Source organism: Maylandia zebra, linkage group LG5, assembly GCF_041146795.1.
Source record: "Maylandia zebra isolate NMK-2024a linkage group LG5, Mzebra_GT3a, whole genome shotgun sequence".
NCBI classification, from domain to species: Eukaryota; Metazoa; Chordata; class Actinopteri; order Cichliformes; family Cichlidae; genus Maylandia; species Maylandia zebra.
Window position 1 is genome coordinate 742,903 of NC_135171.1, and position 144,179 is coordinate 887,081.

The following is a 144,179-nucleotide window of genomic DNA, read 5'->3' on the forward strand; positions in this document are numbered from 1 at the left end:
GGGTAACTTCTAAGGACCTCAACGTCTCTCTCACATTGTGTTTTTTAAACATGCTTCCATTTGTCACTTCAGTCTTTACTCTGAAATACAGGAAGAGAAATCATGGCTGAAACAATTTCTCATGAAACCAGGGGTGTGGTCCAACAGTCAGTTTGGTGAGGAAGGTTCCTAACTGAGAGAAGTGACCCAGAAGTATCTGTGTAGCAGCCACAATGAATCCAGATCATGAGCTTTATTAACTGATCAAAGTCTCTTCTTTCATCTTCTGTATCATTCAGTTTGCATTGGTAATGCCCATTATTGTAATGCTTTTTTAAGACGAGCAAAACTTTATTTCACTTTGGGTTAGCTGGGATAAGTGATGGATGGAGGGAATTTTACTTCAGCCACAGAAATCCTAAACAGGAAGGAGGAGCAGAGTTACAGTGGATCACTATCCAGCAGGGAAACAAGGTTTATTTCAATTTCTTGGCCATGAGTGAGAGTTACTGAGTGGGCAAATTAGGGAGACGACACCATCAGATCCCGAGCCCTCCATGTGTTAATCAAGAGACGGCTGCTGTGCTACATCCATAAATAATGAATAAATTAGGAGCTAAAGCTGAAAGGACAGTTTATTTGTACCATCTTCACGTGAACACATTCAAGAACATCACAGATGAAGAAACATTAAAAACTTCCACACTACATAAAGCAAGAAAAATAGTTTTTCTTTCAGGTGGTTTCAGAAAAACAGAAACATCAAACATCTCCAAGACTCTCTTTGAAAGAACTAAAAACCTTTGTTCTCATGGTCCAATCATGAGTGAACTCCCCGATGAAGCCTTGTGTGCTAAAACATGTCAGAGTTTTAAAGGTTAAACATGAGTTTCCAAAACGTTTTGCTGGAGAACAATGAACTATTTGACTGAGTTTCAATCATTTACAGACGAGCAAAACCAGGACAGAGAAAAAAGGACAAAACTGACTCAGTAAAAAACAGAAAAGAAGATCCCATGTAGATCTGTATTATGTAGAAGTTCAGCCCAGCAACCAGTTCAGTTCAACACAAGTTTAAATGATTCTATCTGAACTCTGTGGAGCCTGATCTCAAGCTTTTTGAGTCCGACACAGAAACCAGAGGATCTTTCTGTGTCTTCAGATTCACTGTGATCCAGTGATGGGAGTGATTTCAGCCCTGAGTGATCACGCTGATGTTTGCACAGAGCAGACAATGAGGTGAATGTTTGGGCACATTGGTAACAGTGAAACAGTTTATTAGTAACGTGGGATCGTTTGTGTGCAGAGTATGAACTGAGATTCCTGAAGCTCTTGTCACACTGGTCACAGCTGTAGTTTCCTTCCATGTGTCCACGTTCATGAATGTTACGATTACCTGACTGTGAGAAGCTTCTCTCACAGTGTCTGCACTTGTGTGGTTTCTCTCCTGTGTGGACTCCTTTGTGTGTTTTAAGCTGACCTGCAGTGGTGAAGGATGACCCACACTGATCACAGAGGTGCTTTTTAACCCCACTGTGAATCAGTTCATGTTGTTTTAAGTGATGTGATGTAGTGAAGCTTCTCCCACATTCTTTGCAGTATTTCAGTTTGTCTCCAGTGTGTCTACGTTGATGTAGTTTTAGGGTCTTTTGCCGACTGAAAGTTTTTCCACAGAGGTCACAATGAAAGTCTTTCCCACCACCACAGTGATGACAGGGTTGAGAACTGGATCCATCTGTGTCGCTCTGCTTCTAAACAAAGACACAAAGACAGTGTAAGTCAGTCCTTCAACATTTGTATCCTGAACGTCGCCTGAAATAAAGAGCATCTCTGCAGACGTCCAACTACATTTGACTGTTTCAGTTAACACACTCAGTTTACTGGGCTGCAATAACTACAATACTACCACCATAATACTACAGTAATACTAAAATCATAACTGAAAGGAAAATCTGAATAATCACTCAGAGCTGCTTTTCCATGCAGTAGAATTGCTAACATGCTAACACAGTTTAATGAGCAGAGTTGTTCCAAACATCCATCCATCCATCCATCTTCATCCGCTTTATCCAGAGCCGGGTCGCGGGGGCAGCAGCCTAAGCAAAGAGGCCCAGACCTCCCTCTCCCCAGCCACCTCCTCCAGCTTATCCGGGGGAACACCAAGGCGTTCCCAGGCCAGCCGAGAGATATAATCTCTCCAGCGTGTCCTGGGTCTGCCCCGGGGCCTCCTCCCGGTGGGACATGCCTGGAACACCTCACCCAGGAGGCGCCCAGGGGGCATCCTTGTCAGATGCCCGAACCACCTCAGCTGGCTCCTTTCGATGTGGAGCAGTAGCTGCTCTACTCTGAGCCCCTCCCGGATGGCCGAACTTCTCACCCTATCTCTAAGGGAGAGGCCAGCCACCCTTCGGAGGAAGCTCATTTCTGCCGCTTGTATCCGCGACCTTGTTCTTTCGGTCACTACCCACAGCTCGTGGCCATAGGTGAGGGTAGGGACGTAGATCGACCGGTAAATTGAGAGCTTCGCTTTTACACTCAGCTCCCTCTTCACCACGACGGACCGGTGCAGCGTCCGCATTACTGCAGCCGCAGCCCCAATCCGTCTGTCGATCTCCGGCTCCCTTCTCCCATCACTCGCGAACAAGACCCCGAGATACTTGAACTCCTCCACTTGGGGCAGGAACTCATCCCCGACCCGGAGTGGGCACTCCACCCTTTTCCGGCTGAGAACCATGGCCTCAGATTTGGAGGTGCTGATCCTCATTCCCGCTGCTTCACACTCGGCTGCGAACCGTTCCAGTGCGAGCTGGAGGCCCTCACCCGATGAAGCCAACAGAACCACATCATCTGCAAAAATCAGAGATGAGATTCTGAGGCCACCAAAGCGAAAGCCCTCCGCCACTTGGCTGCGCCTAGAAATCCTGTCCATAAAAATTATGAACACAACCGGAGACAAAGGGCAGCCCTGGCGGAGCCCATCACCCACCGGGAACGAGTCCGACTTATTGCCGGCAATGCGAACCAAGCTCTTGCAACGGTTGTATAGGGATCGAATGGCCCGTAGCAATGGGCCAGACACCCCATACTCCCGCAACACCTCCCACAGGACACCCCGAGGGACACGGTCGAATGCCTTCTCCAAGTCCACAAAACACATGTAGACTGGTTGGGCAAACTCCCATGCACCCTCAAGTATCCTGGAGAGGATAAAGAGCTGGTCCAGTGTTCCGCGACCAGGACGAAAACCGCATTGTTCCTCCTGTATCCGAGGTTCGACTAGCGGACGAACTCTCCTTTCCAGCACCCTGGCATAGACTTTCCCAGGGAGGCTGAGGAGTGTGATCCCCCTGTAGTTGGAACACACCCTCCGGTCCCCCTTCTTAAAGATGGGGACCACCACCCCGGTCTGCCAGTCCACAGGTACTGCCCCTGATCTCCACGCAACATTGCAGAGGCGTGTCAACCAGGACAGCCCTACAACGTCCAGAGCCTTCAGGAACTCGGGGCGGACCTCATCAACACCAGGGGCTCTGCCACCAAGGAGTTGTTTAACTGCCTCAGTGACCTCGCCCCCGGAAATTGGCGGGTCATTCCCCTCATCCCCAGACTCTGCTTCCTCCTCGGAAGACGTGTCAGTGGGATTAAGGAGGTCCTCGAAGTATTCCTTCCACCGCCTGACAATTTTCTCAGTCGACGTCAGCAGCACTCCGCCAGCACTATACACAGTGCAGGTAGAGCACCGCTTTCCCCTCCTGAGACGCCTGACGGTTTGCCAGAATCTCTTCGAGGCAGTCCGAAAGTCTTTTTCCATGGCCTCTCCGAACTCCTCCCACACCCGAGTTTTTGCTTCAGCCACTGCCCGAGCCGCATTCCGCTTGGCCTGTCGATACCTGTCGGCTGCCTCCGGAGTCCCACAGGCCAACCAAGCCCGATAGGACTCCTTCTTCAGCCTGGTGGCTCCCTTCACCTCTGGTGTCCACCATTTGGTTCGGGGATTACCACCGCGGCAGGCACCAACCACCTTGCGGCCGCAGCTCAATGCAGCAGCTTCGGCAATGGAGACGCTGAACATGGTCCATTCGGACTCAATGTCCCCAGTCTCCCTCGGAATGCTGTTGAAGCTCTGCCGGAGGTGTGCGTTGAAGATCTCGCGGACTGGGGCCTCTGCTAGACGTTCCCAGCACACCCTCACTACGCGTTTAGGTGCACCAGGTCTGTCCAGCGTCCTCCCCCGCCACCTGATCCAACTCACCACCAGGTGGTGATCAGTTGACAGCTCAGCCCCTCTCTTTACCCGAGTGTCCAGAACATATGGTCGCAGGTCTGCTGATACGATTACAAAATCGATCATCGACCTACGGCCTAGAGCGTCCTGGTGCCACGTGCACTTATGGACACTCTTATGTTTGAACAGGGTGTTCGTTATGGCCAAACTGTGATTAGCACAGAAGTCCAATAACAAAGCACCGCTCGGGTTCAGATCAGGGAGGCCGTTCCTCCCAATCACGCCCCTCCAGGTCTCGCTGTCGTTACCCACGTGAGCATTGAAGTCTCCCAGCAGGACAACAGAGTCTCCAGGTTGAGCACCCTCCAGCACCCCCCCCCCCCCCCCCCAGGGACTCTAAGAAGGCTGGGTACTCTGAACTGCCACTCGGCGCATAAGCGCAGATGACAGTCAGGACCCGTTCCCCGACCCTAAGGCGCAGGGAACAAACCCTCTCGTCCACCGGGAAAAACCCCAACGTACCGGCAGCAAGCCGAGGGGATATTAGAATACCCACCCCAGCCCGCCGCCTCTCACCAGGGGCAACTCCAGACTGAGACAGAGTCCAGCCCCTCTCCAGGAGACTGGTTCCAGAGCCCAAGCCATGTGTAGAGGTGAGCCCGACTATATCTAGCCGGTACCTCTCAACCTCACGCACTAACTCAGGCTCCTTCCCCACCAGAGAGGTGACATTCCATGTCCCTATTGCCAGTCTTGGCAGCCGGGGGTCAGCCGCCAAGGCCTCCGCTCCTGGCCGCCACCCGGCACACAATGCACCCGACCCCTATGGCGCCTCCTGTGGGTGGTGGGCCTGCGGGAGGATGGGCCCATGTCTCCTCTTCGGGCTGTGCCCGGCCGGGCCCCATGGACTAAGGCCCGGCCACCAGACGCTCGCCCTCGGGCACCCTCCCCGGGCCTGGCTCCAGGGCGGGGCCCCGGTAACCCTATCCCGGGCAGGGTAAACTGTTCCCTCGGTGTCCTTTTCATAAGGGTCTTTTGTTTGTTCCAAACAGTCAGGCTAAAATGACAAGATAACAATATAAATACATACCTCACAGTAGCTGCACTTGTAGAGTCTCTTTCTGGTGTGGATCTGTTGGTGTTGTCTCAGGTCATGTGGAGATTTAAAAGTCTTCTCACACAGGTCACATTGATAAGGTCTCTCCTCAGTGTGGGTAAACATGTGTCGTTGTAAGTGTGCGTCTGTTGTAAACTGTTTGCTACACTGTTCACAGCAGTACACATCATGTCTGATGTGAATGCGTAGGTGTTTATTTCGGGGCCCTCTCTGGCTGAAAGTTTTTCCACAGATGTCACAGCTGTATGGCTTAATTCCAGAGTGGGTAACTAGATGACTCTGTAAGTGGCTACTGTGAGTAAAAGCTCTGCCACACTGATCACAGCTGTATGCCTTAATTCCAGAGTGGGTAACTAGATGACTCTGTAAGTGGCTACTGCGAGTAAAAGCTCTGCCACACTGATCACAGCTGTACGCTTTAACTCCACTGTGGATGAGTTGGTGTTTTCTTAGGGAAGGCTTGAAGGAAAAAGACTTTCCACACAAGTCACAGCTGAACGGTCTCTCTCCAGTGTGGATGACCTGATGCTGTTTTAGTGAAGCCCTCACAGTAAAACCCTTCCCACACTCGTCACAGGTGTGTTTTTTCTCTCCCTTTCTTCTGTGAGGTTTGTCGGCCTCCTGAGAGCGCTGACTTCTGGCTCCATGTTGGTCCTGCAGTGACAGAGATACAAACAGAGGCAGTGAGTGAAATGCAGTCGTGGAACAAACTCAACCTTCAAACTCCATTAACACTAGTTTTAAACCTGAAGGTGGAGCATGGCACCAAACACCTTAAAGGTCTCTTATCCCCACCTGCTGGTAGTTCTAACACATTACATCCAACCTGCTGTTAAAGATAATTCATGACTGTTCAAACACTAAAATCATGCACACACACACACACACACACACACACACACACACACACTGTTAAGGTTCAAAAATTGAGGAAGGAGAGTACAAACCACCATGGTCCAGAAGCTCTTGGTCAAACAATGATTTTAATGACTACACACGTGTGGGAAGAACACTCTGTACGCAGACAGCAAGTGATCTCCGACTTAATCAAAGCATAAACAGATATTTTATACCGTCAGGGTTTGATTTACTGACGCCCCTTCATGCGTCACAGACAGGATATATACACATACGTCAATATCAAAACCACAACGACTTTTGACACAATTTAAAAGAACAATTGTCTTCTATCTTCATAACAGGTGCTTCCTGTCACTGCCGGATGCTCGCTTGTCATCTTGGCACCTCAGCAGCAGTTCTGCGACAAACTGCTCTTTTTGCAACCCCAAGCAAAACATGATTAAACTTTTACCTATAAATGATTCTCTCTAACTGAGTGTGTGTGTGTCTGTGTGCTAACCACAATTGCACCCTGTTTCACCTCGCCGACTAGCTCCTGACCTCTAACCAGACAGAGAGACAGAAGCCACCCTCAGATATGTAATAACCGAACTGAAACTATGTATGTGTCATCTACTAAATAAATGTTTTAATCAAGAACCCCTACTAAAAGCTTAATACAAGAATATGAACATATAAAAGATATTAAAATGAACTGTTGTGTAAGCATGTATTGCAATTCCTTCTATGTTCTAGTTTTCCCTCAGCATGGATCATCTAGACACTCTCACTAGTGAAGCTTTAGACCATTAATGAACCTGAACATCAACTCAAATAAGCACAGATATGCAATATGTATAAAATAGTTCTAACTGCACCTGGAATACAAAGTTAATTTAATACCTGTATGCATAAAACCTTAAAGCCTTCTTAAAGCTATCTGTTACATTGTTAAAGCAATGATCAATTTGAATAACCTAGTAATTCAAATGGCCTCGTCTGGCCTGCTGCTCAAAATAACCTAAGACTGGTTTCACTTCTGCAAACTCTCTGCAAGCCTGTTTCCTGTCAGCCTGTGACTTTTAGTCTTTTCTGAAAGACACACTGTTCAACCTCTGAATGCAATATAAACTACAGATTATATTATTAATGCAATGGTAATAATGATGATTATTTAACAATAGCAGTAAAATAATTTCCCTGCTCCACAACACACACACACACACACACACACACACACACACACACACACACACACACACACATTATTTTATAATTTAGATTATTTTGTTGTTTCCTATTACATATTTCTATAATTTGTGTAGATTTATACAGAATTATTCAGTGATAATAAATCCTATGTTTGTTTATTCTAAAGGAACCCCGTTAGCTTCCACAACAGATGTTGCTCGTCTTCCGTCAAATACTCACACAAAATATTACACAATAAAGTCGATTCAAGATATCCACATAATTTCACTCTTACATCCACAGTGAGGTTTCACAATTGTTCAAATATAAGCAATCAATAATAATAATATCAATAACATTGAGGCACATTACACAAATTTCAAAAACAAATCATGTCTTACAATATTTACAACAACTAAAAGCTCTGTAAATCGGCTTTTAAGTGTTCATTGAAGTTTTGAATAATTCTCTAATTTTTTAAGGCAACTTATTCCACTTAAAAGTTGCTCTAAATGTAACAGTTTTATAAAACGTTACTTTTAACTCGAGCATTTACTAAATTGCAGTTTGTTGAAAACTGTGTAATATGATGATGTATTTCATCTGGATACTGCAGCTGAGCAGAATAAATGTGGTGTGTTTAACAGAATTGCTTTCTTTAGAACTACAAGTAAGCCATAGAATATTTTAGCCTGTACAGGAAGCCAAGAAAGGTTATTATGCATTTTATCAATATTAGTATAGTATGAACATCTTCACACTAATCTGGACGCCTTATTCTGGACTAACTGAAGTCTGTTAAGATCTGTCTCATTAGCTGCTGACCAAATGATTGAACAATACTCCAGATGAGACATTACTAGTGCATTAATGACATCTTTCATAATGAAGAAGTGATACACAAAGAGCATTTCATAGCCATAGCTATGCCTTGTCGGCAGAGTTATGTGACATTAGTGATGTTTGTACTTTCAGCGTTAACTTGGTTTTAAAGCCTTTTAAATATACGCCGTTCAATAGTCGACCTTAATCTGACAGAGAATGTGATGATTTTGTGGATAATTAAAGTCAGTCATATATCCACAAACACAACAAGCTGAAAGTCAGTGATGCTGCTCGGTTTGCAGTCCTGAACATCACGGCACAAGCAGGATTCACTGCACTGTTAATGTGAGCTGTGTTATATTGCTGCCTCTGTTCGGTGGTGTCGAGCCAAACGGACTTTAACGTGTGTGTGAACGAGCTGACGGTTCACTTGTTAAGCTGAAAGAAAGATGCTTTAATCACAGCAGTCACACATGTGTCCACTGCACCATCTGGAACTCTTCTTGTTTACACTCGTAATAACACAAACACTAAATCCTGCTTCTCTGTGCTGTTGTGTAGCAGTGTGTACACCTGAGACTGTCACCTGTCTGTCTGTCCTGCACTCTCTCTCTGTTTCTTTCTCTCTGATTGTGGAATAAAAGTATGAACGTGTGTTTATAAGTTACACTTGTGTTTGAATCCTGCAGCTTATCACACATTTGATTTCCATGTGTGACGACTGCAAGTGTCCAGAGTGAGGACAGACTGAGGGACCCACTGCTGCACATCATCTGTGAGGCTTTGCAGCCCTGATGATCCACCAGGACAAACTCAGCAGTGTGTGAGGAAGAGGAGGAGGAAGAGCCAGCAGCAGCTGACAGATGGAGAGAATAGACAGACTGTTCCCTGTTTGTGAAGGACTGCTAGGAAAGTTTAACATAACTGTCTGTGCTGAATCAGTCTTATTAGGTAATGTTCAAATAATGTTATCATCCCAGTGTTTCCAGTGTGGGAGAAAGTACTCAGGGCCTTCAAGTTACACACTATGAAAGGCAGCAACAAGTTTAATGTTCAGAAACCTAAAGTATGTATCAGCAGCAGGATTAGGGATGGGTATCGAAACCCGGTTCTTGTTGAGAACCGGTTCCCACTGTTTCAATTCCTTGGAATCGTTTGCCATTTTTTCAAACGATTCCCTTATCGATTTCAGTCGCCCCGAATGACGTCACCACGTTGCGGAGCGTCATTTACCTGGCAGGAAACACGGCGCCTAAGCGGCTCAAATGCTCAAAAGTTTGATTATACTTGATGAGAACCGATGACAACAGGGCAACTTGCAAAGTAGATATTTCATTTAAGGGAGGAAACACTACGAATATGCAAAAGCATTTGCTCACAAAACACGCGATGACACGTGTTTTTAATACCGCTCCGGACTCATGACTCTCAACCCAGCAGCAGCGCTAACGTTTGCACGTCCTCTCCCGTTAATGCGGCAGGTAAATAATCACCTAACAGTGCATATTATGTTAGCGCGATCTGCCTTATTCCAAAACCTGCCATTACTGTACATGTAGGTGACCATGATGAGAGAGACAGACAGAGTCTGGCTGGCGCTCGCTGGCAGTTCTCGCTGCAGTCTACCGGTAGCGTCTCCTTTCAGGCCAGGATAGACTAATGTCACCGAGCAGTGGCTTGCACCCATTTGCCACAGCAGATGCCCCGATTTTTGGTAAGTGAATGTGTTTAATTGTAGGCAGGGACATTACAGGATATTCTTGTGTAATTGCCACAGAACAATTTATATTATACTTTGTTATTGCTACAGAAGAATATTTATTTTATTATTTTACATTTACAATTTTTTTTCCTGGGGACCCTGTGACACCCCATTGAAGAGCCGTAGGCTGGATCTCTTAAGATCTCACTGTTGGGTTTGTAAGGCCATGTTACTCCTAAATTTCTATCTTCTTCAAAGAGAAGATATAAAACAAAGTTCTAAGCTAATCGACCTTAGTGTTCTCTTTAAAAAAAAAAAAAAAAAAAAAATCGATAAGAGAATCGCTAAAGAATTGAATCGTTAAACAGAATCGAAAATGGAATCGGAATCGTTAAAATCTTATCAATACCCATCCCTAAGCAGGATGGAGCTAAAAATAAATGTTGGTTTCAGTTCTATGAAGCTTTGAGTATTTTGGATCAGTAGCTGCTGTGTTTGTTGCATCATATTACTGTAACTGTTTATATGCTTTATATATTCTGAGCTAAGTTGATCTATAGTGTTACATCATATTCTATAAGGATGTTATGTGTTTGTAGACTTTCTGCCCAGTTTGACCCATTTAGCAGACGTCAGCCTGTTTAAGGCTCTGATATCTATTCTGTGTGACTTACAGCAGTTATGACATGGTCTGATTTTCTCACCCAATAAAGGAATATTTCATATATCAGTCGACTCTTCATTCTATCAGACACAGTTATCACAGCTCCTACATTTGCTTTTTACACATATATGTAAGCACTGAGCCACATTTAGTACCAACATATTAAATGAACAATATTTGTCTCTTATATATGATACATCTATATAAACACTGTCACAGATACTTGTCTGTGAGTGAAGTGATTAATATAATAACTATAATATTGGCCATATTATATTTACATTACCACAGTGAGATGACTTTAGTCTCATGAACAACATCAGCTAATTGTTATTTACAGCTAATCTTAAACGACTGTTCAGCACAGAAATGAAGCCCAACAATCATGTTTCACAGTCCTGTGGTCTCAGCCTCAGATACTCATCAAATCACACAGAGCTCATGTAGAAACAAATGAACTAAATATGTTCTCCTTCATTTCTGTCAAACAAAGCTGTATGAAACGTTTCCAGCTGTTAGTATCATGGTTGCTAGGCAACCTGGGCAGCGCGACGGAGGATAGACGTCCCATTTCACGAGCCTACGAGCCTCGCACTTCGGCCTTAGCGGTCTTTGAGTACGCGGCCCTTGAGGACTTTAAAGCTGCAGAACCTGAATCGGGATACAGCCATGATGATCTCCAGCCTCGTGCTCGCCAACATTCTCACCTGAGTTAAGAAGACGATCACTGAAATGGTCTCAGCAGGTCCTTTGATGACAGCAATGAAATGCAGTGGTAAGGCTTTTTGGGGATTAAGTTCGTTTTCATGGCAAAGAAGGACGATGCAGTTCATCTGATCACTCCTCATAACATTCTGGAGTGCAGGCAAAATGCTATTATAAAAACTTAAGCAGCAACTTCTCCAGGTTCCAATATTTATGCAATTCTCAAACCTTTTGGCCACGACTGTATAACCTCTTCTGAAGTTTAGTGGATATTATACATGGTTATGCTCAGGATGTGTCGGCCAGTTTCCACTGGAAACGCCTTTTGGTTAAACTGTCAGCGAGGAATTTGCATTTGCACTGTTACATTTTTATATAACTTTAATGCACATAAACAACAGTTGCTTGTTTCAGTGAAAATACATTGATGGCTTTTTAATAAAGTTGTGCAGCTGTAAAGTATTTTGTCTGGTGTCAATTATATCGTCAGCTACATCGTTATGGCAAATGTTCAGATGTATATGGTGATAAATATCTTTGGTCATATGGTCCTGCTCTGTCTGTCACCTTCTGTGTTGAGCTCATTGTTTCCTCTGTAGTGGCTGAGCTGAGTCCAAGTAGCTGAAAATGTTCCTCTGCTGCTCCGTCAGACTCTCCTCCTCCTGCTGATCAGCTGGGACACAAAACAGATCTTTGTTAGGCTCCACACTGCACTGAAGAGTCAAAGTGTCTCATATGTTCATCTGACAAGTAAAAGAACACATTTTTGTTTCCCGAGGTGGGCAACTTGTTGGAAACAAACACAAAAGGTTTGAGCACTGATACCTGCCATTGCTAGCATTGAAAGATGCAACGCCAGCAATGTGGATTGTCAAGACTCAAACCAATCATCAAGCAAAGACAACAGGGATCATTTGTTTCTGTTTATTTAGCATTCACAGCATTTGTAGTTGCCTTCTGTGCAGGGGAAGTCCACGCACACTGTGTGGTACCGCCATCTGCAGAAGGTGCATTCAACCTCTGTAAGAGAAACGAGGTTGTCTGAGACTGAAATGATATTCACTAAAGAAGTGGTGATTTGTAAAACTTCACATTTTGATCCGGGACGTACTCTGCATGAAAACAAGCGCTCACTCTTCCTGCTCAACAAATGACAAGGGCGGAGCCTTATACCACGTGATACAGAAGCTGTGCCGTGTGATGCTAAAATTAGCAGGGAAAAAACAACGGAGAGCACGTCAGGGATGACGAGAAAGTGACAGGAGAAAATCCGTCCCGGTCAACCACCCAAACATCAATAACGGGAACCTTATACAGCGCTTCCCTATACACGTCGAACTCCCGCAGGCACAAAGACATTACGGAGGCTATCACTTATCACCTGACCAAAGATATGGCTCCATCAACACTGTGCAAAACGAGGGATTTAGGAAAACGATCAACACCCTAGACAAACGCTACACAGTGCCGTCCCGCAACTATTTTTCTATTGTTGCACTACCTGCTCTGTACACGCAGCGTCGAGCAACGGTGGAGACGGAATTTCAAGCAGGACAACATTTTGCTGCAACAACAAAACGTGAGACATTTGTTGTTTTATGTTTATTTATTGTTATGAGAGAATCATGATCTCAATTCTAAGCCAAAAAATCGTGATTCTCATTTTATGCAAAATCGTGCAGCCCTAACATTAACACAAAACTATTGTTTCACCAGAGAAACGCACATGAAGAGAGAGAGAGAGACAATAACAGCTACCAAACAGTCGTCATAATTCGTCACACAATGAGAAAAGGACAAATCAACAAGTAACAATGACTAATTACTATTAAAATCTGTAACATAATGTATTGTTTGGAGTTTAGTCTGATTGGTTCAGGATGAGCTGCCATTATCCAATCACACGTCTGCTTACCTGCATCTTTTCTCTTTTTTCTAACCTGAGCACCTGATGGCTTTGAACTTTTGTTGTCCATCTTCCATTGGTTTGAATTTTGCGCTCCAGTACAAACACAAATCCCCCAACCCGAGGATCAGCACAATTAACCTAACAGACCTACACCTTAGTTCACAGATTCACTTTGTCTAAGGTTGATTTCTGGGATTTCACACAACCCAGGATTCAGATCGTGAATCCATGATGGGCTTGGATTTACATCATTATAAATGAAATGTGCTCTACTTGGAAGCAGCCGGCCCCGCCCCTTTTGACGGGTTGTGTGAGACTTTAAATCATCAAACTGTAAATTATAAATTAAATTGTTATTGATCCTTTACCCCGAGTCTTAAAGTGTAGATTTATTTTCTTACTCTTCTTATATATATTGTTTGTTTACTTGCACCGCTGTAACTGCAGCCTCGTCGTCTCGTCTCTCTATATGCTGGACTGTCTGTAGCGGAGATGACAAAGTTTACTTTGACTTCAGCAGCGCGCAGGCGCACCGAGGGCTCTCGCGCTCACGTTATAGAATTTAGAAAAAACATCGGTGCAGATTATAAGCCTGTATCATAATATCTGTTTGTTGTTTTTATTTTGTTTTGCGAGTTGGTTATTAGATGCCGCTCCAGCCAGCCAGAGACTCCCCGCCGCCCCGCCCTCTCCTCCCTGCGCCGCCAGCAGCAGGCGCACCTCGCAAACAGAGGGCGCCCTTACTCCCAGCAAATGGCTGATAGAAAACCGATCGGTGCCTACGAATTTCCCAATATGCGCTGGCATGACGTCGGGGAAGCATGGGTACGACCGATTATTTTATTTTTTTCTTGCCCGTGATGCCCCCCCCCGCCACGATGCATTCTATTGGTTTGCACACTTACACACACCCAGCTGTGGTTTCCTGTTTTGCTGGACTCTGGAGAGCCCCGCCTTTAACGCTCTTCTCTCACAGAGAGCAACAGAAAACTTGGAAAAACTCCAGATTGACTGAACTCAGTTCACAGTTACCTTGACACCTTTAGATGTGAGACGTAGTGATGGTCCGCTTGAAGCTGACGCTCCGGTGCGTGTGTCAGAAAGATCAACGCGCTGCTTCAGAAGCACCGTGTCGAGGCTTGATTCGTTTGGCCAGAGTCACGTGATCAGTGACGTCTGAAGCTTCGTTTAGAACGTACCTTTTTTAAAATCAAACTTTACTGAAACACAATGAGTATACAACATACAAACAGATGAAGTTTACAAAAGAACAGAACATGAACATACAGAACCAGGAGTAAAAAAATGATGATATGAGTAGGCGAATAAAATCAACATATTGTAACGTGCAGTGGAGATGAAGCCAGCCGCGGAGGTGTGCAGGTGGATAGCGAATGAGCAACAGCTTCTGACTTTCCAAAAAGTACTCATTTATTTACAATATCAAAAATAAAAGTGCTACCTCTACCACACATTACTAAAGAGCACACTAGTCCGCGTACACACGGGAGCATACATTACAGGAGGAGTGCGAATAATGAACAAAAAGGGGGTGACACCAGTCGTGAGACAGGAGGCGCTGCCATGTGGTGATACACTGCATTACAATAGCAACTGTTACAATATAAATATTGTTCTGAGAGGCTTTTTGTTGGTTGAGTCTGAAATTGATTGTATGTACAATTCATATCCTTATAAAAAGGCAGAAATATGGTGTTTTATTAATAAACTTACATTTATGGATATAAAATAGCTAAAAGTATTAACAAATATTTTATAAAAAACATTTATCATTCTTCCTGGGGAACTTAAAGAAAAAGAATAAAACATTTTCCATCGTAAAGAAAACTCCCTTAAAATATGGACAATAACAAAACTGCTAAATTCTTCCAGAATCTCTGTGTAGAGGAACCAAAAGAGATGTGCCACAGTTTCTGGATGATCCCCACAGAAAGTTCAATTAGTATTTATGTCTCTTTTAAATGTTACCATATAGTGACTGGCTGGGTAACATTTATGAAGAATTTTATATGAGATTTCCTTCACCTTGTTCACAATTAGATATTTATGGGATCATCCAGACTGTCTTCCAGGTGATATCTGGAACATGTCGGTTCCAGTAAGATATTCTATATATGGGAGAGACATGATATCTTCTTGGAATAAACTACGTATTCTCTTATTGCTGTTACCAAGTTCCTGTGAAAAGCAGATTTTTCCCACTGCTGACTCAGCTGGATCAGGGAGAGTGACTGAGGCAGATATTGAGCTGTCAGTGTTTTTATATAACATTAAAGTCCCTGAGGGTATGGCACCAAGCACCATTGAGAATTCCCCAACAGTGTTTGACAAGTTTGACGAGCATCTTGACTTTTGGTCTTTGGATGTTAACAGTCCTGGATATGTGACTTCTTGTTTAACAGAAATGTTACAGAGAGCATTTGCAGTGCAGCCTTTAATTGCTAGTAATTCACATTTTTTTAGATTTCGACATAAAGCAGATGCCTCAGAGAAATCACTAATAACACTAAGGGCTGGACGGATTTGATTTGCATTCTTCAAGAAGAGTGTGGTGTCATCAGCTAGCTGGCTGATGATGAGCTCCTTATCAGCTGTGCTGATTCCATGTATAACAGGTCAAATCTCGGGGTGGAGTCTTAATCATTTTAATTGAGCTATTGCCATTCGTGTACAAGGTTTTGATAGCTTTACAGAAAAATGCCAAATTTTTCCAAAGAGTGGAAAATAAATTGATGTTCAATTGTATCAAAAGCCTTTTAAAAATCCAGGAAGAGAATGAAGCTATAGTCAGATACCAAATCAGAGTAATCAAGTAGATCTAAAACCAGTCTCATGTTCTTAGAAAGGTGTCTGTTTCTCATAAAGCCTGATTGTGTCTCATCGATAATTGTGTCCAAGAACTCTTTCATTCTGTTAGCAAGTACTAAAGCCATAATCTCATAGTCATCATTGAGCAGACAGATGGGTCTCCAATTATCAATAAGAAGTAAGTCTTTGTTTGGTTTTGGAATAAGTGTTATGAGACCCTGAGTAAGAGTAGGAGGGAGGATGTTATTCTCTACACTTCCTATGAAAAGCTGCAGTAAGAACGGAGCCAGGAGATTAGAAAATGATTCTTAAAACTCTGCAGTTAAACCATCTGTGCCGGGAGATTTGTTGGCCTTAAGTGCAGAAATAGGATTACAAACATCCTCCACAGTCAGAGGGCTGTCACAGTGACTTCTATCTTCCACAACAATAGTTTTTAGGTTTTTAATATTATTGAGAAACAGCGTTGAGTAGGGCTGGGCCATATTATACCGTTCACGGTAATACTGGTATAATGTTAGGCAACGATAGGAAAATGAAATATCGCGATAGAATGGGAGTAAAACGCGCATGCGCAGTGCCTTTGTTTTCATACGCACATGGCCGATTGTTGAGTGAAACAGATGAACCAGAATTGGTTTGTAAAAATGGTGCAACTTCAGTGATGTGGAACTGGTTTGGTGTTTGTCCGTCAGATACACAACAAAGCACATTTTTTTGCAGAACATACAAGCGGCCGTCGTTATTGTCATATTTGTCGGACTAAGATGCTCTTAAATCTGGGAGTAATCTGGGTCCTAAACTCCGTATGCTTCAGGTCAAACAACACTGCAGCATCACTTAGAGTTAAAAACTGTCTAAATTCTTTCATCTTTAATAAAACGATCAGCATTGCTGCTTTACCAGGTGTAACTATAAAGTTTAACTTCCAGGCATCCATGAAAACAAAAGTTATTACATTTAACGGAGTTAGAAGTTAGCAGGAAGCTAGCGGAAGTTAGCTTGCTAGTTTCGCTAGTTACCTAAGCATGATATTGCATGTTCTGACTGAGAGATTTCTGAAAAAAATCAAACGTACAGCTCTGCTATCACTTCCAACATAAATGAAGACAGGAAACTAAACAGCAGTGACGTTTGTAGGGTTACTGAAGTTGGGCTAGCTGGTATATAATGATGTGCTACGTGATCGCTAGCGACACAGCTATGTTAGCATAACATAAACAGTGAAGCTGGAGGACCAACACTAACACTTTTCCACTTATAAAAGTTAACGTGAAGGTTCTTCATGGTTAGAGACAAATGCAATCGCATGGCAGGATACTGTAAACGGACCAAACTTCAGTCAGGAGAACAACTGAGATAATCCATCCACAATACGAGGTTAGTCATTAATACACTGCAACAACATGGGAATAGAGCAGCTGCCAGAGAATTCAACATTAATGAATCAATGGTACAGAAGTGGAGGAAGCAAGAAGAATGAGTTTAATAAAGTTTGATTTATCTGACTGCTTTGTTTCGCTTAATGTGCCTTATAATCCCGTGCACCTTATGGTCCGAAAAATGCGTACTGCACACTGCAGTTTAATGTTGCAAAGCACCTCTTTTTAACTTCAGTGGATATTATACATGGTTATGCTCAGGATATGTCAGCCCATTTCTACTGGAAATGCCTTTTGGTTAAACTTTCAGCAAGGAATTTGCATTTGCACTGTTACATTTTTATAAAGCTTTAATGTACATAAAAACCAGCTTCTTGTTTAAGTGAAATAAATGGAAGGTTGTCTTTTTGCGCTAGTAATGTTGTGGAGTTGTATTTTGTCTCGCATCAATTATATCGTCGGTTATATCGTTATCGCAAATTTTCAAATATATATCGTGATAAATATTTTTGGCCATATCGCCCTGCTCTAGCGTTGAGACATATATATATATATTCTACTTTTCTAAATGATTGACTATTTCAATGGAGAACCTAAATGACACGGACCCGTGTTTGTTATTACATATCTCTATTTTGAATGTGACAAGTCTATCATTGCCTGTTATTCATAGGTATTAACAGAGTTTTTGGCCTTTTTTTCCTCTATAACAGTTAATTGACTCTTTACAGTGGCCTGCTATGGTTAATAATAACATGTTCAGTCATGAGTGAAATCAAAGCTTTTCTTCACTTTAGCATTTAACATTCCCAACAATATAATGTGATACCTTAATTAAAACACAGCTAATAAAACACAATTTTCTTAATGCAAACATCAGTGACTCAACATTAGCAACCAAAGGGTTCAGTCTGCAGCTCACACTCATGTGAAGCTACAGCCTCCCCCTTTAGTCTCTGTCATCCTTCTGCTCCTGCAACAACAAAACAAAGCAAGACAAAACCTCCACCCTTCTTCTACAGGCTGGGTGAATTGTTGTGGACATTCACTAATCCTAAAGTCGGCACCGTTTTTGTCTCAGTATCAAGTCAGTTAAACTTTTAGTCGTCAGTCCATCACAGTCCAGTCACATGCATACATCCACACACATTCATACCAGATATTGCTGATAATGGAGTCTCACGCGCAGCCTATTTGAGCCTCCATCACCAGCAAGATGACGTCATAATTTTAAAGGAAAACAGCTCTTTGTTTTTGGACTGGATTGACTCGCTGCAATCCTTTTAGGCTCAGGACTTCTCATGTGATCAATGTCCCATATAAGTGAATTTCTCCCAAGCCCATTATAATCATGGAGAAAAACACTTTGCCACTGTTTCCAGTAAGAATATTTTATAGCGCTTTAAAGTTCAATCTCTCAGGTCTGGATTAAAGAGCTGATTTGTTAAATCAGGAACTCACAAAATACCAAAATATCACCACCGGTGGATCACACCTCTCAGATGTTCTTATCTCAGTGCACTGTAACAAAAGCACAAACAAACGTAATCGAGAGCCTTTATAATTAAGTGCTTAAGCTACAGAGATCGAGAAGGCATTATGAAAGCCGCTAGGACAATAAAGGAATTGTCGTATAAGGACAACAAGATAGCCTTCCTGCCGGACCTACCTGCAGAGACATATAGACAACAGCGCCAGTATGAAGGTATGATTCATAAATCTATACCTTTTCAAGTTGAGCACGTGCTTAAGGATAGTAATGGACGTTTTCTAATAATACAAGGAAATCTACTCTCCACTAGACTAAATTTAATTAATATTTATGGCCCAAATGAAGATAATCCAAACTTTTATAGCAATTTATTTCTTAAAATCTCAGACTTGCAAGGTAAATGTATAATTGCTGGGGACTTAAATTGTGCTCTGAATCCACAGAAGGATAAATCCTCAGGCATGGATAATACTCACAATAGAACACGAAAGGTGATCAAACAATTCATGAAGGAGTTAAATTTAAGTGATATATGGCAAGATCAAAAATCCAACCAAGTTACAATATTCTTGCTGGTCAGGTACACATAAAGCGTACTCTAGAATAGATTACTTCTTGGTATCAAATGAGTTGGTTCATTTTATAAAAGATTGCCAGTATAAGGAAATAGTAATTTCGGACCATGCAGTCGTTACTTTGACTCTCATAGAACCAAAACTGATCAAGACTCGATTTGAATGGAGGTTTCAACTGAAGTGGATGCAGGATAAACAGTTTCTTGAGTTTTTAGGCAAGCAAATTAATGAATACTTTGAACATAACTCAGATCAAACATCGGCAAGTGTAAGATGGGAAGCCTTTAAAGCATACTTAAGAGGGCAAATTATAAGCTATACTAGTAATAAAACAAGAGAAAGAAATCAAAGGATAAAATATCTGGAAGTAAGAATAAAAAAGTTAGAAGAGATTAGCTTTCAATCAGGTCAAAACAATGAGTATATTGTAAAAGAATTATTACTATTGAGAACGCAATATAATGAAATGACAAGTGAAAAAGCAGCTGTTAATTTATTGAGATTAAAGCAACAATTCTATGACCAAGGTGAAAAACCCAGCAAACTCCTGGCATGGCGTATAAAAAAGATGGAATCTGAAAAGGCAATTACAAAATTAGAAAATTCAAATGGTAATACTATAGTAGACCCATTAGAGATAAATAATGCATTTAAAAGATTTTATGAAACGCTATATAACTCTGAACTCAATAATGTAACTAGAATGCAATCTTTATTTCTAGATAAACTTGAAATACCAAAAATTTCAGAAAAAGACAAAGTAAATGTTGATAGGCAAATTAGTATACATGAAATTATAGATGCAATAAACTCCTTAAATGCTGGCAAAACAGCTGGTCCAGATGGATTGCCAATTGACCTTTACAAATATTTTAAAGATAAATTAGCACAGCCCCTCTTAGATATGTATATAGAATGTTTTAATAATGGCAATCTTACTGACTCATTAAGGAAGTCCCTGATAATACTGCTTCCTAAACCTGGAAAACTAAATAATAAGTGTGAAAATATGCGTCCTATAAGCTTAATCAATACAGACACTAAAATTATTTGTAAAATTTTTGCTAAAAGATTAGAAAGTATTCTTCCAGTTATTATAGGGGATGATCAAAATGGATTTGTTAAACATAGACAGGGTTTTCATAATGTAAGACGAGTTTTAAACATTCTTCATAATCAAAGTGAGCAGGACGATACAGCCATTCTTTCGCTTGACGCGGAGAAGGCTTTTGATAGAATTGAGCGGTCATATCTTTTTGATGTCATTGTTAGATTTGGGTTTGGAAAGGTATTTCTGCATTGGATCAAGCTATTACATTGTCACTCTGTGGCTCAGGTTAAGACAAATGAGATAATCTCTGAACAATTTGATATTAAAAGAGGGTGCCCGCAGGGTTCACCCTTATCTCCACTTTTATTCCTTTTAGCTATTGAACCTCTGGCAATAGCTGTTAGAAACAGCGGACAGATACAAGGTGTTAGGATTGGTAGAAAGGAACATAGAATTGCTTTATTTGCTGATGATATCATAATATTTTTAAAGCAATTAAAAAATTCTGTGCCCGCTGTAAAGGATTTATTAGATCAGTTTGGGGTTTTCTCAGGGTATAAAGTTAATGCAACAAAATCATCATTAATGTTACTTAATCAAGGGTACAATCAAAACGTAAATCAGAATGTATCTGGCTTTACTGTTAACTCTGAATTCATCTATCTAGGTATTAAAATAGTTCCTTCATTAAAAGATGTGGTGGTACTTAACTATAATATAATACTACAGAAAATTTCCAAAGATTTGGAGCGTTGGATAAGTCTACCACTATCTATTAAATTCAAATTCAAATTTTATTTGTCACGTACACAGTCATACACAGTACGATATGTAGTGAAATGCTTGGACAACTGCTCGTGACCTAAAGAAAACAAAAAAGGAAAAGGCTATGAATAAGATAGGAAATAAATATGAAAAATTAAAAAGGGTAAATTTAACTAGGAAGGAATAAAATATAAATTAAGGTTAAAAATGAAATAACTGTACAACACAAAGGATTGGAAGGATAAGTGTTCTTAAAATGAATGTATTACCTAGACTGTTGTATATGTTTCAAAATGTCCCACTGGCTCCTCCTGCTGGATTATTTACTAAATTAACATCACTAATCAGAGAGTTTATCTGGAACAAGAAGCAGCCTCGTATTCGTTTGTCTTTGTTGTACCTTCCCTTTGATACAGGGGGGTTGAAATGCCCCAACTTTTACTGGTACTATTTGGCTATTCAATTAAGGACAATAAGATTTTATTTTTCATCCCAAAATACCCCGTCATGGGTGGGGATGGAAGCAAATGCTCTTAAAATGCCATTAAATTTGTACTTATATTCTGCAAAATCCAAACAGTTAAAGAAAGAAACAAATAATCCTATAGTTCAAAACATGATTGAAGTCTGGTTTACAATAAAAGAAATGATGAATATTAAGAACAATCTCTCTCAGTTTAGCCCCATCTGGGGAAATGCCTTATTTGTACCAGGAAAGTTGGATGCAGGGTTTCAGGATTGGGCAGTAAAAGGTGTTAAGAAAGTGGGTGATCTGTTTTGTGATGGAGTAATGGTCTCATTTGAGGATTTAGTCTCAAAATTTCAAATCCCCCAAAAACACTTTTTTAAGTATTTACAAATTAGAAGCTTTATTTCATCTATGCAAAATAAATCCCTTAATTTTCCCCAGTTAAGTAAGCTAGAGGAGTTTATGGTGAAAAAAGGTGGTAATAAAGGCTTAATTTCAACATTTTATAATTGGATTGTTTCTGCCTCTTCAGAAACATCAGTTTCTAAGTTGGAAGCTTGGAGAAAGGACCTAAATATTAATATTTCTGAGGAGACATGGAAGTTAATTTGCTTAAAAGCTCAAAAACAATCGATTAACAGTAACTTAAAATTACTACAATACAATTGGATCATGCAAACATATGTAACACCGGTGAAACTGAATAAATATAATAATAGAATACCAGATACATGTTTTAAATGTGGAGAAGCCCGTGGAACATTTTTTCATTGTATATGGGAATGTAGAATTGTTTGTGCCTTTTGGCAGGAGGTGATGAACAAAATAAACCAAATTTTAAATAAAAAGATCACTTTGGATGTAGAAATGATGCTACTACAAGTGTATCCTAAAAATATTAAATTAACAACCTATCAAATTAAGTTTATGGATTATTGTACATTACAGGCAAAACGTATGATTGCAATAAATTGGAAAACATCAATTCCTCCTGCTATTGGCGCTTGGATAAACTCCTTGACACAGTGTATGGAAATGGAAAGGATTACGTACTTTCTGAAAAATAAGTTAATATATTTTGATGAAATTTGGAAGCCATTTAAAAAAATTTTAAAAGTAGTAAATATAGAACAACTTATGTAGGAGAGTGGAGTAGGAGGAAATTGTTTAGCATGTGCATGCTATTTTTTATTGTTTATTCCTATTGATTATATTTTCTTATTTCTTTTTTTTTTTTGTTTGTTTTTTCTTGAATTATGTATAAATGCCACATATGGTACAATTGTATATATATTTCATGTGAGCTTGTTCTTTTTTTTCTTTGTTCGGAAGAGAGCAGAGTGGGAGGTGAGGGTGGGGGAAAAGGGTTTCTATTACAACAGCATATTATTGGAAACTACCTTTGTATGTTGTTGGAAAAGTAATAAAAATATTTAAAAAAAAACCCCCAAAACAAACGTAATCAATAAAATACTAATAAAGTAACAGATACTGGGGCCCATTGCAAACATGTCCAAGCATAAAACCATCTTTCTCTCTCTTAGAGAAAGAAAACAATCCAAACCTCACTGATAAAATCAACCTAGTGTCAAGCAAAACACAAAAATCAACCAAAACTTCACCAGAAAGTTTTCCTCCCTCCCGGGACAATATTGTGCAGGAATACAGGCACCGTAACTCCTTCTTGCACTGACAAAAACATGTTGGATTTACTTGATTCAATAGTGGACACTGGTTGCACACAAAGGTTTTGCTTTGGCAGAAACTTAAACAACTGAGTTAAATCAACACAACCTTTTCATATTCAGTAAAGCTGCATGTTATGTTCATAAAACACGATTGAAACATGTTCAGATGGAGTAAGTTGAGCTCCTGGAACATTTTAATCCTTCAATTGAAACTGAATGGGTCTACAACAACTACCATCCTCCTATCTCTATCCTGGTTGCAGCAGGGCTGGGAAATAACCCTGAAGTGATAGGTTACCAGGCAGGGTACACCCTGGACAGCTCACCAGTCTATCAGATAGAAACACACAGCCGTTTACATTCATGGATAATTTAGCCCAGGACCTTCTTACTGTGGAGCAACAGCACTAACCAGCATGCCAACAATGGAGGAAATACAGGAAAGCTATGATTTCCTGTATTTGAGGCAGAATTCTTTTGTTCTTGCCCTTGACAGGTTAATCCACAATAAATAGCAACAGCATGCATGTGGTGTGTGTGTCGTTGTCTGCCTCTTATAACTCCAGTGATTTTCCTGTAGTTTGAAATCTTATGCGGTGTTGACACAATAATTTGTTGTAAACCAGGAAATTCCCAACTGTGGTAGAAAGCACAGCTTAGCCTTAGCAAATGTTCAAAGAAAAGTCGTCACTTCCTGATTTCTGCTTCACTGATAAATATTGTCACACTGGGGTTTTTGCAAATGATATCAGTGAGCACTGTGTGGCAGCTGGAGTCAGACAACTGAAGCTCCCACAATCAAGACCACAAACAGCTTTCAAAGGAGATTTGAAGCTTTTCTGGCAGCAAGCTTCATGATTTATGGGACTGTAACTGGAACAGAAACTACCTGATCACCAATGGTGAGCTGCCATGGAATTATTTTTATGACATTTTATCAAAGTTATAAATAAGCATGCCCATTAACACATAGTGAGTGAGCATGTTGTCTTCCCACGCAGTGAACAGCGGATGCTAATGTTTTTGTCACTTTTATAGAGTCAAACTCAAAGTAAGGTCAGTGCTTCCACGCTTTAAACGCTGCACGCTCACACTCTCTCCACACTCGATAGATTATCCATTGTTCATCTGCACACAGCTGCGGTTTTAGTAACGCAGTAACGCAGCGTGCTTACGGGAAAGTAACAGTAATCTAATTACCTTTTTTGCAATAGTAATCCCTCACTTTACTCGTTTCTTGAAAAAAGTAATCGGATTACTTCCCATCTCTGGTTGGAGCTGTGCACTTGTGGGTTCCACCTTGTGTACACGTTTATCTTTGCTGTGTGTACTTGTACCTCTGAGTGGAAGCTGAACTCTTGAGTTCGAGTATCGAAGCATCAGCTGTGACGTTAAAGTCCAAACAGCTCGTTCATTTGACGTGCAAATGCACGAAGGTAACGCCGTTTTCATGTGGATGTGTCACTGAGACACTTTCCACATCCACAGCTCACAAAATGGGAAAACTATAGAAGTATAACAATGAAGAAGTTACTATGTTACGGGTCCCAAGGATGAAGACCTCGATGACAAATATGTTACCTGTAAAAGCAGGTGAAGAGCAGAGTAAGGAAGACACGATGCGTCTCTGCTTTCCTCCAGAACGTGTCTGAGTCTGATTTATTTCACACAAATAAATGCTATAAAACACTAAACATGAGCTTTCAATATACTGTTCAGCTGGTTCCTCATTCACATCAATTACATTTACTTATTTCACAACATCAGTGAAATATACTCTTTTTAACTGGTTCAGTTTCTCAAGTTCACACTTCTTTCCATAACAGCTACATCCTTTTATCATATCAATAAACACATCACATTGTCTTCTGCAGTGTCTTACTGGCTAAACAGTTCTATTCAATAACAGCATTGGTAAATACATTACATTTGTTCCCTCCAGTAATTTACTGGCAAAATCACTATTTAGTGCATCATGAAACACAGCTTGTTGAATCAACCCATGAATGCCTCTGTTAGCTACACAGAGTTGCTCAGAGTGCTTGTGTTACACTAGCTAATCTACTCAGTCACTTTAACAGAACTATTAACATTCACATCTCACAGAACTGATTTGATTGGAGCATTACAACACGTTTGCACAGAGCATAGGAGCGCACTGACTCTGCTTCACGAGCGCTCCACCTAACGAGCGGGCTCGCGGTGCGGTCGCGCGGGACACTCCTCTGGTTTTCTCCCGTGTTTACATATAAATAACTTTGGCGGACCGCCTTAACTCTCCCATTCACATTAACGTGGGTAACCATGGTGACAATAAACAACATTTTCGGTGCGAGCACCGTGTACCGACCTGTAAAAGCAGGTGAAGAGCAGAGTAAGGAAGACACGATGCGTCTCTGCTTTCCTGCAGAACGTGTCTGAGGAAGCAGCGGAAGGTGGGCTCCACTTACTGCTCCCCGAAACCCCGGAGCAAGCACCAAAGTTCCGCCCTCACTGCTTTCTAACATAAAATGAATCCCTGTTACATGGATTTTCTATCCTCTTAAAGAAACTGAAAATAAATACATATAGCAATGAAAAATGTCCCGTTACATGAGTGTTTTACACAAAATAATATTAATGTGGTCATTCCCTCACAGGGGTGCCACAACTACACTGCTGTTTTGACAGAGACACAGTGTGTTTATCTAACTTGGCTGAAGCCAAAGTTCTCCAGACAAATTCAGTCTGTTTCTGCCAAGTGTGAACTCACTGGATGAGCGCCAGATACACAGAATCAAAAAGGGATAAATTAGTTTTCTTATGTCATGTTCCCGTCACAAACTGGCTCAAGGAGAGGGGAAGCAGGAGTCCACAGATGAAATGTTCCTATAAATAAAGTGGAATTTATTCAAACTTTACCAAAACTTCAACACATCAAATACAAGCAGTTCAGCAGGGAGTGGATGTGTGTTGCATGTGCCAGGTGGATGCAGAGAGAGGCCAGGGCCACGTTCAAACCTGAACACGCTGCACAGTGTTTTGTTCCATTTGTTAGGGATGAATGAAATGCTTCCTTGAAAGGATGTGTGCAGTCACCAGTGGGCGTGGAAGCATGTGCGCCCTCATTTGGTGGGTGTGCAAGAAAAGTCATCCTGTCACACAGCAATGCCTACATAAATCACACCACTCTGCTTAAAATAATAATGTTTAGTGAAGCAGGTGAAGCAAAGGGCTGCTTTTAATAGGCTGGCAGACCCAGGTGTGCTGCTTTAGCTGCTGAGCCTCTTATGACAGAACAGCGGAGAGTGGTAAGAAGGGAGGAGGGGGTCTGGCTGTGTTTGTGAACGATAGATGGTGTAACTCTGGGCATTTCTCTATCAAAGAGACGCTATGCTGTAAGGACATTGAGCTGCTAGCGGTTAGCATGAGACCGTACTATCTACCACGAGAGTTTACACACGTGATTATGATAGCTGTGTATGTCCCGCCCTCTGCTAACGCTGCAGCAGCCTGTGAGGTCCTGCACACTGTAACCAGCAGACTCCAAACACAGCACCCTCAGGCCCTTTTCCTGATCTCTGGGGACTTTAAAGATGATGTAACCATTTAATTATGGTTACATAATTAATTATGTAATTAATTATGCAAAATGCAAAACGCTCAGCTGTGTCTCCAATCAAAGCTCTGTAACTTCAGAGGTGATGTTCATATGTTGACTAATGGTTTTCTTTCATTTTTGATGTACTGCAGAATATTTGTATAAAATCCAGGCCAGGAAAATCTCCTTCATGTGTTTCTGTGTTTTGTCTTCAGCTACGTTGACACAAAGGCCTCTGCTGTGACGCTCACACCTTTGATAAAGTCTGGAGAGTGTCAGCTTCCTGTTTATAGATACAAAAATATGTAATGTTGTGAACTCTGGCCGCAGCGGCGCAAGAAAAAGGAGAATTACGGGAAGCACTCACAACAGGTAAAATCAAAATAACAAAGTAAAGTAGGATAAAATAAAAACCAACAAAAGAACAACACAATATACTTCCCCGTACTGTTACTGCTAACCTCTGTTAACCTAGTAACTCTTACCTTCTAACTGACAGCTGGTCAATAAACGAGCTCCATAAACGCTCCATATTCACCTTTACATGGAATATAAAGGGAAAAGAAGAAACACAGTGCTGTGTCAGCGTTAGACATATAGATATATCCTTGCTTTTAATACATTTGAAGGTGGGTGGGAGAGGTGCTTCTCTGCGTAGTCTACGGTCTCTTTGGGATCGGTAAAGCTTTTCCTCACATCACCATGGGTCACTAACAGCTTTGCAGGGTATAGCAGTCTGTACCTGACGCCGGTCATCCCACGTAGTCTTCCTCTCATATTTGCAAATGCGGCTCTGCGTTTCCAACAGAGGGAGGGAAATCTGGGAGGATGTTTATTTTAAAAACCCTTATACATCAGGTTCTTGTTCTCTGCAGCTTTCAGCAGTATCTCCTCACCAATGTGGTAGTAGTGCAATCTCAAGATGATGGGCCGAGGAAGATGACTTTGTTTGGGACGCTGGCGATTCACTCTATGTGCTCGATCGATGAGTGGCTTCTCCTCGAGAGATAGGGCCTCCGCCAACAGGTGTGAACCAACTCAGTCATCTTGGGTCCCTCTGTGCCTTCTGGTATTCCTGCAGTTCTTAAATTATTCCTCCTGGAGTGCCTCAAGAGCTCCACATCTCTCATCTAACTTCTTTACCTCCGCAGACAAACGCTCCACAGTGGCCTGGAGAGTGGCGATGGTGTCAGAGTGGTTCGAGGCACAGTCCTGCAGTTCAGTCAAAGTGTTATCATGCCTGGCCACGTCGCTTTTTATGTCCGAAATTGAGGGCTGGATGCTCTGGTTCAAGGATGATATCTCGCCTCCTATGGTGGTAGAAATCTCTAATATGCAAGTGTCCAGTGCTAGTTAGTTAGTTCTAGTTCTAGTGGTTAGTGGGGCTTTATTTGATGATTCTAGTGTGTGTTACATTGTTGTCATATTGTTGAGTCGCAGAGCTGTACAGTGTTACAGTTTCTGTAGAGTCTGGTATAAGGAACTCAGATCCCTCTGTGAATAATGTTCACTGAAACTGATCTGTAGTTAATGAACTAGTCAGGATTTACACTAGAGAATGTTTCTGCCATTACATGGCCTGTATTTGTAGAGCGCTTTACTCGTCCCTAAGGACCCCAAAGTGCTTTACACATCCAGTCATCCACCCATTCACACACTGGTGATGGCAAGCTTGTAGCCACAGCCACCCTGGGGCGCACCGACAGAGGCGAGGCTGCCGGACACTGGCGCCACCGGGCCCTCTGACCACCACCAGTAGGCAACGGGTGAAGTGTCTCGCCCAAGGACACAACGACCGAGACTGTCCAAGCCGGGGCTCGAACCGGCAACCTTCCGATTACAAGACGAGCTGCCAACTCTTGAGCCACGATCGCCCCACATATTGTTGTCTTTTGTTGCAGACACCAAGTGTTGAGATCCTGTCTCAACCTCCTACATTCTTCCAGCAGGTTACACATTATTTTTTGTATTTGGAATCAAATATATGTGTCAGTTGGGCCTAGTGCAGGGGTCAGCAACCTTTAACACCCAAAGAGCCTTTTGGACCCGGTTTCCACGCAAAGGGTCAGGGTTCGGGAAAACACTGGGAGCCGCAAATACTTTGTGACATCTAAAATGAAGATAACACTGTGTATATTGTTTTTACCTTTATGCTTTGTGTGAACAACTACAGTGTGTTGCTTATGAAATCCATCAAGTGCTACAGAGAAAATTACATTTGATTTATGTAATGAACACATTTTGAGCTCTTAAAGAAATATAACAAAGGAAAGCTGAACTACAATGATCCATGTAGCAAACACAAACTGTTATATCGCCTTTGGGCTTTTGGAGCCTTGACCTGACTTTTAAAAAAAGCGCGTTCATGCAAACATCGTCGGGTCTGCCGTGATATCTTTACAACGGGACTTCTGCTCCTGAACCTCTGCGCACAGCGTCTGCAGGTAAGGTAACTTTATTTATACCCAAAGGCAAGGTAAATTTGCTTTACAGGAAAATGACAGCATTTGACATCCCTTTAAAAACACACATACCTAGTAAATATATAAAGCTCACTGTGACACATACTTTAATATTTCGAATCAAAAACAGTTCTTATTTAATTCAGTGACAGCAACGGGGACAAAGCTATTTTTATAACGCTTTGTCCTGCATCTCGGAAATAGAAACCTCCGTCCCGAGGGAAGAAGCTGAAATTCACCCCTTAGAGGATGGGAACCATTTTTAAGGATTGATAAAGCCATCCTCTGTACCTGCTCAGAGTACAGGGAGGCTAAACAAGACTGTGGCTCACCTATCAGACGACTGGACCATCTCACTATCTGATTCAGAGAGTTTTTCTCTGTGACAGAGGTCTGACCGAACCATGCCACCAAACAAAAGGATAAAACAGACTCAATAAAAGAACGATAAAACAAAGTTAAAATGTTTTGGTCAATGTGGAAATGAACAAATTTCCTAAGGCAATAAAGGTGCTGGTGACACTTTTTACAAACTGATTTGCAATTTTGATCAAAGTTCAGTTTTTCATTGATTATGGTCCCAAGATATTTATATGATTGTACTTGCTCTATTTTCTGACCTTTAATTAAAGTGACTCCGTGCCCATTTTGTTGTTTCCTAAAATCAACAACCATGTCTTTTGTTTTAGATATGTTCAGCTGGAGATAAGACTCCTCCCACCACTGAACAAAGTCATCAATGACTGGACCGTGGTTAGTTTCACCCTCTTTCAGTAAGCTGACAATAACAGAGTCATCTGCATATTTAATAATGACCCTGTTTTCATGTCTGCCCTGACACATGTTTGTATAGAGAGTGAATAATAAGGGCGATAGGACGCAGCCTTGAGGAGAACCTGTGGAGGAGAACACTGGGTCAGACAGAACCCCATTTATTCTCACTCTTTGTGACCTGTCAGTTAGAAAATCTAAAATCCAGCCCACCAGGTTTTTCCTGATTTCAAACTGTTCTAAAAGTCTCTTAATTAAAATATGGGGCTGTGTTGTATTAAAAGCCGAAGAAAAATCAATGAAAAGAAGTCTTGCAAAAGTCCCTTTACTCTCTACATGTTTAAGAATCAGATTTAGTAAAGTCAAAAGTGCGTCCTCCACTCCTCTGTTGGGCCTGTATGCAAACTGCATTGGATCCAGCTGACCTTCAGTCTCTTCATAATCACATTTCTGATGATTTTTTCAAAGACTTTCATGACAACTGAAGTGAGGCAACAGGCCTGAAGTCGTTTAGATTTAGGGACAGGAACCACGACTGCTTCTTTCCAAAGAGAGGGCACATGTTGTGTTTGCAAGGATTTGTTAAAAATAACCTGAAATATAGGACTGAGTTCATCAGCACAAGATTTAATTAGGCGGCCACTAATATTATCAGGACCTGGCTCTTGTTCACATTGACTGTATGAAAGGCCTTTTTAACATCGCTGAGTTCAATGATAAAGTGCTGAGTATCTCTCAGTTTCTGTTTCAGTTCCCAAATATCCTCGCTGAAATCAGAAGAACTAAAACGAGCATAAAACATGTTTAAAGCGTTTGCAAATCTCTGTCTGAATTAAAACCATCTAAAATGACCTGACTGCTGCTCTGGGGATTTTGAAACCCTGCTATGGTTTTCATACAAGTCCAGGCAGACCCAAAAGTTTTTGCAGCAAATTTGCTTTCAAGAAGGTTTTTGTAGCTCTGTTTTGCTTTCAAGATCTCGATTTTCATTTCCTTGGTAGCTGTCTGAAAATCGGTAACAGCCCCTCTTTAAAGGCCTGTCTCTTTTTCCTTAAACAGGATTTGACACTTTTAGTGACCCATGGCTTATTGTTAGTGTAAATTTTAACACGCTTACGGGGTGTAATCATGTCTTTACAAAATACTGCATAGGAGCTAGTAACATCCACCAAAGCGTCGAGATCATCTCCACAAGACTGAAGACGGGGCTGTACGAAGTCACTTTATCTCTACAGGACTGTAAGCTGTCGTCTGTGAGGCGTGAGCGTGTTTGTTTGAACACAGTTCACGGTGGAGAACAGCTGCTGACATAATGTGGATCCGAAGATCCATAACTGGCCTACCTGGGGCTGAAAGTCTCCATAAATGCAGGCGTTTCGGCGGCTACACTTCCACGAGTGTGACGCTTATTTTGAGAAAATAATAGAATATAAATGTATTTTTATATTTCAATATCACAATAATCTTCCAATGTAGAACTACAAGTTAAAAAAGAACTAACATAAATCAAATCCACTTCAGCTAAATACTTCTCATTTATTTCCATCTTACATGCTGTGACTGCAGCCATTCCCACATCTCTGTGAATGGGACTCATGGACATGGATCAGTGGTTGTTGATCAATGGTCCTGAGAATCTGCATAATTAAGATGAAGGAACGGAGCTCCCAGCCCATCGTTCCTGCAGCTGCTTTCAGTCTTTATGCAAATGTCCTGTTTGTAAGACTGAAACCTGCAGCTGAGACTGAAGACGTCACCTGATGATGACGACACGTTTCTCCCACAAAACGCTGCGTCCAGATGAACAGAAGCAACAGACTCACTTTCCTGGATGATTGAGATGCATCAAGACTTCATTGTGTGTTACTTCTCATTCAGCACAGACACATTATTCCTGTTAGGTCATGTCAGCTGTCACTCAGTACAAGCACAACTGTGAACAACACAAACTTCTCTTCAATGTGTCACAGAAACACTAAGTGTGAGAGCCTGTATGACACACAGGACAGACTGTAAGCTCTGCTGGCTGCACAGCACTTTGTAGCAGTTTTCCAACATGTCCTCCACCCGTGATGTCAGTGGTGGGACCCCAGTCACAGCACTCAGCACCACCTCCTTTAAATGGATTTTATAGCAGTTCCTCCCGTTACTCGGTGCAACGCTTCTTAAATGTGTTTTTGCAGGATAAAACACAGCAGGTGGTGTAGAGAGGACGTCAGCTGACGGAGCAGAGGGAGGCAGACTGTGGATAAATGACAGAGTGAGAGGAGAGCAACCATGACAGAAGCACAGGTGTGGCAGATAGAAGTGGCTTTATAGACACTTATTGTCAGTCCTCGTGCATGCTGTGGAAATAAGTGTCTGTGTCATGAGGTGACATGTGAGCTTATCTTTGGTCAATAAAGCTGAACGACCAGTTTTCACTTTGCTTGTTACGCTTGTTTAGTGACGTCTGGGTTTCTGTGGAGCCCGAATTTTGATGAGTTCTGGTGAAATCATCTGAGATCATCTGAGCATCGGTGAAGAGTCAGCAGAGAAAGTGTGGGACAGAAGTTTGCTTTGGACACATGGACTGAAATCAAAAAGGAACAAACAGGATTTCCAATGGACAGTATGGAGAAGTGAAAGTACACAAAGGCTGTGCTGGAACACGTGTGTTACACTTTTTGACAGCTGAGAACAAAACACAATATTTTGCATCATCTCTGCAGTGTCTCTTCTTTCCTCTGCTGTTGTGCTTTTAGCTCCAAACTGTTTCAAATGGTTTGTCAGCAAGCTGACCTCTGACCTCTGCAGTACTAACTCCTGACCCGTACAAAGAGCGGGCGTTTCTGACCTTTGACCTGCAGCTGTATGTCTCTCAGTCTCAGTTCTTCTCTCCGTCACTGATGGAGCAGGTGTAGTTGCTGCTGACAGTCAGTCGTTTGTTTTCTCAGAGTGAGGCTGAAGTCTGAACTGTTTAGAGCATCAGGTCTCATCAACGTGCGCTGCTGTAACGCCGCTTTGTCCTCTGAGATCACCAGGTATGAAACCTGAGTGCTGACAGAGCAGCATGTTCCCCCTCATTCACCTCCACCACCACAGCCAAGGCATGCTGGGAAACTGAGGACACACAGACGGAGAACTGAAGTGTCTGCTGTGTGTTCATCTCAGAGTCCTCACAGGTGACACATTAGCTCCAGAACACCAAGCCAGGTGTTTGAAGCCTGACAGGGATTCTTCCCATCCAGAGGGAGGATTTAGCTGCACAACAATGAACATTAGTGTGTAGTTTAGAAACACAGACTGTGCCTGCACTGCATCTAGTGAAGAAAAGTGTTACTGCCAGAGAACGAGGCTCCTTTAAAGCAGCTGATATTAAGGTTGAAAAATCAACAATAAGCTGATGTAATCAACGTTTCACAAAATGGTCAGCAGCTAAAATCTGGAGCCGTTCTTTGGTGGTAATTAACAGTTTGTTCTTGTTAGCTAATTATGTCATTAAAGGTAGCAGCAGAAGCCTTGTGTTGAAAGCCCATTCACTCACACATTCACACAGTATGTGTGTGTCTGTGTTACACTGTGGACATCCCTTCTGTTGGAGCGCCATCTTGTGGCAGGTTTAAGAAATGTTCTTCTTGTAAATCCAAACTGATGCACCTCCATAGCAGACTGTGGAGGCTTTCAGTGACATGAAGACTTGATTTATACTGTCATATTCTCCTGTTACACAAACCACAGCACGCTGAACATGGATGAACTGAAACTCCCAGCATCTGACTGAGGAAAAGCACAAATCATTCTCACACTGACTCCTGCTTGATTTTAGATTTGCTTTCAAATCCTCACACTTTCATATGAAGCACTAAATGGGCTCCAGACTGTTTATCTCAGCTTCCTGTCAAACACACTGCTGCTCACACCAAGGCTCAGTTTACTCCTCCAGCCTGGCTTAACCTGCTGTCTGTTAAAAACAGTCCCACACTCCTCTGTTTAATCCTTCTGATCAGACTCTTTGATTTTGTATTGTTTTTACCTGAAGTTGTGTTTTTGACATGGTTCTGTCTGTGAAATAAAGCTCACACACACACTGCTACAGTCCTTCATACACTTACGGTGTGTTCACACCGAACGCGATGGACGCGAATAAAACGCCCCAAACGCCCCTAATTTGACGCGTGTACATTCGCGTCTCAACGCGTGTCCAAGAAAAATCCATCGCGCGTCAAAATATCATATTTTGACGCGTCAAAATATCATATTTTGACGCGCGTGAACCGGAAATGTGGGAGGAATGTGGGAGGGAGTTGTGCCAGACCGGTATCTTTGCAAGATGGCAGCTATCGAGCTAGCGCTTGAAGAGAGAGTCTCCCTTCTCTATGTACTGTGGAGAGCAGAGCAGCAGCGTAAAAGACATCCTTGCCGTACCTGGGTCCATCAGGTCCTCCAGAGGTGTGAGCAGTTTGGTGAGTTTCACCACTTGCTCCAGGAGCTGCGCCTGGATGACGGCCGATTCCAGCGCTATCACCGTCGGCCAGTTTGAGGACCTGCTTTCCCTCGTCGGTCCCAGCATTGCCCGCCTAGACACCAACTACAGACGCTCAATCCCACCTGCAGAGCGCCTGTCCGTCTGCCTGAGGTTAGTAAAAGTGTTTAATACGGTAGTCCTTTATTGATATCTGTGCTAATATGCTAATCCATCCAGTTATACACTGCTAACATGGATGTGCTATGCTAACAGTGAATGCTGTCGGTGTTTACTGAAAGCAAACTGTGGTACAGAGACAACTATTTATAATATTTCTAGTGATACTCAGAAGCTCTCATCAAGCCCCGATTTAATTCGATTTATGCTGTTATCAGTGTTTGCATGATAGCATGGCTGTGGTGTCACATCAATGTATGCGCTCGGTGTTTGCTGATATCAAACTGTAGCATTAGGACCACTGAGTTAACCTTGTAGTGATACTCACTCCTTTTTATTTAGACCTGGTTTAATTCTGGGATAGTTGAATATTTGTATATAATCCCTGCAGCTGTCAGACTCTATAGCAGGGGTCACAGCCTTTATTAAAACAGTTAGATAAAACTGTGAACAGTTTGGTTCATCTCTAGTTACATGGTTCTATCTTGATAAGCTGTCTTATCACAGATTAATTTTTCAAAAATATTAATGATTTAAGCAAGGAAAGGGCTACATGTCAACACACAACTCTTTATTTCTATTAATGTCTCACTTCATTCCTACCTGATTGACATGTTTAGGAATTATGAGTGATTGGCTCACTGTAGTTGTGAAAGTTGCTACCAATCAAATTATGATATGTTAAAGTTAAAACAAAACACAACTGTTTTAGATATTATCTAATATACATTTTGTAATTATCCTTATAATTACAAAAGGTTTTATGTAAGATTCATGTTTTGTGATTTAAATCTGACATCACAAAAGTATTTTGGAATTTGAATAATGTATTTTGTAACTGCAGTACACATAATACTGATTTTGAACAATTTTGTCCAGGTTCCTTGTCACCGGGGACTCCTTCAGGACCATCGCGTTCAGTTTCAGAGTCGGTGTGTCCACGGTGAGCCAGATCACCCCCCAGGCAGCGACGTCCATCTGGGACTGTCTAGTGGACGACTTCATGGCTGTGCCTTCACCTGGAGACTGGCGCTCCATCACAGAGGGATTCCAGGAGCGCTGGAACTTTCCTCTGTGCTGTGCAGCTCTGGATGGGAAGCACGTCCTGACAAAGGCACCCCATATATCATATAGGAGACACACACATTGATATACACTAAATATTTATTTCATTTATTTTTTGTGGTGCCCAAATTGATGCACCTGCTTGATTTTGTTTAAACAATTATTGCACACTTTCTGTAAATCCAGTAAACTTCTTTTCACTTCTCAAATATCACTGTGTGTGTCTCCTGTATGATATTTAACTGACATTTTTTATTGTAACAACCAACAATTTATACAGGAAAATAATGTCTATTAACAAGGTTGCCCAAACTTCTGCATCCCACTGTATTAGTATATTTTGTCATTAGTATAATATGAAATAAATTCTACATGTGTCAAGTTGTGTGCCAACATTTGCTGTGTAGTAGAACTGAGACATTAGTCATTATAAACATTTATTTGAAATAATATTAAAAGTCTCAAACAGAAAAACATTAAACATAAATATACAAAATATAAGAATTTACAGAGAGACAGGAATAAAAAGGACCAGCTGCTCTCCAGAGCAGGAACAAGGCTGAGGAGGAAATGCTCCATTGGAGACTGGTGTGGCCTCTTCAGGGACTCCAGGATGGCCAGCTCCACCGCCGATGGACCGTCCTGGGACCCGTCCCTCATCTGCCTCGGAGCCGTCCTCCTCTGTGGGCCTGTAAAACAGCACAAAACACAAAGAAATGAGAAGGCTGCTACTAGATTTTAATTTCAACATTGGAAAAAAAAAAAACAATAACAGGATATAATCAGATTGGTTGTAGATATTTAGTAAAGGTGATCACAAGGGAATCCCACCGACTAAAAAGGTATCAGTGCTTGCTGTACATATCTGTGGGTGCAGCAGCAGGAGCTCAGGGACTGGGGATGCTCTGCTGCAGAATCAGTTGGTTCTATCAATACAGTATTAAATGTTAACAGGTTGGATATAATAATCGTAGAGTAGACAGTGGTCCCTCATTTATTGCAGGGGTTCTCAGAATAACTAGCCCCTGGTCACAGTTCTCACAATTGATTCTCAAAGTGCAAACCTTTGTAGATTGCAAAACGTAAAAGTATTATTATGCCGCATTTTGTCTTCATCTGCCCGCCACTTTCGTGCGCCTTTTTCCCTCGCGGTGCAGGTGTCTATTTCCGAATGAGGCTCATAGTTATGGGTGTTTTTGTGCTGTTTTTTCTATTGGACGCGATGGTTATCAAAACCAAACGTGATAAATTTGGCAAGCGCAGGAGATTTGTCAATCAGGCTGCAGAATGCAATGCTGTACTGTGCAATAAAAAATCAGCGAAAAAGCAAAGCAGTGACGGATGAACAGCGGGACCACTGTGTGCTGTTTATTAATAAACAATAAAATATATTCCTAAATGATAACATGCATAAAAGCAGAACGGTATTTGTACGTCAGTGGGAAAATAGCGGTGGCTTGCTAGCTTTTGTGCGGCTTCCCTGGGTCAGTGAAAACTTTCAAAAGAGAAATGAATGAACTTACCAGGTTGCCCGATCTCTTCACATATCTTCCTCCAAGCTCGGTCCTTTTTATTCCTGTCTCGGTACTGAAAGCAGCTGGTGTTGTACAGCTCCGAGTTGTTTGCTACCGCATTGATTAGCCTTCCCCTCCATTGAAGTATGAAAGGCTTTGGCTGGATCTGCCCCCTTGACCTAGGTAACAGCCACGTCACCAGGCTCCTGATTGGTTGTCGCGGCGCGATTTGACGCTGGAGTTCAGATTTTTCCAACTCGAGCGGTAGACGCGAAACGCGCGTATGCACAAAGTGCAACACAAAAACTCACGCGCGTGGTTTTATTCGCGCGTCAAACGCGCCAGACGCGCTACACTGACGCGCGTTTCACGCGTTTTGGCGTTTTCGCGACGCAAATCTGCTTCCGAATTTTTGCGGGACCCGCAATCGCGCGTCATCGCGCCTTTCCATTGACTTTACATGTAAACCTGACGCTCTATTCGCGTCCATCGCGTTCGGTGTGAACACACCGTTAGAAACGAAGCTGCTCCTTTCCTCAGTGCTGACACATAAAGAAGAGTTGGTTTTATATCCAACACGTCTCTGTTCCAGAAAACAGCTTCAGCAGCCTCTGAGTCTGAACTTGGAGTTGGTTATAAGCCACAGGCCTGTGTGCACAGCAATGAGGAAATATAATGCAGTAAGTGAAACATGGATGTGTGGAACAGATTATCCCAAAGGTTGATTCTGTTCATCTGGACGTTCTCAGTGAAACATTTCGTCTCTCGGTCAGGTGACTCCTTTAGTCTCAGCTGACTGCAGGTTTCCAAACCTTTGTCACTGGATCACTCACTTCATCTCCAACGTGTCCCTGACACAGACAGCTGGAGCCGTTACAGCAAAATCATTGATCATCGTTTTTAGAACATTAGCTGGTGTTGGTGGGCAGGCTAGCAGTGCTAATTGTTAGCACTAGTTCTGCTGCTCTCCCTTTGTCTCTGTTATTGTTGGTCTTTAGTGAACAATATAAAGTGTCTTCATGAGACTGTTGCCTAATGTTCAAATGTAGATAACACCACCTGCACCAACCTGTTACACAGCACAACCCTCTGGTGTAGCTTTGGCTGGAGCACATATTGGCAGCTCCAGTGACATCACCACTCCATGGTGACATCATCTCTACAGACTGTGGCTGTTACATATCCTCACCTGGTAATAATAAGACTGTCCTCAGCTGCACACAGCTCCAAGATGAACAAACTGAAGTAAATACAAATTAGAGTTACGATAGATTGAAATCTTGTAATCAGAGCTAATTCTTAGTGAAACTCTCACAACATCATATCATGATCCTGGGTTAGTGTCTCGGTCTCAGATCACAACATCAGCACAGGCTTGGCTTGGGTGAGGTATTGGGTGGTTCTTGTCCATGACAGCTGCAGGTACAGTGCCATCAGCCATGCTGCACCACATGTCTGCCCAGGAACATTAGTGTGGCTGAGTCTCATGTAAACATTGTGCTAAAGTGGTGGGAAAGTGGCTGCAAGCTGGCTGCACTGTGTCCAATACTCTCAGTATGATATCCACAAACCTCTGAGTGTCACAGAGTGGGCCTGTGCTCAGCTCACTGTGCCCCATTCAATTCTACTTGCATAGTTTTACAAGTAAAATTAAATATACAAGTTGCTCAATGATAAGTTATTGTAGTAACAACTAAGTCCATGGTCATTATTTGTTAATAGTAGCTTAAAGCTTCTGCACCAATCATGGAGCACCAGGTTTAGAGCATGTGGATCTACAAAAGTAAGTCCCAGTAAGATGGGCTGAGCCTTACATACTAGAAGAAACATGTCATTCCCAGCAGATGAAGCGCCCTTTAAAGCAGGATCTCACTTTAAACCTAAAGAACTTGCTATGAGCATGCAGTGCATTCATGGTTATTATTCATACGATTGTGGGTAGCTAATAAAGTGCAACTATCACATTACATTTTATTATTAAATTGTTGTTAACAATCCCTTCACTTCTGCTTATCTAATTCATGGTTGCAGGATGGCTGACAGCTTCCATTAGGCAGGAGGTAATGTCCATTCTGGCCACAGTGCAACCCACAATGTGTAACTGACACTATTATATTGCATTATGTCACATTGTTACATCTTTTTAATAAATGATGACAGTCAGCTGAATTTGCTGCCCCCTTGGTGGAGGACATCAGGATCAGCAGCTGCTGCTCCATCACAAACACCACAGAAGAAGAACAACACTGGATCAGATTATCTGGACGTGTTTGACAGGGACAGTGTTCATGTTCATGGACATCAGGACAAAAACAGACGATGGAAACCTGCCAGATTTGAGCTAAACTGCTCGTTTCCATGTGTAGTCCCTGGGAGGTCACATGACCAACAAAGACACACAAGCTGTGTCCCAAAACGTCGGCTGCATCCTCCGGAGGCCGCATTTGAAGGCCGATGACGTCACAGCCAGGCGACGAAGGCTGTCCCGATTCCTCGACTCCTTCAAATGCGTCCTTCATTTCCCCGAGTTTGAAGGATGGGTCGGGTGTGTCCTTCGTGGCCCACCATATCCCAGAATTCATAGCACGGCCCAGCCAAATTTCAGCTGCCAACAATGGCGGCACTACTAAGTTTCAAAATTAGTCTTTTTAATCTTTCTGGGCCACAAAATAAACTTTTAACATATATTAAGGGGAGAAAGTAGCTGTGTAAACTTCAAATATCTGTTGGGTTTATCAAGACATCGCATATTTGCAAAAGTGCGCCGACGTTCTCGGAGACGTCTGTTACCCACCCGCTCGATAGCAAGCCGGGGGGTTCAATGGTCACTCCAGCCGGCGAGAGCAGCGGACTCCCGGCTTCATCGTTTTCAGACCCCGCTCTTTGGCTACTCTGGTTAAACATGATATATAAGTCAGAGGGTGGCGCCAGTGTCCGGCAGCCTCTGTCAGTGCGCCCCAGGGCGGCTGTGGCTACACTGTAGCTGCCATCACCATTGTGTGGATGTGTGTGTGGATGGGTGGATGACTGGATGTGTGAAGCACTTTGGGGTCCTTAGGACCAAGTGAAGTGCTGTACAGGCCATTTACCATAAGTCACTCGGATAACTTAAAAATGTAATTGTTTGCCTTTTTTCTGTGTTTTATTTGTTCCGGAGTAAATCGGTTTGGCTGATGTGATCAGGAGATATTTTATTTTGTATTCTCATAATCAGTTATCATTGATTAATCATTTACCATTGTTGAATCTGTTGACAGAATAATCTTTTAATTACATCTGTGTTACTCTGAGCAAATATTAATGCACACTGACTGTTTATTGAGGTTCTGTATCATTCTTGTTATCTGCTTAAGTTGTTGCACTTTAGTGCAGTCACACCGTTCAGACCCACCAGTCCTGTTGGGCACGTACGGCCTGTAACCACATGCACGCACTTATGTAACACACGCACGTCCACCTACACACTTAGTAATAATAGGAGGGTCGTCTGAGGACAGTTTCTCTGATAGATACACTTTCACAAAATGCACAATGTAATACACACTTGTTTTTCTCTTAAGAGTAGCAGTTGATGTCTATATAAGGGAAAACTCTTTGATAGGCGGGGAATTGTTATCATTTGTGATCATTTCCAGTAAAGATCCAACTGTGATGTCATAATGGCAATATAAGGAGACGGGATGGTCCAGTTGACGAAGGATTGGATTGCAAATTGTCTTTCCCACACTGACTGCGCAAAGTGTGTAATAAAGGTCACTATTTTTTGACACCTACTTCGGCCTGGGCTTGCTTTCTTCTCTTCCCTAAATCGAATGAACCATAACAATTCCTGGTGCCGAAAACCCGGTTGGGGAGGAGTGGGACCCGCAGCTCGTCGTTGAGGTGACAAAGGGGCGAAGGCCAGCAGCTTATCTGAGTGACGCCAGGCGGAATAAGAAAGGTGAGTAGTGCCACCTGTTGATGTTTATCCAAAGGCGCTATATTGGAAGTTAAAACTAAATTGAATTAAATAATATTCACTCAGTATAGGCTTCTGGCGTTGGTCCATAGTGATCTTGAGTAATTAGTTTTAAAATAGGGCATATTAGTCTGACTAAATTCATTGCTGTTTATTTTGGGGGTGAATTTTGAGTTAAGAAGTTATGTGTTTAAGTCAAGGTGTGACAGTGTGTGAAAACTGATGTGGGGTGGTTGGATGCCAGCCGATCACCTGGTAGTGTAGGGATAATTTGGTTTTAATTGGGTAGCAAAAACGCGGTTTTGGGCTTCAGATAATTAAACTGGGGGGGCAAAGTGCCCACAGTGAAGCTTTTAAAACAATTAAAGGGTGTTAGGACGGGGGACGCGGTCCCTTAAGAGCGCAGCTGCTCAGCGCCGTGGCGGCGACTCCTAATCGCAGACGCGTGGCTAGGCTTTTTGCTCGGTTGGTTGCCGGGGAAGTTCGAGCATCCCAAACAGACCAGAGTGGTCGACAAAAGACCACTCTCTTACTGCACTTCATTGGTCGACAGAGTTAGACTCGGCCGGGACCACACAACGTCGTTGGCCTGAGAGTTTTAAGTAAAGCTGAAGGCGTGCGTTTGATACTAGCGCCAGAGGTGGAGCTCCTTTCCAGCTGCGGGAAACGGTTATAAATTAATTAGAATTTAGTAATCTGACCGTTTTCAAGGCGGCGTACTTGAAACGTTAATTGACCAGCAAGGGCGCGGCCCTGGGCTATAGATGCTTTTAAATCAGTCTAAAGTATAGGAACACCGCTAGAGAAATAAACGAGATAAGTGGTTCTGGCATGCGGTGTGTTTATGTTTATACGGGCCCGTGTGTATATTGAATATAAATTACCCGTGTGTGTGTGTGAATTTAAAAGTGTAAATTGCATAAACTGTCTTGTGTTGTTGAATTTCTTCTGTGTGGATCCAGAGTGTGAAAAAACGAAAACGCCTTTCTCTTCTCTCGCTGTTAGAGAAGAGGAGAGTGTGTGTGTGTATTTCTCCTTAGGAGAAAGGAGGGGTTGTGTGGTGCTGCGCGGTAGCGGGCACACGCGCGCGAGTACGAGCGGAGTGTGTGTGTGTACAGCTGCGGCCCTTGGTTTCATCTCCCTATTTCTCCATTTCTGTCCTTCTGAGCTTCTCTTTGTTAGGTGAAAGGGGGTCTCAGAAGTATGGTTAAAAGATTTCAGTATATTAAATAAACTAAACCTTGTAGTCTTGTGTTTGTGTTTTCCTAATGTGACTATGGTTTAATAGAATTCCATGAGTAATGATCCCTTGTGTAAAACTCCCGTAAGGTAGGAGTGCGGGGATAAATATCTTGACAAAATTTGAGAACTTTGTGTGATTGCTGGGAGATTTTTAGTTGGGTCGTATTTCCTTCTCTACCTGGAAAAGGCAGAGATCTGTGCTTTATTTGATGTTGTGTAAATAAAGCTTTTAAAAGTTGGTTGAGTCTCTCGTATAAGGAGGGAAGACGGTGCATGGTAGATTGTCTGGATTATTTTTGTATGTGAAAACTTTGTAGTTGTTAGGGAAGTGAATGTGAGAGTGAATTTTCGCTGGCTTTGCGTGCTTAAAACTGTTGTATTAGACGTTTGTCAAGCTTTTAGCTTGAAAGGAGGATTAGAGAGTGTGTGTGTGAGTGTATGTGTGTCTGTGGGCGGTCTCTCTCTCTCAGGCTGGAGCCTAGCGGAAGTTCGGCTTGACCAGCTTGTGAGATTCTGACTGCCGAAAGGAAAATACAACGAGGCAACCCCTAAGGGAGGAGCCTAAGACCGGCCATTTTGGTAAGGTAAGTGAGGTCAAAAAGCAAAATGGCTGAAGAGGAAAAGGCGACCCCTGGTGGGGGAAAGAGATACAAGCCACTGAAGGAGCAAATACAGGAATTGAAGAAAGCCATTAAAATGACTGAAGGGACTTCTTCAAAAGAGATTGCTCGTCAGTGTCAGGATTTAGAAAAAGAAGTGAAGGAATTATGTGAAAATCAACAGAAGACATTGGAGGACAGAATCCCTCTGCATTCCATCTTTCAACTGGAAGGGGAGAAATGTGAAAAGAGGATCAAGGAGCTTGAAGAGGAACCCTTAGGACGCTTTCAGGGGAGGAAAATAAAGGCTGAAAAGAAACTTATGATGGAAAAACAAAGTAAGTATTGTAAGCTTATGATTATCTCCCAAGGTGTTTCCCACTGGATGCAAGAGGAAGTGAACGACATCAAGCCAGCCTTAAAAAAGGAAGCTGAGGCTGAGGGAAAGCTATATCCCAGCCTGAAGGACTTCCTGAGTGCCCCACCCCCTCCTTATATTTGTCCAGTGGTGACTTTGGAGGGTGGCACTATGTGGGGGCCGGAAGGAAAAACAGGAAACGTGACAGGTGGAATTGTCAATTTGCAGGAGAATCCTACACCATCGACATCTGCTCCAGCCACAGTGGAGGCAGACACAGGAGTAGTGCAGTCTCAATCAGGGGTACCTGCACAGAAAGCGATGCAGCCTCAATCAGCGGCAGCTGCATCAGAGGTAAGTCAGCCTCACCCAGTTGCTGGGACATCACAAGGAATCACTACACGGGGGTTGATCTTGATTCCTCCCTCTCTTTTTAGCCCAGATAGAGCTACAGAAGAAGCTCAACCTGTGGCGTCTACAAGTACCGGTCAGGTGACATCGCAACAGCCCAGCCAGGAAAATCCATCCCAGGAGGTCTGGACTTCAGAGGAAGACTCACCTTCAATGCAGTATCAGAGGGCGCCATCAAAGGCGACCCATAAAACCAATCAGAGGTCAACGGTTGATAATTCTGAGAAAGAACAGTGGCAAGGCCACGTTTTTGGAAAAGAATCTGACAATCGGGAGGCCGTGATACAGCTGGAACGCCTCTTGAGAAAATTGGAGGAGGAAGGCGTAGCAACACCACGTAGCGAAGCACAAACACTTTATGCCTTGGAAAAGGACTTGGCGGCCTCAGTAAAAAGCAACACACGAAAATCCAGAGAAGTGTCAAACCTGCAAAGGGGAGGATTTGCCCCAAATTTTCAGGCTCCCACAGGAATGACGACCCTTCGCTCTGGGAGGGTTCTGGAGGAACCAAGAGATAAAAGACCGTCCATCTTTGAGAAGAACCAGAGGAAGACTGTTGCATTGCCAACTGGAGAAGGGCAGTGTGACGCAGAGGAGGAATTACCCCTCACAATGCCTTTATTGACGGGTGTAAGGGGTGAACCAGTTTACCACGCCTACAATATCAGAGATCTTGAGGCTCTGGTGAAGCAGCTGCCCCCAATCACGGAGGGAGGAGCCGCTTGGTTGAGGAGACTAGGAAGTCTTACAGAAGGAGAGGAATTGGCCCTGGGAGATTTCCGAGCTATCGGTGGGAGGACCTTCAGAGGAGGAGGCCTCGCAGATGTAGAAGAGATAGCAAGAACTGTATGCCAACCGAACGACGTCCCCTATGCAAGGGTGCGAAATGCTCTCTCTGACGCAGTGCGTGAGAAGTATCCGACCCATAACATTGGTACTACACCTAGGATTGTTTGGAGCCCAGAACATTCCCCTAGAGAGTTTATGGAGCATGCAAAAGAACAGTGGATTCTTCAAACTGGTGAACATCCTGGGCGGGAAGGAGAACCAAGGGCGTGGTTCCGATCTGCAGTGTTAGCAGGTCTCCCAGAACGAGTAAGAACAGATTTACAAAAGAATCCTGACTTTGCGGTGGCGGATTCAGCAAAATGGGAGAGGCACATTATACATCGACTTGAGCTGGAGAAAGACGAGGTGAACAAGAAGAAACAGGAGCTGGAGGAGGCGCAAGGGCAGTTAGTGAAATTGAAATTGGCAGAGGCGAGAGAAAAACTAAACGAAAAGAAAAAGGAAAACAAAGATGGACCTAAGAAGATGCTGGTGGCGCAGCCACGGGGCGATCCGGGGCCTGATTGGCCAGATTTGAATCCGGTTCTGTACCCTGATGACCGATGGCCCGCCAATGAATTCCCAAGGCAAGGAAGACCCGCGGGGAATTGGGGGACTACTAGGTCGTTGAGGGGACGTGGTGGATCCCAAAGGGGAGGTGGACCAAGGGGCCGTGGTCTGGGGGGACCTATGCTGGACCCGAATGTATGCCGAAGGTGTGGAGGACGAGGACATTGGGTTCGTAATTGTCCTACGCCATGGCCACCAGAAACAGGTTATCCATCATCACCCCAGGCACAGGGAACTTTTCGAGGCAGAGTGGGCCAGACAAGGGGACATCAAGCTCCGAACCCAGGCATGGCGCCAGCGGCTCAGTATCCCCTGGGCTATTGGGGCGGAGAGGAGGAGCTGTACTGACGGGACCCACAGAGACCAGACAACATGGGAGTGGCAGATCCTATGTTGTCAATGAGTGTGGAAGGAGATGAAATGACCTTCCTTGTGGACACTGGGGCTACCTATTCAACACTGAAACAAAAACCAAACAGTGCCACACTTTCCAACCATGTGGTCAGTGTTGTGGGGTTCTCTGGGGTACCAATGACGCTGCCGACAACCAATCCAGCCCTGACGGTGCTGGGAAAACAGACATTGAAGCACAGCTATGTGGTGTCTCCCCATGTGCCTGTGAACTTGATGGGCAGGGATCTGCTCATTAAACTGGGGGCCACCATCATGTGTTCAGCTGATGGACTAACAGTTACACTTCCAGGAGGAAAAGAGTTTCCGTGCCTGGGGACATTTTCAAAGAACCAGTACTTGCTGAAAGACTGTGAACAAACGACCGCTGACATCTATTGGGGTCGTATGGTGGAAGAAGGCATACTAAGACAATATCAGTTGTGGAAACCTTGGATTATGGCCTTGGCAGTCTTCTCTCTCCCCAGGGATCCGTTCCATGTCACCCTCTATTATGATAGAAATGATGATGAAATTTACAGGGACCTGTTCCAGTCTGACCTTGAAGGCCAGACTTGGAATGTGTGTTCTCAAAACATCTATGTCGGTCCGGAGGGCGTCGCGGCAGCAGTAAAATTAACCGACGAACAACGGCCTTGGTTCAAAATGGGACCTGATTCAGTGCCCCATATAACATTGGCGGTCCATGAGAGTCATCAGGCGAAGGAGCTGGGAACGATGGTCAAGAGAGCCCTCGAGGAACCTGGCTGGCAAGCTACTCAGATTCCAGACGTTTGGTACTCGCCAAAATGCAAAATTTATCGTATCACTTGTCAATCAGAGGACACAGTGATGTTGGAGCATGAACAAATCTCAAGAATCCATGGGAGAGAAAGAACAGACCATGCGGATGCAGTTGCCGCACTTGCGACTCTTCCTGACACCTTGTGGTCAGCAGGGCCTACTGATGTGGGCCAGGCAACGTGTTCACCCGTTTTATTCCAGCTGAAGTCTGAAACTCCAATTTGGAAACCACAGTATAGGCAAAAGAGAGAAGCTGAGGAGGGAATTGCAGAAACCATTGAGGGGCTATTGAAAGTAGGGGTGCTTGAGTCCTCTCAATCCTACTGGAATACTCCTATTTTGCCAGTAGAGAAGCATGGGACAGGAAAGTACAGAATGGCACATGACTTAAGAGCCATCAATGCCATTTTACGTACTGACACGGTGCCAGTCCCAAATCCATACACAGCATTGACGGCATTAACACCAGACCAGAAGTGGTTTACATGTATTGATCTAGCGAATGCATTTTTCTGTCTCCCATTGCATGAGTCTCTGAGGGACATTTTTTCATTCACATATGGGGGACAACAGTACAGATACACAAGGTTGCCACAAGGGTTTGCACTTTCCCCTGGCATTTTCAACCAAGTGTTGAAAGAAGCTTTATCGCCATGCCATCTCCCAGAGGGGTGTTCACTAGTGCAATATGTTGATGATTTGCTCATTGCAGCTCCGTCTGCTTCGGCATGCACGGCAGCTTCACTTACCATACTGAAGAGACTCGCTGAGTGCGGTTTCAAGGTCAGTAAAGAAAAGTTGCAGTTGGTCCGACCAGAAGTAACATTTCTGGGCCGTGTCATTGCTCACAAATCAGTGGGTCTGCTAAATACTCATCGTGATCAGATTTTGACACATCCAAGACCGCGTACGGTTAAGGAGTTGCTCTCATTCTTGGGGTTAACAGGATACAGCCGGCACTTCATTCCAAATTATGCAGGCAAAACAGCCCTGTTGAGGGATTTGGTAAAAACGGCAGGTGTCAGAAATCTTAAGGCTGAACTGCCATGGACATCGGCCACTGAGTCGGCGTTTATTGCATTAAAACAGGACTTATCCAGATCGGCTGATCTTGCTATCCCTAATTATGAACAACCCTTCTATCTTGATGTTTCTGAAACACACGGGATAGCTAATGGGGTGTTGTTTCAGAAAAAAGGGGGAGGAAGAGATGTACTTATGTACGTCAGCATCAGGCTGAATCCATTAGAGACAAGGCACCCAAGATGCACTCAGCATGCCATTGGGGTGTCAAAAATTATACAAAAGACAGCACATATAGTGAGGGACCATCCGTTGAAGGTGCTGACCACCCACAGTGTGGTGGCATATGTTAACTCACAAGCCTTCACCATGACACCTCTTACACAACAGAGAGTGTGTAAAGTTTTAGACGCTCCTAACTTGACCTTCACACATGAAGGAATTAACATGGCAGATTTAATGGAGTCAGGAGGAGAACCTCATGACTGCGCAAAGAGAGCTGAAGTGGACGAGAAGATAAGAGAAGACTTGAAAGCAGAACCTCTGACAGGAGCTGAAGATTGGTTCACGGATGGATGCTGCTACAGGGATGACGAAGGATTAAAAGCAGGCTACGCGGTAGTTTGCAGAAAAGGGGCTGCATTTGAAGTGAAGGAGGCTGGAAGACTTGAAGGGCAGCAGTCAGCCCAAAGAGCAGAAGTAATTGCTCTAAGTCGAGCTTTGAGACTTGCAAAAGGAAAAAGAGTCAACATTTACACGGACTCAGCTTATGCCTTTGGAGCGGCTCATGTGGAGCTGGCCCAATGGAGAAGAGCAGGATTCAGGACAGCAGATAACGCACCAATCTGCCACAAAAAGGAAATGGAGGAACTTGAGCAGGCCTTGGGAGATCCAGAGGAGGTGAGCATCATAAAATGCAAAGGCCACTCCTCAGGGACCGGCCTGATGGCCAGAGGAAATCAGGAAGCCGATCGAGCTGCAAAAGAGGCAGCGGGTTATAAAGCATCACGACAGATGGTACAAATAACGGTGGAAGAAGAATTAGGAGTTAACATGCTAGAGGAAGCCAGGAAGGCCCAAGGGGAGGCCGCTCCAGAAGAGAAGGGGATCTGGAAGAGTCGAGGAGCCTGGGAAGAAGGAGGTCTCTGGCGAGGACCTGACGGTCGACCAGTGTTGACAGCCAACTTGGCAAAACAGAAGATTGCCGAAGCGCACGGCCTTGGACATGTAGGTGTCGCCCACATGGGGAGACATCTGTGCCATTGGTGGCATCCCTTTTTGAAGGATATGATCAAGGAGAAGGCTAGGACGTGTCTGATCTGTGGGAGGCACAATCCGAAGCCAGTGATTAAACCAGAGGCAGGTAAGTTCCCCATTCCAGAAAGACCAGGTGAAGAGATTGTCATTGACTTCACTGACATGATTGATCCAGGCCCAGGAGGAGTTCGATATCTACTGGTAAGCGTAGATGGTTTGATGGGCTGGCCTGAGGCATGGCCTACCAAGAGGGAGGATGCAAAAAGTGTGATTAAGTGTTTAATCAATCATTACATCCCCCGGCATGGTTTCCCTAAGCGGATTAGGTCCGACAATGGGACTCATTTCAAAAACAAAGATTTGGCAGAGGTAGAACAGAAGCTGGGGTTGCAACATAGATTTGGCACGGTATATCACCCCCAGTCGCAGGAAAAGGTAGAAAGAATGAATCTAAACCTGAAGAATAAAATTGCTAAGATTTCTGCTCACACGGGGCTAAATTGGGTAGCGGCCCTGCCAATTGCATTGATGATAATAAGATGTTGTGTTAATCAATCCACAGGTTTCACACCATATGAGCTGTTGACAGGACGACAGTTTCCAGGTCCTTGGACAACAGTTCCGGCGGAAGAAAGTGTAAAAAGTAACAGAAAACATATTGAATGTTGGAAAGAATTAAAAGCTCTTGTGTCTAGTTTCACACAACAGGTTGGAGAAGGGGTGAAAGCGGAGGACAGGTCCATCCCCGATGCCAAGGCGGTGTGGCTGAAGGTCATTAAGCGAAAGTGGAGAGACCCGAGGTGGACCGGACCCTTCGAAGTAACTGCCCGAACCACCAGTGCTGTCCGTCTGAAGGGGAAAGGGGAGACCTGGTTCCATTGGTCTCAGTGTGCAGTCGCGGATGAGAGCTTGCTGGAGCTAGCCTCCACCCCATCGACGCAGGGGGGAACATAGAGGCAGAATAATCCTCTCTCCCCCTGTGCCACGGTCCTCCTCAGTAGTCTAACCTGAGTGAGGCGAAGAAAGAAGAGGAGCGTCACGCGCCAAGGAGGAATCCATTCCAGGCTCTTAAATAGGCTAGGGCTCTAGTCTAAAGTATTTGATAGTTTAAAGGAATCGTAATAGTTTTGTATGTTACTCGCATATTTTTATACTCATAACTTTATACTCTTCTTTTTGTAACTTTATCTTTTTAGTATAGAGTAAAAGTAAACGAGCCTGGGAACAGTCATCATGAAATTGTGGGAAAATTGGAGAATAACGGGGGAGTTGGGGTTAATAAGTGTTATAACGTGTTTCTTTGTTTTTTGGCAGACAGGTGAATTGCCCAGACACAGAGGTCTATCCGCTCCAGAGCCCGAACCGATCAAATCGTCGAAAAAAGTCAAGCGTGCGGTTGGTTCAGGTGGGGATGATGGGTGTCTCAAAGCCAGTGGCGGAGTCGAGTTTGGGTATGTTAATGGATCCACGACAGCGTTCACATTCACTAGGGACGCGGTGGAAGGTCTTGCAGAACAATTAGGTCCGACGTCGTTAATGGGAATCCAAAATCGAATGGCGCTGGACATGTTATTGGCTGAGAAGGGAGGCGTCTGTGCGATGTTTGGGGATTTATGTTGCACCTTTATTCCCAACAATACAGCTCCGGACGGAACGGTCACGCGGGCGCTGGAGAATTTGAAAGCGTTATCTAGAACCATGCATGAGCAATCAGGCGTGAACTCGAGGCTGGGAGACTGGTTCACATCTGTTTTTGGGCAATATAAGGGATTGTTTATGTCTGCCATGTTTTCTCTTTTAGTTTTTCTAGGTTTATTGCTGATCGGGTGTTGTCTCATTCCTCTGGTGAGGCAGGTGTTGGGTAATCTGGTGAGCAGGGCCATAGCTTCTGGTTCAGCTGGGTCAGCTGGTCCGGAACATATGATGCCGTTGCGAGAAGCCGCTTGGACGGAGGAGTGACACAATATCTCTAAATGTTGGCCTTTTTTCTAAAGGCCAAAGAGGAGGAGTGTGATCAGGAGATATTTTATTTTGTATTCTCATAATCAGTTATCATTGATTAATCATTTACCATTGTTGAATCTGTTGACAGAATAATCTTTTAATTACATCTGTGTTACTCTGAGCAAATATTAATGCACACTGACTGTTTATTGAGGTTCTGTATCATTCTTGTTATCTGCTTAAGTTGTTGCACTTTAGTGCAGTCACACCGTTCAGACCCACCAGTCCTGTTGGGCCCAGGCCCGCCTGCGTTTAGTTCTGCACGTACGCCGGCCTGTAACCACATGCACGCACTTATGTAACACACGCACGTCCACCTACACACTTAGTAATAATAGGAGGGTCGTCTGAGGACAGTTTCTCTGATAGATACACTTTCACAAAATGCACAATGTAATACACACTTGTTTTTCTCTTAAGAGTAGCAGTTGATGTCTATATAAGGGAAAACTCTTTGATAGGCGGGGAATTGTTATCATTTGTGATCATTTCCAGTAAAGATCCAACTGTGATGTCATAATGGCAATATAAGGAGACGGGATGGTCCAGTTGACGAAGGATTGGATTGCAAATTGTCTTTCCCACACTGACTGTGCAAAGTGTGTAATAAAGGTCACTATTTTTTGACACCTACTTCGGCCTGGGCTTGCTTTCTTCTCTTCCCTAAATCGAACGAACCATAACACTGAGATCAAAGTTATTAGATTATTAGATTAAATACAACTTTATTAATCCATCGGTGGGTTCCTGCGGGATTTTCACACAGCTGAATAAACATCAAACAGAAAACTGATTAAACAGAAGTGTGAGACGGTCGAGAGTTTGCTCCAGTGTCCTGTAATATTTTAGATAGCAAGGAGCAGACGGCGAGTTTATTAAACTCCACCCACACAGCGGTGACACAGATCTGAAGGCTGGACCGTCCCATTTCACAGCCTCACACTTCTGGCCTTCTCGGTCTTTGCAGGACCCGGCCCACGTAGGCCAGGAAGGCCGGGTCCTCCGAAGGATGCGGCCGACGTTTTGGGACACAGCTACAGACACACAAGAAAAGCCAGAGAAACAAAGACAAATCCAAAGAATCCATCATACTGAGTCAAAGTGATCACAGGTCTGCTTTGTTGGAGCCTTCAAAGTGGAACATGTGGACTGTTCCTTTATTACTACCACTGAAGGCCACGCCCCTCTGCTCATGTGATCACGTGGTTTGTAGGAACGCTCCTCTTCCTCAGAGGATCCACCTGTGCTTCCTCTCCTCTCTCCTCCACCTGTTACAGTGAGGGAACGTCCTCCATAATGGAGGAGCTGCTGGAAAGTGCTGAGAGTTTCCTCCAGAGTGAGACCTCTGTCACAATTGTTACGGATTCAAATATTGGGGATGGAGACAAGAGGAAAAACCACAATAACAACACTGGTCCGGCCGGGTTGAGTCAAACGATGATTTTAATGATCACACGCGTGGGAGATGGACACCGTACGCAGACGGCATCAGATTGTTAGGGTTCCTGGGTCGGTGACCCAGTGTCTTGTGTTTTTGGTTATTTGATTTTGTTATTTCATTATATTCTAGCTTTGCTTTACGGGTTTTTCTTAGTTAAGGTCCTCTGGGTGGGGTTTGGTTAGAGTGTTAGTGTTTTGGTTTTCTGTCTGTGTTCCTTTGTTGCTGTCTTCCTTGTCTGCTGTATTTCCACGTCCAGTCAGTGTCTGTGTCTGCCCTGGTCCCACGTCTCTGTTCCCTTTGTAGTGCCTGAATGTGAGTCTGTGTCTTTGTTCAGTCTGTGTTATGTGTTTCCTGTTTTACTTTGAAGGTCTCTGTCTTTTCTCAGTGTGTTCAGTTTACACTTCTTTGGTCTCGTCAGTTCTGATTTGTCCCAGCTGTGTTTCCCTCCTGTTACTCATTCCTTGATTGCTCCCTCTGTGTATTTAAGCCCTGTGTTTCTCTGTGTCCGTGTCGCGATCTACCGTTTATTTTGCTGTGTGTTTTGCCCATCCACCGGTGTTAGTTTATTTTGAGTTTTTTCCAGTTATGTCATGTTTGCGTTCAGCATTAAAGCTGTTTTGGTTTAAGTTTGTCTTTGGAGTCTGCATCTTGGGTCCTATCCCTGTCCGCACACAGCCGGCACCTAACACAGATCTCAAAATGGTGGAGCATTGATCAAACTCTTATAGCCTCTGGTGCCCCCACCTTATCATAAAAGCCTAAACATTCACATGCTTTCTCTCACACAGCGCCTAAGCTACGACCTTGGCTCCCAGTTTATCTGCTCCTGCTGAGATGGGGCAGAAAACTCCAGCATATTCTGTTCTCTTCTAATCAGACAAATAAGGCGATGACTTTCTACGAACAGTATTTCTTATAACTCAGCAGTATAATGCATCATAAAACAATATCATTCATTCACCATAAATCAGCAGTCTAATGTAATGCAAACCAGTTTAACAAATGCAATAGTTATCAGCTTCTTCTAATTCAGGAGAATAATGCAAACTAAAACTACATAATAATTCACAATCTTTAATTAAGGGTCTAACATGGCATAAAATAATATTATAATCCCACAACTGCTTAAAACAACACACATCTCTCTCTCTGTTTTGTGAACTCTCCTTTCTTAAAAACAGAAAGTGAGACTGTAGTTGTTCTTGGGTGAGAAACACAAAACCGTTTCCTTATTATTATTTTTCATCTACAATTTAAATTTTGTGTCTCTCTCTCTCTCTCTTCTTTATTTGTCCACTGCGATAGCTTGTGAGCTGCAGAATCACCGCTTTCACAGTTGGAGACAATTACTTTTACACAGCGCCAATGGTATGTGCCATGGTGATCCATAAGTATGATCACAAGTTTATTTAGTTATTTTTCAACCCAACACAACAAACAAGCAAAAACATGATGCTGATACTATGAACACTCTACACACATGAGTCAAGATGCAGGAAAACTGCTGCGCATCTGAGGTGTGAGGAAGAAACTGAACTCTCAGATAGCTGTATGCTCGAGTTATCATAGCTCTGTTCCCTCCCTCTGATGTATTCTCAGCCAGCTCCTGCTCTGATAATGTGTAGCTTGCTCATCAGTTCAGAAGAAACCGCAACGCAACCTCACACAGTGGTTCCGTGCTTTGCCGCACACAGTGGAAAAGACTTGCACAATGGTCAAGATTTTCATATTCAATTCAGCTTCTCCATCATGTAATTTTCAACTGTTTCATACAGGGTTCAGCATATTAGTTGTTTTTATAGGTGTGCTCTATATGTCAACAATGGCTCATAATAGGATGACAGGTTTTCAAACAGGTCAAGTACCCCTATGCACTTCATTATTTTAAATATTTTCATTGTATTCTTCATCTCATATGTCATTGCACTGAATTTGAGCAACCCTAAACTTAATGCAGATTACTTTTAACAATTATCCACCTCAGTGAAATCTATGGTCTGGAGCACAGGCTGTTGTTGATCAGGTCAATCTAAAGAATAGTCTAAACATTTTGTTTCCTAATGAAATCAGCAATGGCGGGTGAAAGCCATTCACCAGAGCATATCTGAACTGCTGCTGATGTGGGCTGGCCTTCTCTGCATGCTCTCCAAGGCTGCTGTGTTTTCTGAAAACTTCTAACATCTGACATTTGAATCTGAAGTGTATCACATCACAGGGAAAAAAAGCACCGAAAATAAAGCAGTGTGCTGCTTTTCGGTCTGGTTACTACCGTTTATGTCAGAACCGGTGCCATTACCGGTACCCATCCCTACTCTTCACCCACAAACACTGGGTGGTGCAGTCGTCTTGCAGCTGTGAGCTGCCCTGTATGATGTGATCATTAAGTTTGTCCTCTGTGGTTCTACCTGCAGGTTTTCCAGATGATCGTTAATGGTCACAGGAGGGAGGAGAAGAGGATGAAGGAGGTGGGCTGTCAGTGGGAGAGTCCTGAGGAGGACAGGAAGGAGGTGGGCTGTCAGAGCAAGGGAGTGCAGGTGGATGTGCTGAATCAGCAGTTCAGCTGGAGACACTCAGGTGAGACTCAGGGGGATGCGTGATCTATGACTGTTATACGTGAAACACAGAGCTTCAAACTCAGGTCCAGTGTGACATGGAATAGAATAGAATAGAATATCTCTTTATCTTTATTGTCACTGTCACAAGAACAATGAAACACAGTTAGCATCTCTCCATTGTGTGTAATACACAAGTATCTATGCAATAACACAGACATTTACTGACTGAGTGACCTCAGTCCTGCTTACAGTAAACACATCCACACACTGCCTGAGGCTCTTGTGGTTGGAGCTCACATCTGAGCTCAGCATTAATCTGTCCTCCCCTCTCTCTCTCAGGTCTTCCGGGTCCTGATCCGTTAAAGCCCGCTGCTGACTGCACGGCAGAGGAGATGCTGATGGCCTTTCGCTCTCAGTTTATCAACATAGTGTCCGAACCTGTCCTGAGGAGGCTGCTGGATGAACTCCTGGAGCGCCGCGTCATCATTGATGTTGAAATGGATTTAGGCGGAGCGGATGGAAGGGTGAATAACGCCCGACGGGTGATCGACGTAGTGCGGAGAAAAGGATCCCAGGCTAGGCTCTGATCGCCGCTCTCTGCGAGGTGGATCTTTCACAGGAGCTGCAGCTTATGTGATGCACTGCCAGATGTTCTCCATCAGACTCACAGGTCAGCACTCACAGGAAAGCAAATTATGACTCACCCAGAAGAAGCTTACACCTTTCAATATTCAATTGTCCAATCCACTTACAGAGTGGAAACATGAGCGCTGGCTCATCTATTTGGTTTTGCGTTTTCACATCAAAGGTTTTCACAGAGACGATTTTCGATTTTATTTTATTGCTTTATACAAACAAAGATGTTCCAAACAGCAGAACATGGCAGAGTTTCAGCAGGTTTCAGGACTGAAGTGCTCCAGAAATTAGGTCTTGAGTCAAACCTGAACAGTGAGCTCTGTGAAAAAGTCCAACAGAAACCAACAGATTAATGGAAATTTTGGTTGCTTTCATGTTGTTGAAGTAAAACGTGTCAGAGAGCAGAGGATCGGACTGTTTTGTGTGTTTCTTTCTGTAACTCTGATCAACGTGAAAATAAAAGATGAGTTCAGTGTTGGGTAAGTTACTTTAAAATAGTAACTTAGTTACATTACTAGTTACTTCTCTCAAAAGTAACTCAGTTACTTCAAGTTACTCGTTACTTTCAAAGTAACTAGTTACTAGGGAAAGTAACTTTGGTTTTACTCAGAATTCTCTTGTTAATGTGTTGCTTCCATAACTTTGCCAGTCTTCTAGCTTGCTTACTTGCCACAAGTGCACTGTGCCACCTACCAATAGAAAGGAAAAGATAATGTGCATATTTCCACGAGAGAAATCCCACACCTGGACCGTCATTGACTGCTGCCATGATTCTAGCCTGCGTCACAGCGTCATGTGTGCCTTTTACATCCAACACAAAAACTGCAGTCGTGGTGCTTTCGATTGTACTCAGAACTCGGAAATTCTGCCTTCTGAATAGGAAGATGTAGGTAACACCAGACTGCAGATGAGCTGCATACAGGGCTGGACTGCGACAGAAAATTGGCCCGGGCATTTTGACTAGAGACTGGCCCACCATTATAGGAAAAATCATAAAGCCTTTGAATGAAAACAAACGCTGTTGTGACAGTGATGTACACTGTTCTGATGGTATATATGCATTAATCTATCAATCGTTTGTTGTAAGATTCAGATAATTATTTTTTAAAAGCGAGACATTTTAAATGAGAATAAGAAAGAAAAGTATTTCTTTGTGCCCACCTCTCCCTGTTAATGCCCTACATGCCCCCTGGCAACACTTTGCTAGACCCGCCCCTGCACAGTTACCAGCTGTCAGCTACCTAAAAAAGGATCCTGGGGTTATTTGTCTCTCAGAAACAGTTCATAACTTCCCTTCAACTCATTCATGTCACCTAAAAGGTAAACCTGTTTCTCCATCACCTGTTCAGCTCTGATGATTCAGTAAGGACATCTCCTGGTTTCATCTTCATGTTTCCCTCTCACCAGATATACAAACCGATATCATGACCAGCAGCTTTTTTGCAGCTGTGGCTCCAGCAAACATCAGCTGATACTAGAAATGAATATTAAATTCTAACAACAGCTGATCAAGCTTAAACGTGCTGCTGTTGTTTAGCGCGACATCCGCTGGTTTCCTCTTTCGGCGCAAAGTGAGCGATAAACAAACAAGAGAGCCGATCAGCTGATCATTGATCAGTTTTCATGATTGAAGTAGAAACGGGAGAGGGAGGGGGGAGAATGAGAGAAGAAGAGGCAGCTGTGCAGCAAAGACACAGAATAACTCCAGCTTTGTGTCTTTTTCATTGCAGCTGAATTACGGGACAAACTGTTCCTTTTCACCTCAATAACAAACGCGTAATATTTTCTCTGAATACCAGACGGGACGGTTGGCAACTCTAATAACTTATGAACAAAATAAAGTTCAACATCATTAACTTCATAGCACCCACCCAGCTGTATAGAAACTCCGTCATGCTAGCTAGCACGCAGTACGGAAAAAGTCAGCACAACGAAAATAAACTCCACCTAAACTTGGTTCATATCTGACCCAGAGAGACTGCAGGTCATAACTTCTTACCTGAAGTTCAGTTCACACTTGGACCGGCGGCCGCCTCGGGTCTCTTTTCCTTCTGCGTCCCTTTTCCTTCATCGAGAACGTGTTGCTTTCTCTCATCCACCTGCTGGCCTCCACCACTTGCTAATGTTACTGAATCTGTGGAAGCTCCGCGATAGCCACCACACGAAGTAACGAGTAACGACCCTATCTAAATCCCAGTAACGACTAACGCGTTCCTGATTTTGGCATAATAACTAGTTACCGTGCTCGTTACCACAATAATAACGTAGTTACTGTAACGCGTTACTTAATAACGCGTTAGTCCCAACACTGGATGAGTTTCCTGTCACTCTATCTGGTTCAGTCTGGATTTGTAAAATAACCTTGAAAATATTTAGTAACTGATAATCATAAATATCAATCATTGTAGGTTTTCACAAATATTCAGAGATGTTGTGGTGAGTCAAGAAGCTAATAACCATCCACACCTGGACCCTAGTTTACTGTAACCTGCAGTGAGTGGGGGTGGTGGTGACGGGGAGTGATGGTGAGCAGGAGCTCTGACTTCATGATTTGAACAGGACTCTGTGATGGATTTGTTACAGGTAGGAAGCTCTAATCTGTCCATCTTCATCTTCTATGTCAGAGAATAAAGAGAAGCCAAAGATTCAGTTACGGATATCCTGACAGTAGCCCCAGTGAGAGGTTCAAATAAACTAAACCTCCTGAAGGAGGACCGTCAGGGTTGTTCAGATCTTCAGTTTGGGCCAATCCCATGGGCTGAGATCCAGCTACCGGGCACTTGACTTCTCTACCCTGGCTCCAGAGTGGGACCTCTGTAATGATTTATTTCCTTTTTATGAATCGTCTGAATTGCTCTTTGTTTGGCCACCCTGGACCCATCTGCCTCGGGAGACCAGGAGCAGGGGATGACTTATGGTCAAGATTGACATCTCAATGCTAAATAAATGTTTAATCAAAGTTGGGTGCTAATCCAGCTGTGTGTGTTTGTGATGACAGTAAATAAATGTCAGACTTACAGCTCCTGTTTTACTGCATTAAAGAGATAAGATGAGTTCAGCATTTTGACATGGATGGAAGTGAAAGCAGGAAATGACAAATGTAGCAGCAGCGTTTAACACGTCTGAGCTGGAAACACAAACTCTGGTATGAACATCATTCTTAGAACAGCTTCCAGCTTCTTTTGCTCGGCTACAGTTTGGATGGATTTGCATTTAAAGACGCAAAGAGACTAAAATGATTAGGGTCAGGAGGTCAAAGGTCAGAGCTCCCGTGGATCTGAGGGCGGCCTCATGCTGGAGAAGGATGAAGGAGTCTGACCTGAGCCAGTGTTTGACATGAACACATCAGCACTGCTGTCAGTGAGCCTAACGACAGCCGTTAGCATCACTTCAGTGTTTTTTTTTTTTTTTTTTTGTCCCGTTTGGATCTTTAGCCATCAGAATTGTTGTCTTGAGGCCAAGAAAGATGCCAAGCGGATTTATTTTACCAAGTGGATCATCATGGCCTTGCCATATTGGTCCATTTGATTGACCTTTATTTATAATTATGAATTTATTTTATTTTCAGTTGCAAACGGGACAGACATAACTGTGGGATAGGACAGGGAGAAAGAATGAAAGAAAGAGAGGGAGAGAAAGAAAGAAAACCAAAGGGGAGAAGAGACGGTGAGAAGGGGGGGAAGAGAGAAAAAAACAAACAAACAAAAAAAACAAAACTCCTGGGTCACCTGTATGGAGAAAAAAAAAACAGAGAAGACAGCAAACAACAAAGAGCAACATAATAAGAGAAAAAAAAAAAAGCACCATCACAATAAACTAGCTAGTCATAGATATCAATAGTTACTAAATAATAAACGATATTGTGCACGCAAGATAGACAGCGCACAGTGTGCTTTGAGGCAGCAGCCAAGAAAGCTGTAGTCCGCGTCTGTGAATACCCATGTGTACACCTGTGTGCACACCTGTGTGGATCAGCATGCTTGCATTCCAAAGGTTTCTCCATGTAATGATCTGCTAGGGAGTGTGGGGAGCCACGCCCTGTCCTCTATGGTATGAAGCAGGTATGGAGGAGATCAAAACTCCAGACCTCCAGAGGCCCCCAGAACACAAGAGACCAAGGAAGACCAACAGAGGGGCAGCCGCGCCACTGTCCCAGAAAGAGCTGAGGAGAGTCCCAGATGAGGGCTCATTCAGCAGCCGCGGAGCAGAAGCCAGGGGGAGTTGCAGTGACGCGCCCGTGAGCTCCGCCGGCAGCCAGCCGTGCCTGAGTGACCGAGCCCCAGGCCGAGAGGCCGGGGGCACCCCACCTCCAAAGTGGCCCGAGCGAGCCCCAATAAGCGGCCGCCAAGGAGTGAGCCGGTGTGTACCCGGACGCCCACCCCCAGATACAAAGAACCACCAACGCACCGACACCTGAGGGAGTCCGCCACCGGCAGGGGAAGTGGTGGTGGGTGGAGATAGGCCTCCAAACCTTGGAGGGCCCGAGATCACTTCAGTGTTTCACAGAAACATGACACGAGTGATCTGAGCCAGTCTGTGCAGTCAGACAGCATATTTCTGGAGTAAACACATGAAGGTGTGGCCCTCTCACACTCTTCAGGTGCAGTCCCGCCTCCTTCCAGGAAGCAGCTCACCTGTGTGTCCGTGTTTAGTGGCTAGGTGTGGAGTGGAGCTTGTTGTTGGTGTGTGTGTTTGCAGAAACTGTAAGTTTTCTTTGTTTCCTCTTTTAACAGTTTGTCTTTAGGAACTTTACTGTTTAACTTATATTTGCTTTTTTCACACAACAAACTGTTGTGTTCTTATTTCCTAGAACAAAGCTGTCATCTTTCCACTAAATTTATACAGAGAAGTTTGCTGCTGTTTCTTATCCTTCCTTTCAAAATAAAATCACAGTCATGCTAGTTTAAAGTGTTTGATTGTAGTCAGGTGCTTAAGTTCATATTTCCTTTATGGACTATTGAAATCACTTTTGTTGCTGTTTGATTCTCATCAAAAGATGTTGCTAATGTATAGTGTTTGGATATCAGGTATTAGGTACTCATGGTTTCAGTGCTTTTTTTGACTGTCTGACTGCTTTACATGCTGCTAACTATATGAAGTAAATATAGATGAGTGGTTTTAGAGCTGCAGGAATCTGGAGGTAAACTTAATTACTGACAGTAAATGAATTCCAGTTAATCAAACCACTGATAATTAATCCAAATATTCACTGACAGTGTCTGATGGTTTTGTTTGTTTGTTTGTTTCATAAACTAAATATTCTCACAGTGCTCATTATGCATTCAGGAACTTCTGACTGATATGTGATGGAAATACGATTTTGAATATTTTTTACACACAAACTCAGCAGGAATAATTAGAGTGGAGCTTTTAACCCTACTGATCCTCTTTGAATCATGGATCAGCTGAAATGTTTGAAAATGTTGTTCAAACATTTTGAACTGACTGAATATTAATCGACTGAAGCTTCGTGTGTGCATCATTGCTCGATCTAGAGCAGTGTTTCCCAACCGCTGTGCTGCAGCACACAGGTGTGCCGTGAGAAATTATTAGGTGCGCCATGGAAGATTAACTGGTTATACCTGATTAGTACTCTAAGCGACCGGCTTAGGTAATGGGCAGAACGGTTACATCCTCTTACACTAAAGAGCAGTGCCTTCTCTAATTTAAGTGGTTGCCAACTGCCAGTAAAATAGAAGAAGACAAATAAGAAATTACATAATAATCATGCTATGTGATGGCGCAGTGCGTAATAGCAATATTGGATATTTGAAAAGAAAAAGTAGTCAGTCTGTCCTGGGTCCTGGAGAAAATTCTGACCCAGATGAAGGCCCTAGCATGAGTAGAGATCAGAACAAAGTAAAACAAAGGTATACTAGGGAAAAACCGAACCAATTCCGCTATACCTGGTTTGTGGGGGAAAATGATCAACATGCTTTTTGTGACATTTTTGTTTGGTGGTGTGCCATGTGATTTTTCTAATGTGAAATGTGTGCTATGGCTCCAAAAGGTTGGGAAACACTGGTCTAGTGGACTGATAGCAGAGCAGCTGATGGCAGCTTCCTCTGCCTCACACTGCTGTCTGACTGCATCCAGCTGACACTGAGATGAAGCAGGAAAGAAGCAGCTGATATTTGGACAGCACACATGATGAAAGGAGGATTTCAGTTGATGTGCACATAAATGATTTGTGTTTCCTCTGCAGGTAGAAAGTGTGTGTGAGCTGAATTGAGCAGCATGGATCAGTGTGAGGACAGTGACAAACAACTGAGTCATGGATTCAGTGGTGTGTCCTCTAAGAGCAACGTGCTGATGGGTGTCATTTGTAGATTTGGACAAAAACAGTCCTTAAAAAACAAGTAAGATTACACGAATATAAAATTGTATTTAGGCATGTCTTGATGCTTTAATTAAAGAGCTTGAATTAACAGGATCCTTCAAAGAGTTGAACATGAGCCTGAACCCACCTGTGTGTCCTTAAAGAGTGACCAGTCCCACGAACACTACGTTCATTTTAAAGTCCGGCAGGCACCAGCTGCAGAGAGGTGAGTTAGTGCTATATTCAGTAATAGCTAATTTAACTGCTTGATGTTGTGGGATGTAAAAACAGCAATAAAAAACTTTGTTTGGTACAAAAGCTCATTACATCACAAAAATTAATATTAAATACATAAAATTCTTGTAAACACACACACACCTTTAATCTGAACATTTTCACATGTATGTAAGCAACTGAGTTATTAATGTATAAATTAATGTATAATGTATAAATAGATAAATAGTAGACTAAAATTTAATAATTTAAGACTATAGTTAAAATACATTTAAAAATAATTGTTAGTAGAAAAAAAACTTTGATTCAGCTGTGGTTTTGAGGATCTTAAGAACTGATGGTCTGACTAATTGTTTAACAACCCACAATTAAAACAAGAGCTGTTGACCAAAGGGCTGTACAGGCTGTAAAATTGCTTAACAAAAAAAGGTTTAAAAACATCTCCCTTCAAAACTGACTAATAGCTAGTATAAGGTTGATAATATGAGTTATATGTGGTATTAAATTCGGTTCTTTGGATTCTTTACGGCCAAAAAAGACACGGCTCAAAGTGGTCTTTTTACTTTAAAAATGATCTTTATGTGTTCGTGTGTTCAGGTCTCCATGTCCCGGGATATGTAAAATTAAAGATCATCATCTCAGGTCTAAAGCACAAAAAGGAAGCCTAGTTATTTATATACTTCCTCTCCACGTCACACCACACTTTAAGTTTCAATCGAACACTCTGCTTAGTTTCACTTTCTGCCTGCAAAATCATGTAATTTCCTGTCAGTACTAAGAGTTGGGCCTCTCTTATATAAAGCAATATAATCAGTATATAAGCATTTAAGATTATAAATTTAAACCTCAACAGTGGTCTCTGTTGTAGGTGCCAATTGGTAACTGTGCTGCAGTCAGCTAAGCATTGAGGCAATGACAACTTAAAAAGACTATTGCATTAGTGAAGACAAAATTCAGGCATGAATAGCTCTCTCAAAGGCTGAAACAGAGGAATGTTCTCACTTCTGCAAGTAGCCAGACAAGAAAGAACCTAGTTTTAATGTCATTGACGCTAAAATGTCATTGACATTAATGCTGGAAAATGGAAAATTTAACAATAACCTGCAACACACCCAGTGAGCTTGATTCGAAGTGGTTTAATAAAAACATTGCAATGTGGAGACAAGCATCCGAGCAACACTAGGATCATAATAATAATAATAATAATAATAATAAGTGGCGGAGGGTTTTTGCTTTGGTGGCCTCAGAATCTCATCTCTGATTTTTGTGTGATGATGTGGTTCTGTTGGCTTCATCGGGTGAGGGCCTCCAGCTCGCACTGGAACGGTTCGCAGCCGAGTGTGAAGCAGCGGGAATGAGGATCAGCACCTCCAAATCTGAGGCCATGGTTCTCAGCCGGAAAAGGGTGGAGTGCCCACTCCGGGTCGGGGATGAGTTCCTGCCCCAAGTGGAGGAGTTCAAGTATCTCGGGGTCTTGTTCGCGAGTGATGGGAGAAGGGAGCCGGAGATCGACAGACGGATTGGGGCTGCAGCTGCAGTAATGCGGACGCTGCACCGGTCCGTCGTGGTGAAGAGCGAGCTGAGTGTAAAAGCCAAGCTCTCAATTTACCGGTCGATCTACGTCCCTACCCTCACCTATGGCCACGAGCTGTGGGTAGTGACCGAAAGCACGAGATCGCGGATACAAGCGGCAGAAATGAGCTTCCTCTGAAGGGTGGCTGGCCTCTCCCTTAGAGATAGGGTGAGAAGTTCGGCCATCCGGGAGGGGCTCAGCTGAGGTGGTTCGGGCATCTGACAAGGATGCCCCCTGGGCGCCTCCTGGGTGAGGTGTTCCAGGCATGTCCCACCGGGAGGAGGCCCCGGGGCAGACCCAGGACACGCTGGAGAGATTATATCTCTCAGCTGGCCTGGGAACGCCTTGGTGTTCCCCCGGATAAGCTGGAGGAGGTGGCTGGGGAGAGGGAGGTCTGGGCCTCTTTGCTTAGGTTGCTGCCCCCGCGTCCCGGCCTCGGATAAAGCGGATGAAGATGGATAATACTAATAATAATAATAATAATAATAATAATAATAATAATAATAATGGATTGCATTTATATAGCGCTTTTCTAGGCAGGCTTTTCTATACCTCCTCCCTCACAGAGAGAATTATGACCTTGCTTTCTGCTAAGCCGTCATCCCCGTAAGAGCAAGACATCTGAATGTCATCACCTTTACAACAGGGCCCCTACCTAAAAAATATACATCCCTCTATAAGAAGGGTTAGTCTTACTATCTCTTTAGTGTCTCCCATTACAATGGCCTGACTGTGATAACATAACACATGCATGCAAACTGGTGACAGGAATGCTCTTACTATACTAAAGTGAGACAGGGATATTACTATAACTAATGTGATATGATTTAATATGTGATTATTACAACAGAAAATAAGTCTTCTTCCATAATGCAAAAAAAGAAAATTTACACTACTGTAAAAAATGAGTTCCTCACAGAGGCTTTCGCTATCTACATGATAGAATTAGCCAACACTTACTAGCACAACTAAATTAGCTCATTATATTGCAACAGAATAATTTCCCTACAAAGATGGAAAAGAACAGTTCAATGTCAACTTTAAACAAGCATTCTTGGTAAGACCATTACTCCATCTAGAACACTATGAGCATGTCTCCATAGTATTCGTCCCAACTTGTAAACCACTCAGGGGCGTATCTAGAAGGGTTGGCATGGGGTGGCAAGTGCCACCCTAAAATAAGCCTTTGCCACCCCAAGTGCCACCCTAGTTTTGCATATGACAGTGTTGTTTATTAAAATAAGATAGCATTAACACTTTTAGCGTAGTTACAGTTAACAGTAAATATAAATGCTAAACTGAATATACTGCATAGTGTTACCCCCCTCCACCATTAACAAATGGTTCATCCCATAGCATGGACTGGCTTTTTTCTTGTTTTCAGTAGCAAGCGATGCTTATGATTGTGTCAGAGCACTTAGAATAGAATAGAATAGAATAGAATAGAATAGAATAGAACAATCCTTTAATTGTCCCATAAGGGGAAGTTTCGTTCTAACAGCAGTCATAAAGGCACATATACAAACAAACAGCACACAGGACACAGAACAGAAACATACACAATTTTTCTTACATATTTACATTAAGTACAATGGTTACTATATACAGAGAGTACTGTACAGTTATTAAATTAAATAAAAATTACTAAGAGGCAAACCAGGTTGTAGTGCGAATCGGTTGATTAAATTATTGCAGTTACAGCGCAGATGTAAACATCTATGTTTGTTGGGAGCAGTTCTGATTGTACAGTCTGACAGCTGCAGGGGGGAAGGACCTGTGGAAACACTCCTTCATGCATCGAGGATGCAGCAGTCTGTCACTGAAGCAGCTCTGCAGTTCCGCAACATTTACAAGCATGGGGTGGGAGACTCTGTCCACCAGAGATGTTATTTTGGCCACAGTCCTTCTGTCTCCCACCACCTGCACTGGGTCCAGGGTGCATCCCAGAACAGAGCTGGCCTTTCTGATGAGTTTGTCCAACCTCTTCCTCTCAGCTGCTGATAAACTGCTGCTCCAACATACCACACTGTAAAAAATGACAGATGCCACCACAGAGTCATAGAAGGTCTTAAAAGTGCTCCCTGTTCTCCAAATGACCTCAGCCACCTCAGCAGGTAGAGTCTGTTCTGACCCTTCCTGTAAAGAGCATCAGTGTTGTGGCTCTAGTCCAGTTTATTTATTCAGGTGAAAACCCAAGTACCTGGGGAGAGTGGAGGACAGGGAGATGTGATTAAAGTCCCCAGAGATCAGGAAAAGGGCCTGAGGGTGCTGTGTTTGGAGTCTGCTGGTTACAGTGTGCAGGACCTCACAGGCTGCTGCAGCGCTAGCAGAGGGCGGGACATACACAGCTATCATAATCATGTGTGTAAACTCTCGCGGTAGATAGTACGGTCTCATGCTAACCGCTAGCAGCTCAATGTCCTAACAGCATAGCGTCTCTTTGATAGATAAATGCCCAGAGTTACACCATCTATCGTTCACAAACACAGCCAGACCCCCTCCTCTCTTCTTACCACTCTCCGTTGTTCTGTCGGCCTGGATCAGATGAAAACCATCCATGTTTACGTGTGAGTCCGGAGTTAGCGCAGTTAGCCACGACTCTGTGAAGCACATCAGGCTGCACTCCCTGTAGCTAGGGTTGCCAACCGTCCCTTAAAATACGGAATCGTCCCGTATTTAGAAACAAAAGTACACGTCCCGTATTGAGCTAATAAGGGACGCACTTTGTCCCGTAATACAGTGAGAATCAAAAGTAGTCTATAAATGTTTATGGAATTAACGCTTTGTTTGAAAACATAATTCCCAGCCCCTCTCCTGCTTTGTGACCAATGAGCTGACAGCACACTTATGACAATTCGAGTATGACAATTCAGATTACCGCTCATCTCATTGGTCGAGGAAAGGTTGCTTGCGGAGAAAATACCGGAAGACAACAGATGACCACAACAAGAAGCATGGCCAACAGGGGAACAAACGCCGACTCTGCGGTGCAAGTCTCGGACGACAGTACACCTAAAGCTGGGCAGACACTGTGCGATTTTTTCAGTCACGTTATTCAGCTCCTGCTCAAACTGCACGATTGACTCGCAGGGGTTAGAAGTTCGTATGTCACGATGTACTCTCACACTATACCGCCCGATGCTCTGATGCGACCTGAGTGCTCACACTGTGCCTCCATAACATGAAGGTTATAACAGAAAATCTGTCGCTCGCTCTCTCTGTCTTTCACTCACACAGACACACCACTACCATCAACTTTGCTAAATTGCTAATGAAAAACATTGATCAGGCAGCTGTGATTGAGCAGCAGAGTAAATCCAACTATTTTCACGGTTGTTGTGGTCGTGATAATTTTGTGATGCCACATCGAAAAGGCTCGGATGAGCTTTCCAAAGTTCTACAAGTTGTGCCTCCATCGCTTGTGTCCAGATCACACGCTGCACAGCCGTGCTGCAACGTCTTTTTCACCAACGTTTACGTGTTTGCGCGCGAGCAGTGTGAGCGCCTGTGGTGAGACCCTCACGAGCGATTGATGATCGGGAGCTGGTCGTGAGGTGTTAATCACTTCTCTTTACCCCACGTATACTACACGACGCACGATGAAGGCCAAAATCGGTCCGATCACTCAAAAATCGGCTCAAAATGGGCCAAAAATCGCACAGTGTGAGCCCAGCATTAGAGCAGCAATGTTTGTTGCTCAGAGAAAGGGAAGAATGGGAAAAGGAAAACACCTGGCTGGAAAAAGTTAATATGGGCATGTGCAGTGAATATCAGCGCTATGTGGCCAGAAGTGTGATAATATAATTTATTTTGTGTAATAAGCAACTGCAAGGATAGATGATTACAACAAATAGATGACTAATACATAAAAGTAATACATCGATGAATAATGATGAGTTATGATGCGTAATCATGGGAACAAGCGGGTTTACAAACAGGAGCAGCTGATTAGCATTAGAAAAGCTGAAATAATACCTCAACTGAAGCCAATTGTACTAATGCACTAAATGTGCACTGTTACAAGAATGTTTTTCTTTCTATTGTTTTCTATTATTTTAAGTTAAGCAGGACAGAGTTCTTTTAAAGAAAGATTTACTTATATTTTCAAAAGTTAAGCATGACAGGCTTCTGTTTAAGAAAGAGACCTGTTTTACTGTGTTAATGTTGTCATTTTGAGCTAAAAATAAATGGCTAAATGATCATTTGTTTCACATGTGTTCATATCACAAAGAATAGAATATGCATCTACTTAAATCAACTTCAAGTCAAATGGTTAAAAAAATAATTTCACACACAAAAAAGAGCTAGAAAATTCACCACACTGGGAAGGGTGAAGACAACTGGGTCGCCCGGCCCTGGCCACGAGGTGTCCCTTATTTATTTTTCAGGGAGTTGGCAACCCTACCTGTAGCTCCTCTGATGTCGGGTAAGAGCCGCCAGTTCGTCTACTTTATTGGGGAGAGATCTCACATTCCCCATAATAACAGATGGAATCGCTGGCCGGTATCTCCTAACTTTACTGCGACGCCCGATCCTGGCCCGAGTACCGCGTCTCTTCCTCATCACCTCGCGGGGGATGTTAGCTTGCTCGGCTGTAGGCAGGGCAGCGAATGCTCCGACGGCTAACAGCTGAACCCTGCTGTAAACAATGGGAGGTCGGACCTCCACGCGCTCTCCGGACAAAGACGCCGTAAAAAATGTAATAAAGAACACCATTGTCCATAGAATTCTGAGCTCCATTGTGGGGGACAGCAGTCTGCAATAGAAAAACAAAAACAATAAACACAAAAACAATAAAGAAACATATATTAAAGAGAAAAAAGGACTTGGTCAGGTTGGAGCTGCTGATACTGGCTGCCAGCTCAGAGCGGCGCTGGAAGTTGCCCATTTTGAACAACACCATGGGAATTTCAGATTTCACACAGGTTGTTGGTTGTTACGTATGGGCTCAAATTGTGGTCATAAATATTTTGTACTTGTAAATCAGTTTTGTATGTGTAAAAAGAATTTGTGTGTGTGTAAAAAAGATTTGTGTGAAAGTCTGCACTCAAGTTTCAAGTTACAAGTATGAATTTTGACCCTATTTTTCTTCCTTTCATCTGATTGGCCAATGTCATGTCAATCTCAAATTTAACTATCCAATCAGAGAACAGATGGATTTGGCTGTTGGAGGGGATGGAGCTTATTATGGAGCTTCAGGTCCTTGAAGGGAATAAATGCCCTTTTACATGCCAGCCCAGCATTTTCCTTCATCACCACGAAGGGAAATAGTCTGTGGGTGTCTCAGTTTGGTGATTTTTGTGTCACAGGTTTACGTGCTTAACACAGGGACCTCCCGAACCTTTTCAATAGCGCTGCGAAACTCCGGGGGGGGGGGGGGGGGGGGGGGGGGGGGCAGTGTTGTAGAAATGACAGTCTTCACTAGTGGGGATACCTACAAAGCTTTCTTTCTTATGAATTAGCATCCGTGTTTTTATTGAACATTTGAAGAACTAGCAAAAAAAAACCCAGAAACTCTTGTAGAGGACATAAAGTCAGAGATAGAAACGACAAGGAGCAGGTGCATATAGTACAGGTAGAACTGCCGCAAAAACCCACAGAGCTCAGCAGCCAGCGCAACAAATTCTGAATCCTTAACTTTTAGTTAGCAGTTAGCATTAGCAGCACATGCTGGATCCAGTGTGAAAGGACCTTTATGCTGGACACTGTGACTAACAGCAATGGTCCCGGGTCAGCACTGACTTCGTGTTAGACTAATCCTAAAGTAATAATGGTATTTCTAACCACTGATATACCACAACTTTATCCTTTCAACAGCTTCTATTGGATATTTATATAGATATCCTCCAGCTTCAAACTGTATTACCCTTCAAGGACCTGCAGTTCAAAAAAACACCCCTCTGACAGCCAAACCCATCTCTTCTCTGATTGGATAGTTAAATTTGTGATTGACATGACATTGGCCAATCAGATGAAAGGAAGAAAAATAGGGTCAAAATTCTTACTTGTAACTTGAATCCTGAGTGCAGACTTTCTCACGTATTTTTTGGCTAAGTCCACACACAAATCTTTTTTACACATACAAATCTTGTTTACCCACGCACAAATTCTTTTTACACATACAAAACTTTTTTACACACACACAAATTCTTTTTACACATACAAATCCTGATTTACAAGTACAAAACTGATTTACAAGTACAAAATATTTATGACCACAATTTGAGCCCATAATTACGCTCTGGAAATGGAATGAAGGTGAGTGTTATTAACCCTCCATGGTCCACGGACACGCTGCACCTCCAAACCACATGACTGATTTAAGCTGACACAGCAACAAGCTGCAGCCACGCTGAGTCTTTCAGCCCGTGTTGAAAGTTCGGACTACAAAGTATACACCGGTTTTTAAATTTTAATCACAGGCCAGTAAATCCAGAGTTATGATAAAAAATATATATGCCATGCTTTTTTCTAAATACTGCCATCATGGTTTTGTGTGTGTGTGTGTGTGTTTTAAAGCCTTATCTAAAGACAGTGCAAAAACAGTAAAAAAAAAGATTAAGGGAGATCTTTTTTCCCATCAGTGGAAACTTTCTGCGTCACGTAGGAGAAAGAAAAGTTTTGGGAGTGACGGTAATGCCAGCGAGACAGAGCGAGCTAATGTGTGTGAGAGAGACAGAGAGTTTTTAGAAGTGGAAGATTTCTGACGTTTAACGTGGAGTGTATAGTTAGTCTGTTGTGTAGTCGTTTTGTTTTGTGTGTCAGTGAGGGCACTAACGTATGGAATCAGAACAATGCCACCTTGAAATGAAACCAAAAAAAATATTGAAACCGAAAAAAAATATTGTAGCTGAAATAAATGTACTGAAAAATCTTGTATTGAAAGTGAAAAAAAATAATTGATAGTGAAAAACAATTAATTGAAACTGTAATTTTTTTATTTTTGCTTACAAATTTTTTTTTTCAGTTTCAATCCATTTTTTTTCGGTTTCAATCCACTTTTCCGTTTCAATCCATTTTTCGGTTTCAAACCATTTTTCAGTTTCACTCTGCTGGCACTGTTTTGGTGTCCGGGGGCGCGCTGGGGAGGCGGGGATTCCAACCTGCATGTATTTGCATATATTATAATGTTGACCAATGACTGGAGAAAACACTGACGACACGGCTGCGGTCACGGACAAACTTGCATGTGTCTGTTCGGGAATGGCAGATGCTGAGAGGTCCAGCATTTACATTACTGACAAAGTGAGAGCCTGAGGTGTTCTTCAGTAAATTGGACTACCGGACAGGAGGACCTGAGGCACCACCGCATTATTTTTGGTAAGTTAAATGTGTTTGTAAGCTAATCCGTAATTTAGGTCCTTAGCTAGCTACCTAGCTACCTAGCTAGCTAAGGAAACTTGTTTTGTATAGTTTGTTTAGCTAACCCGTGCAGGTGAATGAATTTACCCTGACTAAAGAAATCAAGAGAAACGCACGGGGCTGCTCAGTGACTAACCACGGTACTTTTATTATGAGTATTATACTGTAAGAGCAACAGGCTGGACTCTGCTTCTGCTCCTGTGCAGAGCTGATTATTAAATATGTGCAAACAGCAGCAAGTTTTCTGTCGCTTTCCACATGTGGAACGACATTAATGACAATTTTTAAAAACCTGGCACTTCAGGTACCCCTCATTGGTCAATAGCTACGGATTAAATAGCAAAGCCCGATACTTATGTACTGAAACCAACTACTTCTGCTTGTCAGCTTAAGTTAAAATGTTACATTTTTCTTCTGATTATTGTTTTTAGCATTTTTTTTACTGAGTTTGTTACAAATATTCAGGTTAAAAAACTGTCCAAATTATTTTTAATGAATTATGTTCACAAAGTCACATGTGCAGTACTCTGTACAGCTTGCATCTTTAGGACAAATAATTTGAAACATTAATGTTTCTTGTTCAATACTGAGCTGATAACACCTCCGTATGTTGTGACCAGGATGCAGCAGCAGACTGAACCTCGACTGAAACCTGCTCCATCATCTCATCTTTGCAGATGTCCATTTATAAAGCATCAACAACTCAAAGGTAAACATGATGTTAGAAAATGTGTTAGTAAGGCCTTTAAAACAAATAAAAAATAAACAGCTGTCGGCAGAGCTGTAGGACTGAACAACTTCAGATCCCGAGTGTGTGAGGACGGAGAAGGATCAGCTCTATTTCAGATTTGAGAGATAAACTTTATATTTCAGTTTGTGATGATTCTGTTCTGTTTGTGATTACAGGAGCCATCCTCAGATTCAGACCTCAGCACCACCCAATGACAGCAGACAGATCATCCTATATCTTCAATCTTTGTAGTAACTCTTTGTAGTTTTCTTCAGTAATTAACTGAAGAAAACAGTAGAAAGGTTAAAATACCACATGTGCTGTCAGTGAAAGCTGCAGCTGTTTTATTGATAAATTTAAATACAAAAAGTCAAAAGCATTAATCACCCCCTTTACTGTGTACATCAGCATTAACAGGACCTCCGTTTGGTGTTTCAGAAAACTGCTGATCTCAGACCTGCACAACTTCTGTTTTAAACACTGAATATACTCAGCTACATGAAGAGTTTCAGTCTTCCTGGTGTTTCTGAAATGATGCCTCTCACTGTGGGTCAACAGAACATCTGGCACAGGACAGCTGTAATGAAAGAAATTGAAGAAGTTTTGAAAACAAAATCTTGGAAATGCCCTATATGTGAGAAGCAGATTTTGTATTTACTTTTCTTTTTGCCAATCAAGTTAACTAAAAGTATAATTTTCACCATACAATTGCTAACCTTGTCATCTCCTACACTGTCTGGTTTGGGCTCTGGGCTTGTCCTTCCGAGCTTTCATGAGACTGCTTTTGGTGCACTGTGGTATGAGGTGCTAACCTTTTGACAGTGTTGGGAAGGTTAATTAAAAGGTTATGAGTAACAGTAGGTGGACATTAGGTAAGGCTGCACTTTTTGCAGCGATCTCGTATAGAAAACTATTCCACGGGTATATAAAACAGGTCAGCGGCTCCGAACCGTAGTAAAGGGACCTCTGGCTAATACGTTGGGTTCCGTGTCGGGCTCGTAGCTGAAAACTAGCTTTACTTTAATTTAATTTATTTATTTAGGGCAGTGCATGTTAATGAACAGAAATGTAAAAAAAGATTTACGTATATATAGTTACGTATAACTGCATCATCCGCATACATTTGAGCAAATATATTTGGACTTCAGGTAAGTTATTGATAAAAAGAGAGAGCAATAAGGGCCCAAGAACAGATCCTTGAGGAACCCCTGTATCACAGTCTAAATATGGAGATTTAACCCCATCCAGCACCACACACTGTTTCCTGTGTGAGAGATATGAGGCAAACCACTGAAGAGCCTGACTGGAGATATTAAACTGAGTCAATCTGGACAACAATATCTGATGGTTTACAGAGTCGAAAACCTTCTTCAGATCTAAAAATACAGCTCCAACACAGGGACTCTTGTCCAGCAGGCTTTTCGAGTTCTCCACTAACAGACACAGGGCAGTATCTGTGGAGTGATGTGCCCGAAAGCCAAACCGCAATGGATGTAATGAGGGTTGGGTGTTTTCTAGGTGAGCAGTGAGGAGTTTCACCACCTACTTCTCAGCTATTTTAGATATGACCGGGAGTATGCTTATGGGGCGACAATTAGCCATGTCAGTCTTCACACCTGCTTTGAAAATTGGTGTAACTGCAGCAATTTTCCAATCTGTTGGAACAATGGAGTGTTGGAAAGACATAATCAAAACATGAGTTGTTGGACGTACAAGCAAATCCATATATTCCTTTAGGAAATTTGTGTTAATAATATATACATCATGTGCTTTTTTTTTTTTTTTTTTTTTTTGCCTGTCCCATTTGGTTCTTTAGCCATCAGAATTGTTGTCTGAAGACCAACAAGGATACCCAATGGATTTACTTTGCCAAATGGATCATCGTGGCATTGCCGTATTGGTCCATTTGATCGATCTTTGTTTTTATCATTTATTATATTTTATTTTCAGATGTTACAGACGGGACAGACATGAGTGAGGGATAGGAAAGGGAGAAAGAAAGAGGAAGGAAAGGAAAAACAGAAGGGGAGAGGGACAGTGAGAAAGGGGGGGGAGAAAAAAATCAAAAATCTCCTGGATCACCTGTTGAGAGAAGAATAGAAAACAAGCAAAAAAACAAAAAAACACAAAGCAACATACTAAACACAACACCATCGCATTAATCTAGCTAAGTGTAAACAGCAGTAAATACTAAATATTCAATGTTGTTGTGCAGCACGCAGGACAGACAGCGCACAATGTGCTTTGAAGTAGCAGCCAAGAAAGGTGTAATTTAAGTCTACGAGCAGTGAACACCCGTGTGCATACCTGTGTGGATAAGTGCGCTTGTATTCAAATGGTTTCCACATTTGTCTGCAAGAGGATGTAGCGAGCCATAGCCCCGTCCCCCAGGGCATGAAGCAGGCATGGAGGAGATCCAGGCCCCAGACAACCAGAGGCCCCAGAGTGCGAGAGCCCAAGGAGGACCACCGGAGGGGCATCCGTGCCACCTTCATGGGAAGGGCTGAGGATCCCCAGACGAGGCGTCACCCAGTAGCCACCGAGCAGAAGCTAGAGGGGCTGCACCGGCGTGCCCGCCGGCTCTGCCGGCAGCCAGCTGTGCCAGAGTGAACCGAGCCGCAGGCCCAGGGGCCGGAGGCCCGAGGGCCCCCCGCACCCCGGAGGAGGCCTGACCGAGCAACAGGCGCCAGGCCCCGCCACATACCTGAGTGCCCAGCCCTGGACACCAAGAACCACCAATGCACCGACCCCTGAGGGCATCAATCACCGGCAGGGAGTGTGGTGAGGGGAGATAGGCCTTGGAGGGCCTGGGAGTTCCCAGAGAGGTGGAGTCTAAGACCCGACCTGACATATAGACACAGACAAACAGGCACACACAGACACAAACATGCATTCCCACCCTCATGCACACATATACAAACATTCAGCACTCACCCAACGTAAGGATTGACATAAATGGACATGTACACACAATCACACTCCCAAAAACATACTCTATACCACAGGTCCAGGTACCCTCGCCCCCAGACCCAAGAGATGTTACCCTTCCCCCTGGGGTGGAGGCAAGCAGACCGTCCCAGGCTCCGCAGCAGCAGGGAGGCCAATCGGACAGCCAAAATCTCCTCCCAGCCCCCCCGCCCCAATGGCTAGCAGAGAACGGGGGTGTGTGAAGACCCCATACCTCCCTCCTCCCGCTCATGTGTAGTGTTGCTGCATGTTGTTCTAAAGTGCATTTAAAACAAGGGAGAGCATGGTGCTGCTGCCAGAGAGCAGCAGGTGTTAGCACGGCCCCTCCCGAGAACCCTCAATGTCTACATGGATTTATTGCTTTTTATTGTTTTAAACCTGTAATTAGTTTAGCAACTTCAGTGTCTGAAATATGAGTGATGGTGAACAAATTTTGACCAACATCATTCACATTATCAGAGCATACGACTGAGTCAAAGCTCTGACTGATCTCCTTAACCGATGAGATAAAGAAAGTGTTTAAGTTATTGGCAATAGATAGATGCTCTTATTACATTATTCTGTTATTATATGTTACCTTATATATGTAATCAAAGTAGTTGAATTAGAATACTGCTGTAGATCACATTATACCCTTTAAAATAGAGTGTGTGAGCTGTATGTAGTGTAGTTCTCATTATACTTTTGAGTTAACAGAACATATTCACATATTAGTTCATTAGATAAATGTGCATCACTCTGTATCCTTGATCTGCTGGGAATGTGTTACACTGTTTTCTTGACATGCTTAATTGTTGAATCATGAAGAGAAGGTTGTAAGCAGGAGACTCTGTGTCTAAAGACAGGGGAGATAGACAGACCACATTCCACACCCCCACCTTACAGAAAGCAGAGAAACAACTGCCGAGGTCATAACTTAGGCGCTGTAACAGAGAAAAAATGTGATGTTTTGGCTTTTACGACTAGCTGGGGGCCACTAGAGACTATAAAAAGCTGAGCAACCCGTCACCATTTTGAGACATGTGCCTGACCCTCTGGTAGCATCTCTCCCGTCCGGACGTTGTAATGCTCTGACTGTTGAATTGTATGGAAATAAATGATTGTTGATTGAGCATTGATACACCGAGTATTGTCCCTCCTTCAGCCCAAAGATTCAAAGAATTGGGAGATTTCAACACTCTCTAACAATAGAGTTATTTACATAAAGTTCAATTGTAATTTTACTTTTGTTTGAATGACGGCCAAGTAATTTATTTAAGTTTTGCCAGACATTTTTACCATTACCTTTGGCTCTTTCAATTATATTTATAAAAAATTTTGCTTTGGCCTGTCTCAAACTTCTTGTTACTTTGTTCCGCATTGAAGTAAATCTCTGTCTATCCAGAGTTAGACCTGTTTTCAGGAACTGCTTTAGTAATTGATCTCTTGTTTTCATTAGATTCTTGCACTCTTTGTTTCACCAGGGTAAATTAGATGTTGTCTTTATTTTTTGTCGACCTCTAATGGAGTATGTTGATATAACATTCTTGACAATGTCAGTGAAGTGACTGCTGCAGAATTGTGGATCATCACTACACAATAAAGGCTCCCAGTTAACTGATGCTAATGCTTCTGCTACATTTTGTCGCTGACTTCTTGGTATAAATTCATAAAAGGATCTCTTATTAGATGAACTATGAAAGTCATTCTTAACCCGTGATTTCATAATTTTTCTAGAAAATAATATAAAATTGTGGTCTGAAATACCAGTGATAAAATTATAAGATTTAATAATTCGCTCGGGCTTATTACTGAAAACCAGATCTATTTTAGTTTCAGAGTGTCTCGTTATTCTTGTGGGTTGTTCATGTGTGGAGTAAAGTTCAACGTCTCCATTATGTCCTTGAGTGTTTTTCTGTCCTTTTCACAGTCCCAGTTGACATTAAGATCTCCCATTACAATTATTTCATTAGACTTATTATTTATAGTATGATATTTAAGTAATATCTGTAGTTGCTCATAAAAAATATTCTTTGCGGAAGGAGGGCGATATAAACAGATCAACGTAAATGACATTTCTGGAGAAAGAGTGATTTTAACAGAAATATGTTCTATTTCGACATCTATTGGTGAAATAAGTAAAGAGCAATCCAGGTGTTTTTTACATACAGAAGTATTCCTCCTCCTCTTGTTTCAATTCTATCCCTTCTGAATACTGTGTACTCTGGAAAGACAACCGCAAACTCAGGAGAAGCACTTGTGAGCCAAGATTCAATTCACAAAATGGAAATATTGGAATTGCTTAGAATATGTTCCAGTTGCTCATGCTTTGGTAACATACTGCGAATGTTAATGTGTCCACATAGAAGCCCCTTTGGTTTATTTTTAGTGTCCCAGATTACTTTAGTCTGATTATATGTCTTGCAGATCTTTGTTCCTCTGTAACTTTCAAAGGCAGGATTTCTTGTCCTTTTGTTGACAATGCTATGAGCATTTAATGATGAGAAACCCTTTACCGGAGACTGTAGTTTGGGTACAGCAGGTGGGGGCCCAGGCAGCCGCGTTGGGGGCTAAGGCAGCCGAGGTGGCGACCCAGGCAGCCGAGGTGGAGGCCCGAGCAGCTAAGGTGGAAGCCCAGGCAGCTGAGGTGGAAGCCCAGGCAGCTGAGGTGGAGGCCCAGGCAGCTTAGGTGGAGGCCTGAGCAGCTGAGGTGTAGGCCCAGGCAGCCAAGATTGAAACCCAGGCAGCTGAGGTGGAAACCCAGGCAGATGAGGTGGAGGCCCAGGCGGCTGAGGTGGAGGCCCAGGCAGCTGAGGTGGAGGCCTAAGCAGCTGAGGTGGAGGCCCAGGCAGCCGAGATTGAAACCCAGGCAGCTGAGGTGGAAAGCCAGGCAGCTGAGGTGGAAACCCAGGCAGCTGAGGTGGAGGCCCAGGCAGCTGAAGTGGAAATCCAGGCAGCTGAGGCAGAAACCCAGGCAACTGAGGCGGAGGCCCTAGCAGCTGAAGTGGTAACCCAAACAGCAGAAGTGGAGGCCCGGACAACAGGGGCGTAAACGCTATTAGCTGCAGATGTAGCCTTACTAACTGGGACGGTGTTTGGAGCACAGTTAGTTGAGGTGGAAAGCAATGCAGTGACAGCTGTGCCCATAGGCTAACTAGGCTAATTAGTTGTAGCCAGACCAAATCACTGATGTTTGAATTAGGTCCAGGATTTAGTTCTATATCACCAGACTTTGTTGTCTGGGTCAACTTTGCTAGTGAGAGACAGAGAGAGGCGTTGAAAGGCTGCTCCAACGGAACTTATTGTTTCGGAGGAAAACACGAACACAGGCAAGGCAAGGCAAGTTTATTTGTATAGCACAATTCAACAACAAGGTGATTCAAAGTGCTTTACAGAGACATTAGAAACAAAAACAAATAAAAAGCATGATTTAAAATTGATTAAAACAAGCAAACAAACTAACAAACTAATTAACAAACAAACAAACAAACAAACAAAACAGTATATAAAATCAAAACAGATAAAATCAGAACAGTAGATAAAATCAGTAGTTAAATGTAAGTTTTGAAATTTAAGCTTAAAAGTGTGGATTTGGTGCTTTATTCAAATGCAGCTGAGAACAGGTGAGTCTTCAACCTGGATTTAAATAAACTGAGTGTTTCAGCTGATCTGAGGCTTTCTGGGAGTTTGTTCCAGATATAAGGAGCATAAAAGCTGAATGCAGCTTCTCCGTGTCTGGTTCTGACTCTGGGAACTGATAAAAGACCGGATCCAGATGACCTGAGGGATCTGGAAGGTTCATACTGGGTCAGGAGGTCACTGATGTAATTTGGTCCTAAACCATTCAGAGCTTTATAGACCAGCATCAGAACTTTAAAGTCTATCCTCTGACGGACAGGCAGCCAGTGTAAAGACCTCAGAGCTGGACTGATGTGGTCCACTTTTTTGGTCTTAGTGAGGACTCGAGCTGCAGAGTTCTGAATGAGCTGTAGTTGTCTGACTGATTTTTTAGGTAGACCTGCAAAGATGCTGTTACAGTAATCAAGCCTACTAAAGATGAATGCATGGACTAGTTTTTCCAGGTCCTGTTGAGACATCAGCTCTTTTATCCTTGATATATTCTTGAGGTGATAGTAAGCTGATTTTGTTATTGTCTTAATGTGTTTTTCTAAGTTTAGGTCTGCATCCATCACTACACCCACATTTCTCGCCTGGTTTGTGGTTTTTAGATGTATAAATTGAAGTTCTCTGGTGACCTGTAATCGTTTTTCTTTGGCGCCAAAGACTATTACTTCAGTTTTGTTTTTGTTTAGCTGGAGAAAATTGTGGCACAACCAGTCATTAATTTCCTCAATGCATTTACCAAGAGCCTGTACAGGGCCTTGGTCTCCTGGTGACATTGTGATATATATTTGTGTGTCATCTGCATAGCTATGATAGTTTATTTTGTTGTTCTTTATAATCTGTGCCAGTGGGAGCATGTAAATGTTAAACAGAGGGGGTCCCAAGATGGAACCTTGGGGAACTCCACATGTGATACTTGTCTGCTCAGATGTGAAGTTACCTGTTGATACAAAGTATTTCCTGTTTTCTAAGTATGTTATGAACCAGTTTAGTACAGTTCCTGAAAGACCTGCCCAGTTCTCTAGTCGTTTGAGTAATATGTTGTGGTCAACTGTATCAAATGCTGCACTGAGATCCAGTAAAACTAGGACTGACATTTTTCCACTGTCTGTATTCAGACATATGTCATTAAACACTTTGGTCAGAGCGGTTTCAGTGCTGTGGTTCTGTCTAAAACCTGACTGGAAGGCATCATAGCAGTTATTCTGTTTTAATAAGTAATTGAGCTGTTGAGAAACTGCTTTTTCAATGATCTTACTTAAAAATGGGAGATTTGAGATCGGCCTGTAGTTGTTCATTTGTGTCTTGTCAAGATTGTCCTTTTTCAGTATAGGTTTGATTACAGCAGTTTTTAGTGATTCTGGAAACACACCTGATAATAAAGAAAAGTTGACGATCTGTAACAGGTCTGACTCTAAAGTCTTTGAGACCTTTTTGAAAAAACTTGTTGGCAGGACATCTAAACAGCAGGAGGAGGAGTTCGGTTGACCTAAGATGTCCTCCAGGTCTTTGCTGTTAATAGGTTGAAACTGTTTCATGGTGTTTAAACAGTTTTTTGGTGGACACAGTACATATCCTGGATCTGCTGTTGATGTACCAATTGCTTGTCTATTTTTTTGGATTTTTTCTGTGAAGAATTTGGCAAAGTCATTGCAGGCCATGGTCGAATGAAGTTCAGCTGCCACTGACACAGGAGGGTTTGTTAGCCTGTCAACTGTAGAAAATAAGACCCGAGCATTATGGCTGTGTTTAGTGATGATGTCAGAGAAGTAGGACCGTCTTGCACTCCTCAGTTGTAAATTATAATTGTGAAGTTTCTCTTTATAGATGTCATAATGAACCTGGAGGTTTGTTTTTCTCCATCTGCGCTCAGCTTTCCTACACTCTCTTTTTTCTTTTTTCACCAGTGTGGAGTTTCTCCATGGAGACTTCTTCCTTCCAGAGATAACCTTCACCTTAATGGGAGCAATAGTGTCCATTACATTTAACATGTTAGCATTGAAGCTATTGACGAGCTCATTGACTGACCCTCTGGACAGGTCAGGTGTTAATGGGAAGATCTGGTTAAAGATCTCACTACTGTCTTCAGTTATACACCGTTTTGTGATCACTGCTGTTGATATATTTGTGTGGGCTGAGATTTTACTTTCAAAGAAAACACAGTAATGATCAGACACGCCCACATCAGACACAGTAACCTTTGAAATGCTCAGGCCCTTGGAGATCAGTAGGTCAAGAGTGTGTCCTCTATTATGTGTGGCCTCTGTTACATGCTGAGTCAGCCCAAAGTTGCCCAGAGTGTTACTCAGGTCTTTAGTCCCTTTGTCCTGAGGGTTGTCCACATGAATGTTAAAATCCCCAGCAATAATTACACAGTCAAAATCAACACAGATCACAGACAGCAGTTCACTGAGGTCATTAAAAAAGTCTGTGCAGTATTTGGGAGGCGTAAACATTAAGAAACACAACTTTGGATGGGGCCTTCAGCTGTAAAGCCACATATTCAAAAGACTGAAAACTTCCAGGAGATAGCTGCTTACATTGAAATGATTCATTAAATAAGACAGCAACCCCCCCTCCTCTCCTGCTCACCCTGACCTCACTGATAAAACTGTAGTTAGGAGGGGTCGTCTCGATGAGAACAGCTCCACTGTTACTTTGGTCCAACCAAGTTTCAGTTAAAAACATAAAATCAAGGCTGTGCTCAGTGATTAAATCATTAATTAAAAATGTTTTCCCAGCTAGAGATCTAACATTTAATAAAGCCAACTTAAGTGTTTTAGAGGCATTACTTGTCCCCTCGTGTTTGGGAGCAGTCTGTGGCACACAAGGTATGTTTACTATGTTTAAGGATCTTTTAGAGTGCACCTCTCTGTGTTTTGACCAGGCCACATGTCTCCTTCTGTCACCTAAAAGTACAGAAATTTTAAAACCTTCTAGTAAACAGGGTCCCAGCTTCTCCTGGGAAAAGTCACCACTGCCATAATCCTCGCAGCCCGGACCCTTCACACATCACACATCAGACTGCGGAGACAGAGCATGAAGGTGGTAAGGAGGAACTAAGGGGGGCGAGGCTGGGCAATGTGACTTCGATTGCTCTGTTGAGGGTGGGGCTCGATGGCGAACCTTTGGCTGCTCTGGTGGGGGGTTTATGGGGGACAATCTGGGGTAGATCTGAGCCCAGCATTGACCCGCTCCATCATCTCCTCAGTGAATTTCAGGTGTGGGGAGGAGGGAGAAAGGGAGGGGGAGGAGGGTGATGGGGGTGATGGCCTGTCAGGGGTTTGGGGGACTGGGGAAGATCGTGGTCCCTGGTCCTGGTCCTGGTCGTTGGTGTTGTTGAGAGAGTTGGAGGCAAATAGGGACCCCTCTTCTTGCCTCAGATGTCTCTCCTTTCTGAGGCTCTTCCCGGGTGGGGGCAGATGGAGCTCCTCCTCAAGGTTTCTGCTGGGCTTTGTCTGTTCTTGGACTACTGTTTGTTCCTCTTTATGAGATAACTCCTCGTTTATCTCAGCCTTGGCACCAAGCACAGATGGATGACGTATGGAATAAAACAAGTTGGAGGTGAACAGTTTCACCCCTGACTTGTTAAAATTAAATCCATTTGCTTTAAACAGATGCCTGCGTTCCCAAAAAATATTAAAGTTGTTGATAAAATGCACTGAGTGGTCAGCACATGCTGATATGAGCCATTTATTCAGTGTAAACAACCTGCTGAATCTCTCGTCTCCTCCTCTGACCGGCGGTACAGGTCCACTGATGAATACAGCTGCATTCAGAGAGTTTACAGTATTTAATAATCCAGTAAAGTCCCGTTTCAGAACCTCCGACTGTTGTTTGGACACATCGTTTGACCCTGTATGCAGAACAATGTTTGTCACGGTTAGATGTTCATCTGCAATTTGAAGAATTCTCTCCTTCAGGTTGTTGACCATATCGTTAGGAAAGCAGAGGACTTTAGTGTTCTTACCGCACATCCTTTGTACATCCTTTACGGCAGAGTCACCCACAATCAGAGTTTCAGGCCTAGCTTTTAGCTTTTCCTGTGGCCTTTTACTTTTCAAAAGATTTTCGGACTTTACTTCGCTGCTTTTAGATGGATGGTTGTCCGATATAGATCCAGGGTCCTTTGATAGTGGAGCAAATCTGTTCTGCAGTTTCACATTCAGTTGTTTTGGAGGTTTGTTGTTAACCTTCCTATTCACGGTTGTCCAGTCCTGTTTCCTCTCGTATACAGGGGTAGAAGAGCTTCTCTGTCTCGTAGGAAGTGAAGGCCAGTCGGTTTCAGAGATTTCAGCTCGCTGTGCCCTGCCTGTGATACGTCCTCCCCCTTCCAGAAGACATGATTTATGTCTTGGTTTTGCACCAAGACAGTCCAAGGGGGGATTATCGCTTGAGGATTTATAATAGTGCACAAAGTCTACTTTCTTGGTCATGTTATCTGTGCTCCTTAGCTGTGTATTAGCTTGCTCATCGCCATTGTTTTGAATCAAAGGCAAGGTTGTTTCATTTCCACACAGTCCATTTACCTCTACGTTTACTTCTAAGCGATGAATTTTTGTCTCCAGTACTGCAATCTTCTGCAGGAGGCTGTGGTAGTCATCTGTGGAGAGGGAAGGCATCTTGTTGCTAGTTAGCCTAGCGGTTAGCACCTTTTCAGGCTATTGAGGCTGCTCGGTGCCCAGACGCTGTAATCAGGCTTCAGCTGTGTCTAGGCCACAGACACACGGAGCGCTGAGGATAAGGTAACTATAAAAATGTTGCTGTTTCTGTTAAGAACACTTTAATCCTAATGATCTATAAGTGTCCAGAAACTATCGCAGGTAAGCTCATATGGAAAAAAGGGAAAAAATCAGCATAAAAATCAATAAAAATCAATAAAAGAAGCAAAGCATTTAAAGAGCAAAGAGATGAAGCGTCAACACTCACAAAGGGGGAGGAGTTGAGTCGTACAGTCGAGTCTTAACAGTTTACTTACAGCTGGGCTCGTCAGGCACTCTTTTTGGCTGCAGTGGTTATTATTATATTTACATGCTTCCAGCTCCCGTTTCTGCTTCGTGACAGCTCGTACATTTTCTTTTTCTCCTTCCCTCTGTCAGGCGTTGTGTGGAGGCGAGGAAGAAGGAACCCAAACGCAGGACTCGCAGGTAGGTGAAGATTTATTATGACGAGTGGATGAACAGAACAAAGGGAGAAAATGGCTGGCTGGCTGGACGACTGACTGAAGGACTGACTCAAAGACTGAATGGCCGGCTGGCTGAACGCAGGCGGAAACGACAACAGAACATCAATGACACAGCAGAGAACTGGTGAAACCGAGGAACTTAAATACACAGGTTGAATGATGACAATGATTGGAAACAGGTGAGTACAGGGCTGAACATAATCTGACTAATGACATGGGAGACAAGCTGACACGGGGAAAAAACAGGAAGAGAGAACATTAATGTGGTGAACTAAACTGAACATGAACAAACTGAAATCACTGGGTCAACGACCCAGGAACCCTGACAGGACCCCCCCCCCCCTTCAAAGGCCGGCACTCGACGGCCAAAAGAAAAAAAGACACGGAGGCCGGACCAGGCGTGGACGAAGACACGGAGGCTGGACCAGGCGGCGCGGAAGCCTCTGGCTGGAGACAGGCAGGGCCAGTAGGCGCAGAAGCCTCTGGCTGGAGACAGTTAGGGCCAGTAGGCGCGGAAACCTCTGGCTGGAGACAGGCAGGGCCAGTAGGCGCAGAAGCCTCTGGCTGGAGACAGGCAGGGCCAGCGGGCGCGGAAACCCCTGGCTGAGGAGCGGCCGGGCCAGCGGGTGCGGAAACCCCTGGCTGAGGAGCAGGAGAGCTCACAGCTGGCTCTGGGTGCTGTGGCTGCAGGTCCGGGAACTGAACGGGATGGTGGACAGGTGACTGGGAAACAGGAGGCGACTGGACTACAGGGCACTGGGCGGCAGACTGGACAGGCTGGAGGACGGGCGACTGGGGGACAGGAGCAGACTGGACTGACTGGACAGGAGCAGACTGAGCTACAGGTGACTGGACAGGAGCGGACTGAGCTACTGGTGACTGGACAGGAGCGGACTGAGCTACAGGTGAGTGAACTGACGGGGCTGGAAGCTGAGCAGCAGATGAGGGAACTGACTGAATTGAAAGCTGAACAGCAGGTGAGGGAACTGACTGGAGTGGAGATGCTAAGGGATGAACAGAGGTAGGCGAGGCTGACGACGGAGCCGAGGTTGGTGTGGCTCATGGCTGAGCTACAGACTGAGCTAGTGACGGAGATAAAATTACAGCTTGGGCTAGTAAGGCTGGTGCCTGGGCAGGGGACAGTTCAGCTAATCTAACTAGGGATAGTGCGAGGGCGTGAAAGGCTGGGTCAGGAGGTGGATGAAGTGGTGAAGTAGCAGCTGAACCGGTTAGCTCTGCCTCGCCTCTAGGGGGGTCAGACTGGGTTCTGGCTGCCCACAGCCTGGGCGCTGGGACAGGCACGGGAGGTGGCTGGACACCAGTCACCCCCACCCGAGAAACAGGAGCGGGTGTGGAGGTAGACTGGGTCGCAGCTGCCCTCCTCCTGGGAGCTGGCACTGGAGTGGGTGTAGGCTGACTGATAGGAGTGGAAATAACGACTGGGTGAGTGAATCTGCTAAGTTTTTCAGGGATTATGCTGGTCCTTCTGCCACCACTATTTACAGTCTTTGGGGGAGCAGAGCAGAACAAATCTTCCCAGTCCACAGAATCCTCCAGGAGGGAAACATCCCATGAATGAGAGATGGGTTTATTATTGGGTTTAAGTGGAGGGTCAAGTGTGCGCCGCTTTCCCTGGGAGGAGGAAGCGGGCGGGGTGCACGTCCGAGCCTCTGGCACGGGAGCCTCTGTTGAGCCGAGGTGGGAGGCAGGTGATGTGTGAGCGAGGAGCGGGGTGGCGAGAGAGGGAGCGGCCGAAGCGCGGCGTGAAACGTCCAGTCTCCGCGGCAAATGCTCCGGTGCAGGTGAGGCAGCAGGTGGGGGAACGCGGCGTCTCCGAGGCCCGCCCAGAGCCAGGCGAGTCCCCTCGAAGACGTGCTCTCTCTCCGCGAAGAGCCGCTGTTTTCCCCTGAGCTCCTCTGCCCAACGGGAAAGCGCTGCCTCCTGCCGCTCGTAGAGGTCCGAGTCTGCTGGGTTCCACTCGTGTCTTCGTGGCACGGGTCGTGTCATTCTGTCAGGCGTTGTGTGGAGGCGAGGAAGAAGGAACCCAAATGCAGGACTCGCAGGTAGGTGAAGATTTATTATGAGGAGTGGATGAACAGAACAAAGGGAGAAAATGGCTGGCTGGCTGGACGACTGACTGAAGGACTGACTCAAAGACTGAATGGCTGGCTGGCTGAACGCAGGCGGAAACGACAACAGAACATCAATGACACGACAGAGAACTGGTGAAACCGAGGAACTTAAATACACAGGTTGAATGATGACAATGATTGGAAACAGGTGAGTACAGGGCTGAACATAATCTGACTAATGACATGGGAGACAAGCTGACACGGGGAAAAAACAGGAAGAGAGAACATTAATGTGGTGAACTAAACTGAACATGAACAAACTGAAATCACCGGGTCAACGACCCAGGAACCCTGACACCCTCGCTCACAGACACACAACGGTTATGGCAGTCCATTCTCCCTGCAGCATTGACTACACTGCCCATGAGGCTACATTGTTTAGGGCGATGCCTGTAACACTCTGCTATTGCCTTCATATTAAATCATTTTTGTATAATAATTTTTAGAGCCTCTTATTGCGTGTTTTTTTTTTTGGGTTTCCACCGGCGTGGAATAACCAAAAATAGAGAGACAATAGCCTAACATATGAAACAGGAAAATACCGCCATGTAATCCATTTATTTCAACAAACTAAATGTATTTTCAATATCACCTATTGAACAGTAACTGTAATGGATACATTTAGTCATATTTTGTATTTTAAATACGTAACGCCGGTTCATGTATTACGTTACTCACCAACACTGCCTGTTGATGAGATCTTGTGCCGCTCCTAAAACACCGGTCTCCAACTCCTAAAGAGACACGGTATCCCTAAATTTAGCAAATATTAGCTTCAGGCTGTAACATTGGGTTGTGTTGCGTGGTTGAGAGGAGGTGGCAAAACACCTAGCAGGCTAGTCGGAAGAGCACACACCCACGCTGGTATCGGTAATCCACGGTGGTTCTTTAATACGCCTTCTTCAACAACCATATAAAAGCCCGGCTGTACGGCTGCGGCTCAACAACATAACGCCCAGCGTTCATACAACCCAAGCATTGCAAACAAAAACAAAAAAAGGTCTGGAGAAGAAAACATAAATCCGTCCCTCGTTAAGCACGAGCGTGCAGACACGTGTCCTCATAATCCCAGAGAGAGAGAGAGCAGTAACACAAACTGATGACACCATCAACCCTCGACTTGGGTGTCTTAAAGGGACACCACACCATAGTGGCTGTTACATATTCCCCCCGGGTTAAACAAAGGCTGTCCCCAGCCGAACACAGCAAAGGTACAGGCCAGACTTAACCAGCTTCCATACATGGTCAGCAGGATAAGATGTTTTTTTTTTGTTTTTTTTTTGCCTGTCCCGTTTGGCTCTTTTGCATCAGAATTATTGTCTAAAGGCGAAGAAAGATGCCCAACGGATTTACTTTACCAAATCGACCATCCCAGCCTTGCCGTAATGGTCCATTTGATTTACCTTTTATTGTTTATTTTATTTTCACTTGCTGAATACGGGACAGACTTGACTGGGGGAAAGAAGGGGAGAAAGAAAGAGGGAAAGAGAAACAGCTGAGAAGAGGGACGGGGGAGAAGGGCAAAAGACAAAAACCAACAGAACGGGCAGAGAAAAAAAAATGCATATATCGATCACCTGGATCACCTGCTGAGAAAGAAAAAAGAAAGCAAGCAGAAGAGAACAAGAGTAATAGAATAAACAACATCACAATGATATATGGGAATATGACAGTAAATACTAAATGTTAAACATTATTGTGCAGCACATAAGATCAACAGAACACAGTGTGCTTTGAGGTAGGAGCCAAAAAGGGTGTAGTTTGTGGGTGTGATCACCCGTGTGTACACCTGTGAGCATGGACGCGCTTGTTTTTTGTTTTTTTAAAAGGTTCCTTCATGTAATAATCTGCTAGAGGGTGTGGGGGGGCACAGCCCCGTCCTCCAGGGCGTGAAGCAGGTGTGGAGGAGATCAAAACTCCAGACATCCAGAGGCCCCCAGAACACAAGAGACCAAGGAAGACCAACAGAGGGGCAGCTGCGCCACTGTCCCGGAAAGAGCTGAGGAGAGTCCCAGATGAGGGCTCACTCAGCAGCCGCGGAGCAGAAGCCAGGGGGAGTTGCAGTGACGCGCCCGTGAGCTCCGCCGGCAGCCAGCTGCGCCTGAGTGACCGAGCCCCAGGCCGAGAGGCCGGGGGCACCCCACCTCCGAAGTGGCCCGAGCGAGCCCCAGGCTCCAGGCCCCGATAAGCGGCCGCCAAGGAGTGAGCCGGTGTGTACCTGGACGCCCATCCCCGGACACAAAGAACCACCAACGCACCGATGTCTGAGGGGGTCCGCCACTGGCAGGGGAAGTGGTGGTAGGGGGAGATAGGCCTCCAAACCTTGGAGGGCCTGAGATGTCCCCAGAGAGGTGGCGCCTGACACCCAACCTGACATATAGACACAGACATACAGGCACACACAGATACAAACATCCATTCCCACCCTCATGCTCTCATATGCACTTACTCCACACTCAACCAACGTGGAGACAGACATAAAGAGACGTTGTACACACGATCACACTCCCCAAGCGTACTCTACAAACCGGGTCTAGGTGCCCCCGCCCCTGGAGGGGGGAACTGCACCCAGACCCAGGTGGTGTTTCCCTTTTCCCTGCGGTGGGGGGAGGCAGACCGCCCCGACTCCGCAGCAGCAGGAAGGCTCCACACTCCAGACCGCAGTCGGACGGCCAACTCCTCCCCCTAGTCCTAGCCCCCCTGCTCCAGCAGGTCGCAGAGAACGGGGGTGAGAGAAGACTCCGAACCTCCCTCCACCCGCTCATTGTAATGTTGATGCATGTGTGTTCTAAGGTGCATTTAAAACCCAGGAGGGCATGGAGCTACCTGCCAGAGAGCAGCAGGTAAGCGCATGGTCCCTCCTGCTAGCCCTCAATGTCTACGTGTATTTAAAATTGAGAGGTGGGCAACGATGCCAGGGGTGGGGTGTACACCCTGATGGTACTTTGGACTCCGTGTATCGTGCCCACCCCCAAGATCCTATATGTATGTGTAATGAGAGTGTGAGTAATGTGAATGTCTAAGTTGGTTGGACTTGGGTGTCTTAAAGGGACACCACACCATAGTGGCTGTTACAAGGCTAGCTTGCTACAACGAATAGGCTAATACCAGCATTTTAATTCCGTCACCTTTTGTTTGGACTCCAGAGACACTGTACAGTGAGGCACCTCAGTGTCAGATCATTCACCGGTTGCTCTCGCTAGTAACCTTTGTGTTTTTGAGCCCTCTGATTCTTGTAATGCTCACAGTATTTTCTTTGATTTAGCTGATATGAATGTGTCACCTGTAGAGATAGCTGAACCTAGGACTGTTGTTCCACACCAGACTCATCTACATACTGCTACCAGCATTGTAGCCCCGCAGAACTGTTTTTCTCAGCCCTTAGACTCTAAGGTTTCCCAGTCTGAGCTCAGCCACACACCGTTAGCATCATCAGCTCTAGATGTAACGGTGCATACTGAGAGACACATACCCCCTGAAACTATGTATTCTAAGCCTGCTAAGGTTAAGAGCTGCAAGGCTTCACTTGCTATACATAGACTGGCAAAAGATTTTGGTTTGAGCACTGCAGAGCTGTTTGCGCAGGTTAAATTTTCTGTTCCCCGGTCATGTCAGTTTAACTCTGTGTGCCATGCTTTTCGGCCAGGTTTCATGGACTCTGTGTGCACTACGTCTCGGACTACATCCTGTACGACTGTGTGTAGTGTTGTTTCACATCCAGATTATCCAGACGCTGCTTGTGTGAGTTCTCCTGTACCTGTGGCTGCTCCTAAACTCACTCTTTCTAAGACTGCTAATTATGACATGGACAACTTAAGTACAGCAGAGTTGCTAGAACCAGCCCACCATAAGTCTCTGTTTACTGAAACTGTGTTTGGCTCCACTAACTTGGTTCACCCAGTGACTGTTCCTGTGCTTCGCTCTCCGCCTCCAGTTCCTGTAACCAGGGCAGCGCGGGCCTGGTTTTCCCTTGCTCCCGTATCAGTTCCTCGGGAGAGGGTGGCTGAGGTCCAGCTGGTCCCTGCTTCTGTCCCCAGACTGGCAGAGGCGCCGTTCATCCCAGCACCCGTACCTGCCCCTCGGGTGGGGTTGATGCACGCCCAGCCTATGGCTGCGCCAGTTCCGGTTCCCTGGGTGAGGTCTACTGTGACCCTGCTGACTCCTGCACCCGTCTCAGTCCCTCGGGTGGGAGCAGCAGAGGTCCAACTAGCTCCTGCACCTACACCGGCCCCCAGGGTAAAGGCAGCCAGAGCCCAGCTTGTCCCTGCACCCGTATCTGTTTCTCGGGTGGGGATGGCTGGTGTTCGGCCAGGCCCAGCACCCGTTCCTGTTCCTCGGAGGAGAGCAGCCAAGAGTCAGTCACCTGTTCAGTCACCGGCTCAACTACCTGCTTTCCCACCATCACTACAACCACAACTACAACTTGCACTTCAATCAATAGCACAGTCATTAGCCCAGTTATCAGCCTGGTTTCCTATTTTGTCTTCAGCTCAGTCTCTAGCACAGTTATCAGCTCAGTTATTAGCTCCGTCACCAGCTCAGCTCATAGCTCAGCAACCCGTTCAGACACTGCCCACCTCAGCTGGGAGCTTTTGTGAGCTTTCTCCGCCAGCTGAGGACTGCGTGGTGCTGACACACTTTGGACAGACTGTTTGCCCTGCACAGCCCCAGCCGTTGCATCCTAAGCCGACTGCGTGCCCTGTGCCGCTACAGTTAGCGTCCGCTGAGCTAGAGGTCCCCGCACCTGCTGGCTCTGCATCAGTTTCCGCTGGGGATTCAGGAGAACCTCTCCAGCCGTTCCTCGTTTCCGCTGGGGGTTCAGGAGAACCTCTCCAGCCATTCCTCGTCTCCGCTAGCGGCTCTGGTCAGCCCGGCCAGCACCTCCTCGTCCTCCTCCACCGCCTGGTCCGGCTCCGTCGCCTGTGGCTGCCACGCCAGCGCCTGGTCCGGCTCCGTCGCCTGTGGCTGCCACGCCACCGTCTGGTCCTGCCTCGTCTGGTCTTGTGCCCTCCAAACTACATCCGGTACGCCCGACGCTCTGTGGCCGCCGCCGTCTTCCACACGGCCGGCCTCCGGACCCGTTCTATGGCCGCCGCCGTCTTCCACGCGGCCGGCCTCCGGACCCGTTCTATCGCCGCCGCCGTCTTCCAAGCGGCCGGCCTCCGGGTCTGTTCTGTCGCCATGGCCACCTTTCCCCTGGCCGGCCTCTACATTGTAGATACATATTGAAGACATCAGATACATCAAGCAAGATATGTGAAATAATGTAGGCAAAACACTGATAAATAACTCAATTTATAGTGAGGATGCGCTGCGAACGCCTGGCAGAGGCCCTGGTCTGCAAGATCTTCAACACACACCTCCTGCAGAGCTTCATCAGCATTCTGAGGGAGAGTGGGGAGATTGAGTCCAGATTGGACCATTCACAACCACCTGCTGCACTCAGGCACGATGACTCATCTATCTACGGAAATGAGGCCACTGAGGCAGTTAAAAAACACCTTGGTGGCAGAGCTCCTGGGGTGGATGAGGTTCGCACAGAGTTCCTGAAGGCTCTGGATATCATAGGGCTGTCTTGGTTGAAGCATCTACAATGTTGTGTGGAGATAAAGGACGATTCCTCTGGATTGCTAGACTCGGGTGGTGGTTCCCGTCTTTAACCCTCTGGGGTACAATTTGGCGTTTTTGATACTTTTGATTCTACGTCTTTAGTTCACCTTTAAAAACTGTTTACATTACCTAGCGCTGCCCTTAGAAAGTTTTTACCATTTGTTCCCGCAGTAAATACCACAGTGAATGTATTATTTAACATAAGTCTGCACTTTCAACTAAAATGTTGAAATGAAATGGAGACTCTGGGTCGCTGCATCTTGTTGCTGTGTTATGTTAGTTATGTTAGCTGTGTTGGTGAAATTGGTGATTTGGAAGCGCCGGCACATGAATGGTAAATGGACTGATACATATATAGCGCTTTTCTAATCTCCCGGAGTACAATACAATAAGCCTCATTCACCCCAATCACACCCACTCATACAAGCACTGCTAAACACAAGTCCAAACTAACCAACACTGACACGCATTCACACTCCGATGAACATGGGGTTAGTATCTGGCCCAAGGATATTTGGCATGCAGGATAGAACCACCAACCTTCCAATCAGTAGCTATGGCTATGGCTCAGTGAGGTCGATAGCTGTCGACGGATATCCATAGCTGTCCGTCAACCTTAACAAGTGGGACTGAAGGGTGTGTTCCAATTGTAGTGGTATCATACTCCTCAGCCTCCCTGGGAAAGTCTATGCCAGGGTGCTGGTTCATCTGTTACTCAAACCTTGGATACAGGGGGAACAATGCCATTTTCATCGTGGTCGTGGAACACTGGACCTTTACCCTCTTGAGGATACTAGAGGGTGCATTGAAGTTTGCGCAAAAAGTAAACATGTATTTTGTGGACTTTGAGGAAAGCATTTGACCGTGTCCCTCGGAGTGTCATGTGGGATGTTCTTGGGGAGGATGGGGTGTCTGGCCCATTGCTAAGGGCCATTTGATCCTTATAGAACCGTTTCAAGAGCTTCTTCTTCATATCGAGCAATAAGTCAGACTCATTTCTGGTGGGTGATGGATGCCCTTTGTTACATCAGCTCTTTAGAGGAGATGGCAAAAATCAGACCTTTATGGTCAAATAGCTATTAAGAAACCATGACTAAGGAAAAGCAACAGGAAAAAGAAATTTGTTTGGGCCAAGAAATACAAGGAACGGTATTTCTTGGCTCTATGGTCTGATGAGTCCAAATATTAGATCCTTGGTTCCATCCTCCGCGTCTTTGTGAGACACAGAAAGGTGAACGCATGGTCGGTCTCTACATGCATGGCTCCCACCAGCTATTTGACCAAGAATGAGAGTGATGGAGTACTCTGCCAGATGGCATGGCCTCCACAGTCACCTCACCTTAACCCAGTCGAGAAGGTTTCAATCAATCAAGCAATTTATTTATAAGCACATTTAAAAGCAACACAGATTGACCAAAGTCCTGTACATAGTTAAAAAGTAAGAAGTAGACCAAACACACACAAAGAACAAAACAAAAAGCTAGAGAGTAAAAATTTGTTTTCAAACGGTTTTTAAAAATGTCAAGTGTTGAAGAGATCCTCATTTCAAGTGGCAGACTGTTCCAAAGATTGGGTGCAGCAATCGCAAAGGCCTGATCTCCTCTGTTTTTTAGCCTGCTTCTAGGGACCACTAGAAGCAACTTATCAGCTGACCTGAGAGCTCTATTAGGAGTATTTTTAGTGAACAGATCAGAGAGGTATGCCGGAGTGTATCCATTTAGAGATTTAAAAACAAGCAATAAAATCGTAAAATCAATTCTACAATGTACTGGAAGCCAGTGTTAATGAGCCAAGACTGGGGATATATCGTCATGTTTACGAGTGCCTGTCAAGAATAGCTGCAGCATTCTGAACTAGCTGAAGACGAGACAGCAGAGCCTGGCTGATACCAAAATAAAGACTATTGCAGTAGTCAAGCCTGGATGAAGGAAATGCACGCATCACTTTCTCGAAGTCAGCAAATGACAAAATGTTCTTAGTTTTTGCTTGTGCCCTGAGCTGGAAGAAGCTGGCTTTTACAACAGAATTAATTTGTTTCTCAAATGAAAAGCTACTATCAAAGAGCACTGCCAGATTCTTTGCAAAGCGATTTCTGGACTTTTCCAGAGGAAACAAGGTCAACCTTCAGAGACAAGCGAGGGTCAGAAGGTCCAGATAGTACAATCTCAGTTTTTTGGTCATTTACATTCCAAAAATCTAATAAAAACCACAATCTTTTTAAGAGAAAAGTAAATTTGAGAATCATTGGCATAACAGTGAAATGAGATTCCATGTTTTCTAAAAATAGAGCCTAATGGGAGCATGTAAAGGGAAAAGAATACTGGGCCCAGGATAGATCCTTGAGGGACCCCACATGTAAGGGCACCCCCCTTACATGTGGGGATGAAGGTTTGGATGAGATGGACCGAGTGAAGGCAAAAAGGGCCAACAGGTGCTCAGCCTTTCTGAGAACACCTCCAAGACTGCTGGAAAACCATTTAAACTGACTACATCATGAAGCTCATTCAGAGAATGCCAAGTGCAAAGCAGTAATCAAAGCAAAGGGTGGCTATTGTAAAAAATCTCAAATATGGTTTGAGTTATTTGAGCACACTGTTTTGTTTACTACATCATTTCATATGTGTTCATTCATGTTTTGATTCCTTCAGTGAGAATCTACAATGTAAATAGTCATGAAAATAAAGACAAACAATTAAATGAAAAGGTGTGTCTAACCATTTGATTGGAATTGTATTTTAAAGGTTTAAACACTCACACTGACTCACATGACAGTACAACTTCAGTTTTCTGAAGTTCAAATGCCTTGAGGAAACTGAAAGCATTTTATTTAAAGCAAAATACAAACCTAAGCTGTTGATTTTTCAATGGAATCAAAATAACTCATAAATATTTAAAAGTACAAGGAGTTATCTTTGTTGAAATGTCACTTACTGGGAATTTACAGTGTTCTTGAAATTAGTCTTCCTGCTCAACAGAATTTACCAGGAAAGCTCAGAGGTTCCCAGTACTCAGTCCATTAAACAGCATCAAGCAGACATGGACTCCATATTTAAGGTTTTTATATGTACATCTATTTTAAATCTATTCTGTTAACAATTATCTCCATGCTGCTCTTTGTAGAATAGTGGGTTGTCAGTGTTTCCAACATAGATCTGATGTTTGGCTCCATGATTTCAGTCTGATTGGGTCATTCATAATATTCTGTTCCAGCTGCTGGAGGAGAACATCATCACTTTTGTAAAGAACGAGTTGAAAATGATCCAGAAGGTTGTGTGCCCAGATTACCACCAATGTTTGGAGAAGCAGAGAGAGATGGGGGGTGAAGAAGAAGAAGAACAGACGAGGAAGAACAGCAGAGAGGCACTTCTGAAGATCACACTGGACTTCCTAAGGGTGATGAAGCAGGATGAGCTTGCTGAGCGTCTGCAAAGCAGTAAGATAATTTATTTGACAATTTAATCTGTTGTGTAAGTGGAACATTTATTAATGCCTCAACATGGACCAAACATGCTCTCATTCGATCCTTGGGGTATTTAAATTATGTGCATTTTGAAACACATGAACTTATATTCTACTTTTTTTTCTTTTTTTCTTAGAACTTTGTGCTGCAGTTTATCAGCGTCACGTCAAGTCCAAGCTAAAGAGGAAGTTTCAGTGTGTGTTTGAGGGCATCACTAAAGCAGGAAACCCAACCCTTCTGAATCAGATCTACACAGAGCTCTACATCACAGAGGGAGGGACTGCAGAGGTCAATGATGAACATGAGGTCAGACAGATTGAAACAGCATCCAGGAAACCAGACAGACCAGAAACAACCATCAGACAAGAAGACATCTTTAAAGCCTCACCTGGCAGAGATGAACCAATCAGAACAGTGCTGACAAAGGGAGTGGCTGGCATTGGGAAAACAGTCTTAACACAGAAGTTTGTGCTTGACTGGGCTGAAGACAAAGCCAACCAGGACATCCAGTTCATATTTCCATTCACTTTCAGAGAACTGAATTTGCTTAAAGAGGAAAAGTTCAGCTTGGTGGAACTTGTTCATCACTTCTTTATTGAAACTAAAAAAGCAGGACTCCGCAGCTTTGAGGACTTCCGGGTTGTGTTCATCTTTGATGGTCTGGATGAGTGTCGACTTCCTCTGGACTTCCACAAAACTACAATCCTAACTGACCCTAGAAAGTCCACCTCAGTGGATGTGCTGCTGATAAACCTCATCAGGGGGAACCTGCTTCCCTCTGCTCGCCTCTGGATAACCACACGACCTGCAGCAGCCAATCAGATCCCTCTTGACTGTGTTGGCATGGTGACAGAGGTAAGAGGGTTCACTGACCCACAGAAGGAGGAGTACTTCAGGAAGAGATTCAGAGATGAGGAGCAGGCCAGCAGGATCATCTCCCACATCAAGACATCACGAAGCCTCCACATCATGTGTCACATCCCAGTCTTCTGCTGGATCACTGCTACAGTTCTTGAGGATGTGTTGAAAACTGTGGAGAGAGGAGAGCTGCCCATGACCTTGACTGAGATGTACATCCACTTCCTGGTGGTTCAGGCCAAAGTGAAGAAGGTCAAGTATGATGGAGGAGCTGAGACAGATCCACACTGGAGTCCAGAGAGCAGGAAGATGATGGAGTCTCTGGGAAAACTGGCTTTTGATCAGCTGCAGAAAGGAAACCTGATCTTCTATGAATCAGACCTGACAGAGTGTGGCATCGATATCAGAGCAGCCTCAGTGTACTCAGGAGTGTTCACACAGATCTTTAAAGAGGAGAGAGGACTGTACCAGGACAAGGTGTTCTGCTTCATCCATCTGAGTGTTCAGGAGTTTCTGGCTGCTCTTCATGTCCATCTGACCTTCATCAACTCTGGACTCAATCTGCTCGAAGAAATTCAAACTGTAACCCAGAAGTCTAAATCATTTGAAAAGAACTTAAACAACTTAAAACATCTCCACCAGAGTGCTGTGAACAAGGCCTTACAGAGTCCAAATGGACAACTGGACTTGTTCCTCCGCTTCCTCCTGGGTCTTTCAATGCAGACAAATCAAACTCTCCTACAAGATCTACTGGCACAGATAGGAAGTAGCTCACATAAAAACAAGAAAACAATCCAGTACATCAAGAAGAAGCTCAGTGAGAATCTGTCTGCAGAGAAAAGCATCAATCTGCTCCACTGTTTGAATGAACTAAATGATCGTTCTCTAGTGGAGGAGATCCAACAGTCCCTGAGATCAGGAAGTCTCTCCACAGATAAACTGTCTCCTGCTCAGTGGTCAGCTCTGGTCTTCATCTTACTGTCATCAGAAGAAGATCTGGATGTGTTTGACCTGAAGAAATATTCTGCTTCAGAGGAGGCTCTTTTGAAATTTCTAACAGTGGTCAAAGCCTCCAACAAAGCTCTGTAAGGAATTTTGTTTTGGATGTTATCATTATTATTATTATTATTATTATTATTATTATTATTATTATTATTATTATTATTATTATTATTTTAAATGCAACTTAGTTGATGGTGTTTTCTGTATTTTTGAAAAACAGCAACTAGAGCTTTTTTCTTTTTTTTAATAAGGTACAGTGTCTGTTCAGTTTCTCGACTGGTCTGTCCTTCAAGCTCGGGTCCTCTACCAGAGCCATGGGAGCTTGAGGTTCCTGTGCAGTATCTTAGCTGTGTCTAGGACTGCACTCTTTTTGGCAGAGATCTCTGATGTTGCTCGTGGGATCTTCTGGCGCGACTCGCCTAGCTTGAGAGTCACTACGCGTAGCACTCCAGTTACCACTGGGACCACTGTTACCTTCACTCTCCACATTTTCTTGAGCTTTACTCTGAGCCCTTGGTATTTCTCATGCTTCTTGTGTTCCTTCTTCCTGATGTTGCTGTCATTCGAAACACTACATCTATCACTACGTCCGTCTTCTTCCGTTTATCTACCACAACTATGTCCAGTAGGTTAGCCATCACCATTTTGCCTGTCTGTATCTGGAAGTCCCACAGGATCTTAGCTCGGTCATTCTCCACCACCCTACGGGGCGTCTCCCATTTTGACCTCGGGACTTCCAGGCCTTTACAACGATGCTCTACGCACATATATTCAGCCCTACCCTTGTCTATGTCTCGAAGAAAAAAAAAACACCTTTTAGAGAAACCAAGGAAGCGCAAAAAACACCACAGAATTTCCATATAGTGAAACCCCACTTGGTCTATCATGTTGTAAACCAGTGTTAAGAATTGAGCCATTGCTGTTAACATGTTGAATTTGACTATACAAATTCTATTACTTTCCTCTCTCTCTGATTAAGCTCTCAGAGAGTTAAAAAATTAAGTTTGCCCTTTGTGTTATAATCAACATTACTGTTGATTGCATATCCTCAGGCTCTACAGCTGTTGGTGAAGTAAATCACAGTCACTACATTGCATGTGTCAAGACAGTTTATTTCTTTGCTCAGTCATTTTAAAGTACTTTAAGTTTGTGGTTGAGAAACATTACTGTCCTCAGTGAAGCATTCCTCTCTCATCTAAATTCTGATGTCAACACCACGAACCTCAAGTAACACTTCACAAATAAGAACAGAAGTCTGATCCTCCTTTACTATCTTCTTTTCTCAAAGTCAAGTTCAATTTTCGATTTCCAAATAGAAAACCAGAAATGATGTTATTCAGTAATGCACTTAAGCATGTTTCCTGAAAGTGGTCCATCATAAGAAAGGGGGTGATAAAGTAGCCTTAGAGAAGGAAGAAAAGGAAGAAGGAAGAGATAAAACATTTTTCTGTTAGGTTAAGAAAATAATAATAATAATGATGGGGTGCATGAAGCCCCAGCATAAGGACTGTGAAGTCCCCGAATAAAAGCAACAAACCAAAAAGAGAGTTATAACGAAGTATTATTTGTCCCCTTTTATTTGCTGCATTGTTTTTAATCTATGATTACTGTTGCCTAGCAACAGAATTACTAAATTGGCCACCAGTAGTGTATGCCTGCATCACTTGATACTGAACTACTATCATTAAATCTACCAGCTCCTCACTGTTTTTCATTTATGTAGATGCATATTATTGTTGTTGAGTAAATTTAATTTTTTGTGTTTGCCACAGAGTTAACTATAAAAGTTTTCACAACACTTCCAGTCGTTTTGTCTTGTCTTATCCAGACAATATTAAAGTTCCTTTTATGTGACTACATATATCAATGTTTCTTCAGGATGAACTGGTGTAATCTTTCAGAGAGGAGCTGTGAAGCTCTGTCCTCAGTTCTCAGCTCCCAATTCTGTCATCTACGAGAGCTTGATCTGAGTAACAACAACCTGCAGGATCCAGGAGTGAAAGTTCTCTCTGCTGGAGTGAGCAGTCTGAACTGTATATTGGAAACACTAAGGTCAGTTTCAGTCTTTTAAAATTATAACAATGTAAAATCAGTTCGTTGTTCTTTTGAGTCTGAAACGGCTTACTAATGTAAGACTTCAGATATGATGCAAAAATGGCATTATTTAACGCTAAAGATGGCATAATCTATCATTTTAATGTTTTCATGTTAGTCTCACATGTCAAGTTTCATTTTGTCTGTCGCTTAATTTCTAATCATTTGGTTGAGTCCTGTGATTTTAAATTAAAGTGCAAGAGTTCTAAATCAACTGGATGTTGACCCAGCCCCTTTCAGAAACAGAAACAGGCAATGGCAAAGGCAAGATCTTTGCAATGAGTCCTCCCATTCTCACAAACTGTTGCTCATAAGAGAATGTGTCAATGTTAACATTGACACATTCTCTAACATTCTGGCTCTAACATTCTGGCTTAACACCACAATCTGTTTAATCATCATACAGAAACTGTGAAATAAACTTCCTTTACATATCAGGACCCCTTCAACACTGGATACTGTTAAATTAAGGTGAATGCATGTACAGAATGAATGTCACTGTATCTGAAAAGGCTGGAATATTTAAAAAAGAAAAAACGAAAAAAAAAAACCACTTTAACACTTTAAGGCCGGTCGGAGCAGGTACGCTACGTTTTGCGCAACTATTTTTAAAGCCCGGTAAAATTGCAACCGCATAAGCTAGCGCAATTTATTTTTTATTTTTTTGCATATGAAACTTGAGTAGTTGTACTCACATCTTATTCATTTAGCTTGTCCCAGGTCACAGTTTCCTTCCACATATGGCTTTGCAAGATTTGCATTTGCAGGAAAAAAAACCCCATTATATTCCTGTAGGACTTGGTTCTATGGTAGGTCTTAAAGGGTTAAATAACTTTTCTTGTTGTTTTGTGTGTCTGCAGTTTGTCAGGCTGTCTGATCACAGAGGAAGGCTGTAATTATCTGGCCTCAGCTCTGAACTCCAACCCCTCACATCTGCGAGAGCTGGACCTGAGCTACAATCATCCAGGAGACTCAGGAATGAAGTTGCTGTCGGCTGGACTAAAGAATCCAGGCTGGAGACTGGACACTCTAAGGTATGGTAAGAATGTTCAATAGAGGAGGAACAGCTGGAAATGTTCTTTTTTATTTCAAACTGACGTTACCTTTGGACAATTTTTTTATTCTTTATGTGTATCTTCAAATGTTTTTGGCATTTTGCAATTTTTTTTATGTATTGCACACAATGTGGGTGCCAAATACTATTATTGTTTCCTGCCTAACAATACAATGACAATAAAATAACAATCCTTAGTCTTGAATGATAGTAAAATAACTTTAACAGACAAAGAACCCTACAGAAATATATATTTCCAGTATGGGTCCCTAGGCTAAACTGAAGCACTACTGGCCCGGACGTCACCCAAAAAATTACAAGGTCTGCATCAGGTGTTGAGCAACCAGGACACACTAATGAGCTTCTGGAAGTAAAAGGCACAAGTGGGCAAGAGATGAGAACAGGGCGCTGTTGGAATTCTTCTACCGAGTAACCCCAGCCAAATAGGATCTGGGACCTATGGAATTGTCCATACCCAGGAATCCAGACTGATGGTGAAACAACTAGTACCTCAGTGCTCCAACATTTGGAAGAAGGAACTGCTCTTACGTCTAGAAATTGATGAAGAAATGCTATGGCAAGGGGCAGGTCAGGAGGGAGATACTATCATTACCCATGCAGAAGGAGTGTTGAGTGTTGAGTAGCTGACCTAAATGACAGGATCATGGTGAAGTTTGAAACCTGGACCCTCTGTAGCCAGTTAAAAAGTTTAAGTGAAGTACCCTCTGAAGATGCACTAGTTCAGGGGTGTCAAACTCCAGTCCTCAAGGGCCAGCATCCTGCTTGTTTTTGAGATATCCCTGCCCTACCTGCTGCTGATTACCTGAATCAGGTGTGCTTTGCCAATAAGAAGCAACAAAGGCAGGTTAATTTGAAAACAAGCAGGACAGCGGCCCTCGAGGCCTGGAGTTTGACACCTGTGTACTAGATAATGTGAAAGCAGCATTCTGGACAATTTGAATAGCAACCATCACTGAGACTAATGAGCTGATCTACACCTTAGAGTTGTTCCTGTGCTGGCAAGATTGGTGCCTTTGTGCTATCTTTCAGACCAGATTTGTCTGACCACTGGAAGCATTTCTGGATGTCATCCACTTCCTCTCTCTGCTAGTGGTACATACCGTGCGGAGGCCTGCCCTTCCATGATGGTTCTTCTCCATGCTCCTTTTTGTTCTTAGGTTTCTGCTGCCTGAGGTATTCATTGAGCACACATTGGGTTTTGGCAGTGGTTCTGATGCTCACCAGTCCTTAGCCTTCTTCCTTCTGTGAAACCTTCCATTTATGGTAAAGAGCGTCCTTGTCTTGATGTCAGTGACTTCTAGTGATGGGTAGATGAGGCCTCGTGAAGCGTTTCAGCACATTCTCCAAACTGTATCGATACTGTGTCGACACAGTGTTGCTGTTTTGCTCCATACTGACCCTGCTGCACCTTAAATATTATTGCAGGCAACTTACTTGAGACACACAACAGACACTGATTCAATGACCTAGTCATACTTGTATACACTGTAAGGTATTGTACTTTCCATGGAATCACTTTATATATCTTTTACATTGCAAATATTGTAGTGATCTTTAAAATATTTTGTGAATGACATTAAGTGAAAATTAAAATGAAAGTATTGTGACCCTAATACCCTAACCCTAATATTACCCATTTAAATGTAATTGACTCAGAGTTTATTATAAATTTCTATTCAGAAAAATGAGTTTATCCAATTCTTTTTCATTCAGTCTATTGCGTGTTTTTTGACACCATTTCCCCAGCTTTGGAAAACACAAGCTCACAGGGCACATATGAAGCTGGGGTACACAAAAACTGTAAAGCCAGGTCGAAAAGGTCCAGATAAGATGTCTTCCTATTCCCCCAGTACGTTAAAGGATCCTCTGATTTTGGAATGTTTCTCTTCAACAATCTCCACAATACTAAGGGGCTGGCAGTCCTTTATAATAAAATTCAGGACTGCCTGGTCCAGAGAAATCTTCCTAGATGCTTGATTGAAAAATAATAAAACACATATTAATAAAAAAAAAAATATTATAATGCTGCTCAATGTCTATATAGGCCGACGTGTTCATTCTCGGTGTGTTTGTCTCCTCATTTTCATGTTTGGCTCTGTAATGCCTAAGCATTGAGGAGGTGCTTTTGTTAAGAAAGCTCCGCAGAACAGATGCAACATTTAACCTGCATAAAATAAAATAAATAATTTACACTGCAAGTCACTTTACTGTTTTTCCTATTCTGATAGATTACATTGAAACAAAGACAGAAAAACAGTTACCTTATTTGCAGTTACAAGATCGAAATGATCCCACACAGCAGAAACATTTCTTTTTTCTTTTGGGCTCCATTTTGTTGTAGAGACATATGTATTTTTTTTTTTCTTCGCGAGAGCAATTTTGTTTTTTGGTGGCGACTCATTCCGTTGGCAGATGTGGAGGCAGTACCTTTTAAACACAGTTTGACGTGTTGGCAATGAGCGATAATCCAGCTGTGTCGTTCACATGACTTTTTCTTAAAGTGACACACGCACCAATACAGGTTTCGCTCTCATACATGCGCCGGTGCGTCAGTGTTGCTGGACCCATCACTAGTGGCTTCTATCTTGTCCTTTGGCCACCTTATTATCCTAGCAGGGTACCTGATCACTGGCAGAGGGACAGGTGTTGATGACCGAGATCTTGTTTTTCCCAGTCAGCTGACTCTTGCCTGACTTTGTGCTGGTATTTCCTAACAGCTTAGTTGTGGTTCCCATTTGCCTGTGAGATTCCTAAGTACTTGTATCTGTCCTCAGTATCTGCAATGTTGCCTTCTGGTAGTACAATAACATTAAATAGGACCACCTTCCCTCTCTTTGTTACATCCAACTAAACTTCTTCAGTCTGAATGACAATCCAATGTCTTTGCTGAACATCCTAGTGGTGTGGGTCAGTGAATTGAGCTCTCGTTCACTCTTGGCTGACCACTTGATTTCAGCCACGTAGAGAATGCACCTAATGATTGCTACATTCCTGTTTCAGTAGCTAGTGTTGTTAATAGTCTCATTGAGGGGTTTCAGGCCCAGGAAGAACAACAGTGGTGGAAAGACATTTCCTTGATAGATCACACAGATGACAGTGACTTGTGCTTGGCTTGAAGTTGGTCTCCAGTGTTGATTGACAGATTCCCATTGAGTTCCTGATGAAGACTCTTAGTGTCCAGTTCATCTTGTATAGTTCAAGGCTTCCAGGTTTCCAATACTTTCAGGAGCCAGGTGTGGGCAGCGAGTAAATAGTCAATCCAGGTGGTGCGCAGGTTATACTCTCAGGCGACTGCTCTGTCTACCAGAAATTGATGTCTCACTCTTCTGGTGTTACTGACAATTCCTTTCTGTGCCCTGTTAAAATATTGAGTCTATTATGTATCTGCTTCTGATCTTAGCCAGGATGTTGCCTGAGAGGAGCTTCTGTGTGGGACTGAGGCAGGTTATTGTCCAATGTGAGTCATTGGAAATCCAGACTGTCCAGCCTTTCTGCCATTCAGCCATTCTGGGTGTCTCTCATAGAAAAAGAAGAGGAATAGAAAGGTTATGAAGCTTAGAGTGTGAATTAGTCATATCTCATTCATTATAGTGGTGTACTGGCAGTGCCAGGATCAGCCCAAACCATCAGCAATTTGATCCACACATGAATTGAAGTGTACTTGTGAAAATATTGGACTGTTCCTTTATCAGTGTCTAACAGTATGTGTATGAGAGCCATGTAATGTCCATGTGTGCATGCTGACTGTGCTGCTCTGACCCCCCTCCTCCTTTCAGGGTGGAGCCTGCTGGAGTCCGATGGTTGAGACCAGGTCTGAGGAAGTGTAAGTGTGTTTTTAATGGGATTCATGAAAACAAAGCAGCACACATTCAACCATCTTCATCATGTCAGAAGTCATCATCAAAGTGTCAATCAATGAACAGATGATGGATCAATAACTGCAGCTGGATTGTGTTTGTTCTCTCCATCAGATTCCTGTCAACTCACAATCGACACAAACACAGTGCACACAAACCTCCAACTGTCTGACAACAACAGGAAGGTGACAAATGTGGATCAGGTTCAGTCATATCCTGATCATCCAGACAGATTTGATTATTGCCCTCAGTTACTGTGTAGAAATGGTCTGACTGGTCGCTGTTACTGGGAGGTTGAGTGGAGTGGAGACGTTTTTATATCAGTGAGTTACAGAAGAATCAGAAGGAAAGGAGACAGTTATGACTGTGTGTTTGGATGGAATGAGGAGTCCTGGAATTTGAGCTGCTCTGATGATGGTCCTTGCTCTGTCAGGCACAAAAACAGTGAAACACCCATCATCTCCTCCTCCTCCTCCTCCTCCTCCTCCTCCTCCTCCTCCTCTGTCTCTAACAGAGTAGCAGTGTATGTGGACTGTCCTGCTGGCACTCTGTCCTTCTACAGAGTCTCCTCTGACACTCTGATCCACCTCCACACCTTAAACACCACATTCACTGAACCTCTTTATCCTGGGTTTACAGTCTTGTTTCCCGGTTCCTCAGTGTTTGTCTTCTGTGGAGAGTCTAAAGAGTCTGCTCCTGTTAGAGAAAGCTTTGACTGTTGAACAGATAGTTCAGTCTGTACATGTCTCCTTCACTCAGAAACTGCCATGGTCCTGGGTGGCCCAGTGTTTTGTATTTGTGTTTTTGTATTTTGAGTGTCCAATTTGATTTTAAATTGAACACTCAAATTAGGGCTACTGTAAAGTCCAGTTTTTATCATTTAAGGCTATTTTATCCAGGCCGCATTTTTAAACAGTAATCCATGCTTTTATTTCATCTCGTTTCGATTACTGTAATGCTCTGTATTTTGGAGTTAGTCGGTGTCTTCTCTCTCGTCTGCAGCTGGTCCAAAATGCTGCTGCACGACTTTTAACCAGAACTCGTAAAAGAGAGCACATAGCTACCATCCTCGCTTCACTCCATTGGCTGCCTGTATATCTTGGAGTTCATTTTAAAATTGGCATGTTTGTTTTTAAATTTTTAAATGGTGTTGCCCCAACTTACCTCTCTGAGCTTCTGCATCCTTACTCACCCCCAAGGTCTGTCAGGTCAGCTGACAAGCTGCTCCTGGAGGTACCCAGGTCCAAGAGAAAGCTCAGAGGGGACAGGACCTTCTCTATTGCTGCTCCTAATCAGTGTAACAATCTGCCCCAGCACAATAGAAAGACCCCTTAATTGTCCACTTTACACTTTGGCTTATGACACAGTCTGACCCTGATTTTGATGTTTTAATCTAATGTGATGATTTTATTGTTTTAAATGTAATTCCAATTATCATTTTATACTATTTTATTATTGTTTTTGATATTTGTGCTAATTTTATTATTTTAAATATCATTTAAATTATCACCTTATTTTTTTCAATACTTTTTTCTTTATTTTATATTATTTTCTTTTTTTTTTTACTTGTTCAATATATCATTTCTGGCATGTCAAGTGTAAAGCACTTTGTGTTCAGCTATATATATATATATATATATATATATATATATATAAATTCCCCACTCGCCCCTGTGGGCGGTCAATCCTTCAAGCTCGGGTCCTCTACCAGAGGCCATGGGAGCTTGAGGGTCCTGCGCAGTATCTTAGCTGTTCCTAGGACTGCGCTCTTCTGAACAGAGATCTCTGCTGTTGTTCCCGGGATCTGCTGGAGCCACTCGCCTAGCTTGGGAGTCACTGCACCTAACATCAACATAACAGCAACCAAGAAAAGGGCAGAGCAAAAAAAGACAGGTAGTGGTCCTGCACCCCCTCGTCAACAAGTTGGTTAAGTGAATAATACCCTCACGGGAATATCGATATCTCTCTATGAGCACACTGTCGCGCTGAGCTAAAGGATCCTGTCTGTCCCGCAATATACGCTGAATTCTGAGGACTCTCCTTATCAATCTTGCACCTTCCGCAATGGGTTGGTCGCGTATACGGACAGGACATGGCTGCGACAGGCTTCCCAAATCCACCTTCGCTTTTATAGCCGTGGTCTCTCATCTTGATTACACGAAGTAATTTGCAATTACTACTCTGAAATATGAATTACATCTGTAATAATCACATACATGTAATAGAATGTTAATAGTACATTTCCCTTTTTTAGGAAATGACCTGTATGTATCTGTGTGACATCAATACAAGGATCAAGTGCTGCATTAACTTTAGTTACATTGATGTTATTTATTTATGGTGAAACAGTGGTGGAATATCGCTGTTGCTTTCGTATAAATGACGCGGACATACCTGCGTGGCCGCGATCTAATCCTGTTTACATAAAGTAAACCTGCTCCCGAGCAGGGTTAGGGTTAGCCACACTAATGTTCCTGGGCAGACATGTGGTGCAGCATGGCTGATGGCACTGTACCTGCAGCTGTCATGGACAAGAACCACTCAATACCTCACCCAAGCCAAGCCTGTGCTGATGTTGTGATCTGAGACCGAGACACTAACCCAGGATCATGATATGATGTTGTGAGAGTTTCACTAAGAATTAGCTCTGATTACAAGATTTCAATCTATCGTAACTCTAATTTGTATTTACTTCAGTTTGTTCATCTTGGAGCTGTGTGCAGCTGAGGACAGTCTTATTATTACCAGGTGAGGATATGTAACAGCCACAGTCTGTAGAGATGATGTCACCATGGAGTGGTGATGTCACTGGAGCTGCCAATATGTGCTCCAGCCAAAGCTACACCAGAGGGTTGTGCTGTGTAACAGGTTGGTGCAGGTGGTGTTATCCACATTTGAACATTAGGCAACAGTCTCATGAAGACACTTTCTATTGTTCACTAAAGACCAACAATAACAGAGACAAAGGGAGAGCAGCAGAACTAGTGCTAACAATTAGCACTGCTAGCCTGCCCACCAACACCAGCTAATGTTCTAAAAACGATGATCAATGATTTTGCTGTAACGGCTCCAGCTGTCTGTGTCAGGGACACGTTGGAGATGAAGTGAGTGATCCAGTGACAAAGGTTTGGAAACCTGCAGTCAGCTGAGACTAAAGGAGTCACCTGACCGAGAGACGAAATGTTTCACTGAGAACGTCCAGATGAACAGAATCAACCTTTGGGATAATCTGTTCCACACATCCATGTTTCACTTACTGCATTATATTTCCTCATTGCTGTGCACACAGGCCTGTGGCTTATAACCAACTCCAAGTTCAGACTCAGAGGCTGCTGAAGCTGTTTTCTGGAACAGAGACGTGTTGGATATAAAACCAACTCTTCTTTATGTGTCAGCACTGAGGAAAGGAGCAGCTTCGTTTCTAAGTGTATGAAGGACTGTAGCAGTGTGTGTGTGAGCTTTATTTCACAGACAGAACCATGTCAAAAACACAACTTCAGGTAAAAACAATACAAAATCAAAGAGTCTGATCAGAAGGATTAAACAGAGGAGTGTGGGACTGTTTTTAACAGACAGCAGGTTAAGCCAGGCTGGAGGAGTAAACTGAGCCTTGGTGTGAGCAGCAGTGTGTTTGACAGGAAGCTGAGATAAACAGTCTGGAGCCCATTTAGTGCTTCATATGAAAGTGTGAGGATTTTAAAGCAAATCTAAAATCAAGCAGGAGTCAGTGTGAGAATGATTTGTGCTTTTCCTCAGTCAGATGCTGGGAGTTTCAGTTCATCCATGTTCAGCGTGCTGTGCTTTGTGTAACAGGAGAATATGACAGTATAAATCAAGTCTTCATGTCACTGAAAGCCTCCACAGTCTGCTATGGAGGTGCATCAGTTTGGATTTACAAGAAGAACATTTCTTAAACCTGCCACAAGATGGCGCTCCAACAGAAGGGATGTCCACAGTGTAACACAGACACACACATACTGTGTGAATGTGTGAGTGAATGGGCTTTCAACACAAGGCTTCTGCTGCTACCTTTAATGACATAATTAGCTAACAAGAACAAACTGTTAATTACCACCAAAGAACGGCTCCAGATTTTAGCTGCTGACCATTTTGTGAAACGTTGATTACATCAGCTTATTGTTGATTTTTCAACCTTAATATCAGCTGCTTTAAAGGAGCCTGGTTCTCTCGCAGTAACACTTTTCTTCACTAGATGCAGTGCAGGCACAGTCTGTGTTTCTAAACTACACACTAATGTTCATTGTTGTGCAGCTAAATCCTCCCTCTGGATGGGAAGAATCCCTGTCAGGCTTCAAACACCTGGCTTGGTGTTCTGGAGCTAATGTGTCACCTGTGAGGACTCTGAGATGAACACACAGCAGACACTTCAGTTCTCCGTCTGTGTGTCCTCAGTTTCCCAGCATGCCTTGGCTGTGGTGGTGGAGGTGAATGAGGGGGAACATGCTGCTCTGTCAGCACTCAGGTTTCATACCTGGTGATCTCAGAGGACAAAGCGGCGTTACAGCAGCGCACGTTGATGAGACCTGATGCTCTGAACAGTTCAGACTTCAGCCTCACTCTGAGAAAACAAACGACTGACTGTCAGCAGCAACTACACCTGCTCCATCAGTGACGGAGAGAAGAACTGAGACTGAGAGACATACAGCTGCAGGTCAAAGGTCAGAAGCGCCCGCTCTTTGTACGGGTCAGGAGTTAGTACTGCAGAGGTCAGAGGTCAGCTTGCTGACAAACCATTTGAAACAGTTTGGAGCTAAAAGCACAACAGCAGAGGAAAGAAGAGACACTGCAGAGATGATGCAAAATATTGTGTTTTGTTCTCAGCTGTCAAAAAGTGTAACACACGTGTTCCAGCACAGCCTTTGTGTACTTTCACTTCTCCATACTGTCCATTGGAAATCCTGTTTGTTCCTTTTTGATTTCAGTCCATGTGTCCAAAGCAAACTTCTGTCCCACACTTTCTCTGCTGACTCTTCACCGATGCTCAGATGATCTCAGATGATTTCACCAGAACTCATCAAAATTCGGGCTCCACAGAAACCCAGACGTCACTAAACAAGCGTAACAAGCAAAGTGAAAACTGGTCGTTCAGCTTTATTGACCAAAGATAAGCTCACATGTCACCTCATGACACAGACACTTATTTCCACAGCATGCACGAGGACTGACAATAAGTGTCTATAAAGCCACTTCTATCTGCCACACCTGTGCTTCTGTCATGGTTGCTCTCCTCTCACTCTGTCATTTATCCACAGTCTGCCTCCCTCTGCTCCGTCAGCTGACGTCCTCTCTACACCACCTGCTGTGTTTTATCCTGCAAAAACACATTTAAGAAGCGTTGCACCGAGTAACGGGAGTAACTGCTATAAAATCCATTTAAAGGAGGTGGTGCTGAGTGCTGTGACTGGGGTCCCACCACTGACATCACGGGTGGAGGACATGTTGGAAAACTGCTACAAAGTGCTGTGCAGCCAGCAGAGCTTACAGTCTGTCCTGTGTGTCATACAGGCTCTCACACTTAGTCCATAGAGATGCTTCCTTTTGTTTGTTTTAAGGTTTAAATGGATTTGTTGAATGTGTTTCTTTTCATCAGTACTGCCATTTAGTTGTGTAAATGTGCATGTTAGAAGTGTGAAGAGGTTTTGTGTTTAGAAATGTATAGAAACCAATCATTTACTGACAGCATGTCTGATGGAAATAAGTGCAGATTATGTATGAAGTCTAACTGCACACAGTAACTGTGTTACAATAAGGACTTAACAGCGCCCTCTGCTGGAGTGTTTCAGTACTGCGTTAACTAGAATACACCACCTCCTCCTCACACCACCTGCTACAGCTCTACTCTTCTATGACTACAGTCATCCACAGCACTGATGTGAGGTCACATGGTTCATATGTAAGGAGCACAGCTGACCTCAGGTCAGTTTAATGACTGTGAGCAGCAGCTGTGTTATTGTCACTGTGACAGGGAGACACTCTCAGACACAGCGCTCATGTCAGCTTGTTCTCATGCAGGAGGATCAGGAGCTCCATGTTTGTCTTTCTGTTTGAATCATGATGTGTTTGTGCCATCAGAGTCTGTCATGAGTACTCAGGGTTTCACAGCAGCTCTTCTGGATGCTGACGAGGACTCCAACCTCATGTTTCACCTCTCTGAGCTTCTGATGTCTGTGAACACTCGTGTTTCTTCTCTGGGCTCATCTGGACAAAAACACCTTTCTGTGTTTGGCTGCAGCCTCATTCTGACTGACAGGAAGTGTGTTATCCATGAGCTGCACTTCTGTGAGGAAGTTTCCTGCTGTGTTTCCTGTCTGTGGACAAACACGAGTGTTCCAGCTGAGGACTTGGTTCCTTCCACCTGTCCATACAGGACATCACGCTGTCTGCAGCTCTGTAAATGCAGCTCCAGGTCCTTCCACGTGCTGCTCTGTATTTGTGCAGTTTGTAGTGTGTCCTGGGAAACGTAGCACACATGGTGTTCTTCTGCTGTTTCCTCCTTTCACTGAGTGTGAAACACTGACGCTGTGCTGTTGTTCACAGAGGGGAGCTGATTCTAGCTGCAGCTGGACTCTGTCATCTAACTGAATGTGTTGGTGCTGATCACGGGGCTCTGAGGGGGGAGCAGCAGGAGGACTCTGGATGCTGACGTCAGTGTATCTGTGGAAGCTCCCACAGCGTGTCTGTCATTCAATATTGTGCTGTATATTGTATCTATGCAAAGATGAACAGACTGTGTGTTCACTGGTCTCTGTGCTGCAGCTCTGATGTCATCATCACTCCCTCCTCCACCCTCAGCAGTCCCAGCATGCTGCTGTGGTGCACCCCACCCTCACTCTACACCTGAGCCACAGACCACACCCTCCACCTCAATATACACCACAGTTTTCTCTGCTGTGGAAATGAGATCAGGAGGAAATCATCATTATTATTATTTAATAAACGCTCACATTAATGTGGGCTTATTTGTTTCATATTAGAAACATTAGTTGAGTGTTTTTAGTATAAAATGGTGAAAGTCCCTCTTTTTGCTCCTCCCCTCACCTGTGGATGGACGGTGCTGTTACCGTGGTGACAGCATGTCCACCCCCACTGAAGATCTCAGTCACTGTGAAACATAGAAAGCTGCTTGTGTGGCCTCTGCCTCACATGTAGATACAGCTACAGGTTTCTCTGTCAGTCAGACTGAAACAGTGTCCTGATGCTGCATCATTCAGCTCTGTGCCCCAGTCAGCATCACTGGGAGCTACCAGTGTTTCTGCCCTTTTCCTGTAACACTACACTCAGCACAGGCTCAGCTGGTATCCAGTGTTGGACTTTGGCTTCAGCTGCTGTGATAGATCCTCTAACATAGTTTTCTTTGACTTCTTCAAATGCAGCTGAACTCCAGCTGGTATTTTCTTGGACTTTGCAGCTGTTTCTGCTCATCAGTTCATTCCTGCAAACCTCTGAAGCTGAACAACAATGATGCTGCATTGCTGGCTGATCCCAAAAGGTTGATTCTGTTCATCTGGACGTTTTCAGAAACGTTTGCTCACTGATCAGGTGACTTCTTCAGTCTCAGCTGACTGCAGCTTTACAAGCTTACAAACAGCACATTTGCACAATGACTGAAAGCAGCAGCACCTGATATATATGATACTAATATAATACATATACATATATAATCCATACTAATGATGAAGGAACTGAGCTCACAGTCCATTGTTCATTCAGTGAACTACTCAGTTTATTTTGGGCCTCAGAAATGCTCACTCTGTTTGTACATCACTGTCAGCAATAGACTCATTCTGCTGTGTGGACAGGAACACATGTGACATCACTTCCTGTTTGTTTGGGACTGAAGAGGAAGAAGTTTACAAGGAATCATTTAGAAGAGTTTCAAACATCAACTGATTGAATCCATGAATCTGAAAACGTGTTTGTGAGTGAAAGAGACAGACATGTACAGACTGAACTATCTGTTCAACAGTCAGAGTGTTTCTGTAACAGGAGACACTCTTTACACTCCACTCAGCACAGGGACACTGAGGCACCAGGAGACCAGGGACTGAACCCAGGATAAAGAGTTTGAGTGAATGTGGTGTTGAAGGTGTGGAGGTGGATCAGAGTGTCAGAGGAGACTCTGTAGAAGGACAGAGTGCCAGCAGGACAGTCCACATACACTGCTACTCTGTTAGAGACAGAGGAGGAGGAGGAGATGGATGTTGATCTCTCATTGTGCCTGACAGACTGAGGACCATCATAATCACAGTACAGACTCCAGGACTGATCATTGAATCCAAACACACAGTCATAACTGTCTCCTTTCCTTCTGATGCTTCTGTAACTCACTGATATATAAACGTCTCCTCTCCACTCGACCTCCCAGTAACAGCGACCAGTCAGACCATTTCTACACAGCAGCTGAGGATGAACATCAAATCTGTCTGGATGATCAGGATATGACTGAACCTCCCACACATGTGTCACCTTCCTGTTGTTGTCAGACAGTTGGAGCTTTGTGTTCACTGTGTTTGTGTCGATTGTGAGTTGACAGGAATCTGATGGAGAGAACAAACACAATCCAGCTGCAGTTATTGATCCATCATCTGTTCATTGATTGACACTTTGATGATGACTCCTGACATGATGAAGATGGTTGAATGTGTGCTGCTTTGTTTTCATGAATCCCATTAAAAACACACTTACACTTCCTCAGACCTGGTCTCAACCATCGGACTCCAGCAGGCTCCACCCTAAAAGGAGGAGGGAGGTCAGAGCAGCACAGTCAGCATGCACACATGGACATTACATGGCTCTCACACACACACTGTTACACACTGATAAAGGAACCGTCCAACATTTTCACAAATACACTTTAATCCATACGTGGCTCAAACTGCTGATGATTGGACTGATGCTAGATCACTACATCACTGTACTGAATGAAATACAAACTGTGGCCTTCATCATCTTTATATCTCCTGTTTAGGTGGAAAGGACACCTGCCTGCCTTTGCTGCCAGCTGGTTTTCTCCTCTTGGAAACACATTTACCATGGCTGACACTTTATTAGGTACACGGTGCCCACTGTCTCAGGTACAGTTCACCTGTGACCTAATAAAGTGGCGGTCACTTGTTATGAGCCATCTCCCTTCAGCTTTTTTAGCCGACCTGTTTACCTCCAACTTTGCATCAGCAGCAGCGAGCCACAGACCGAGTCCGGCAGGAGCAACAATCCCACCACAACTTCTTCAGAAACGACCTCGTCTGGTTTCATTATTTTATTTCCACACAGAACAGACTGGATGTTATCAGCACACAGAAATCACATGAACTTGTGAATTAAAACATGTTAGTGGATTATCCACCAATAAATGAGGAGATGTTGGACGTGTTAACATATGACAGATTAGGCCTGGGTCTGTGGTACTGTTAGCAAACAGAATATTAACCAGGAACAGCTCGTTCATTTCCATCATTTAAGTTGGCTGATACAAACCACACCTCATCTCTTAATGCACTGAGCTTTCCTCATCTCTGACTCTAACTGACTGCTGGGTCCATGGTGTTCCTCCCCCTGCTGAGAAGCTGCAAACAGCTGCCTTCTTTGCGTCACATACATCAGTCTGTCCACTGTCAATCTTTCCATGACTTTCCCTGGATGAGGTGTTAGAGCTGTAGGCCTGTAACCTGTGGTCTTAGTGGGGTCTTTCCCTGCTTTCACAGTTCTTTCCAGCTTCCTGATATATTCTATTATAGAAGAGCAGCAGAGCCTCCTCTAACTGCTTCATCATGATGTAACACACCTGATCCTCCCCAGGTGAAGTCATTTCACGCATTTAAGAGCTGCTTTGAATTCAAACATTACATTAGAACTATCCTCCTCTCCAGGATTTTCCTGATTTAACATTTCAATATGATTCATTTTTGTTCTCTCACATCTGCCGTCATCACTTCAATTATTCCCACTGTGGATTTGATCAGGTTGTTTGCCCAGCAACTCTACATTTTCCCATCCATACTACCTGTAGCTCATTAACACTATTAATACTGGAAACTGCTGTTGAAGGCTGATGGTGACACTTTCTGGTGAAGAAGTGAATTGCAGTAACAGGACTGGCTGGCTTATGATACACTGGACATTTCCATCAGTGCGTTTATGAAGCCACTGTAAGTAATAACAGGTTTATTACCTGTCAGGACCTTTGTGGATATTAGTTTATTGCATGGCCTGTTAATGTGTGTCGAGAGGAGTTGTTGTTGAAGCTAACAGCATCATTATTGTTGTAACTGTGTAACAGGTGTTATGTAAACTACATTTATATTTCATTGTGGGAGAATCAAAAGCGCTTTGTTTCCTCTGCTCACAGACAACACAGATACACGCATGTATATACAGCCCACGTCCAGCTCTGCATGCACTCCTTCTGCTCCGTTTCTATAGAGAATAAACAGTTTAACACAATCATTCTCCATTGTTTTCAACTCAACCAGCTGCATTTAATGAAGGAGTTTGAATTTACTTTACAACAACTGCTGTTGTTTCCTGTCTGCATTCATGTTCTTTACTGTACTCCACACATTCTGAACTGGTGTAGTTCTTCCTAAAGTACTGCAGTATTCCTGCCAAGACATCCTTTTAGTTTTCCTAACTGTTTCCTCTGATGCTCGTTGCTATTTTTCCCTCAATGCAAATTCATGCTAAGCTCCTCCATATCCATCCCTGTTTCTAAACCTATAATGATTGCTTTAATGTGTCTTTGGGCTAATTATGAGTCTGTCCACATGTTTGTAGTTCCCCACTTGCTTTGGTTTCTTAGCTCTGATTCTCTGAAATTTATCCTGGAAATCATTTACTGGCATCTCTCCCTCTCACTCCCACTATCCCCAGAATACCAGCGTATTCATCTCCTGGTTTATCATATGGCCTCTTTACATTTTCTCCAATCGTCCCTGTTTCTAGAGTCTCGTCCCATCTGCAGGTAGTCCAAGAGAAACTGCCTCTGCCATTTTTCTTCTTCTTAATCATTGAGTTTTCTCTTCACTTTCTCCATTGGGTCTTCTTAGACTCACTTTCCAGAAAGCAGCAACATATTTTGTGCCCCATTTTTCAAATTGTGCATCTTACTTCAGCTTAATGTGTTTACTGTTTTGTTTTTACACAGGTCATGTAAAAGAAATCCTACCAGAGACTCGACAAAGCTGAACTGAAAGACAGCACGGGCAATAAATCAGAGCAGCACAGAACTTAAGCACACATATATAAGGTGATTTAACAAATCATGTCTGTTGTAAATGAGTAAGCCATTTATCGACCTGACTCAGGTTTTAAAATCATCATCAGAAAAGACTGAATCCTGACCTGAGAATTCCAAGTGTACACTTTGGACTTTCCACTGCAGAAAACAGAAGCTTCACTCCTGAATCCTGCAGGTTGTTGTTACCCAGGTCCAACTCTGTCAGACTGGAGGACTGGGAGCTCAGGACTGAGGACAGAGCTTCACAGCTTCTGTCTGACAGGTTACAGCCACTCAGTCTGAAAGAATGATGACAAGAAGACATGATACACTTGTGTTAAAGTATATTCATGGTGCCATGAGGAGCTACTACATTTACAATATTTCAACACTGTTTCAGAACATGCTGGAATCCTTATTGCCTCACGTTACAAAAGTCAAATGTGGGAGTTTACTGTGACTTGCATGGATTCATTTAAAAAAAAAAAAACATACACACAATGTTAATTTTTTCCAAATGAAATTGATTAAATGATGTTAATTGATGAAAAAAAAATTGATATTGCTTGATCTGACCTCAGCGTTTCCAATTTGCAGCATTGACTCTTCATTCCAGCAGACAGAAGCTTTAGTCCTGAATCCTGCAAGTTGTTGTTAACCAGGTCCAACTCTGTCAGACGGGAGGACTGGGAGCTCACCACTGAGGACAGCGTTTCACAGCTTCTGTCTGACAGGTTACAACCACTCAGTCTGAAAAAATGATGACAAGAAGATATGAAACACTTGTGTTAAAGTATATTCATGGTGCCATGAGGAGCTACTAAATTTACAATATTTCAACACTGTTTCATGACACGGTGGAATCCTTGTTGCCTCATGTTACAAAAGACAAATGTGGTAGTTTACTGTGACTTGCATGGATTCATTTAAAAAAAAAACATATACACAATGTTAATTTTTTCCAAATGAAATTGATTAAATGATGTTAATTGATGAAAAAAATAATCGATATTGCTTGATCTGACCTCAGCGTTTCCAGTTTGCAGTATTGACTCTGCATCCCAGCAGACAGAAGCTTCACTCCTGAATCCTGCAGGTTGTTGTTACCCAGATCCAGCTCTGTCAGAAGGGAGGACTGGGAGCTCAGGACTGAGGACAGAGCTTCACAGCTTCTGTCTGACAGGTTACAACCCCTCAGTCTGAAAAAATGATGACAAGAAGATATGAAACACTTGTGTTAAAGTATATTCATGGTGCCATGAGGAGCTACTACATTTACAATATTTCAACACTACAACACTACACAATACAAAAAACTTGAATTTTACAGTGTTTATTTATCGAAAAGAAAAAAAAAAAAAAGCTAAATGTCACTGTTAATATTGTCTGGCCGGAAACAGCGGGGGTGTCCAAATTCACAGGCTGCATCCACCTGAGGACCCAGCCTTCGCGGTCTAAGTGGGCCGTGTTCTCGGAAAGCCGGGTAGGCTGGAAGTGAGTGACTGTGAAATTGGACGGGCAGAATTACGTCACGAGCTCTCTCGGTGGACTGGCACTCAGCCGTCTGCTCCTTGCTATCTAAAATATAACCGGACGTTGGCGTAAATTCTCGACCATCTCACACTTCTGTCAGTTTTCTATTTGACATTTATTCAGGTGTGTGAAAACCCCAGAGGAATTCTCCTGAGGGATTAATAAAGTTTTATTTAATCTAATCTAATAACTTTAATCTCAGCCAAACCAATTTACTCAAACACATAAAACAGTGAAAAAAGCCAAACAATAACATTTTTAAGTTATCTAAGTGACTTATACATCATGTTTAACCTGAGTAGCAAAAGTCCGCGGGGGTTTGCTGTTCTCACCGGCTCAGATATTTGAAGTTTACCCAGCGACATTCTTGCCTGAAAATATGTTAAAAGTTTATTTTGTGACCCAGAAAGAGTAATAAGAGCAATATTAAAACTAAGTAGCTGCAGCCATTGTTGGAAACTGGAATTGGCTGGGCCGCGCTATGAATTCTGGGATATGGTTTTTCTATTTTGTTTTCCGGGTGGAAAATCAGGAGAAATACGGGAGAATGTTGGCTCCGGGAGATTTTCGGGAGGGGCACTGAAATTCAGGATTCTCCTGGAAATATCGGGAGTGTTGGCATGTATGTTTCCAGGACATGCTGGAATCCTTATTGCCTCATGTTACAAAGACAAATGTGGCAGTTTACTGTGACTTGCATGGATTCATTAAAAAAAAAAAAAAAAACATACACGCAATGTTAATTTTTTCCAAATGAAATTGATTAAATGATGTTGATGAAAAAAAAAATTGATATTGCTTGATCTGACCTCAGCGTTTCCAGTTTGCAGTATTGAGTCTTCATCCCAGCAGACAGAAGCTTCACTCCTGAATCCTGCAGGTTGTTGTTACCCAGATCCAGCTCTGTCAGACGGGAGGACTGGGAGCTCAGGTCTGAGGACAAAGCTTCACAGCTTCCGTCTGACAAGTTACAACCACTCAGTCTGAAATCAAGCGGGAAGGGAGAGAAGATCAACCAAACAAATCAGAGCTTTATTACTTTTTTTGTTGTTTTTAAGCAGAAATCAGTGAGGTGCTGGTAGATTCTGTTCCTTTGGTTTATTACCCAATAACACACACATACACTAATATTTGTGACGTTTGTAATAGCAGCATTTACAATGCAAATCAACAGCGATCACAGATTGAAGGGGCCTGAATAAAACTACAAGGCAGTGATTTTTAAGATGACCTGTTCTTCCAATTTCCAACAACAGATTTCTCCAACCTTACAGTTAAAAATAATTCTTTATCTCATACTGAATCTTGGTGCACCTCCCCCCAGTTTATTAAAATGAAGTGGTACTGAAGTTGCTGTAAGTGATGTGTGATGCCACTGATTTCCTTTCTGATCCAATACAAAGTAAAATTCAGGCTGGTATCTGCGATACTGATGAAAACTATTCCTTCAGAATCAATACAAGACATCATAAGAAAATATGATGTCTTGTATAACATAAAAAGCCTGAATTTTAAAATATTCAGTTAATAATCAAAAACATGTGACTGAAAATAATAAAACTGAGAAACATTTTATGGCCATTGCTACGGGCCATTCGATCCTTTTACAACCATTGCAAGAGCTTGGTTGGCATAGCCGGCAATAAGTTGGATAGTAATAAGTCCGGTGGGTGATGGGCTCCACCAGGGCTGCCCTTTGTCACCGATTCTGTTCATAATTTTTATGTTTAAAGGCTGTATCAAAAGTTCATTCAAGTTACAATATTGTGGTCAAAAGTTCTCCTTTTTTCTTTTATACTATACAACTACGCTGGCTCATGGTTTTAGGACATGGATCTGTCATGGAAGAAATCTATGACCACGTTTAAATTTTAAAAATAAACATGAGTACAAATGTACTCACAGAGCTTTGGTGGAGGCTTTGACCACTGGCAGCAGCCTCAGAAGAGCCTCCTCTGAAGCAGAGTATTTCGTCAGGTCAAACACATCCAGATCTTCTTCTGATGACAGTAAGATGAAGGTCAGAGCTGACCACTGAGCAGGAGACAGTTTACCTGTAGAAAGACGTCCTGATCTCAGGGACTGTTGGATCTCCTCCACTAGAGAACGATCATTCAGTTCATTCAGACAGTGGAGCAGATTGATGCTTTTCTCTGCAGACAGATTCTCACTGAGCTTCTTCTTGATGTGCTGAACTGTTTTCTTATTGGTCTGTGAGCTACTTCCTGTCTGTGTCAGCAGACCTCGTAGGAGAGTCTGATTGGTCTGCAGTGAAAGACCCAGGAGGAAGCGGAGGAACAAGTCCAGGTGTCCATTTGGACTCTGCAAGGCCTTGTTCACAGCACTCTGGTGGAGAGATTGAAGTTTTGGTTTGTTAAATAATTTAGATTTCTTGGAGGTTGTTTGTTGTTGTTCCAGCAGATTGAGTCCAGAGTTGATGAAGGTCAGATGGACATGAAGAGCAGCCAGAAACTCCTGAACACTCAGATGGATGAAGCAGAACACCTTGTCCTGGTACAGTCCTCTCTCCTCTTTAAAGATCTGTGTGAACACTCCTGAGTACACTGAGGCTGCTCTGATATCGATGCCACACTCTGTCAGGTCTGATTCATAGAAGATCAGGTTTCCTTTCTGCAGCTGATCAAAAGCCAGTTTTCCCAGAGACTCCATCATCTTCCTGCTCTCTGGACTCCAGTGTGGATCTGTCTCAGCTCCTCCATCATACTTGACCTTCTTCACTTTGGCCTGAACCACCAGGAAGTGGATGTACATCTCAGTCAGGGTCTTGGGCAGCTGTCCTCCCTCTCTGGTTTCCAGCACATCCTCCAGAACTGTAGCAGTGATCCAGCAGAAGACTGGGATGTGGCACATGATGTGATCCTGCTAGCCTGCTCCTCATCTCTGAATCTCTTCCTGAAGTACTCTTCCTTCTGTGGGTCAGTGAACCCTCTGACCTCTGTCACCATGCCAACACAGTCAGGAGGGATCTGATTGGCTGCTGCTGGTTGTGTGGTTATCCAGAGGCGAGCAGAGGGAAGCAGTTTCCCCCTGATGAGGTTTATCAGCAGCACATCCACTGAGGTGGACTTTCTAGGGTCAGTTAGGATTGTAGTTTTGTGGAAGTCCAGAGGAAGTCGACACTCATCCAGACCATCAAAGATGAACACAACCTGGAAGTCTTCAAAGCTGCAGATTCCTGCTTCTTTGGTTTCAGTAAAGAAGTGATGAACAAGTCCCACCAAGCTGAACTTTTCCTCTTTCAGCACATTCAGCTCTCTGAAAGTGAATGGAAATATGAACTGGATGTCCTGGTTGGCTTTGTCTTCAGCCCAGTCCAGGCTGTATTTCTGTGTTAAGACTGTTTTCCCAATGCCAGCCACTCCCTTTGTCAGCACTGTTCTGATTGGTTCATCTCTGCCAGGTGAGGCTTTAAAGATGTCTTCTTGTCTGATGGTTGTTTCTGGTCTGTCTGGTTTCCTGGATGCTGTTTCAATCTGTCTGACCTCATGTTCATCATTGACCTCTGCAGTCCCTCCCTCTGTGATGTAGAGCTCTGTGTAGATCTGATTCAGAAGGGTTGGGTTTCCTGCTTTAGCGATGCCCTCAAACACACACTGGAACTTCTTCTTCAGGGTGGATTTAAGGTTACGATGACAAACTGCAGCTTGAAGTTCTGAATGAGAAGAAAAATAAACACTGTAGAATATTTAGCTGATTTAGAGTTTAGAAATGTGTTAAAATATAATGTAGAACTGTTGTAGAGACACTGACACTGCCCTCACTATAATAAAGGCTGATTGTAGGAGTAGATTGTAGGAGACCTCTCCCCCACTGAGTGGAAATTCCCCAGAGGATGTTTTAGGGTGGGGGTCTCAACATTTGTAACTGTGGTCTGGAAGTGAGAGGGGTTTTATGACCTCTAGGGAGTTACCTACACCCACAGTGTTTTAACTGTCACGCGCACACAGTCACACACGAGCACTTACATAGACACATGGGAACGTGCTCTGTCCTCCTCTTCCTCCATCATCATCTTCAGTCAGTCTGAGAGGTAAACCACAAACACTCAGTGAGTTCACATTAACACTCAGTGAGTTACAGTCGCTGACCTCTGACCTGTCATGTGACCTAGAAACCAGGTCACATGATTCACATCAGCTCACACACACTTTCTACCTTCACCTGCAGAGGAAACACAAATCATTTATGTGCACATCAACTGAAATCCTCCTTTCCATCATGTGTGCTGTCCAAATATCAGCTGCTTCTTTCCTGCTTCATCTCAGTGTCAGCTGAATATAGTCAGACAGCAGTGTGAGGCAGAGGAAGCTGCCATCAGCTGCTCTGCTATCAGTCCACTAGATCGAGCCTGAAGCACACACGATGCATTCACTGACACACACCGATTCACTATTAATAAGAAAAATTAGAAGTGACAGTTTGTTTCTGTACTTGTGTTGATGTGGACGTTGTGGAATGTTTCCTCTGTCAGTGCGCCCCAGGGTGGCTGTGGCTACAACGTAGCTGCCATCACACCAGTGTGTGAATGGGTGGATGACTGGATGTGACAAGCGCTTTGGGGTCCTTAGGGATGAGTAAAGCACTATACAAATACAGGCCATTTACCATTATGTAATTAAGTCAGTCTAAATATCAAACCCAACAACCTTTGTATTGTTGTCATAATTACTTCCTGTTGAAGCAAATCCAATATTTGTAATGAAGGATTTTTAAACAGATAACGTCAGCATGTTTAATTCAGTTCTACACTACATTCAATTCAATTCAATTTTATTTATATAGCGCCAAATCACAACAAAAGTCGCCTCAAGGCACTTCATAGATATGCATGCATATGGATGCATATCCACCTGCACTGTAATTATAAAGACCCCTGACCTCCAACAGCTGTTGACACAGTAACTGGTTATGGTCAAACAGATGTGTCCACCTCGCAGCAGTTACTGTGGAACAGCAGCTGAGCTCATTCTGCAGTCAGTGTGTCAGTGAGAGCAGCAGCTCCTCTCCACCTCCTCCACAGACTGATGGAGGCAGGAAAATCACTCTGGATTCTAATGATGAACAGATCAGTCCTGAGTTTGATGACATGGAGCTGACACGTGTCACATTTACTGAATCCTGAAATCACATGAATGAAGAATTCCACTAACAACTGCCAACACCCTAAAACGGAGCTGCAGCACAGTGGCCAAGACCATACAGCAGTTTAACCCTTTAAGACCTACCATAGAACCAAGTCCGCCAGAGCTTATCTTTATATTTTTACATGCTGTGGAGCCATTTTTGGGAACATTTTGAGTTGTTGTACATCAATACAACCATTATAGTCCAAATTTTATTAATATGTATGCATTAAGTGCATAGTAATTACATAAATTGCAAAAAAGTGCAATATAGTACAAAAAAATTGAAATTCGTTTTTGTTGTTTTTACATACATTTCTAGTTAGAGAAATTTGAGAGGCTTATCCCTCTAAACTCTAAATACAAAAACGTTGCACAAGATAGTTTCCCACCATAGGAAATTTATTTTGAGTGTCTTCATAGTTTTATTTTTGAAATACACCAATTTTTATATACTGCAGGAAAACGTAAATAATAATGGATTGGACTGCATTTATATAGCGCTTTTCTAGGTACCCAAAGCGCTTTACAATTCCGCTATTCATTCACTCTCACATTCACACACTGGTGGAGGCAGCTACAGTTGTAGCCACAGCTGCCCTGAGGCAGACTGACAGAAGCGAGGCTGCCATATCGCGCCATCGGCCCCTCTGGCCAACACCAGTAGGCGGTAGGTAGGGTAAAGTGTCTTACCCAAGGACACAACGACCAGCACAGAGAGAGCTGGGGATCGAACCGGCGATCTTCCGGTTACAGATGAGCTTCCCAAACCCCTGAACCACGGTCGCCCAATAAATATGCAAATGCAAATTTGCCAAAAAAAAACAGCATGTGCATTAAAATAAACTCTTTCCAGCAGTGCAATTTGAGTTCTAAACATCCCAGGAACTATACAGAAAGGCATAAAGTCAAACACGACTTTTAAAAAGGACTTGCTACCATATGCCTCACTGTCAGAGATTTACAGTTAACAAACAGTCAGGTGAATAATCAACACTGAGACACTCGAGATAATTACCGTGCTGCACGGGTACTCAGAGCGAATCACCACGAACTGCAGTATTCGTTTCGTATTCGAACAAAAGATTTTCTCCTTCATTTCTGTCAAACAAAGCTGTATGACACGTTTCCAGCTGTTAGTATCATGGTTGCTAGGGCAGCGCAACGGAGGCTAGACCGTCCCATTTCACAAGCCTCGCACTTCCGGCCTTAGTGGTCTATAAGTACGCGGCCCTTGAGGATTGTTGAGGCTGCGTAATTTAAGGCTGCAGATCCTGAATTGGGATACAGCCTGTGTCAGTCTTTTTCTTTTGAAACAAACTTTATTAAGACCTATGAACAGTCCAACACCTATGAATGAAATTTAGAGGATTCAAAGAAATATTGATAAAAGTTCTTGGAGCTGCTGTGCAAATATTTTTAACTCACTATGGGAACTCTGATCAAAGTTAAAGTCCTGGTTTCAAACTTTAAGCTTTTTTGCTCAAGCAGTTGTACAGAAATAATATTAAACTATAACAGTACTGATACACAGTGATCCCCTCAAAAATAAACACAGAGATATAAAACTTCTGTCCATTCTGCCATTAAAACAGTAAAATAGATCCACTGATCGGATTTTTACTGTTTATGAAGAATAAGCAAATATATTATAAGATGATGAGAGGTGAGAAAAAAAATCCTCAGAATCACTCGTTTGTATTCAAATGTCAAAGTTAGTGTTCATCTGTTCCTCTCCTACACGTCACTATGAAGTTTAATCTTCTAAAAGTCAAAGTTTGAGTTCATATTCACTGCAGTTTAGTACAATATCTACATGTTAACGTTTGTTTGTGCTAAACTGTTCATTTGTTCTGTTTCATAATAAAATATAGATATAAACATCTGTAACATCCGCACTTTGATATCTGGTATTTTGTACAGACAGGAGACAAAAGGTTTACTTTAGTATTAAAATACGAGTCCCGTACAAATCAAATATGTATATATAAAACTTAAAACTGATTTTTTTCAAACTTTTTTCCTCACCAGGAAAAAAGCAAAACTTTTTTCACGTCAAAGCTCAATAGTGATGTGATGTTCTGTATCGAGGCTTCGAAGCTTGTGTCGAGTAATTGAGGGGGCATTTCCGCGATGCTTCGAGGCTTGCTTCATTTATGGGAGGAGCTGAAAATGATGACGTCCGAAGCCTCGCTGCCCGGCTGTACCACGTGACTGGTTCATGAAGTTGTTCGAACTTTGCCGCGAACTATGACAGCGATATAAACCCCTCAGACCTCAATCAAAATGTGGGTGTTTGATGGAGAGTTGCGGTTAGTGAGAGTTTGGAGACAGTTTGGAGGTTTATGAGAGTGAGGAGAGAAAGTCAGGAGAGAATGGAGCCAGCTAAGAAGAGGAGGATGTCCTCCCCTATGTGGGAACATTTTGATCTTATTCCTCCCAACAAGGTATGTAAATTTCTACAGAAGATGTATTTTCATAATACTGATGGTGCAATACAATTTATGTTAAGCTGTCTTGACTTTTGTACAAGGTGAAGTGTTTGCTATGTGCCAGGGAGCTGGGATATAACAACAACACCTCATCCATGCTTAGGCACTACAGCATGAGAATAAGGGGAACACCGATTGTGGAGCAAGACCAGGTGAGCCATCAAATGCCATGATAATATAGCATGCAGTAATGTTACTAAATGATATAACAATATTATACAACTGTAATAAGTTACGCGTGTGATATTTATATTTGTGCTTTGTCTTTATTGTCTTTCCTCAGGAGAACAATCTCAAATAGATGAAGACCTGGTCAGCATGGTGATTGAGGACTCACAGCCATTTAGCATTGTGGAGGACAAAGGATTCAAAAGATTTGTTAAATCATTAAATCCTAGCTATGTTCTCCCCACTAAAAAGGTCATAAAAGCAGTGAAAATGTAGTTTTTACAGAATAAAATGTGAACAGGCAGGACTGAGGCTCAAAGCCTCAGTGTGTAGCTGTCCATACCTCAACGTTACAAAAGCACAACTGCTGTCCACACCCCAACCACACCTCACCTCACAGTAAAGGATCATTTCCATTTTAAGCATTTCCAAATAATCATTTCCCATACTGCCAGTATAAATATACACAGTATACTGCATCACTACAATATACATGTTTTACACACTCCTTTTGTTGTTAACATTTACAGGCTGTGTGCAAAAGGCCACACTCTTTAAATTCATGCCAACTAATATTTTTATGTCCAGTAGGTGTCCTACTAGAGCAAATGAGGCTTCAAGAAGCTTTGCACTGGGATGAACCAATTGGATGAAAAGCTTCAGTGCTTCATGAAGCTTCATCTGCCCATCACTAAAGCTCAACATCTGACTTACTAATAATATAAAAACCGTGACTGAAGCATCTTTAAATGTTCCGATTTATTAACAGTGTTTTCAATTTAATACAGTAACTTTTGTTCAGTCTGAGAAATGTAAAGCATGTTTTATCCTCCATCTTTGTTTCAGTGTGAACAGTCTGAGCGGACAGTTCGTGATATTGTTAACAGAGGCCGACCTGCTGAATCAAATTTGTTTTAAAAAACAAAGTCCTCTGCTGTCCCCCCACCTGCTGCCAAAGGGTGAGAACTTTAAATTAACACTGTGACAGATATGTAGAGCTGGGCGATAGAACGATAACGATATGTATCGCGATATAACTTTTACTCGATAGAGAAATTAAGCTATCGCGATAGACCTCGCCGCTCTTGTCCTCTTAAAAAAAAAAAAAGAAAGAAAAAAAAAAAAGGTGAGCCAATCCAAATTAAGTAGCGCAGAGCCGAACCAATCACAGCCGCAGCGTCACGTCGCGTGACTTGTTACGTACAGCACAAGTGCCAAGCCGCACGTGTGTTTGTTTGGGAAGCAGCCAGCGAGTAATGGAGCCAGCGCATCCATCCATCCATCCATCCATTTGCTTCCGCTTATCCTTTTCAGGGTCGCGGGGGGCGCTGGAGCCTATCCCAGCTGTCGTAGGGCGAGGGGCAGGGTACACCCTGGACAGGTCGTCAGTCTGTCGCAGGGCCAACACACAGGGACAGACAACCATTCGCACTCTCATTCACTACTAGTGGCAATTTGTATTATCCAATTAACCTATCCCCACAAGCTGCATGTCTTTGGACGGTGGGAGGAAGCCGGAGTACCCAGAGGGAACCCACGCAAACACGGGGAGAACATGCAAACTCCACACAGAAAGACCCCGGCCTGATGATGGAATTGAACTCAGGACCTTCTTGCTGTGCGGCAACAGTGCTAACCACCGCGCCACCGTGCTGCCCTGGAACAAGCGCATAATGGAGGAAATGAGTGTGCCGACTAGAAAAATCAACCGAGCGTGACCGAAGAGAAAACAGATGATGGTTCCAACGCCGGAGAGATTGTCGAACGGAAGAGCCATAGAAGTTCCGTAGTGTGAAGGTATTTCGGCTATTTCAAGTCTGACAAAAAACAGAGTAGCGTGCACTGTAAATGTGCCGAAAGCAAGTCTGGAAATACAATAAACTGGTGCATGCGTCACACTGTGCGCCACGTTATTGTTTCGGTGAAATGAATTTCTACAATACTGTTACTGTTAATTGTACTCTCTGCAGTGTTTAAATGCTTACATATACACACAGTTACTGTCCCTCCACACATACGACTCGGTTCTGCTTCTATGCCCCAGCTTTGTTTACTTTTTCCCACCGAGGCTTCTAGACTTCTGATTGGCCAACATTTCTGCACGGTTAGGAATCTAGCGCCACCTGCTGCTTTGGCATGTTCATAGCAGCGTTTTCCTTCATTTCTGCCTTTATGTGTGGACGGGATTATTTTTTAAAACGAAAACGGAAAATCTCCGTTTTCAAAAATACCCGTGTACGTGTGGATGTAGCCTCAGTCTCTGACTGGAAGCGCTAATTCGTCATTCGGCTTTTGTCAGACTAAAGTAACTGTTAAAACTGTTTGAAAAGCTAAGCTATACAACAAGGAGAGATTGAGAATTTCCTTTTAGTTCTCAGTTTATTTGATATTGACAAAAGTTAGTCAGTTTTGTCTGTTCTTCTGCAAAACAAACTAAGATTTATTTTTAGAATTAATATTTTGTTTCTAAGTGGAATTGACAATTTAGTCTGTTTTGTTTGTTCTATTTTGAAACTTAAACGCTTTACCGGCTGCCTTTAGTGTAGTTTGCAATATTTGCCTTTATTTATCTGAAAAAGTCTCATGTTCCTTAAGTACATCTACCCTGTTGAACTTATTATGGGAAATAAATATTTAAATAAAAACAAGCTGCTGATTATTTCACATTTTACTTGTGAGCAACGGCACATTTAAATCTTACAAATATAGTTATTTGGCATATATCGTGATAGATATCGTTATCGCCTGAAATGAAAAAAACATATCGTGATATGAAAAAATCTCATATCGCTCAGCTCTACAGATATGTAACCATCTTTAAATGATCTCACTGACTTACAGACAAATGAAGGAAGACATCTGTGGTGGCTGAAACCTCCACCCAAAACATATCCACAGACAGCAAGATTGTTGTAGTTTTGTAATTTTTAATTAGTTTTTATTTGCATTTCTTTTTCACTTTGTTTTAATTCTGTTTAGTTTCAGTTCATTTCCACGGTGAGTTTGCTTGTTTCAGTTTATATCTGATTTTTTATTTATTATATATTTACGGTGTCAGAGGCTGGACTGACGTAGATTAATGCAGATTTTATGATAAAAACGGAACTTTTTGAAAGCAGTGACTCAGTCTTTTTTTTTTTAGCCAAACTAACAACACTAACAGGCCATTTCCTGTAAAATGTTAATCAGTTTTCCAAAATCATTTCATTGATCATTCTCAATAATTTAGTTTTAGTTTGTGTGTGCAGTTTTTATTTCTACTTTAACTTTTTTCAGATCTAGCTGTAGTTCTAAGTTGAGTTTCAGTTTCGTGTGTTTTGTAACACTTCTTCCTGTTGGAGAGGAGCCAACAGTTTGTGACGTAGTATTTTTAAGACCGATATGTTGAACCTGTATCTAACACACATCTATACGAAGTATTCATTTACAAAGTCCGCTCTCTGTCTCCTGCTGTCCGTGTAAATAAAAACATCTGGAGCTCAGCGGCTCTCCGGTTGAGCTCAGGCCACATTCAGTATGTTTAGTCTGATTCCCGGACTCTGATCACACAAGCCAGGAAAATGGCGGAGACACTCGGCCTTGTTGGAAAACATTACACACATCGCTTGGGGGGCGTGAGGTCGCGGACCGGGAGACCACGGCCTATTGTGGCCAAATTCGGTCAATTCAAACAGAAGGAACAGGTGAAGAGTCGCGGCAGAGAGCTGAAAGGAACGGACTTCAGCGTGAACGACCAGTTCCCCAAAGAGATCCTGGAACGACGCAAGGTCCTGTTCCCAGTTCGACGTAGCTTCATCCAGAAAGGCTCCCGTGCTGTCATCGCCGTGGACCGGCTCTACGTGGACGGACAGCTCTACCGCGACCACACCGTGGTTATATTGACTGCACTCCAGATAAGAACCCGCTACACTCTTTTCTTATTCATTCACACTTTCTCCTTTAACATGGGTTTAACCTAGTAATATCAGTATGATGTCATAGCAGATATAACCGTCACCCTCCGTCATTGCTTTAATTGGAATATTTCCGTTTCGTTTCTTTTTTTTTTTTTTTGTTGCTCACAGTTCATGTGGTTTCTTTCTTTCTCTTGTCTTTCACTGCTGTGATCACCTACTTCCCCACTCACCTACAAACAACACCCTCTATTTCTCCATATTTTCACACCACGATCACGCAAACACATCAGCTCAACGGCAGCACATTCACAACAGCCTCACAGCACGCACAGACTTGCAGGACACATAAGCAAGCCACGCTTGTTCATATTAGTGAATATTCACACACATAGTCAGAGTCATGGAGCCTCTCACCACACTTTTTTTTCCTCTCTCTCTTTCTATTTACAAACAAGGGATGTTTCCACATTTTCTCCACCTGTCTAAACGAAACACCCAGAGTACATTATTAGACATACACACACAATTATGGGCATGCTGAGGTTTGTCACATGGAATGTAAATGGAGCTGGCACCAGAGGAAAGAGGTTAAAGATATTTAACCAGCTTAAAAAACTACAGGCAGATGTTGTTTTATTACAAGAAACTCATAAACCTGTCACAGGTTTAAACGAACTTAAAACACCTGAGTTTCCTAACGTGTTTGCAGCCTGTTATAATTCTAGACAAAGGGGAGTAGCAATTTTAATACATAAAAATGTTAATTTTACAGTACTCGATAGAGTTATAGATCCAGAGGGTAGATTTCTAATTATTAAACTATCAATATTGAACAAAAAACTATGTATTGTAAGTATATATGGTCCAAATGTTGATGAACCCTCATTCTTCCACGGATTTTTTAGTGCACTCTCTGAACGTCTACATGAATGACCATCTAACCAAATCCAATGCTGACATAGCGAAGAAAGCACGATACCTAAAGAAACTGGGTAAAATTCAGAACACCTGGACTGCAAACTGTAAAATATTTATAAAGCTCAACGGTACACCGGAGGAAGCCAAGGTGCTGGTCATCAAATGCATCCAGGATCTGGAAAAATATTAACAGGTCACTTGACTACAAAGGCAAGGAGCGGGACAAACAATCTACAGTCATGAAAGCAGGTAATAGAAGACAACAACGGAAGCTAAAGCGTAACGTATTCAAGGATGAAACAATCAATTAATTCATTATCTGGGAATTATACATTGCTACCACAAAGGATTGCTAATCAGGAGATAAATTCACCAGTAAACACGGAATACAAAACACACTTCACAGAGCAGGACATTGATCCAGAACTGAACTTTTTTAACATCAAAAATACCTGCTACTATGATACTGAAGAACAATTCAACAAAACTGTCAAGGTCGACGGCAAAATATCTATAATCCACTTTAATAGTAGAAGTTTATATGCAAATTTTCACAAAATAAGGGAATATTTAAGCAAATTTACACATCCATTCAGTGTGATTGCAGTATCTGAAACATGGATTAATAAACAGAAAGGAGAGGACTTTGTAATAGATGGATATGAATTAAATCTTACAAATAGAAAGAATAAGAATGGCGGTGGTGTGGCCTTGTTTGTGGATAAAAATTTAAAATACAAGATGGTAGAAAAAATGACGATGGCGGTAGATAATATATTAGAGTGTGTAACAATAGAAATTAGTATGGGAAAAGAGAAAAATGTCATTGTAAGCTGTATATATAGAACACCAGGTTCTAATATTGAAATTTTTAAGGAGTGGGTAGATAAAACATTCATTAGGACAAATCAAAAAGTCATGTTCATTTGTGGGGATTTTAACATAGATCTACTAAATCCAAACAAGCAGAGAGCGACAGAGGAATTTATTAATACAATGTATAGCTTGGGACTTTTTCCAGTGATCACTAAGCCCAGCAGGATTACAGCACAGTCGGCAACCCTAATAGACAATATATTTACTAATGAAATAGAAAATAGAACCATAAGTGGTCTCCTAATTAATGACATCAGTGATCATCTACCTGTTTTTATAGTGTATAACAGCAATTACAGGAAGGTTAAACAGCAAAACACAATAAAATACAAACGAGTGAGAACAGAAGAGTCAATAAACGCATTCAAAAGTGATTTACTCAAGCAAGAATGGGAGATGCTGTATAAGGAAAAAAATATTGATAAAGCTTATGAGATTTTTTTAGGAAAATTTAAACTGTTATATAATAGTCATTGCCCAGTAAAGAAATATAGTAAAAAACAAAAATATGCAGAGTGCCCATGGATTACAAAAGGATTGCAAAATGCATGTAAGAAGAAAAATACCTTTATTTATAATGAACAGAAGTACAGAAGCTGAAAATAAATACAAGAAATATAAAAATAAATTAACGAGTATTTTAAGGTCATGTAAAAAGGAATACTATGAAAAATTACTGATTATGAATAAAAATAATATTAAAGGGATCTGGAAAACATTAAATACCATCATCAAAAAGGGCTCGGGGCAGGCAGACTATCCTTCGTATTTCGCAAATAATGATAGAAATATTACTAATATGAGAGATGTGGTAAATGAGTTCAATAAATTCTTTGTAAGTGTTGGGCCAGACTTGGCTGAAACAATTCCTGATATAACAGATTCTGTAGAGAAAGAAACTAGACTCATTGACCGCAATCCTCATTCAATGTTCTTAACGGTGGTGGAAGAAATGGAAATCATTGATATTGTTGGGAAATCACAAACAAAAAACTCTACAGACTCTGACGACATTGATATGGAAATCGTTAAGAGAGTGATAGAGGGCATTTCCAAACCCTTAACACACATTTGCAATTTGTCCTTACAAACTGGTACATTCCCAAAACAAATGAAAACAGCTAAAGTAACACCACTGTTTAAAAATGGTGACAGACACCAATTCACAAATTATAGGCCTGTCTCGCTACTTTCTCAATTTTCAAAAATACTGGAAAAAGTCTTTAGTAATAGACTTGACAAATTTATAGATAAACACAAAATAATAATGGATAGTCAGTATGGTTTCAGATCAAATAGATCAACATCATTGGCATTAATGGAACTGATCGAAAATATCACCAACAATATAGATAAAAGACAATGTATAGTTAGTGTATTCATTGACCTAAAAAAAGCTTTTGACACAATTAATCATGACATATTACTTGATAAACTGGAGTACTACGGCATTAGAGGAGTGGTGTTAGAATGGGTAAAGAGTTATTTGAGAGACAGGCAGCAATTTGTGAAAATTGGGGAATATCAATCAGAGTGTATGGACATTGTTTGTGGAGTTCCGCAGGGGTCAGTATTGGGACCAAAGCTGTTTATCCTCTATATCAATGATATATGCAGAACATCAGATATACTACAGTTTATTCTATTTGCAGATGATACAAATATTTTTTGTGCTGGAGAGAACTTACAGCAGCTTTTGGAAATTGTCACACAAGAAATGATTAAACTGAAAACATGGTTTGATAGAAATAAGCTATCATTAAATTTGGAAAAAACTACATTTATGTTATTCGGAAATTGTAAAAAAGATGCAGGAGCAAAATTATTAGTAAACAATGTTGAAATAGAGCAAGTTTCGGATACAAAATTTCTGGGTGTGATAATAGATAACAAAATCTGCTGGAAACCTCACATAAAGCATATACAAGCCAAACTGTCAAGAAGCATCTCCGTACTAAGTAAAGTTAAATATTTTTTGCCTTCCAAATCACTCCGGGTACTTTATTGTTCACTTATATTGCCATATTTGGAATACTGTGTGGAAATTTGGGGAAACACATATAAAACTGCACTTCAACCAATATGTAAAATTAAAAAAAAAGCAATCAGGATGATTAATAAAGCAGGATTTAGAGACCATACTAACATCATGTTTTTGAAATTAAAAATACTGAAGTTTATGGATCTTATAAAATATAAAACTGCAAAAATTATGTACAAGGCCAGATACAATATGTTACCAGGAAATATACAGAGGATGTTCTATGACAGAGAAGGAGACTATGAATTGAGGGGGAAATTGAATCTAAGGATTCTTAAAGCACGGTCAAAGGTTAAAACCTTTTGTGTCACTATTTATGGGGTAAAACTGTGGAATAGTTTTACTATAGATCTACAGCAATGCTCAGGAATTAGTAAGTTCATGAAAATACTTCGAAAACTGATTTTGGAAGAATATGATACCGATAAAGATGATCACCCATTGTATGTATAAAAATATCAAATTATATCCAAATTATATCAATCACGGTAGCCAAGTTTATATAGGTTCTCCTCGTGTATCGTGTGGAGTATGTGATGATGGGAATTAGGTGAATTATGTGGGATCAATAAGATGTTGAGCAGGGGTAGGAATTAATAAGTATGTTCATACTTCTTCCTACTCCTTTTCAGACCAAACATTGTTACATTATGTCAGACGATTTTGTTTTATTTCATTATATATTTTTTGTTTATCTGAACACATACGTGTGTGTGTGTATATCTACATATATATTCGTATCTGTAAATGAAAATATATGTAGTGTGTATATATTGTTTTTTGTTTTATATGTCTGAAACAAATAAAGATACAATACAATACAATACAATACAATACAAAAAACCACCTCGATTGCACACTCATTCTTGGCGGCGACCTCAACCTTGGACTAAATGAAGACATGGATAGGCTCAACACAACAGGAACTCAGCGCAATTGGAAGTCCACAAATATAATCAAACAGTATATGAGCGACTTTGGTCTTTGCGATGCATGGCGCTCCCTTCACCCCACCAGTAAGGAATATACTTTTTTCTCACATATTCATCACTCCTACTCTCGTCTGGATTATTTTCTGGTCAGCAGCTCACTGCTGAACGACATTTCAGACACTGAGATTCATCCTATAGCTGTCAGCGATCATGCTCCTGTATCTTTAACACTAATGCACAAGAATAATACTACGCCAAGTAAAAACTGGAGATTTAATACATCATTGCTTAAAGATGAAGACTTTATTAAATATTTTAAAAAGGAATGGACTTCATATTTAGACTTTAATGACACTTCCAGAATATCTGCTTCTGTTCTATGGGAAGCAGGGAAAGCTGTGATGAGAGGTAAAATAATTTCTTTCTCATCACACAAAAAGAAAGAAGAAAACAAAAATATTCAGGAATTAGAAAAAACCATCAAATCACTAGAAGAAGCCTACGCGTGCGACCAAGATCAGGAAACATTGAACAAAATACGCAAGACAAAACTAGAATTAAATGAAACTATTAATAAAAAACACAATTCCTTATACAAAGACTTCGCTTGCAGAATTTTGAACACAGTAACAAATCAGGTCGATTTCTAGCAAACCAGTTAAAAATAAATAAAGAAAAAACAATTATATGTGCTAATAAAGATTTATCGGGGAACACAATATATGACCCTGGAAGAATAAACAACATTCCCCACTCGCTGTCTGAGGAGGGTGCACAGTATCCTGCGGGACCAACATCACCCTGCGCGCCACCTTTTCCACCTGCTGCCCTCAGGGAGAAGGTACAGGTCTATACAGGCCAGAACATCCAGACTGGCCAACAGCCTGTATCCACAGGCTGTGAGGCTCCTGAATTCTGCCCCCCTCCCCTCTCTGCCCCCCTCTCACGGACAATAACCATATCCAACTTCTTAATAGCACTGAACTGGTTTGCATTGGTGCATTATATCTTTATTCTCTCTCTCCCCCCCCCCCCTCTTTCTTAAATAGACAACCATCATATCTCACAGTACAATAATATTGAACGGGTTGCATTGTTGCATTTTGTCATGTTTCTCAGGTCTTTGTCTGAATGTCCTATGAACATTACCTGTCTTGTTCTCATGTTGTTGCTAAGGATTGTCTCATTGCACTGAAGTCACACTGGGTTAAATATTTACACTTGGGTTTTAAGGGGTATTTGTTTTGTTTTTTTACGGGTTGTACGGAAGCCCCAAACGCAATTTCATTGTTCTTGACAATGACAATAAATAAATACTTGACTTGACTTGAACATTTTTAGGGATTTCTATGAAACTTTATACTCACCACAAATAAACCCATCTAAAAAGTGAAATTGATCTGTTCCTTGACAACGTAACTCTTCCAAAATTACTAGACAGTCAAGCAATGGAACTGGATTCGCCACTGACGCCAAGTGAACTCCAGGAAGCCCTGATAAGTATGCCCAATAATAAGGCTCCAGGTCCAGACGGCTTCCCTGCAGAATTCTACAAAGAATTCTGGACAATTTTATTATACAATTCCCCAACAGCTCGTATCGGAACAAATGACCAGACATCCTCCAGCTTCTGTCTCCTGAGGGGCACCAGACAGGGATGCCCACTCTCCCCTTCACTGTTTGCAATTTTTAGAACCTCTAGCAGCAGCATTTAGACAGGCTACAACAATTAAGGGCATAAAATGTAAGAACGTAGAACATAAAATCAGTCTCTATGCGGATGATGTGTTGCTTTTTCTGCAAAACACACAAACCAACCTCTCTGAGGTAATTACTCTAATAAACTGGTTTTCAAGAGTTTCAGATTATTCAATTAACTGGCCAAAATCTACAGTTCTCCCCATTAACTGCTCCTTCCATAATTCTTCCTCTGCCCCACTGCAATCCAGAAATATTAAATATTTAGGTATTAATGTTTCTCCTAAGCTTTCAGACTTAACTAAATTAAACCACATCCCACTTCTAAAGAAAGTAGAAGGCGATCTGACTAGATGGAAATCTTTACCCATATCACTCATGGGAAGGGTCGCCACTATAAAAATGATGATCTTGCCAAAAATAAATTACTTATTTTTGATGATCCCTAACAAGATCCCTAACATCACAAGATTGGTTCAGATCTCTGGATTCATATATTTCCAAATTCCTTTGGAAAGATAAACCCCCCCGTATCAGCTTAAAAACGCTACAAAGAACCAAGGATAGAGGAGGATTAGATCTGCCTAATGTTCACCAATACTTCTTAGCCAACAGGCTTCAGTTCATCTCAGAATGGTCAAAACATACCTTCTTAGATGAGCCCTGGCTAGATGTTGAACAGGCACTATGCAAGGATCTAGAGATTTCAGACCTACCATTTATTAGCTCAAACATCAAAAGAAATGAATGCTTTAAAAGCATCAACATCAGCTTTTCTCTGACAGCATGGTGGGAGTTTCTAAAAATAACGGAGTCTTCATTAATCCCATGCAAACGTACACCTATCTGGAATAACCCTGACATATTACAAAACAATAATATGATTAATTTCTCAGAATGGAGTTGTAAAGGAATTAAATACTTAGAACATATATTAGAGGGAACAGAATTTATTCCATTTGACAGACTAGTTGCACAATATGGAATCAACAAGAAAAGATTTTTAGAATATCAACAAATTAAATCCATAGTAAAAAAGAAATTTAACCTCAGTCAAGTTGAATTACAAACACCACCAAGTGCGGCACATTTCCTTACTCTTAAATTCCCCAAATTATTATCTAAAATATACAGAACATTTTCTAAATTAGATGAATCAATATCCCTTCCTATTGCAAAGTGGGAAGCAGATTTATCAGTCAGCTTAGACCAAAACTTCTGGTCTCAGATTTGCTTAAGAACCTTTAAATTGATTAAAAATCCCAGTCTGCAATTAATACAATACAAAATACTACATAGAGTGCACTATACAGGTCATCGGATGTTCAAGATGGGCTTTACATCTTCCAACAACTGCTCACACTGTCAAGGCAATACACCAGACAATTACATTCACACTCTTTGGTTCTGTCCACCAGTGCAGAAGTTTTGGCGCGAGATATGTGAAGACTTATCAAAGTGTCTGAAATGTAACATTCCAACTTCCCCCTTAGTGTGTTTGTTGGGCAGCTTAGATAATGTCATTTCAGAAAAGAATATAGCCCATATGGTTTTCACTGCCCTATGCATAGCCAAGAAAACTGTCCTCATGAACTGGAAAAATAAAAATACCGTATTTCCCGGACTACAAAGCGCACCTAAATATTAGCCGCACAAGCTAAAATCAGGGGAAAATCCTGTTTTGTACATACATTAGCCGCACCTGACCAAAAGCCGCAGGTGTTTCAATGTTGACTTATCATATGTAAGAGAATATGCACAAAGGGAATTGTCAGGAAAGAGATGGCTGTTTGGAGACATCACTTTTATTAATATTTTGAAAAACAAGTTATGGGTACATATTTGCACATGTAGTACATAACAGTAGCCTACAGCACACCAGAAAAATAGATTCGGACTACCTTTTAGGCTCAGGTGCAGTGACACGGCTTTAACAAGAAGAAAAGTCAGTCATTCACCACCATCTTTCTCTTCTTCCTGCGCACTAAAACCACCAAAGTCCTCTCCTCCAGTGTCGGATACAAACAGGCTCAGGATGGCTTCGTCATCCACTCTTCTTCTCTCCTTCGTTGTCACTTTCAAAACCAAAGAAATCCTCATTGTCAGTGTCAGAGTCGAACACCCTCAGAAGGGCCGTGGCGGTGTCCTCCTCTCCATCATGCAGCAGTCCAGCCCTTCAAAATCCGTTGGTGATCGTGGATGTTTTCACACTTTTCCACGCTGTCAGAATCCACCGGTGGAGTTGGGCATAACTTGCTTTTTGGGCATAACTTGCAAGTTTATCGCCGCTCATCATCCACGCCTCCCGCTGAATGCGTAGCGCTACTTTGAAGTTTGTTTTTCGCGCTACTTCGTACGGCACTACGTTGCCTGGCGGACGGACATGTGACTAACATACCACTCTTGAACCCCGATCCTTCCGCCAGGCAACGTAGTGCCGTACAACAGCGGAACACACAAAACAAATCGTCTTACGATATGACAAAAATCACGGACAATCCATAGAAAAGCCGCACCTGACTAAAAGCCGCAGGGTTCAAAGCTTGTGCAAAAAGTAGCGGCTTATAGCCCGACATTTACGGTAATCTTAATTCTAACCAATATAGAAATTATCTATTAGATTACATTTGTCTTGATACAGCCTCTGCCACCACATCAGATCAATTGCTCTGGGCTCCTTTGATCAGCTCCATTACCTAGTGGGGGTGGGGGGGGTCATAGTTTGGTCCCGCCTTCACTGTTGTGATTGGTGTGGGGGTAGGGACAGGCTTAGGGCGTCGGGGGGTTCCCCGGAGGCATCTTCCTTGGGGGGCTCAACCCGGGGTAGCGGTCATGTCCGGGTGGGGGCTCTTTTGGCTCTCGGGTGACTGTTTCCTCGTGGCTGCGTGCAGTGGGGCTAGGGGAGGGTCTGTGCTGACGGACGTGGGTTACTGACCTGGTAGCCTGTCTGCCCCTGGGTGGGTCCGGGATGGGCGTGAGGTTCTGGGGGCGCTCTGTCTCTGGGCTGGGGCCCTGGCCGGGCCTCGGGGCCTTGGGTCCTGGTTTGTGTGTTGTCGGGGATGTGGGCGGGTGGGTGTATGGGGGCCCATCCCTGGCGGGTCGCGGAGTATGGGAGTGCCTACTGGGGTCAGCGGGGGACCTGGCCCCAGGGAGGGGTCACTTGCCCCTCCCTTCCTTCCCTCCCCATCTCCAGCTGCCTCCCTCTTCCCGCTCCACCACAACCACCCACACATGCAGGGCCTTGGAGTAGGGGTATGTCACCAGGGTGCAGAGGAGGCTACCCCCCCTCTGTCCCCTTCTGGCTGCCTCTGCCTCAATTTTATCCCACAACTTAGACATTCACATTATTCACACTCTCATTACACATACATATAGGATCTGGGGGTGGGCACAATCACGGAGTCCAAATTACCATCAGGGTGTACACCTCACCCCTGGCGTCGTTGCCCACCTCTCAATTTTAAACACACTTAGACATTGAGGGCTATTAGGAGGGACTATGTGCTTACCTGCTGCTCCTTGGCAGGTAGCTCCATGCCCTCCTGGGTTTTAATTGCACCTTAGAACACACATGCATCAACACTACAATGAGCGGGTGGAGGGAGGTTTGGAGTCTTCTCCCACCCCCATTCTCTGCGGCCTGCTGGAGCGGGAGGGCTAGGAGGAGTTGGCCGTCCGACTGCGGTCTGGAGTGTGGGGCCTCCCTGCTGCTACGGAGTCGGGGTGGTCTGCCTCTCCCCACCGCAGGGAAAAGGGTAACAACACCTGGGTCTGGGTGCAATTCCCCCCTCCAGGGGCAAGGGTACCTAGACCCGGTTTGTAGAGTATGTTTGGGGAGTGTGATCATGTGTACAGCGTCTCTTTATGTCTGTCTCCACGTTGGTTGAGTGTGGAGTGAGTGCATATGAGAGCATGAGGGTGGGAATGGAAGTTTGTGTCTGTGTGTGCCTGTATGTCTGTGTCTATATGTCAGGTTGGGTATCAGACACCACCTCTCTGGGGACACCTCAGGCCCTCCAAGGTTTGGAGGCCTATCTCCCCCCACCACCACTTCCCCTGCCGGTGGCGGACTCCCTCAGGTGTCGGTGCGTTGGTGGTTCTTTGTGTCTGGGGGTGGGCATCCAGGTACACACCGGCTCACTCCTTGGCGGCCGCTTATCGGGGCCTGGAGCCTGGGGCTCGCTCGGGCCCCTTCGGAGGTGGGGTGCCCTCGGCCTCTCGGCCTGGGGCTCGGTCACTCAGGCACAGCTGGCGGCCGGCGGAGCTCATGGGCGCGTCACTGCAACTCCCCCTGGCTTCTGCTCCGCGGCTGCTGGGTGAGCCCTCATCTGGGACTCTCCTCAGCTCTTACTGGAACAGTGGCGCGGCTGCCCCTCTGTTGGTCTTCCATGGTCTCTTGTGTTCTGGGGGCCTCTGGAGGTCTGGAGTTTTGATCTCCTCCATACCTGCTTCACACCCTGGAGGACGGGGCTGTGGCCCCCCCACACTCCCTAGCAGATCGTTACATGGAGAAACCTTTGGAATACAAGCGCGCTGATCCACACAGGTATCCACACGGGTGTTCACTGCTCGTAGACCCAAATTACACCTTTCTTGGCTGCTACTTCGAAGCACATCTGTCCTGCGTGCTGCACAACAACATTGAATATTTAGTATTTACTGCTGTTTACACTTAGCTAGATTAATGCGATGGTGTTGTGTTTAGTATGTTGCTTTGTTTTGTTTTGTTTTTGTCTTTTTTGCTTGTTTTCTATTCCTCTCTCAACAGGTGATCCAGGAGATTTTTATGTTTTTTTCTCCCCCCCTTTCTCACTGTCCCTCTCCCCTTCTGTTTTTCCTTTCCTTCCTCTTTCTTTCTCCCTTTCCTATCCCTCACTCATGTCTGTCCCGTCTGTAACATCTGAAAATAAAATATAATAAATAATAAAAACAAAGATCGACCAAATGGACCAATACGGCAATGCCACGATGATCCATTTGGCAAAGTAAATCCATTGGGTATCCTTGTTGGTCTTCAGACAACAATTCTGATGGCTAAAGAACCAAATGGGACAGGCAGGAGAAAAAAAAAAAAAGACATGAAATTAGAGCCTTGGTCAGTTTGAACAGCTTTTGGTAAACCAAAAATAGAGAAGAAGTTCACCAATGCCTTAACAACTGGTTTCACCTTAAGGGTGCGCAATGGAATTGCCTCGGGAAAACGGGTAGCAACACACATTAGAGTCAAGAGTTACTGGTGACCCGATTTTGTTTTAGGGAGTGGACCAACGCAGTCGATGAGGATGTGTTCAAAAGGTTCCCCCAAAACTGGAATAGGGTGTAAGGGAGCGGGTGGAATGACTTGGTTAGGCTTACCACTAATCTGACAGGTGTGACAAGAACGACAATACTTAGCAACGTCATTCTTCAATCCTGGCCAAAAGAAATGATGCAGAATGCGGTGATAGGTTTTCCTAATACCTAAATGTCCAGAAAAACTGTCATGGGCAAGACTAAGAACTTTGGGTCGGTACTGTTGAGGCACCAGAACCTGTTTAAACACATTCCAACCCAAATCACCAGCTGTAGTCGGATACCAAGTACGCATCAACACATCATCCTCGACACTATAAACACGAGGGTACTGGTCGCTAGAGTTGGCAGCGGAAAAACAACTCACAAGAGTCGGGTCACTCTGCTGTGCCAAAGTTGAGGTGTCACTGATGGGCTAACAGACAGCATCGCCTCAGAGTCGCCCGTCAGTGGAACACGGGATTCAGATTCAGACTCCGGCCCACCACCAGCACAGAGAAAAGAATCAGATAAATCCATGTCACCGTACTTGCGCCTATGCGCACGAGTTACCGCGCAAGCAGGAAAAACAGAGGAGGAACGCTCCTCAGCGACAGGGTTAGATAATGAAATATCAGGCACCGGTATCTCAACCACTCTCGGAGTAGAAAACACTTTTCCGTTAGCCAAATCATTCCCCAGAATCATCGCAACTCCGGGCACTGGCAACTGGTCGCGCACGCCAACCGGTACCGAACCCGAAACGAGCGGTGACCACAAAAAGAGTCATCAGAAAAAGGTAGAATACCCTTCAAAATAAGAGTCTGCGCGGCCCCAGTGTCACGCAGAATCATGATCGGCACCCGATCCTCCTCTTTTTCATTCAACGAAACAAACCCCTCCGACACAAAAGGGCGGTAGCTCTCATCAAAGCCTTCACTTCCCACTCCATTGCTAGGTGAAGTGGAAGCTGACATAGAACGAACGAAACCCACACTTTTCGGCTTCCTCACCGTGTTGGTCTGCTCCCTGCGCTGTAGTGATGGGCAAGCAGCAACAAGGTGCCCGATTTCATGACAGTAAAAACATTTGCGATCTGACACAGGAATAGCAGCAGAACGTATCTGGCGCTTAGGGGAAACCCTATAACTTCTGACAGGACGAGGTGAGGAAGTGTACTCACGGCGCTCTGTCGAAAGTGCAGCACGATGAGTTAACACAAACTCGTCGGCAAGGACCGCGGCTTTAGACAGTAACCCCACCTTCTGCTCATTCAGGTACACCACAATGTTTTCAGGGAGACATGTCTTGAACTCTTCCAACAGGATCAACTCCTTTAGCTGTCAAATAAGACAGTTTTCTCACGTGCAAATTCCACAAACGTTTGACTGTCAAACTTGCGACAGGCACGGAACTTCTGTCGATACGCCTCCGGGACTAGTTCATAAGCCCGCAAAATAGTGGATTTGACAACCTCATAATCCAAGCTGTCAGCAATAGAAAGACTCGCACAGACCTCCTGCGCTCTTCCTATTAATTTGCATTGCAGCAACAGGCTCCAGACATCCTTTGGCCATTTTAAAGTGGTTGCGATGCGCTCAAAAGCAGTGAAATACGAGTCAACCTCTCCCTCCCTAAAAGGAGGCACCAAAACAATCTGCTTGCTAGCGTTAAACTGGTCTATGGTGGGAGGGTCGGGGAATGTACTTACAGGAACGGGAGCAGCGTCTCTCGCTCGGGAATGATCAAGCTCCATCGCTCGAATACGGAGATGCATGAGCTCGACTTCCTTAGCCTTAGCCGCCAGCTCCACCTCCTTCAAGCGAAGGGCAAGCCTGAGATCCTCCGTCACCAGACCCGCCCCAACCTGGCCAGCCGGGTCAAATTCAGGAGACTGAACGGAGAAGGAGCTTCCGCCCCCGACGGCATCCGCCCCTTGGAAGGCTTCGGGACGGCCCCAGCAGCTTCCGCCCCCACTGCTGTCTGCAAACTCCCAGACCCACTCGGCGAGGTTTTCTCTCTCTCCCCCTCTCGGAGCTGTCAGAGCGGCCTTTTGAAGGTAGTCAACCGCTCCATGGTCCAATCAGTCGCTCACGACTCCTCATTAGGGGAGGGACCTGGAAAAGTCTTAAGCACAGTACAGAAAACACAGACAGAAAACAGGCCACACATGGCCACAGCCGTAACAATTACACACTGACTTTAATGGAGAGACCGGAAATACAAACACACACAGTTTGTTGTGTGAAGAAATCAAACACGAGCTGAACAAACAGTAAAGTTCCTAAAGACAAACTGTTAAAGGAGGAAACAAAGCAAACTTACAGTTTCTTCACACACCAACAACAAGCTCCACTCCACACCTGGGCCCTATTTCAGGAAGCCGGTTTAGAAAACTCAGAGTGAAAAACGATACTCAGGGTTGAGTAACCCCGAACTGTCCAACTCGGAATATTCGGTTTCAGAAAGGCTGATAACAATTAGTTCAGTCAACGCGGAGTTGCTTTAACCCCAAGTTAAGCACGCGCACGAGGATACATAAAGCCCTGATTAGTGGAGCACAGATTAAGCGAGTCACCATGGAGACGGAGGGAAAGAAGGCGCGGTCAATGTATTTTACAGCGCTTGAGGCCGAAATTCTGATGGCAGCATATGCCGATAACATGCAAATTCCGCGGAAAAAAAGTAACACAGCCTCAGCTGCAAAAGAAAGAGAGCATGCATGGCAAAACATAGCCGACAGAGTCAATGCGTGAGTGTTAATTTAAACATTGATCTAGGGATTTCCACCCATTCAACACGTTATTTTATTATATTTTATTTTATTTTTTATTTTATACATTTTATTTTGTGACGTGATGTGAGCGCAGGTGCAACCCAACAGGCCCCAAATGTTCCTGGCAGCAAGTAAAAATGAAATATAAAAATATAGTCCAAACAGGTAAGGTGTAATTGTATTATGAGCCATAGTGCTTGGTCAGTTTGTCCGATGTAAATCAATTGCAGTTAGAGGCTACATTAATTTTCTTTCTGTAAGCACTTATTGAAATTATCTGAGCACATTACAAGTACATATTTGCTTACTCTGTATGCTCAAATGTGACCCGTTATAGCCAACAGAAAAAAAGCGGAGGCCCGAAAAACAGGTGGGGGTCCTCCACCACCACCACTCACAGAGCCTGGCCACTTGGCTTCCACATTTGTGATAATGTTGGCAGCATCACATATGATCTTCACAGTGCAGAGAACACAAATTAGCATCCATTACTATAATGAAATAATTTGTTAGTTTGAAATGCTACAGGGAACTATGTACCTGTACATTAATGCTGTGGAAAGACTTCCTGTTCACATAGTCTCCTTCATTTACTGAAGGAGCAATGATTGGAATGTGAGTGCCATCTGTACAGCCAATCACGCCTGGGAACCGTGAGAATAAATGTAAAATTTAAGTAGTAGTCCAAGTATCACCACATCATGAATTAAGTTTTGTTCATCCTGATACCTGCAATTTTGTGGCATCCCTCTTTGATAAATCTTGTGGGTCTATGACCGGGGAACACCACAAACGAGTACAGGAGACGTTTCAGTGCAACTGTAACATTCCTGACTGCCCGACAGACGGTAGCCTTGGAAACGTGCTCAGCGTCACCAATATTATACAGAAAGCTCCCGTTTGCAAAAAACCGAAGTGCAATACAAATAATATGTACAGAACTGAGAGGATGTCCGCGATGTGTCACATGAGCAATATTAGGCCTGAGGATGTTATTCAAAAAAATTATAGATTGTGCTGAAAAACGATGACGTTCACACAGAAAATGATCAGGAAATGCTAAAATGTCCAAACGCGCTCTGATCACTCTCTCCCGGCGGAGAGCTCTGCGGAGAATTTGGGCTTCAACATCTACTGGCTCTTCAAGCAAGGGACACGCCATGTCTGACACTTCCTACAGTCAGGTTTCTGACAAAGAGGCGGAGAAGGTCAGGGTTAGTTGAAGTAAACCTGCTAGGGGGCAGGTTAGCTTCACGGAGTGTGTCGTCATAGTAACTCACTCAGGCTTCATCTGAACTCGCTTTGTGAAACCGAAAACCCAGAGTTTTCGTTAACTCAGGGTATACTTACTCAGAGTTTGCGCTAAACCGGCTTCCTGAAACAGGGCCCTGGACACTAAACACGGACACACAGGTGAGCTGCTTCCTGGAAGGAGGCGGGACTCCACCTGAAACTCAGCACAGGTGGGAGGGGCTCAGCTCTGTGTGTGCTGATGTGTTAACTTTAAAAATATGCCGTCTGACTGCTCAGACTGAGTCAGAGTAAAGTTCACATGCTGACGTGTGGAGACATGAAACCTTGTTGTAGCTGCAGGTGTGAACACACTGATCCCAGATCAGCTCTGCTGTATTTGTAAC

At 43.3% G+C, this 144,179-nt stretch overlaps 3 protein-coding genes and 1 pseudogene across 7 annotated transcripts; 2 read left to right on the top strand and 2 right to left on the bottom strand.

Moving 5' to 3' along the window:
• Positions 1–796: 796 nt before the first annotated feature.
• LOC143412352 (uncharacterized) lies at positions 797–25,845 on the bottom strand. Of its 3 annotated transcripts, none has more exons than XM_076883610.1 (4): positions 25,759–25,845; positions 11,816–11,921; positions 5,295–5,975; positions 797–1,730 (listed from the first exon to the last, which is right to left on the bottom strand). In XM_076883610.1, exons 2-4 carry the CDS (start codon positions 11,831–11,833, stop codon positions 1,038–1,040), a joined length of 1,392 nt encoding a protein of 463 aa, XP_076739725.1. In that variant the 5' UTR covers positions 11,834–11,921; positions 25,759–25,845; the 3' UTR covers positions 797–1,037. The 3 variants fall into 3 exon arrangements, with proteins under 3 accessions (XP_076739725.1, XP_076739726.1, XP_076739724.1); XM_076883611.1 differs by lacking the exon at positions 25,759–25,845 and adding an exon at positions 24,990–25,058; XM_076883609.1 differs by lacking the exon at positions 25,759–25,845 and adding an exon at positions 14,190–15,955.
• Positions 25,846–34,633: 8,788 nt separating this feature from the next.
• On the top strand, positions 34,634–36,291 carry LOC143418721 (uncharacterized). The gene is made up of 2 exons (XM_076884447.1): positions 34,634–34,839; positions 35,725–36,291. Exons 1-2 carry the CDS (start codon positions 34,703–34,705, stop codon positions 35,993–35,995), a joined length of 408 nt encoding a protein of 135 aa, XP_076740562.1. The 5' UTR covers positions 34,634–34,702; the 3' UTR covers positions 35,996–36,291.
• A 23,814-nt stretch (positions 36,292–60,105) lies between these two features.
• LOC143418546 (protein NLRC3-like) lies at positions 60,106–105,871 on the top strand. Of its 2 annotated transcripts, XM_076883612.1 has the most exons (10): positions 60,106–60,203; positions 61,706–61,859; positions 61,932–62,045; positions 94,191–94,269; positions 94,426–94,648; positions 94,812–96,618; positions 98,414–98,587; positions 99,490–99,663; positions 103,481–103,527; positions 103,676–105,871. In XM_076883612.1, exons 2-10 carry the CDS (start codon positions 61,738–61,740, stop codon positions 104,281–104,283), a joined length of 3,348 nt encoding a protein of 1,115 aa, XP_076739727.1. In that variant the 5' UTR covers positions 60,106–60,203; positions 61,706–61,737; the 3' UTR covers positions 104,284–105,871. The 2 variants fall into 2 exon arrangements, with proteins under 2 accessions (XP_076739727.1, XP_076739728.1); XM_076883613.1 differs by lacking the exons at positions 60,106–60,203; positions 61,706–61,859; positions 94,191–94,269 and having other exon boundaries at positions 61,934–62,045.
• A 5,409-nt stretch (positions 105,872–111,280) lies between these two features.
• Positions 111,281–120,007, bottom strand: LOC143418698 (protein NLRC3-like; annotated as a pseudogene). The gene is made up of 7 exons (XR_013098731.1): positions 118,234–120,007; positions 117,140–117,313; positions 115,823–115,996; positions 115,374–115,547; positions 114,923–115,096; positions 112,268–112,314; positions 111,281–112,119 (listed from the first exon to the last, which is right to left on the bottom strand). The product of XR_013098731.1 is annotated as a protein NLRC3-like (transcript).
• Positions 120,008–144,179: the final 24,172 nt, after the last annotated feature.

Coding starts and splice junctions, on each gene's coding strand:
- LOC143412352 (XM_076883610.1), bottom strand. Junction 1,731..5,294: donor ACAAGTGCAGCTACTGTGAG/GTATGTATTTAT, acceptor GTCTTTGTTTAG/AAGCAGAGCGACACAGATGG.
- LOC143418721 (XM_076884447.1), top strand. CDS start 34,703: ATGACGGCCGATTCCAGCGCTATCACCGTCGGCCAGTTTGAGGACCTG. Junction 34,840..35,724: donor CGCCTGTCCGTCTGCCTGAG/GTTAGTAAAAGT, acceptor AATTTTGTCCAG/GTTCCTTGTCACCGGGGACT.
- LOC143418546 (XM_076883612.1), top strand. CDS start 61,738: ATGGATCAGTGTGAGGACAGTGACAAACAACTGAGTCATGGATTCAGT. Junction 94,649..94,811: donor TGCTGAGCGTCTGCAAAGCA/GTAAGATAATTT, acceptor TTTTTTTCTTAG/AACTTTGTGCTGCAGTTTAT. Junction 103,528..103,675: donor GAGACCAGGTCTGAGGAAGT/GTAAGTGTGTTT, acceptor TCTCTCCATCAG/ATTCCTGTCAACTCACAATC.